The sequence below is a fragment of the Mustela lutreola genome, chromosome 1 (genome assembly GCF_030435805.1).
Source record: "Mustela lutreola isolate mMusLut2 chromosome 1, mMusLut2.pri, whole genome shotgun sequence".
In the NCBI taxonomy this organism is placed as follows: Eukaryota; Metazoa; Chordata; class Mammalia; order Carnivora; family Mustelidae; genus Mustela; species Mustela lutreola.
In genome coordinates, this window is record NC_081290.1 from 3,326,520 (window position 1) to 3,470,698 (window position 144,179).

General features: G+C 38.2%; 1 long non-coding RNA gene across 1 annotated transcript; it reads right to left on the reverse strand.

Moving 5' to 3' along the window:
- Positions 1-9,656: 9,656 nt before the first annotated feature.
- Positions 9,657-87,372, reverse strand: LOC131818910 (uncharacterized). Its single transcript, XR_009348969.1, has 5 exons — positions 87,276-87,372; positions 85,715-85,793; positions 50,248-50,385; positions 13,454-13,594; positions 9,657-10,947 (listed from the first exon to the last, which is right to left on the reverse strand). It is a non-coding gene; the product is annotated as an uncharacterized LOC131818910 (long non-coding RNA).
- Positions 87,373-144,179: the final 56,807 nt, after the last annotated feature.

Here is a 144,179-nt window from a genome sequence, read left to right on the forward strand (position 1 = left end):
CTATGAGTTTCCCTTTTTCAGGGATCACAGTTTTGTACAGCTTATTGTATCCTACCTAGAAAGAGTTACCCCTATATAACACAGTTTTGTAATTGCTTATATAGGAAAGGCTATGTTACTACTCTCTCACAGAATAAAGTAGACTTCTGAGAATAATAATTTTTAAGCTTTTAGGACATATCAATAAAATGCTGAAAGTCTATGCTGAAAGCTATAGACTTCTTTCTTCAGCATTAACAGTTACATTATTTAGATCACCTATAGCCTATTTTTGACCATGCAATCAAAGGGGGAGAACTGGAGATTAGACAGAGGGCTTCTGTTAATTTTTATTTATTTCTTAAATAATTATTTAAATAATGAGCAACTTTTACATACAGTTTTCTAATGTTTTAATTTTAGATCATACTCCTAATTATTGAAAAAAAAAAGACTTCATCACATTTACATGAAGTCATCTTTATTGGATATTTATATTGCAACCCTTGTTTTCTTTTTTTTTCTGGCATTTTCTTTTATAGCATTAATCATTTCATTACCATGAAATATTATGAGTCAACTTCTTTTTTTTCTTAAGATTATTTATTTGAGTGAGCGAGCGAGAGAGAGTATATGTGGAAAAGGAGGGGTAGAGGGAGAGGGAGAAGGGATTCTTAAATTTTAAGCTGACTCCCCACTAAGTGGGGAGCCCAAGGAAGGCCTCAATCTGATAATCCTGAGATAATGACCTAAGCCAAAAATCAAGAATTAGACACTTAACCAGCTGAGCCACTCAGGTGCCCCTGTGAGTCAACTTCTTTTATATAAGCCTGTAGTATTTAGTTATAATGAGATTTTATTGTATTTTATTTTAACGAAACCCAGGAATCCCTACCATTTAACTTATGAGTTTATGATGTTTATCATTGTAATAACATTTTCATTTAACTTTGCTGTCCTATTTTACTCTTTAGTGTAGGTTTCTCCCCCTAATTTATTATTTATGCTTAGTTATTTTGAATAGTTAGGAAAAGGTATAGCACTGTTTTTTAATTCTAGTTGTGGTTACTTTTATAAACTTTTATAATAATGATAAAACCTATATCTCTTAATCTATCACTTTTAGAAATGAGGCAGTATCTAATGAATACCAAGTGTGAAATATGAATAAATTTGCACACTTATAGACATTTTCATTCCCTCCTTCTTTTCTCTGTTTTCCAAGTTTTGTTAATTTGCTCTGAGACTTTTTCCCCCAATCAATTTTAGCAAAGATATTATAATTTGTTACGTGGTTGCCTCAATGATAGCCTTAGGTCCATGTTCAGAGTTTCAATTCCTGCCACCTCTTTCATACCACACCTCATGGTTGGTTAATTACACCTCAAGGTAAATTGAGAACTTAGTTTATTCTGGGCAATGTGCCAGGAACTAGGGATTCAGCAATGGGTAGGGTGGCCACTAACTATGCCCCCTAACAGCAGTTCTCAGCATAGTAAGTGGAATTTCCAAATGAGGAAAGAAAAGTTGTTTCACTTTTCTTGTACTCTGAATAATGTTCATTTTAAAAATCTTTCTTTCATTTCATTTTTTTACTTTTCATCTATCTCATTTGATAGTGGGAACCTCTATGGTCACTCTAGTTTCATTATTTCATTTGTGTTTCAAGGCTTACATACTTGACATTTAAAATTTTCATTCTATTTAATTCTCATGGCTTCACAAGCATCTCTTTAGTTTACCTTGGAGTAAAACATTCCCCCTGTCTCGTCTGCTTCACTCACTCTCACGTATTTGTTTTGAACATTTGAAATTGTGCTTGCTCAATGGTGTGTGAGTTTGAAGTGCCAGGGGAAATGATTGGACAATGCAACCTACTCAAAGTTTAAAATCTTAATTACGTTTCTAATGTTCTATCAGTTGTCAGAAGCCCTCTATGTTGAATCCCAAACAGTTATCAGAAAGTTCATGCGTCTTAAAAAGTACCCTGGGAATGAATTTTTAAAGCACGTCTCAACTCATTTCCTTTCAGATCTCTTTCCATTCACAAATCATTACCGTTGGCTTTCCAAGTTTCTGGTGAGAAACGAATCCTTGAGAGATAGAATGAAAAAAAAAAGTATCTAAATTTTCAGATGGAGGAATAGGGAAAAAAAAAAAAAAAAGGAATAAGGAAGTTCTAAAGGTAGAATTTTGTTTCTTTTCTAGATCAGGAGCTCCTTACCATTGAGTGGTGGTCTATGAAGTTATTTCACTAATTTATTCCTTTATAAAATCATGGGAGGAGAAAGAAAAGTCACAGCAGTCACCCTTAAATCACTGTTCTGACAATTCAAGAAGCTGTCATGGTCTGAGTGAGCTCGCCTGCAAAGACTTTTGGGGAGAAGGACATCTGAGCTGCCTTCAACAGAATATTTTTTTTTCTTAAACAAAGAATTCTGTGATATAATCTTCAGAAAAAGTTTATGTGTCTGAAAACTTCATAATGTGATTAGTATTTAAAAGGCTCCATTATGCCTTGTGTAGTATAGTGAAGTTTTATTTTATTTATTTATTAAAAAAATTATTGGCTATGTTTCCCAAACTTTAGTCACTTCTTTTTTCCATGAAACATTTAATAAGAGTTTGTTGTTTATATTGTTATCCTATGAAGTACAGTTTGAAAATCTTGCCTAGGAAAATGCTTCTCATGAACCAAAGATTCTGATATTTAATAGCTTCAAAAGGAAAAAACAAGGTGGCAGAGAGTTGTTTTATTTTATACTTGACTCTTGACCCACTGGAACACACTAGCACACCCACATCCACGCAGAAAGAATACTTCATTCAAAAATTCTCTTTCTACACTTAGACTTAACTCTAGGAATAGTATGAGAATGTGGCTCCTTGTCAGCTCAATACTAACCTCATTCCTATGATTCCCAAATACTAACACTTTCTATATCATTTTAACACATAAAAATGAAATCTCACTTAAACTAATATTATTGGTTTTATGTTCGCTCTAAAGTATTAAATATTTAAAAATTCCTTAATTCCAAATGGATTCCTTAAGTTGAAAGGCGAATGGAACAGTTAGTAAAATCACGAGGGACAAGAATAACTTTTTTGAGACTCAGAAGAGGAAGATTCCTCAAGACGGAGGTTGAGGGTCTAGAACAACGAGAACGTCTCCTGACTTGAAAGTTTGGTCTACGCACTATCCATAAAATCATTCCCAAAGGCACATTTCTAAAGTGATTTCAGAAAAGAATATACCAACTATTATTCAATGGTATTATGTGACAAAGGCAAATTTATACCTTTGTCAGCATTAAGTGTTAAAACTTTTTCTAATGCTTTTTAGTTTTATGCAGAAAAATCTCTCATTATTTGTTCACTAGAAATTCTTTATTAGTGAGGTGAAATGTTTTAAATCTTCTGTGAATTATTTTTCTATTATATCATGCAACATATGTTGGCTCTTTAGGTCTGATGGTGTCATCTGTGATAATTCTGTCCCTGTATTTCGCTTCCATTCTCTCCATTGTTTTGGTTTATGAACGTCTTCAGTGAGAATGAGGTATAAATAAAACCAAACAGTTTTTTGCCTTCTTTCAGTCATCAATCCTTGGTGACAATTTAGTGATAAATATGCCCAAAATTGTGATGAGAATACAGTGGAATATTGCTTATACATTCTATTTACCATGCTATTTTAAATTTGGCTAAACAGTACAAATCTCAGAAAATAAAGACACTTCCTATCACCTTTATTAGTTAATACTTTAAAGCTGCTAGTCATTGTGTCATACCAAGAAAAGGAAGTTAAATACAGTTATTAGAAGCAGCAGATAAATAAGGTCATTTTAAAATCTAAAGAAAATTGTTATAGAATCTGTAGATTACCCCAAATTTTAGGGAGATCTTGCATTATTTATATCAACTCTATTATGGGATCAAATAGCTATCTTCTTCACTGAAAAGTTATAGGTTATCATTTTTCTCCTTATACTGAAATCAAAATAAAATCCGGATGAATGATTTTACATAGAAAGCAAATTCTAATTTCTAGATATTTAGGGAATAGGTGTTCAGTCTTATTGATGGAAGGCCTCACCAGTGGAAATAGATTTTAACATAACACAAATTTTACAAATTTTTACCAAATTTAACAAATTTGTAATTTAGTTTTTAAATAATGTTTTAAAAAGACAAGATTGGTAGTTAGATACATTTTGTACACTATTTCTTACACTGATGATATAGGTATGTGGTCACTTTTTGGATTTCTCTGAACAGCCAAAATATCCCATGCCAGAGACAGACCTGAGGAGGGAGGACTATTATAACTGATGAGGGATTTGTAATGTATCGAAATGAGAAGGAGAGAGACAGCTAATGATACCAATGGCTGGAATTTATACTTAGCATTTGCCAAGCATTACACTTAAGTGCTTCCCCATGAAAGTATAGGTTTCAGCTTTCTTTCTTTTTTTTTTTAATATTTTTATTTATTTGACAGACAGAGATCACAAGTAGGCAGAGAGGCAGACACAGAGAGAGAGAGAGGGGGAAGCAGGCTCCCTGCATAGCAGAGAACCTGATGAGGGCCTCGATCCCAGGACCCTGGGATCATGACCTGAGCCGAAGGCAGATGCTGTAACCCACTGAGCCACCCAGGTGCCCCAGGTTTCAGCTTTCAAAACAAATTTATAAGGCAGCTGTTGCTTTTAATTCCCAATGATGTGAATAATAAAGATTTTATTTATTTATTTGACAGACAGAGATCACAAGTAGGCAGAGAGGCAGGCAGAGAGAGGGGGGAGGCAGGCTCCCTGCTGAGCAGAGAGCCTGATGTGGGGCTTCATCCCAGTATCCTGGTATCATGACCTGAGCCGAAGGCAGAGGTGTTAACCCACTGAGCCACCCAGGCAGCCCCCCAATGATGTGAATAAGAACTGAGGCTTAGAGAAGTGGAACCTCTTTCCCAAGGTCAAGGAGGTTAGCAGCAGAGGTAGCGTCAGCACACAAACTTATGTGAATTAGAAACTTGGACTTTTGTTTTGTTTCTTTCTTCCCTTTCTTACTTATGAAAGTGATATATGTACCTAATTTAAATATTCAGATAGTTTAATGAGACATAAAACTAAAAAAAAGGAAAAAGCAATCAGTCACCCTATTTCTGAAATCCCACATGCCAGATACAATACACTTAATCCTTCTACCTGTGTCCTTTGGTCATTTACCCCAGTACATCTACATATCAAATTTAGACTGTGAATTTTTGTAAATAAAGTTTACTGAGCTCTAATATATCACAAGATGAGTTTAGATAAATATGTTCATTCATGTAATCACTCTAATCAAAAGATAGACATTATCATCACACCAGAAAGTACCCTGAGTACTCCTTTTCAGTCACTCTTTCCACCCACTCTGACCCAAGGCACTGATGTAATTTTTATCAACATAAATTTACATAAGTTAGTTTTATTTTTCTAGAACATCGTGTATAGTAATTCTGTATGTTTCTGGCTGCTTTCAGCTCAGCAAAATAATCTTGAAATGCAGCCATGTTGTTGCATTGTTGTATTGGGACTTAGTAGTACTCCATTGTATAGATATGCCTCAATTTTTAAAATTAATTTTACTTTGATGGATATTCAAGTTATTTCTGATGTTTGGCCATTAGGACTAAATTTACCGTGAATATTTTTCCACAAGTCTTTGTGTGGACATGTTTTTATTTCTTTGAAGTAGAATGAGGTAGGTGTATGTTTAACTTAACAAGGAACTGCTAAAACATTTTCCTAAAAAGTACCATTCACATTTTCACTAATGGTGTAGGAGACTTCCAGTTACACTTTCCCACTGACATTTATTTTTATCAGTATTTTTATTTTAGCTATTCTCTTGGATCTGTAGTTATAGCTCATTATGGTTTTATATCTTCCTAAAGCATAATGATTTTGAGCATCTATTCATGAGTTTATTGGCTATTCATTTATTTTCTTTTGGGAAATACCTCTTGAAGTGCTTGCCCATACTTTACTGGTATTTTTTTCCTCTTATTTTTGAGTTGTAAGAATCACAAACGTAGTTTTTGTATGTATTTTGTCAGACACATTTACTGCAAATATTTTCTCCCAAAGTGTGATTTGACTCATTATTTTCTTAATTACATCTTTTGAAAAGCAGAAGTTGTTAATTTTGTTGACTTCCTATTTATCAATTTTAATCATATGAGTGCCTTCTATTTTCTATGAAATTTTTGCCTACGTGAAGGGCATTAAGTTTCTCTACTCTGCTTTCATTTAGAAGTTTTATGGATTTAGATTTTTCATTTAGAACTGTGATTCAGGGGCACCAGGGTGGCTTCATCGTTTAAGCAGATGACTCTTGGCTTCAGATCGGATCATGATGTGAGGTTCATGGGATCCAGCTCTACCTCTGGCTCCACTCAGCATGGAGTCTGCTTGAGACTCTCTCCTTCTGCTGGTTTCCCCACTCACACACACTTACTCTTTTTTTCTGAAATAAATGAATAAACTCTTTAAAAAAAAAAACTGCATTCATTTCAAGTTAATTTTTATGTGTAGGGTCAAGGATTTTTTTTGTATTGATATTCAAATGATCAATCACCATTTGTTTGAAAGCTACATTTCCATAAAATTATTTTGACACCTTTTTAAAAATCAAGTGACTATATATGTATAGATCACTTTCTGGAATCTTTTTGATCATTCATCAATTTTTCAAAAATTTTATGTCTACAGCACACATAATTATTATAGCTTTATGGTAAGTATTAAAATCATGTAGGATACATCCTACAGTCCTTTCTATCTTCTTCCTTTAGTTATTCTAGGTTTCTTATTCCACTATTTTTTAATTTCTATTTTACATATTATGTATTGACCACTTAATTCTCAAGGTGAGTGGTTAGCTATTTTCTTCTTTCCCTATTGTAATTTTGTCAAAAATTTTGGTTAAGTCAGGGATCAGTTTATTGCTTGGCTATTATAGAGTTATAATATTACTTATAAGTGATTCATATGATATATAAACATTTACATTCTCTTTCTTGGAAAGAAGGTTTTTTGTAAAATTTTTGTTTTTCCTGGGGTTGGTATTTGCCTTATATTGCCATTCATTTAAACTTAGATATAACTATCTCCAATTCTCCCCCAACTCCATACTAGAAATTCAACTTTCTTTGAAAAGTGTTCAAATGTATTGTTAGCATGCCATCAACTTCTGTTCTAATAATAATGTTTTCTCTCTAAGCTTGATACACAGTTGTCATCCCAGAATTTAGCACCATAACTCTGGGGATCCTCTTCATTTATATCTTGTATTAGATTAAGATTTTCTATTTCTTGCATCCTATGTCTTCTTTTTATTTAGTATGGAACACATCCTCCAGTGGCTACGAAAATATTTAGAGCATTAATTTTTTGAGAAATTTTGTGCTTGAATAGTGTCTTTATTTTTCCTCAACTGACCTTATAAGTGGATGTAAAATTGTAGGTTAGAATCATTTTTCCCTCAGAATTTTTAATGGTTGCTTTATTTATTTATTTATTTTTGCTTCCCATGTTTCTGTTGGGAGGTTTGATGTACTTTTGAGTCCAGATCTTTTTATGAGTGAGTATGTGTGTGTGTTTGTGAGTGGGCATGCAAGAGGCATCTGTCCCATTATCTAAACAGAATGTTGTGTGTGCATATACACACATACATTTGAATGCTTTTAAGTTATTTTCATTCTCATTCACCTAAAATTTCATGATAACATTCTTTAGTGTGTGTCTATTTTCTGTACTGTGCTAGGTACTTTTGGCACACTTACAATTTAGACTCTTATGCTTCTCATTTTGGGGATATTTTATGGAATTTTAAATATAAATATCTGGTTTTCTTTTACCTTTTTTTTTCTTTCAGAAAATCTATTATTCAGGTATTGGAATTCTAGACCAGTTTTTTGGCTTTTCTAGTATCTCTCCTATTTCATATCATGGTGATTTTAATTTCTGGATATTTGCTCAATTTCTTTGCTTGATTTTTTTATTGTGGTAAATTAACACACAACATAACATTTATGATCATAACCATTTTTAAGTGTACAGTACAGTAATGTTAACTAAGGCACATCATAGTGCAACATATCTACAGAAGTGTTTCACCTTGTAACACTGAAACTATACTTGTTGAACAATAGCTCTCCTTTTTGTCCTCCTCTGAGGCCCAGCAACCACCGTTATACTTTCTCTTTTTTTTTTTTAAAAATTTTATTTATTTATTTGACAGACCACAAGTAGGCAGAGGCAGGCAGAGAGAGAGAGGGGGAAGCAGACTCCCCACTGAGCAGAGAGCCTGATGCGGAACTCAACCCCAGGACCCTGAGATCATGACCCAAGCGGAAGGCAGAGGCTCAACCCACTGAGCCACCCAGGTGCCCCTATTTCTTTTTCTTTCTCTTTTTTAATTTAATTTTATTTTTTCAGTGTTCCAAGATTCATTGTTTATGTACCACACCCAGGCCTCCATGCAACAATGCCCTCCTTAATACCCACCACCTACCACCCACCACCGATACCCCACTCCCCGCCCCTCCCAAACCCTCAGTTTGTTTCACAGAGTCCACATTCTCTCGTGGTTTTTCTCTCCCTGCGATTCTATTTCTCAGAGTTTAACTCCTTTAAACAACTCCTACAAGAGGAATCACGCAGTACTTGTCTTTCTGTGATTGGCTTATTTCACTTGGCATAATGTCCTTTAGGTTCATCCATGTTGTAGTGTGCCATAGGACTGCCCTCTTTTTTAGGGCTGAATAATATCCCACTGTATGTATATGCCACATTTTCCTTCTCCATTCATCTGACAATGGACATTTACATTGTTTTGACCTCTTAATTATTTTGAATAATGTTGCAATGGACATGGATATGCAAATATCTGATTGAAATTTGGTTTTCAGTTCTTTTGTATATAATACAGAATTGTGATTGCTAGTGATTGATACATATACAGAACTGTGATTGATAATTTTATTTCTAATTTCTGAGGAATCTTTATTTTTTTTCCATATTGGCTATACCATTTCTCATTCTCATCAACACTGCAGAAGAGTTCCAATTTCTTCACATCCTCACCCACACTTGTGTTTGTTTTGTTTCATTTTTTGATAGTGAACATCCTAACATGTGTGAGGTGATATCTCATTTTGGTTTAGGTTTGCATTTCCCTGGTGATTAGTGATGATGCTTGCTGGTCATTTGTATAACTTTTTGGGATAAATGTCTACACAGGTCCTTACCCATTTTTAAATTATTTGTTTTTGGTGTTCTTGAATTGTAGGAGTTCTTTATATATGTAAGCAATATTTTTTTATTATTGAAGTATTGTACAATGTTTTATTAATTTCAGGTGTACAACATAGTAATTTGACTATATGTTACTCAGTGCTCATCCCAATAAGCATAGTCACTGTCCACTATTATACAAAGTTATTAAAATATTATTGACTGCATTCCCTATGCGATACTTCTCATTGCCATAACTCATTTGTTTTATAACTAGAAGTTTATCTCTTAACCCCCTTTACCTATTTTTCCCATCCCTCTACCCACCCCCCCCTGATAATCGGATAACCACCAGTTTGTTCTCAATATTTAAGACTGTTTGTTTGGTGTTTATTTTGGAGTTTTTTGTTTGTTTTTTTCTCAAATGTGGTATATAAGTGAAATCATACAGTATTTGTCTTCTTCTGTCTGACTTACTTCACTTACCATAATACTCTGCATACATCCATGTTGTCATGAATGGCAAGGTTTAATTCTTTTTATGGCTAAGTAATATTCTATTATATATCCACTATACACATGGATTTTATATATACACACATATACACATACATACTACATCTTCTTTATCCATTCATCTATCAGTGAACCCTTAGGTTGCTTCCACATCTTGGCTATTATAAATAATGCTGAAATAAATGTAAAGGTGTATGTATTCTGGATATTAATTCTTTACCAGATATATGGTTTGAAAATATTCCCTCTGATTCTATAAGTTTCTCTTTTACTTTGTTTCCCTTCCTGTGCAGAAGTTTTTAAGTGTGTTGTAGTCCATTTGTCTCTTTGCTTTTGTTGACTGTACTTTTCATATCCAAGGTAATGCCAAATCTGCTGTCATGAAATTTTGATCTATATTTTATTCTAGGAGTTTCATATTTTCAGATATTACATATAGAGCTTCAGCCTGTTGTGAATTAATTTCTGTACATGGTATGAAGTGAGGGTCCAAATTTATTCTTTTGCATGTAGGTACCCAGTTTTCCCCGCACAACTTATTGAAAAACTATCCTTTACAAATTGTGTAACCTTGACATTCTTGTCAGAGATCATTTGGTCATGTAGACAAAGGTTTACTTCAGGGCTCTCTATTCTGTTCCATTGGCTTATTTGTCAGTCTTCATTATCGGCACCATACTGTTTTGATTGCTATTGCTTCGTTAACAAGTTTTGAAAACGGGATGTGTGAGATCTCTATGTTTGTTTCTCCTTCTCTAGATTATTTGAGCAATTTGAGGTTCTTTGATAAATTAGCCTGTAGGGGTGGAGTCTCATTTTTCATACATGAACTTTCATATAACTGTATTTTCACTATAGCCTCTCTACTCTCTGTTGAGCCGGGTGGTATTACGCCCAGGGTCTCTTGGATCAGCAGAAAGTAAATCCCCAGTCTTCTGCTGTGATGGATATGAGGATGAGAAGGGAGATAGTTGTTTTCCCGTGCGGTAGAAGACAGGGTCTGGAGTCTCCAGTGATATTCCTTACTGCCTTGAGTAAAGATTCAGTGATGCTCATTGGTTGATCGATCTTGTCTTTGAGCATTAGCGGACTGATTGCTGGATTGAGGAGCAGAAAGTGTAGACAAAAGTAGTATAAAAAAAGTTCAAGGAAGAAAGAATTGGTATTGCTGAAAATGAAAGTGATTAAAATTGTTAGATTCCTGAAATTTTTAATTGCAACCCATTAGTCATTACGAATATATGGTTTCTTCCCAAAGTCTTTTTTTAAGAAACATTGTGGAATTTATATCTATAATATTTAAAACTCTGCTGTCATAAGCAGAAATATTATAACCCTAAATGGATAATTACTGAAGTGAACGTGCTTAGTTTCTGCATGTAGAATTCTAAATATCTCTGCCAATAGGATTAGAAATTTAAGAAATTCTTTAGGAGAACAATTTCATTTCCCTGAATAGCTCATCATTTTTCTTCTGGGGTTTTTCATGTAGGCTATTTAGGTGAATATTAAAAGTGCGAATGGAAATATTTTGTACCCATGATGCCACAGATTGGCATCTTCAAAAGACAAGACATCTTGCCAAGTCTATCACTAATCAAGTTTTATAATTTACAACCTGTGCAAACTGTGGGCTGAGAACCAGAGCAGTTGTGCTGAGCATTTCTGGGAAGTTACCATCATCCCAGCACCAATTATTAAAACCTCTTACACACATTAAAGCTATAAAGATTAAAAATATAGCACACTTGTCATTAAATATGCATGACTTCATCTAATATGCATTATATACAAAAACAATGTCCTGCCACTTGAGCTTTATCACTACCCTATGGAAGATCCACAAACCCAGAGTCCCACATCGGAGCTCATTTTGGCAAAGCCAAGGAACAACTTCGTCATGCAAAATAAACACAGATGTTCCACACTCAGGCAACTGGCTAGGAGATGGTGCATAAAGGGGGATGCCTGGCTCTGTAAAAGATAATGCCTCCTTACATACCCCACAGCAGTATCTTCTGTGGAGGCTGCAAACATCGCTTAAAAGGATTGATTCATCTATTTTAAAAATCATCTTTCCTGACGATAGCTGTGAACACACTGAACTAGTTCTGTGTGTGTGTGTGCGTGTGTCTGTGTGTGTGTGTGTGTGTGTGTGTGTGTGCAGAAGTCTATGTGCACTGTGTGCAAATATCGGTTTGGATGTTTTTGAGCTAGAGAAGAACTAAATTTCACATGCATCTTAGGCAGTGCCTTTCTTGTCAGTGATTTATTGATTTCTATCTGTAAGGTATAATATTAATAACCGTATTAATTATAAGAAGGTCTGAGGAAGGAAAAGTTACTAGCCTCTCCCATTAACTGACAGTTAATGCTGGGCGGTTCCAAATGACCAGACAGCTATAATTGACTTCCCTTTGTTCCTTTCATTCTCAGCTAATTGCAAGAGAGTATCTCGGCTAAACAAACATTCCTGGGACTCAAATGTGTTTCTCCCAGAAATAAAAACAGAGTCGCAAAAGATAAAGAACACGTGTTTGGGATTTCTGATATGTGGCCTAGAATTGCCCTGACATTCAGCTATGGTCTATTGAAAATATCTACTTAAAATAGTTCCCCTTTCCCCCAATACTGGCATGTGATTGGAAAGGATAGAATAGGGTAGGATTGGAAAAGGGAGATTAAGTTTTGGGGTTATTGTGATTTCTGGAACTATACATTTTTGTGAACACTTCTGTCTTGAAATAGTTTTAATCCAAAATATACCTAAATCCTGTGGGAGGGTGGGGAGAGCTTTAGAAGGCCAACAAAATCTATGTTCTGCCAGCAATATTGTCTCAGTTGTAATGGGAAATCAATCCTAGCAGTCATATTCTAATTAGTACAAAAATATGTGAAAAGCATTTTAGGAAATAAGTAACCTCTCGAGAAGGCCAGAAGTCTTGTTCATTTATTTTCCACTGACTTACATTTTAAGTATCATGCTTTAGATGCGACAGGCCCCATTTGTCTGTCATTTGCTAGTGTTTGTGTGCTCTTATACTCTCTATATTGCAGTGTCCTTTATACTTTTCTAATAATACGCTCATCAATATTTTGAATAGAGATGCTCATTGTTTTATGACTTATTAGAATAATATAGACATTATAAAGCATACTCAAGGATAAAAGTTAAGAACAGATAAAGCAAGAATAAAGCTTTAAATATAATTTTGATTTTATTTATTCTTAATTTGGAAGCCCTCTTGCACTAGCATTTTTATTTTGGGTTAAAGGGCCTCTAGGACTGATAGCCATGTGATCAAAATGACTAAATATGCCTTACAAATCTGGCTTAACCCTTACAACACAGCAATTTAAGCATAGTTTATTTCCATATTTGGTTATAACTGCCATAGTTGAAAAGATACTTTATAGAAATATAGTGAGCCAAACAGGAGGATATTTTTGGCTGTGATTAATAAATTATGATATTCACTTAAAAAACTTCAATCACCCCAGTTAAGCAAAACTATTTTTCTTAAAATTTGACTAATACTTTTCCTCTTTCCCTGAGGCCAAACAATATTCCTTGACAACTACTAAGAAATGTTACATTAATTTTAACAAATTTCTTCAATACACTGAAAGTTTTATTTTCAAGATTTTAGCATGCATAGGTTTAAAAATCTTACATAGGGACACCTGTGTAGCTTAGCCAGTTAAGCATCTCCTGACAGGCCAGTTCATGATCCCACAGTCCTGGAACGGAGCCCCACATCAGGGTCCTTGCTCTGTGGGGAGGCTGCCTCTCCCTCTTCCCCTGCTTGTACTCTCTGTCAAATAAATAAATAAAATCTTTAAAAAAATAAATGAAATAACAAATAAAAATCTTACATGGATTTATTTATTTGGGGGAGCTAATAATACTGCTTAATAATGAAAAAATTTCCAAATACCAGTTTTAAAGAAGCCCTCTCCATAGTCCCAGCTACTTAGTGTCACCTTTACCTTGGAGGGACATATTAATATTTTTCCTCAAATATCTGCTAGGCAGCATACTCATGTCATACACTTGCCATCATAAAGAAGTTTAGCAAATTTGGATTACTTTATTTTTCCTAGAAGAATAATGAGTAATTTTTTAAAATTCCAACAACTTATCAGAACTTTACCATGAGATAATCAGTGAATCTCTGTGGGCTAAAAAGATTCGCGATTCCCTGTTTTATTACAAGATAATATATATTCTATTTTAAATGTCTGGTCCTAATAGAATAACTGCATTATGAAATACTATAGTAGATTTTTCTATTTCTCATTTCAACTTCTTTTCTGCAATAGTTTTCTAAAAATAGTATTCTAAAAAATATTTCTGAATAAATTTCACAAATGGTGCTATTGACTAACATAATCCCAGAATTCCTCTTTAAATTCTATTTGGGTCACTGCTCAGTTTGGACTTCCAAAGTTAAGCTTGTATCAAATATCGTGTTTGGGAATATATTTTTTTTAATTTAAAAATGTCATTACTGCTAAAGCACATCTCCTCTGACACGGTTTTTCTTAAATGACTCATAAAAATAGTTATTCATGTATTTCAGTATTTAAGTGGGTTCTGGAAAACACCATGAGCTGAGACAACACTCACGGACAGGTGATTGTCGGGAAGGTGAACTAAATGAAATGCCTTTCCCTTTACTTGTGACTTCCAGCTCTTTTGTCTCTCTGGCTCTGTGACCTGGGATCTGAGAGTGGGTCCTGAAGGCTCTGTTGAGGTCCCGCTGGAAAGAATAAGGAACTAGTGATGAGCTCCTTCCCACTTTCCTGCTGTGCCCCACCCATGGCCCCTTTCCAGGGGCCGCAGCAGGGGCTGACAGCCTGTCAACTTCTACAACACAAGTTTATCAAGATAGAGACCTTCTGTGATATTCAGGACTTTTAGCATACTTTAGAAAATAGAAGTAAACCTCATTAATCCAGTAAAGAAAAATAACAAACTTCCCAACTGGTTCCGTAGTCAGAGTGCAGAAAAATAGTCCAAATAATCAGTGTCAGGTCCACTGAAACAGAACAGTGTGGGGACACAGAGAAATACACGAGTTTGTTTGTTTGTTTTATGAAAAATACACCAAGAGAAGTCAAGAAGAATTGAGTGCAGCACACATTCAAACCTACACACACACACACAATTTCCTGAGGATTAAAAAAAAATCTTAAATTAATAATTCAGTACATGAAATGAAGGAGAAAATGGTCAGTGTTGATATTTGTATTAATCATATCATTATCTATAAAGAAATTACCAATATATTTTAAAAAGAGAAATTATACAGGCCCCTTTTGGTCATAATTTAGTAAAACTAGAAATTAAAAATTAAACAGGGTTGTCTGTCTGGCTCAGTTGGAAGAGAATGTGACTCATGATCTCACAGACATGAGTTCCAGCCCCACACTGGGTGTAGAGATTATTAAAAACAAACAAGCAAACAAAAAAACCCCTAAATATATAGATATATAATTTTAAAAAAGAAAAAATTGAACAGTGAGAGAAGTCTTACTTACATAGAAATTAAGAAATATATTTAAATCAAAGAGTAAATAAAAAGAAAATTCAAATCCAGATATAAAAAAAAACCAAAACAATATGAGAACACATGGTAATGGAAAATTATGCTCATAGAAATATTTGTTATTTCTTTGTTATTTGGTTGCATGGCCAAAAGAAAGAAGTTAGAAAAATAACTACAAAATGTGTTAAAAGGGGAGGTGCCTGGGTGGCTCAGTTGATTAAGCTTCTGACTCTTGATCTTGCTGAGGTCTCGATCTCAGGGTTGTGGGTTCACGCCCTGTGTTGGGTATACTGGGCATGGAGCCTACTTAAAAAAACATGTGTTAAAGAAACTAGAAAGGTGGAATTATTAAAGATAAAGGCTCAATTACTTAAACTGAAAATCAATAAATAAGAGAAGGAATAAATGAGTCCAAAACTTGGTACTTTGAAAAAGATTATGAAAGATTACCTCCAGAGTAAAAATGAGAGAAAAATATATGAATGAGAAAGGATACACGATCACAGACACAGAACTGATTTTTTTAAAGCTTAATTATTTATGATTTTTTGGTCAGATGTTCTTAATTATTGTGATTTTTGTCACATAACATGGTTGATAAAGAGATCGCATCAGGAGTAAAATTTGCCCGTACTTGAATTCTGGAATTCTTCTCTTACTCTCTCCCAAGCCTACTCCAACCAAGCTTTTGCCCCCACAACAGCCTTGAAACTCCTCTTGTCAACATTACCAGTAATTCTTTGGTGTTGCAATATCTAATATTCAATTCTTTTTGACCTCTTGGCAAGATTTAACCCAATGAATTATATCTCTTTTGTTGAAACACTTTCTTCTCTACAGTTCCAAGACCCCACACTTTCCCAGCCTTCCTGTTACTTCACTGGCCGTTCCTTCTCAGCTTTCTTTAGTAAGTTCTGTATTATTTCCCCAACTTTTTTTGTTAAAATGTCTTTGGTCCATTTATCTTTACAACTTCATCTGGCCTCATGGCTTTAAACACTATCCAATCTCCCACTCCCAACCTACCTGTTCACTTACATATATGTGCACGCACACACACACACACACACACACACACACACACACAATCTAATCCTACTTCATTTGTTGCCTCCCCCATTTCTATACTTGCAGTTGCTCAGATAAAAATTATTGGCATTACCCTCACTCCTGCCTTCCTCCAGCATCCCATGTTCAATCTGACAGGAAATCCTGTTGTTTTACTTTCATATTCTATCAAAAAATAGTTACTTTGTTATTTGTTATTTTTAAAAAAATAACAAAAACTCAGGGACCTGTAGGACCTGTAGTACTATAACAAAACATCTAACATTCATGTCATGAGATTCTTTTCTTTTCAGAGGTGGGGGTGGGACAGAGGAAAAGAGAGAGAATCTTAAGTAGACCCCATGCCCTTCATGGAGCCTGATGCAAGACTCAATTTCATGACCCTGGAGGACATGACCTGAGTCAAATCCAAGAGTGAAAACCTTAACTAACTGAGCCACCCAGGCACCCAAAGAGTCTTGGAAGGAAAAGAAAATAAGAACAGAATGAAAAAAAGATATGAAGAGATAATGGCTGAAAACTTCCCAAACTGATAAAACATACATCTACAGATTCAAGAGGTTGAGTGAAACACAAACAGGATAAACCCAAAGAAATATACAAGGAGACACACCATAATTAAAAGTCTGAAAATTAAACAGAAAGAAAAAAAAAAATCTTGAAGGCAGTGAAAGAGAACTGTCCCCTTTCCATTAAGGTAAAAACAATTAGAACGACAGAGGATTTTTTTCATCAAATACCATGTGGGTCAGAAGTAAGTAGACATGCGAATACCATATGGTCCAACAGTGGTGCTCCTGGGCATGCCTCTCAGAGAAATGAAGACTTACATTTACATAAAAACCTGTACACAAATAGCATCTTCATTGTAATAGACAAATTATAGAAACAACTCAGATGTTATCTGACGGACAAATGTCGAAACAAAGTGTGGTACACCCATGCCCTGGAATACTATTTAGCAATAAAAAGAAACGTTATTGATACATGCAACAACTGGAGGTATCTTCCAGAGAATTGGGCTGGATAAAAAAGCCAATCACAAAAGGTTGTAGACTCTGTGATTCAATTTATACAACATTCTTGAGATGACAAATGTATAGAAATGAATAAGAGATTAGTGGTTGTCTGGGGTAAAGGAACAGATAGTGTGGGAAGAAGTGGTTGTGAGTATAAAAAGCCACAATGTAAAATAAGGGATCCTTGTGATGGAAATATTCTGAATCTTGACTGCATCAATGCCACTACACTAGTTGTGATATTGTATTACAGTGTTGCAAGATGTTATCACTGGGGGAAGCCATTCTTACAACTGATATGAAATACAATCATCTCAACATAAAAAACAATTAATTAGGGGCGCCTGGGTGGCTCAGTGGGTTAAAGCCTCTGCCTTCTGCTCAGGTCATGATCCCAGGGTCCTGGGATCGAGCCCCGCATCGGGCTCTCTGCTCAGCAGGGAGCCTGCTTCTCCCCTCTCTCTGCCTGCCTCTCTGCCTGCTTGTGATCTCTGCCTGTCAGATAAATAAATAAAATCTCAAAAAAAAATTAATTAGAAAAACAAATTCAGAAAACAAGCAGAATAAACAAATAGAGCTGTTCTTTCTAAAGTTTATTTTTTTATTACAGTGCATAAAAGCATATAGTTACCTGTAAAAGAGCAGTCAGAACTCACAAATATCATAAGCTCTTTGTGAAAGGGGTCTGTCCTTTCATTAGACATGTGTTTGGGAACTTGGTTCTTGTTAGACCTATGTTTGTGAATTTGGCTATTTTCATTGTTATTTAGAAGGCTTGATTGATAGGCATTACCAAATAAATGTGGGTAAAGTTTATAATTCAGATTTTATAATAGATGGCTGCATAACAGACTTTGAATACTACAGTGCCATTTTACAGATGAATTAATTTCTATATTCCCACCTTGATTTTTCCTTTCAGGAATATATTGATTGTTCTTTTCAGGAATATTCTGGCTATTATTGGCCTATTGTTCATTTAGCTTGTTAAATTTTATGAAAAATTCTTTGAACACTTCATTATAATTACAGTGAATCTGTACCTTAATTTGGGAAAAATTGACATCTTTTTGTGATTTTGAGTTTACTTAACATGAATTTGGGATATCTTTTAAATTACTATTTTATCTTACGTCATTCACAAAAGTTTTAAAATTTTCTGCATACAGGTCTTATGTATTTTGTTTAGTACCTTAAGTAAACATTAAGTACATCAAATGTTTATTCTTATTATAAATGCTTTCCTTCTCACTATATTTTCTATTTGTTGCTGGTGTATATGCCAGTTACTAAATTCCTCTTACAACCAAAAATTTGTCTAAGAAGTTGTGTTTAGTTTCTTTGGATTTTCAATCACTTTTTAAAATAAATTTCATCTGAAAATAAAATGTTAATGTCTTTCCAGTCCTTGTATCTTAAATTTCATTTTTTCATCTTACTACGTTAGATAAAACCTCAGGAGAATATTGAATACAACAGGTAGTAGTGGTCATCTTTACCATTTCTTGTTTTGAAAGGAATGCTTCTAAAGTTTTCTCATTATCGATGATATTTACTCTAAATATTTTGTGTATGTGGACATCACCATGTAGGATATAACTCTGGAGGTTAAATTGTGATGGCATGATTACTTAATATCAGAAACATCGGGAAATGAGCAGATGTCAGTAGGGAGTTGAGGGCAGAAGCTCAACCAGTATGTGGTGACATGCAAGTACAAAGTTGAACTCTTCATCTTTACTCAGTACTGAAATATATGCATCCTTTAAATCTCTTTGTATAACGTTCTTTGATTCTTTTAGGTAATCTTAGGTATGTTCCCCTGTATATGTCCATTGAATTCTGTATGCATCAGATTTGCAGCAAATAGGGTTCTGTGTTGAAATACTGTGTTTACATATTTAACAGCCAAAACTGTGTCAGCTAGCTACCTTTTTATACTTTTTCAACCTCACAACCCATCTCTCAGTTGAAAGGCCCTCGTTAGTTTGTTCATTTATCTATGAAGCAGACTTTGAATGCATTTGAGTTTATCTCCATTTTACTTGTAAGCCACCCTTGCCACTCATCTAGATTGGTATCAGCCTCCAACCCATTGCCCTTGAGGCACTCTTGTCCCATCATGGTCTATACTCCATAAAGTAGCTGTATTGATCTATTAAAAACTCAAACGAATTCATGTCACTCTGTAGCCAATGGCTTCCCCATACTTGGAATAAAATTCAAAGTCCCCATCCTGGTTTAAAAAGTTCTGCATTATTTGGACTCTTCCCAGAATTGGTGGCCTTCTTTTAGTCGTTTGAGCAAACGTGTCTTGAACCAACACCATTTCAGAGAGAGCTTCCCTAGTGGAAGAAGTAACACAAATAAATAATATAGAAATAAAAATAAATAAGTAAATACAAAAATAGATACTAACCTAGTAGAAGAAATAACAAAAAAATAAATCCCAGGAAGAGGGCAAGTACATGAAAATGGAAGAAATAACAACCCTATGAGAAATTTCTCCAGAAAATTTATAATTAAAGCATAAGCCAAGAAAAGTACTTTGATAAGGGTTATTAAATTTTGATTCAATAGTTCTGAAGGGTATTCTGGATTTTTTAAATTTTAATTTAATTGAATTAATCTTAATATTGGTGATTCTGATGCAGACTATCCATAGACAATGTTTTGAAAAAGAAGTTCACTTTAGGAGTTCAAAGGAGCAAGATTCCCTGAAATGAAGAGAGTGGGAAAGGCTTCATGATAGAGAAGTGTTCTACCCTGGGTGTTAGAGAATTGTTTGGTTTGTCATGAATGAGTATGAAGAAAAAGGAAACTCATTCAAAAGAAAGCATAAGAGTGAAGACTTTCACAATATAGTGGCTTACAGATCAATAAGAAAAAACTTTATTCAAACAGTTTTTTAAAACTTAATTTTTAGGTTTCAAGAATAGTCACATCTTATCAATTCTCCTCAAGCTAGTGTGTAAAATGTCTGTCTGTACTCCAGAACATATGACGATCATGTTACGAGCTCCAATAAGAGGATGTCAGTCCACTGCCCTGAATTCACATCTATCAGGTTAGAGAAAAACTGAGCATTTAAAAATTGTGTTACTTTCTCTGAATTGAGGTCATCAGAGTGCCCTGAGTCCCAGCACAGGTGGCCGCTCTCTGTGTGAAATACCCAGGCCTGTAAAACAAGCAGGTATGTCACGGATCTGTGGTGATCACTGACAGCTCCTCCTTCACTGCGTCTGCCTGAGACCTGACACAACTTAAAGACTTCGTAAGAGGCAGAAAATACAAGGCAGCCTAATTAACCAAGTCCGTGCCTGGGTAATAAGCACATGCACTTGGGAGACAAGGCACCCCTAGGTAGAAACATTCCATCCGCTGTCCTGAAAGCTTTTGAATTTATTTATTTTCTAACAGATTTTATCACCTATTAAGAACTCGCTAGGTTTGATAGAAGCTTCTTCTTCAGCTTCTTCGGGCAATCATTCTACTTTCAGTAGATTTTGTGGGTACTGATACCCTTTCCTATTACTTACAAATGAAGAGTTCTATCATTAAATAATCTTAGGGTTCACTGATATTAAGAGTTCCATATCTCAATTTTTAACAAACACTATTTTTACATTGACATGTTTCTAAGGTTTGGGGCAATTATTTTTTTTAGTGGTTTTTTTTTTTTTTTTTTTTTGAGGGCGAGGGAGGAAGTAAGCAACTTGATTAAATATGAACACAGTGTTGATTTATAAGCTATTACAATAACTATATATAGAAATGCATTGATTTCTAATTTGGAAATGGAACAGAAAAATACAAATAGAATATGTATATTCTATAATGTATATTTGCATTAATCATGGTCCTTGGTCATAGTGTATCTCCTGAAGCCAGAGACTGATTTCCTCATGATATACATTGTCTTCCTTTAAAGGTATCCACCGTAGAGTTTTATATAAGTTCTGGGAAGTATTATCTTATACATCCCATTTGCATACTAGAGAAGAGAGATACCACTGGATGATTTATTTCGTCCTGGGGAATATAATGAATGGAACAATTAGAACCCTCAAGATTGCAACATTAACAAGCCATTTTATAAGGACTAAAGACAAGTATATGCTCTAGCTACCAGTTTCCAGTGAAAATGGAAAGGCATTTTTTTAAAGCGAGAAATAAAGGGACTTTCCAGAACAGCAGAATCTGGAAGCTAAAGTGTTAACATCTATAAGCTGTTCCAACAAGGGAATATATACTGTTAAATATTGGGAGTTATTTAAAATGCCAGTGAGTATAATAGCAGTGCTCTGAAATAACCATTTCATCTGCCTACATTACTCTAAAATTAATGAATAATGAAGCGATGCCCTTCACATTCTCTTCCCTTTCCATTCCAAGATATATTGATCAGATGACATTTATTTAAGTTTGGGATAATGTATTAATTTCAAGATAATTATTCAATATACTTTTGTCACTGTTGATATGCTTCAATGTCATCCAGGGGCCGGGGGATGAATAAACTGTTATCTGACATTGCTGGACAGGGTGCTAGAAATAAATGCAATTTTTCTCCTTGAGAATCACTGACTTGGGTTTTTATTTGGGGAGGGGCACGGAAAAGGAGAAAGCTGAAGGTAGAGCGGGTATGATGATGTAACCTGCAGGTTCAGAGGAGAAGGATGTTTGGAAAGGTGGCACTTGGGCACAGAGTGCTTTTCCATTGTTGCTGGGGTCAGACTGATCCTCAGCAAAGCTGACAGAGCCCATCCTTGGTGGATGCCACTGCAATATTAACACTCATTTGGAGCAGATGTGGCTAAAAGCATGAAACATTGAACAAACAGCTGCCACAGATCCAGCGCCATTGCATAAGCACTTACGTCCTATTAATGCAGTGGACTGCTGAGGCCAGTAGGGCAGACGTTATTCCCCACAGCTCTTCAGCAGATGGGCCCAATGATGGCTTCTTGGAGAAGGGCTGCCCCGTTGAAGCAATCCCTCCCTCTTAGGTAAAGATTCCAATGCAAAATCAGCTACCCAGCTACCTACTTCACCTAAGATCAGCTCGTGTTCCGTCAAGGTATTTTCTTGATAAATACTTCAGTGTGTGCTTCTTTTAGTGTATTCCCTTTGATGCCGTTCTATTTTGATTTTGATAGGGAACCAATGCCACAATGTGCTGTCTTCCTCTCTTCTCACTCTGGGAGTTGAACATCGCCGTGATGCATACAGGACTCCGTGTTTCTGCACGTAGGATGAGTTGAGGTCCTGGTACTGCAAACGTGCATCTCTGCTTGCCAGATTCAGTGGTTCAGACATGGTGTTTCCAAGTCTACAACTGGTAGTCTGACACCCATATGTGCTTCCAAGATGGAATTCCAAGAATTCCAGGATTCCTTGGAACAATCTGAAATTTCGGACTACAAAGCAAAAGTGTTGAACAATGCGGGTCATAACTATAACTTGCTCAAAACAAGAATCAACAAGTCTCCTGCTTCCCTGCACTGCAGAGACCACATGGGTGGCACATGCATGTTTAAAGGGAAGAGGCGTGGGCCATAATCCCAGCCTGTTCCCTCCCTGATCCCTGTGTGCTCCCCTGCCTCCCATTCGCCTGCGTCGGCTACTCACCTTGACAAGCCAACGCCCTGATGCCAGCAAGTGGCTAATTCCCTCGAAGCTGAGCGGACGTGGGAGAGGTGCTGCCTGGAATTCTATTTTTACAGACTCTCAAGCAACAATGCTGCTAGCCGTCATTGTACTTGAGCACACTATGCCATCCAGGTTGTCTGCTCCAGCGTCAGAAGGAAAGAGGAGCAAAGAGAAGGGGCCGGTGAAGGACAGTCACAGAGCCCTAACTGAAGCAACAAGCCTCTTACCTACTCGTTCTCTTTCTTGGGGGGAGGGCGAGTTGGGGGTGCACACCATAGGGCCAGGCAGTATGCCAGGGATACAGTCAGGGACACGCTCACTATACGTGAAACTTATATTTTAATACAGAGCAGCTGGTAAAAAACAATAGAGCAAGAAACTGAACCAATAAATTAACCAGATCACTTGCGATTTTGAGAACTGCTCTCTGGATGGCGAAACAGGAAAGTGCATTGAAGGGCACCCGGGGTGTGGGGTGGGAAGCTGCTGCTTCAGACAGTCATCAGGGAAGGGCTTGGGCGGGCGTCCTGTGGCAGAAGCCGGCTCGGTCCGTTTGAGGGATTGGAAGAAGGCATTTTAGCTGGGGCCCTGGCAGCCTTTGTATTATGGGCAAATTCAGCTTTTTAAGTTATTTTAAGTGGAGGGTTGTGGGAAAAAAGATACAGAAGGAACTTAGCCCTGTGACTTTGACCCTGCTGAGCCAGCGAGTCCCCTGAGGGATCGCGCAAAGGCTCTGTTCTGTAGTCAAGGCCATCCGGCAGCCCCTCGGCTGCTTCTCTAAACCCGGGGTCATGTCCCAGAAGGGAGAGAGGCCGGTGGGGATGCTGTGTCTGTTCAGTCACACCTTCCCTTCTTCCCTCCTGACAGCAGTGTCCCCACTCTCAGTTATGAAGGAAGCTGGGGAACTTTACCAGGGGTTCGGCAAATGTCAGCAGAAAGCTGAGTAACGCCTAGAGTTGGCCCAGATGCCTCAGAACTGAACGGAATGAAAAGAGAATGGTACCAGAGAGGAAGTCAGCTCAAAATGTTCTTCTTCTTTAAAAAAAAATAAATAAATAAAATAATAATAATAGCATGAAACAAATCCAAAGCCAGGAAGCAGCCGTTCTAAACAATTTGTGCTACATGCTGCTTAGAAACTGCGAGGGGATGTGTGAGATGACTCGGTCCTGCTGAAATGTTCAGTGGCCTTGGGAGAGGGAAGTTCCCGGAGCCGACCTCTCTTGCGACTGGAGTAAAGGTGCGGGCAGTCCCCCTGTTAGCGAGGGGATGTCGACAGCAGCGAAAGAAAAGAAGGGGGTGATGTGTTAGCCTAATTGTAAAGCACCACACAGGAAGCGAGGTGTTGCTGGGGAGGCCCTGAGTGTGGCCTGGATCCAGGTCCCGAATTCGCATGTCAGTTGTCGACTGCAATGCCTTAGACAGAGTGCGTCTTTAGCCTTCGCCTGAACTTAAAAATAACACCTGGAATTCTTGGCTTTATTCTCAGGCTCACAGGATGCAACAGCCCTTCATGAGTTAGCACATCGAGTGACTTTCGAACTGTGTTCTCCCAGGGCCTAGGGCTTTAGCTAAACTCCATCGGGGGGTCCACGCCCGGGATGGAGGGGACTGAGAGGAGGAGAAGGAGCTTTCAGCTCCCTACCCCGTTTCCAACTGGTTCTGCTTTTTAAAAAGCCATAAAAATAAGCATTGGCTTTGTAAAGACAGCAGGTGGACGGAAGTTTGAACCGAGGCAATATGTTTGCTTCTTCTTTTGGGTGAGTTTGACTCCTTGGACCTACATGATGGTTCCAAGCACAGACGGCAAGCTAGATGGGATGTGGGTCGACCTGGGAACATCGAGAGCTATTCACAAAACTCCTTTCTCCACTTCTCAAAGCCATCACAACCTGTCTTGTTCACCAATATCCCAACATCGTTCTTGGGTCTCAGCGCCCGAAGCTTGTTCCAGTAATCCCTGTTAAGTTTCGACAGATAAGACTCAGACTCCCTGTCTAGGGCTCTGTAGGATGAGGCTCTTGGGGCCCATCTTAGCCACGCCGAGGCCCAGCCTGTATCCCCCCCTCCTGGGCACCTCCCCGCCCCTCTCCAGGCTCCACTGAGCTCTCCTTTCCTCCGCTGACGGCAGGAGGAGCCGATGCACAGTCTCCCTTCATGCTGGGTGGTGATTCTGTCACTGGTTCTGCTTTGTCAACACGGTGATGTCCTAAAAGCACAGACGTGGTCTTGGAGTTCTTGTGTGTGTTTGCCCAGTACGGCAGCGCTGGCTCAGTGATAGGCAAGCAATAAATACTTGCTGATTGCTAGGCCTTGCTCATTTCAGAAACATTACAACTTACTGAAATTTGTTCCGACTTGGAAAACGGCTCTTAGAACACCTGCTTTCTCTATTATCTCTGTTCTGGAAAGAATTTAGAACAACTTTTAGAATGACCATTTTTCTCTTCTCCAGTACGTATGTAATCCTACTCCAGATCGAAGTGAGAAGGAACCTGTATTTTACCATCTTTCAGTCTTGTCATTTGAACGAAATAGAACACGGACACAAGCACAGCAGCGTCGCTCAGAGCTCCATACACTTCACCAACTAATACACGGGCTTCTGTGTGAAATGCCATTCAGAACGCCTGGATTTTCATCTCAAGTCTCTCTCCAATTTTGCATGACCCTCATCCCGAAACAACTTATCTAGATCTTGGGTTTCTAATGTTTATAGCAGACAGCCTTTCCTCTTCTTGCCCGAGAGACCGGTGGTGTAAGTCTGATTTCGACGCTGTCTGTCGGGTGCGTTAACCGCCTTAGAGGAAAGTGCTGTATGAATACCAGAGATCATTGTTATGGGGTCTCCATGACATTATTTTAAGAAACGTAATTCCCCAGTTTCTAATGTAAGTTAAATGATATAACATACGCTTTGCTTGGAGCGGTGATGACTCCGGTAAAACTGCCACCTGGCTAACAAGCCCAATGAGGGACGTACAGGGGCTCCGATGTCATTTATAACAATGCCTATACGTTGGATAATAGGGCAGCATTGGCTCCCACCTCCGTGGGCTGTCTTAACTGCTGGAAATACCGATCTGCTTTCCGAGCCGCTGTTGGCCACGGCCACCTGCTGGCTCTGGCACACCGTTCCCCTGGCTCCCCTCCTGGTGCTGTCCTGGCAGCCTCCCCAAACTGCCAAGTCTGAGCCAGAGAGCACTGGGCTGTTGGGAGCTTTCCCCTTGCTGAGGCTGCATCCTGCGAGCTGGCTGGCAGTGGGGCCTCTCGCCGCTCTCCAGGGTCAGTGTGTTGACTACTGCGGTGACCAGCTGGCTAGCAGCAGCGGTGATGGGAGGTTGCCCCAGAGAACGGCTCGCCTTGGCTCGGAAAGGATGCCTAGGGAGTGAGCCTTCATAAGAGAAAATAAACAGTGCTTTATGAGGTAGCTGCGAGCCTGTTCTCTCCAGCCTGACTTCATTTCGGGCATTTAGAGCCTTCCTCAGAGTGGACGCGAAGAGTTTATCTTTTGGTCTGGAAGCTCCTCGTCACGTGGGTGTGGCTTTTAAGTTCTGACCTAGAACTAGGATGTTCCCTTAGCTGGTGAGGAGTCAAGGCAAGGGGACAGAGGTTCTGCGGGCAGACCGTCCGGAAGGGCGAGGGTGCCCACCCCACCTTGCCTCGCGCTCCCAGCACTGACACCACTTATTTATATACGGCATCATCTGCCGACAAACAGAAGGGTGTGTCCGCACGGAATACACCAGACCATGTCCCATGACATCGGTGGGGTCACTTCCGAGCTACTGTCCAAACGGGGCTGCGCAGACCCGGTTGGAGTCATAGCTGCCGCTGCGCGGCCCACGCCCAGCACACACGGACTCATAACAACATCTTAGTGTTCCAGGCTGTGCGAATCTTGCCATGAGACCAAAGCTTTCTAGAATGTTCTAAAATGTAGATTTTACTTTTATCCAGATACGGTGAGGCTTATAGTTTAGGAGGTAATTGCCATTGAAAAGACAGCTTGGTGTATTCACAGATACCAAGAGGAGGGGCCTCCGTGCCAAGGGGGCCACATCAGGAAACACCAGGGTCCGTCAGGAAGCAGAGGGGATAAGCGAAAAATGCGGACGAGAGTCTTGACCGTGTTTTCCATAGAAGGGACGGGCCAGACTGTCCTGAAGGTTAGGGTGGGCTAGTCTGAATAATTTCAGCAGGCTCTGGGACATAGAGACTGTTCCTGGTTGTGGCACCTGGCCCTGGGATGATTAAGCCAGAAGAAGAGTGGCCCCGAGTGCGAGAGGCCATTGCAGGAAGGGGTTGGGGTGCAGGCCGTGGATGCTGTGGATGGTTAGTCTGGTAGGAGCGACATGCTCCCATGTGAGTTGTTCCCTATCCCTAGGAGTCAGCTGCCCCGGGCTAATTTACAACTGCCGGCCACAGCAATTATTCCAAGTGTGTGCGGGCGGGGGCGGGGGGTGTGGAAGAAAGGAAAGAAACTTCATTGGAAACATAACTGTGTTGAATGGAAACACTCAAGGTCATGGTGACGGGGCCACATGATGGGCTGGAAATCTGATGAGAGAAGAGACATTAGAGAAGCTTCGGATCCTAAATCGGTTTTGTTTTGCTTTATTGGGCGGCAGGGAGCTTTCCATCTGACTTGAGATTATTTGGCTTGTATGCAGTGGGCAGTCATGGCAGCTTTGGAGGGCTGACGGCCTGGGTGGGGATCCTGGCTCTGGCACTTAGCAGCCGTGACATTGGGCTGACCTCCCCAGGTCAAAGTTTCTTTATCTAATATGGAGATAATAATAGTACCTTGAGTGAGTGAGTGCTCAAAGCTGTTAGCTTTGAATAAGTCAGATCCCATTAGAAAGCAGCCGCCTAAGAGAATTCCATCAATCTTGTGTCTAGTGTATGATTCTTTCTCTTATTTCATACCCTTATTAACAAATACTGTATTTTCATTTTCCATTTCTGTTCCCTTCATCTTGATGTTACAACATTTCTAGTTTTTCTACCAAAATTGATTCTGAAAAAAGGGTAATTTGAGCATGTGTTAGCATTAAAAAAGAATATCAAAAGACTAAAAAGCACAGACATGCTACAAGGAACAGTTAACATATCAAGAAATTCTTCTAGTCTCAATAAAATCTTGTGTTCTAATTTTCCTTTTATTAACATATAATAGTTGAGACTTATTAATTTCCTTTTTCTTTCTAGAAGTTATATAGGCTCACAGAAGAGAATTAGAAAAATGTGACATAGGACAAAGAAGGGAAGTTTTAAATCACTATAATCTTTCCATCCAACAAAAATATAATTGTTGTTCATGATAGACATACATTTCATTGTTTTATTTGACATTGTATCACAGTTGGTGCATGTTTTATTATACCATTTTTAGTGTCTAACTAATATTCTCTTTAATACTTTTATGGTTATTATAGGAATTATTGAGATAACTGAGAAAATGTAGCTATGGAACAAAGGTGCCATAGCGACAGCCTACGGTCTAGAACCATCCGGAAGACATATTTGGGAAGGAGAACCAAGTTTAAAAAACAAACAGAAAAAAAAAGCTTTTAAAAATTCAATGAAGTTTGTTTTAAAATATGGTTTTCTGCTTCTCTTGAAAACTCGGATTCGTGACTCTTAATCTCACAAAACAAACTGAGGGTTGCTGGGGGAAGGGGGTTTGGGAGAAGGGGGTGGGATTATGGACATTGGGGAGGGTATGTGCTTGGGTGAGTGCTGTGAAGTGTGTAAACCTGGTGATTCACAGACCTGTACCCCTAGGGATAAAAATATATGTTTATAAAAAATAAAAAATTAAAAAAAAAAAAAACTCGGACCTGGCGATATTGCGTCTGCTTTTTCCTGTACAAGGTTATTTAGCAATAGAGTATGGTCCACTGTGCACTTGATGTCAACTTTTCAGTCTGTTGGAATCCCCGTCTTTGTGGCTCCCACTCACTTAATTTGACTGCATCAGAGGCTAAGAAACTTAGAGGAGATTCAAGCCGGGTGCATGGTTGGGGTAGATGCCTTTAAGGCCACACCACTTTGTGAGTCTAAGGCTTTGCTTTGGCCGTAAGGTCTGAGGGAGTAGAGCAGAGGGGACAGTGAAGCTACAAGTCACTGGATGCAGCACGGAAGATGGAGGGAAGGAGGGTCCCAACATCGAACCCTGTGCAGTGGAGACTCCAAGGTCGTTGACTGGTAGGGGAAGATGACAAGTTGGCCTTTGACTCTATGGATTTTGTTTTTTCTCTGAAGTCCTTTCTGGAGGAATTTAAAAGTATAAATTATTATTCTTTGTCTGCCCTAACTGTGAAGCTTCCGGAGGCAAATATGATTCTTAGAAATGGCCAGCAATATCTTCGATTTCTCTTGCTGATGCTGGCTGAGATCAGAGGAAGAACTGAACTGCAGAGGACGAGCTTGGCCATGGGGTCGGCCAAGGCAAGAGCCCACTGACCCCTCAGGGCTGTGATCACACTTTGGGTGCTGAGCCAAATGACTCTGTCCAGAGCAGAAAAGACTTGAGACCCCATTTCAAAAGGAGTTCTTAGAATAACCAGACCATCAGCCTGAAGAACACGATGGCTACTTTCAAACACGTAAGGTTGTTTTTGTATTAAAAAAAAAAAAGAATCCATTTCTTATGGATGCCTTTGAAGTATAAAATTAGGAATCATAAGTAAAAATTGTGTTTTGGCAGTTTCAAGAACAAATATGATGGAAACCCATCTAAAAATGAGAGACCATCAGAAACAGAGAAATCCCTCTGGAAAGTGGTGAGTTTTCTTTCACCAGGGGCGCACAGCCACGTGCTAGAAAATGACTTGTCAGGGAGTCGGCGAGGGATGCAGACGCCGACTGTCTTGTCCAGTCTTACCACTGTATGATTCTATGAGCCACAGCATCCTACAGGCAGCTCCAGAGACTCTTAACTTGATAGATGCAGGCGGCGACTCTGAAACACAACTTGCATTTCCTGTGGAGCCCAGAACTCGAGAGTAATCTTCTGTCTCCTACTCAGATCTGCACTGGTTGCCAAACTGCAGGGGAGTAGAAGACTCCGCGTTATCTTGATAGACGAGCTGGAGAATCCCACACAGCTGTGTTGTGGAAATGTTCTCGATTTCCCTCATGATAACATTGAGTCATAAAAGGAAGAAATGAACATTTATTTGCCAACTCCACCTGTCTGTTGGGCCCACCATATCTATATTAGCATCAAGGGAACTTGCCTATAGTGCTGAAATTTTCATCAGTAGGAGAGAAGCAACTGTTCTTTCCCTTAAATGGTGGTTAAAGCCAGTTCCTTTTTCATCAGAGTTAAATGATAAAAATTGAGCCTTGGGTGACTCTCTTGTCAACATTTACATTCAGTAACATGTTTGGAACCACACACACACACACACACACACACACAAAATCTCAAAATTTTAAAAATTCAGAATTAGGGTAAAACATGCTTTTGTTCTGAATCCACTTTGAATACCAGAAATGGTCTTTTATTTAGAAAAAAAGGAAGAAAAAAAAAGATAATTGTGTTTTCTGGATAAAAGCAAGATCAACTGAAGGAAGAAAAAGGGAGGTAAATGAAAATTTAGGAGCAACAATATCTTCCTTAAATGCCAAGTTCTGGGATTTATCCTTTTCTTTTATTAAATTTCTTGGTAAATTCATTATTTCTGAAATCACTGCAATGACATCTCTTTCATTATCAGAGAAGATTAATTTTAGAGTTGAGTGGGAAGTGAGTTTTCAATCTATCCAGATTAACTGATGCACTAATTGAAGTGCCTGTTTTCTTTTTATTTATATTTGCAACTAGCTCATCTGCTTTCTTTACACTTTTAGGATCGGCTATTTGCTATGCAGATTCCTTTTAAAAATTGACCGTACCCTGACCTTTGACCCTCACTCTCACGTTGAAGTGTGCATATGTCCTAATGGGACAATGTGTGCCGTCCTGTTTTTAAGAATAATGCAAACACCAAATAAAAATAATCAATAACAAAACAAAACAGGTTCTCTGGACCACAACAGCAAATCAGACCTGGCATCTGTACCCACCACCTTCACAATTTGATTGATAACTGTGATTTGCTGACTCTCTCAATTACTCCGGTTTCATTACAGTCTGAGAAATGTGCCAAGCACTCATTTGATTTTTATTATCTTTCTAGCCTTGTGTTTGCATGAAATCTCCCAAACTGGCATTTCAGGAAAGGATAGGAAAATTACAAACAAAAGAAAAAATATGTATGTGTTTCTTCAGTGTGACCTTGCCATCAGGGTCATCTTGTGTTATCACCCAGAACCATATAGAAACGCACCATTATCATTCAGAGCGCTGCAAACCAGCACACGGCCTGTTCTAGGTCCTCTTAATGTGCAGATCCCATGTATATTTGGATTTTCTTTTATTCTGCTAATAAAATCCCCTTTCCAATCTTGGGTGAAGAGAACCATTTTCCAGTCTATTCTAACAATCTTGCTCTGCAACTACTGGGTCACCAATTCACATACAATATGGTTTTGAAATGGCCTTGAACTAAAGGTGTTAACACCAAACCTTATGACTATAACAGTTTTGGGGTGTTTTAGAAGCACAGGCTATTTTAACTATGTACCATTTGAACTCAGAGCAAAAGTTACAAATTTTGTCTTTTCCCTCTGCGTAGTAAATATTAGGACATATGGACTGTTTTCTGCAGCATCCCTAAGACTGAGGACTCTCAAGCTTTGAACTACCAGTTTAGGCAATGTCCAAGCATTTTACAGATTTAAATAGAGCTTTTTAACTCTGGCCACTAAATGTAATTTTAATATAAAGGCTAATGCGCTCCCTGTGGAAAATAGCATATTGCGTTAGATTTTATTAACACAAATAAAAAGACACCAGGAAAAGGAAAGGTGACCCCTCTTGAGTTCTGTTTCCAATCTGGGTATTAGTATTTTTGCTGATATTTTTTTTCAGCAGTAACACATAACAGTAGTCTCTCCAAATACCCTGTTCTTTTGACCAATGACCTACTGGGGCTCTTTACCAGAAACCATGTGTTAGGATGGAATTTGAAGTCGGACCGTTCTCTCTGTAATAGCAACGTTCCAAACTGAAACCTGGAGGCTTAGCCTCTTTACACTTGGCCCCTCTCCAGTCACATCAGTAACAGCTGCCTCTCTCTTACCTTCCTCATTCTTGCTTCCTTACTTCCCTGGGTAACGTGTATGCAGTCTACTTCCTGGACGACATGGCAAGCTCTTTCAATGTTGGGATACCTTCAAATGCATCTTTGTAGGTAAAGACCATCTTTGGGGTCTTCCCAGGTCCAAACACGAGCTTGGATGTAATAACCATGTTTTAATTTATTTTTTATGTAAATAAATAAAACTGCAAATCACCTATTATTATAACGTTCTTGGGCTAGACTTATATAAAACCTATATCAAATTTTGCTTGGTTAATATTTACTTTATTTTTCACACTAAAATTGTGTTTTTTTCTTAGAATCACAAACTCAAGTTTATATTTTCTATAATCTGAAATTCTGAAATTAAAATACATTTATGTAGGATTATATATATATTTTTAAAAATTCTTGGAAAAGTAAAAAACTACATTAAGCTCTACTTTTCCATTGTTTCCTACACATTTTTATCCTTTTTAAGCTTTCCATGGTTATCATGGAACCTTTCCCTACAAATTATCAGACCCACTGAAAGCAGAATTGTCAATGAATGATATCTCTATTCGGTGACAACCCCAGCCTTTGGGTTCAACCTAGGTTTCAGATAGCCTCTCCTATATATGTTTAATACCTTCAGAAACACCATATCTGGTACTGGAGTACCCACAAGTACTCCTAAGAAAGAGTGCAAAGCGTAAAAAGGCAGAGGATGTGGGGGTAAAGTAGAAATGCTTAATGACATATGGGGTGTTTCCATTAAAGTTCTATATTAAGCACAAATTTTGGAAGGTCCAAATGGTATCATGTCTATCACATTGCATTGTTGGGGAACTATCACTGAAGTCATTCTTAATCCTTTGTTTCTAATAAATCACAGAGACACATGATGTTGACTGCCATGGGCTTTAACATTTTTTAATGGCCATGGCATAAATGACATAATATCCAGATCATGGGCATTTTCTTTTTTAATAGTTGTAACACTATCTCCATCACTGGTCTGATACTGAGAGGAAAAAGGAGTAGGGTTACTGGGTTAAAAGGAATGACTATATGATGATCATAGTTAATTATGCAAGTTCTTTTAAATATTAGAAATAAAAATTACACCCCTAATGCTGAGGATATTGTAGTGATAACTTGCATTTGGGCTTTCCCCACCAAATTTTAAAATAATTTTGTATATTTTGGTTATTTTACTGATAAACACCAAACTCAAATATTATAAACAAGAAAACCGAGGTGTAGAGCAGTGTAAGGAATACGGCTATGTTTGTGGAATAAGGCTATGATAGCTAGACTAAAAAAACAATCAAGAGTTCTGTAATTTATAGAATCCAAACATCTGAATATAAAAGTAGACGAACGGCTTTTTAATATTTTCATCTGGATGTCATTATGCTAGGTAAATATACCTCGCTCCTAATCAGAATATCAACTCCAAAATAGAGAAATGCAGTAAGGGATGCTCCCATAATTTAAAACAACTTAAATTTGGAACAGAATATACTAACGCTGAAATCAGCATAAAAATGACAGTTCCTATTTTATTATTTTAGGAGGACTGAGGCTGTAAAATAGGACATGAGAAAGCATGGAATACTATTATCTGATGACTACTAAAATGGTTCTTTTCCTTACTTATTGCATTTGGCTAAGCCATGACTCCCTTGTTTAAAGTCTATGAACTGTGTTTAACTATATTTATGTATTGAATGTTTGTGTCCCTGTCCCCACCCTCATCCATACATTGAAGTTCTAATCCTCCGTGTGATGGTCTTAGGAGATGAGGATTTGGGACGTGATTAGGTTCAGAGGAGGTCAGGAAAATAATTTGTGTCTTTATAAGAAGAGGAAAACACTGGAGATCTTTTTATTTCGACTGCGTGAAAACACAGCAAGAAGGCAAGTGTCTACAAAGCAAGAAAAAGGTTCTAACCAAGAGTAAACCGTGAGCGACCTAGACTACGGGGTTTTGCTACAGCAGCCTGAGCTATGACAACCATCTAAACATCATTCTAGCTTTGTCTCTGGCCCAGTTACAGACATGTATCATATCAGTCAGTCTTATAACGATCACCTGGAATGTGCATTATTTGCTTAAAATAAATATTCATTACTTATAAGTGATTAGGGCTTCTGTTCTTGTTTTAAATTTATTCTTAAAGGTTTCCGACATAAAAATCCATGAAAACCTTCAGATTTCATGAGGCACCATTTTGGACTTATTTGAACTCATTTTGAACTCGTCTGCTAAAAGCAATCTTAGTGTCAAGGTCATTTTCAATTGGCAGTATAAATCCTAAATAATTACATGTATAATAATATCTGCACTTTTTTTTTTTTTTTACTTTTTAAAACATTTTTATTTTTTTATCAACATATCATGTATTACTTGTTTCAGGGGTACAGGTCTCTGATTCATCAGTTTTATGTCATACCCAGAGTTCATTACAACTCATACCTTCCCTAACGTCCATCACCCAGCCACCCCATTCCTCCCACACCCTTCCACTCCCCTCCTCTCCACAACCCTCAGTTTGTTTCCTGAGATTAACAGTGTCTTATGGTTTTGTCTCCCTCTTTGGTTTCATCTTGTTCCATTTTTTCCCTCTCTTCCCCTATGATCCTCTCCCTTGCTTCTCGAATTCCACATATCGGGGAGATCATATGGTAATTATCTTTCTCTGATTGACTTGTTTTGCTTAGCATAATACCCTCTAGTTCCATCCATGTCATTGCAAATGTCAAGATTTCGCTTTTTGATGGCTGTGGTGTGTTTGGGTGTGTGTGTGTGTGTGTGTGTGTGTGTATACACTATATCTTCTTTATCCATTCATCTGTTGATGGACATCTAGATTCTTTCCATAGTTTGGCTATTGTGGACATTGCTGCCATAAATATTCAGGTGCACGTGCCTCTTCGGATCACTACATTTGTATCTTTAGGGTAAATACCCAGTAGTGCAATTGCTGGGTCATAGGGTAGCTCTATTTTCAACTTTTTGAGGAACCTCCATGTTGTTTTCCAGAGTGGATGCACCAGTTTGCATTCTCACCAACAAGGTAGGAGGGTTCCCCTTTCTCTGCAGCTTCACCAACATCTATCATTTTCTGACTTGTTAATTTTAGCCATTCTGACTGGTGTGAGGTGGTATCTCATTGTGGTTTTAATTTATATTTCCCTGATGCCAAGTGATGTGGAGCACTTTTTCATGTATCTCTTGGCCATCTGGATGAATTTGTAGAAATGTCTGTTCTTGTACTCTGCCCATTTCTTGATTGGATTATTTGTTCTTTGGGTGTTGAGTTTGGTAAGTTCTTTATAGATTTTGGATACTAGCCCTTTATCTGATATGTCATTTGCAAATATCTTCTCCCATTCTGTCAGTTGTCTTTTGGTTTTGTTAACTGTTTCCTTTGCTGTGCAAAAGCTTTTCATCTTGATGAAGTCCCAGTAGTTCATCATTGCCCTTGCTTCCCTTATCTTTGGTGATGTTTCTAGAAAGAAGTTGCTGAGGCTGAGGTCGAAGAGGTTGCTGCCTATGTTCTCCTCAAGGATGTTGATGGATTCCTTTCTCACATTGAGGTCCTTTATCTATTTTGAGTCTATTTTCATGTGTGGTGTAAGGAAATGGTCCAGTTTCATTTTTCTGCATGTGGCTGTCCAATTTTCCCACAACCATTTGTTGAAGAGGCTGCTTTTTTTTTTTTCCAATGGACATTCTTTCCTGCTTTGTCAAAGATTAGTTGACCATGGAGTTGAGGGTCTATTTCTGGGCTTTCTATTCTGTTCCATTGATCTATATGTCTGTTTTTGTGGAGCACCATACTGTCTTGATGATGACAGCTTTGTAATAGAGCTTGAATTCTGGAATTGTGATGCCACCAACTTTGGCTTTCTTTTTCAACACTCTTCTGGCTATCCAAGGCCTTTCCTGGTTCCATATAAATTTTAAGATTATTTGTCCCATTTCTTTGAAAAAAATGGATGGGATTTTGATAGGGATTGTATTAAACATGTAGATTGTGTTAGGTAGCACAGACATTTTCACAATATTTGTTCTTCCAATCCATGAGCATGGAACATTTGTCCATTTCTTTGTGTCTTCCCCAATTTCTTTCAAGAGTACTTTATAGTTTTCTGAGCACAGATTCTTTGCCTCTTTGGTTAGGTTTATTCCTAGGTATCTTACGTTTTTTTGGGTACAACTGTAAATGTTATTGACTCCTTAATTTCTCTTTCTTCTGTCTTGTTGTTGGTGTAGAGAAATGCAACCGACTTTTGTGCCTTGATTTTATATCCTGACACTTAACTGAATTCCTGCATGAGTTCTAGCAGTTTTAGGGTGGAGTCTTTTGGGTTTTCTACATAAAGTATCATATCATCTGCAAAGAGTGAGAGTTTGACTTCTTTGCCACTTTGGATGCCTTTAATTTCTTTTTGTTGTCCGATTGCTGAGGCTAGGACTTCTAGTACTATGTTGAATAGCAGTGGTGATAGTGGACATCCCTGCCGTGTTCCTGACCTTAGGGGAAAAACTCTGTTTTTTTTCACATTGAGAATGATATTTTTTGTGGGTTTTCATAGATCTCTTTGATGATGTTGAGGAATGTACCCTCCATCCCTATACGTTGAAGAGTTTTGATCAAGAAAGGATGCCGTACTTTGTCAGATGCTTTTTCAGCATCTATTGAGAGTATCCTATCATTCTTGTTCTTTCTTTTATTAATGTATTGTATCACATTGGTTGATTTGCAGATGTTTAACCAAACTTGCATCCAGGAATAAATTCCACTTGTTCCTGGTGAATAATCTTTTTAATGTGCTATTGGATGCTTTTAGCTCGTATTTTGGTGAGAATTTTTGCATCCATGTTCATCAGGGATATTGGTCTGTAATTCTCCTTTTTGATGGGTCTGTCTGTTTTGGGGATCAATGTAATGTTGGCCTCATAAAATGAGTTTGGAAGGTTTCCTTCCATTTCTATTTTTTGGTATGGTTTCAGAAGAATAGGTATTAATTCTTTAAATGTTTAGTAGAATTCCCCCTGGGAAGCCGTCTGTCCCTTGGCTCTTGTTTATAGGGAGATTTTTGATTACTGCTTCAATTTTCTTGCTGGTTATGGTCTGTTTATGTTTTCTATTTATTCCCGTTCAGTTTTGATAGTTCATATGTCTCTAGGAGTGCATCCATTTCTTCCAGATTGCCTAATTTCCTGACATATAGTTGCTAATAATATGTTCTTATAAATGTTTCTATTTCTTTGGTGTTGGCTGTGATCACTCCTCTTTCATTCATGATTTTATTTATTTGGGTCCTTTATCTTTTCTTTTTGATAAGCCTAGCCAGGGGTTTATCAATCTTATTAATTCTCTCAAAGAACAAGCTCCTACTTTCATTGACCAGTTCTACTATTCTTTCGGTTCTTATTTCATTGACTTATGCTCTGATCTTTATTATTTATCATCTCCTGCTGGGTTTAGGCTTTATTTGATGTTCTTTCTCCAGCTCCTTTAGGTGTAGGGTTAGGTTGTGTACTTGAGACCTTTCCTGTTTCTTGAGAAAGGCTTGTATCACTATATACTTTTCTCTCAGGACTGCCTTTGCTGCATCCCAAAGATTTTGAACAGTTGTGTTTTCATTTTCATTTGTTTCCATGAATTTTTTCAATTCTTCTCTGATTTCCTGGTTGACCCATTCATTCTTTAGCAGGATGCTCTTTAGCCTCCATGTATTTGAGTTCTTTCTGACTTTCCTCTTGTGATTGAGTTCTAGTTTCAGAGCATTGTGGTCTGAAAATAGGCAGGGAATGATCCCAATATTTTGGTACTGGTTGAAACCTGAATTGCGACCCAGGATGTGTTCTATTCTGGGGCACGTTTCATGTGCACCAGAGAAGAATGTGTATTCTGTTGCTTTGGGATGGAATGCTCTGAATATATCTGTGATGTCCATCTGTTCCAGTGTGTCATTTAAAAGCCTTATTTCCTCGTTGATCTTTTGCTTAGAAGACCTGTTCATTTCAGTGAGAGAGGATGTTAAAGTCCCCTACTATTATTGTATTATTGTCAGTGTGTTTCTTTGATTTTCTTTTTAATTGCTTTATATATTTGGCTGCTCCCATGTTAGGGATATAAATATTTACAACTGTTAGAACTTCTTGTTGATATACCTTTTAAGTATGACATAGTGTCCTTCCTCACCTGTTATTATAGTCTTTGGTTTAAATTCTAATTTGTCTGATATAAGGATTGTCACCCCTGCTTTCTTTTGATGTCCATTAGCATGGTCCATTGTTTCCACCCCCTCATTATTAATCTAGAAGTGTCTTTGGGTCTAAAATGAATCTCTTGCAGACAGCATATCAATGGATTTTTTTTTTTTCCAATCTGATACCCTGTGCATTTTGATTGGGGCATTTAGCCCATTTATATTCAGGGTAGCTATTGAAAGATACAAATTTAGTGCCATTGCATTGCTTGTAAGGTGACTGCTATTTTATGTTGTCTCTGTTCCTTTCTGATCTATGTTGCTTTTAGGCTCTCTCTTTGCTTAGAGGAACCATTTCAATATTTCTTGTAGGGCTGGTTTGGTGGTCACAAATTCTTTTAATTTTTGTTTTCCTGGAAACTTTTTATCTCTCCTTCTATTTTCAGTGACAGCCTAGCTGAATATAGTATTCTTGGCTGCATATTTTTCACATTTAGTGCATTAAATATCTCATGCCAGTCCTTTCTGGCCTGCCAGGTCTTTGTGGATAGGTCTGCTGCCAATCTAATCCTTCTACTTTTGTAGGTTACAGACCCCTTTTCTTGAGTTGCTTTCAAGATTTTCTCTTTGTCTCTGAGAGTTGTAAGTTTTACTATTAGAGATTAAGTGCTGACCAATTTGATTGATTTTGAGGGAGTTTTATGTGCCTCCTGGATTTTGATGCCAATTTCCTTCCCCCAAATAAGGAAGTTCTCTTCTATAATTGCTTCAATGTACCTCTTCCCTGTCTCTCTTTCTTCTTCTTCTGGGATCCCAATTATTCTAATACTCTTTCATCTTATGGTATCACTTATCTCTGAAATTCTCCCACATGATCCAGTATTTGTTTATCTCTCTTTTTCTTAGCTTCTATATTTTTCATCATTTGGTCTTCTTTGTCACTAATTCTCTCTTCTGTCTTATTTACCCTAGCAGTTAGAACCTCCATTTTTTAATTGCACCTCATTAATAGCCTTTTTGATTTCGACTTGGTTAGATTTTATTTCTCCAGAAAGGGATTCTCTAGTATCTTCTATGCTTTTTTCAAGCCCAGCTAGTATCTTTATAATTGTTATTCTGTCCTAACAACTTACTAATGTCCATGTTGATTAAGTCCCTGGTAGTCGGTACTTCTTCTTGTTCTTTATTTTTTTAGGTGAGTTTTTCCATTTTATCATTTTGTTCAGAAAAGAATAGGTGAATGAGAGAACAAAATGCAAAAAGGATAACAATGACCACAGAAAAATATACACTAAACAAATCAGAAAAGACCCAAAACCAGGAGGAAAAGAGGAAAAAAAATATGAAGAATTTGAGCAGACAGGTGAATAAAACAGACCCACACTCCAGATTTTTGGTGTATTTTGGTCTGTTAGAAGAAACTGCCTCCCAAAATTTTAAGGAAAAAAAATCACATATATTTACAAAAACAAGGGTAAATACAGTGTAGGGGTGGGATATGGCTGTAAAACTGAAACTTAAAAAAGATTTTAAAAAAGAAATTGATAAGAAGTTCGTTTGAAAAAGAAGAAAAAAATTTTTTTAAAAGGAGATAATATAATCAGGTGGGTGAATAGAACAAAGTCATACACTAGATTTAGTATATATTTTAGTCTGTTAGAAGAAACTGCATCCCAGAATTTTAAAGAAAGAAAACATATATATATATATATATATATATGCTTATTTATATATAAAATATTATTTATATTTTATTTATATTATTTATATATAAAATAATATATATAAAACAAGGCTATATATAAAATAAGGTTATTTAATATATATATAAAAAAGGTATATATATATATATATATACACACACACAAAATAAGGTTAAAAACAATAAAGGGATAGACTATGACTGTAAAAATGAAAATTTCAAAAAAGATTTCAAATAAGAAATTGATAAGATGTTGGTTGAAAAAGGAAAGAAGAAAAATTTAAAAAATAGAAAAGGAAAAGGAAAAAAATAGAAAAAAGAAAAGAAAAAGAAAAAAAAGAAGAAAAAATTAAGAAAATTTTAAAAATTAACTTTGAAAGACTAAAGAATCATGGGGGGGAAAGCCATGAATTCTACGTGCTGTGTTCCCCTAGCACTGAAGTTTTGCAGTTCTTATTGACTAGTAAACTTGGTCTTGACTGGATGTTCTTGCTGATCTTCTGGGGGAGGGGCCTGTGCAGAGATTTTCAAACGTCTTTGCCTGAGACGGATTTGCACCAACCTTGCCAGGGGCTGGACTAAGTAATCTGCTAGGGTTTGCTCTCAGTAGCTTTTGTTCCCTAAAGGATTTCCACACAGCTTTAGAGGATGAAATAAAAATGGCGGCCTCCCAATCTCTCACCCTGGAAGAGCCAAGATCTTGGGGCCCCTCTCCTCAGTACATCCTCAGAGAAAAGCACTCAATCCTTCCTGTCTCCCTAGTCTCCAGTTGCACTCTGTTCACCTGGCCTGTTACCAAACATTTCTATGTCTGGCACATGATCCCATTTGGAATCTTCCAATCCAGTAGACTCCTGCAGTATGATCCCATGCCTCTCATCCTGGGGGAGGAAGGGGAGTCTCCCCAGATCTGCCACTTACAAGGCCCCAGCTGGAAGGGTAGTGGCCTGACTATGCCACAGCTTATGACAACCCCAAGCTCAGTCCCCCTTCCCCCTTGGCTCCATTTTTGCAGCCAGCTTCCCCACTCTGACACCTGGGAGCTCTGCTGCACTCAGACATCCTCAGTCTTTCTGTGACCCTGAAGGACCTGAGACCACACTGTCCCAGCAAGGGTTCCACCTTCTGCTTACCCACTGGAGCAATGTCCCTCCATGGAACAGACTTCTAAATGTTCTGATTTTGTGTTCTGTTGCCCTTTCCTTTGGCAGTTGCTGGCTGATGGCGACTCCCTCCCCCTGTGGTCTATGTTCCCAAATATTACCTCAGATTCACTTCTCCTCATGTCCTACCTTCAAGAAAGTGGTCACTTTTCTGTTCATAGGATTGCTGCTATTCTTTTCTTAGATCTCCTTCATAGGTGTTCAGAATGGTTTGATAACTATCTGGCTGAATTCCTGGGATAAGATGAAATTAAGGTCTTCTACTCCTCTGCCAACTTGTTCAATGCCCTCTCTTCTTTTTTTTTTTTTTTTTTAATTGTATATCATTGTTTAGGAAAATTGATTTTTAGTCTTTCTGGCCCAAGCTCTATTCAGCATTTATGCTATAGATTGGAACTCTAAACTTAAGTAGATAAAATAAGCCAATTGCATTGTCATTCAGGCTGATTGTGTTAGTTATTAAATTTGACAATAGCATATTTACATTATCACAATATACTTTTCTTTAAAATTATTAAAATGATTTGCAAACAATATGAGAGTAGAATAAATTGGGAATAAAATTGCAATGCAAATAGCTTTAAAATGAAAAAAAAAGTGGAACATAAGATAAAATTTTATGTAGCAGAAGATTTATGTAATAGGTACTTGAATTCAAATTGGGTATATCACTTTCAGAAGGTTTTTTTTTTTCTTCTAAAGAGTTTTCCTATTTACATAAAGTATTTTGTAATTTGTAAAAATTCCATTTGATGAATTTTTCATGAATATATTACTTACCCTCTTTATCAGTCTGTATCTGGTCAGGAAAATATTAATATTACAAACAGAAAAATGTAACCAGGAATTGGATACAAAAGTGTTGGAATGTTGTAAGAGCAAAAGGGTGACATAACTCTGATCTTAGAAACTATACAAAGGTGCTATTGCTCCTAGGATAGAGGAAGGAAAATCAGCCAGATCCCATGATCACTGTGCCACTGAGGTTGCTGTAACTGCTGTCCCTGGGGCCAGATGAAAGAAACCAGGAGGTTCTACTACTACTAACATTGCAAAATCCCAAAGCCTGTAGCTATAGCAATGGATTCAGAGCCCAAGAACACTGTTCCATAGTGACATCTGAAGTACCTCTTGCCTCCAACAACTCTACATCAAGAACCTGAGTGGAAATCTGGAGTCCATACTGCCATAGAAGAACTTGTATCTTTGCTGTTATTTCTGCCACTGCCAGAGCTAATGTCTAAAAGAGAAAAAAAGAAAAATACCTTTTCCCTTTCACTTTGTCACTTTCCCCTACCTCCCACTGCCAAAACATAAAGGTAGCCAGCTGAAAAGGGTGGCTGGGAATTATAGTTTCCAGACATCTATCCACCATGGCACAGAACAGAGCACAGAATGATGCAGATGGACAGAAAACCCCAAACAAACAAATAAAAGGACCAGGTAAATAATGTATACTAATAATATACATTATTAGTATATATAATATATAATAATAATATAATACTAATAATATACAATTGGTAAACATTTTTCTCAAACACTTGAAAGATATGAACATTAAAATAATTATTATACTTGTAATATTTATTAACAAACAATTATTTAATACTTTGAACATTTGCTTTGAATATGATTTAATAGGAAATCTTGACTACATACATACATACAAATAATATGTGCTTAGAAAGTCAAATGAAATTCTTGTTACCTCAGAGAGATAAGAGGACTTTTTAGTCATCTGCAAATACAAATCCCAACCTGCTTTGGCCATCTCAGCCCATTCTCTCTATGGAGGCAACTGCTGCAATTGCAGGTTCTGTTCCGACCACTCTCAGTACTTCTCATGCTGACCCCCTGAAGTTAGACTATCAGCTCTGGGTACCTCATTCCTGAACTGACTCACATTTGAAGTTTCCATTACCCCTTTAGCTTTGCTCTGTAATAACTCGCAGAACTCAGGAAGGCACTATATTTATAACAGTTTTATTATAGCAAGAACAAAAAAGATACAAATCATAACTAGCCAAAAGAAGAGGTATATAGTGGGAAGCCTGAGAGGGTTCCAACATAAAGCTTCCAGTGTCATCTTCTTGTGGAACCAGGATGTATCAGTCCCCTAGCATGTCAGTGTATAACAATATGCACAGAATATTGCCAACAGGGAGGCTCTCTCAGGTGTTGGTGTCCAGAGTTTTGTTGGGATTCCATTAAGTGAATATGATTGATTGAATCATTGGCTATGTGATTGAGCTCAGTCTTCAGTCTCTCTCTCCTTCCTGGAGCTTTGGTGGTTATCATGTGACTCAAGCCACAACCCTCTAATTACATGATTGGTCTTTCTGGTTGTGGCCAGCCTCCATCTTGAGTTTATCTCATTACCCAAAACTATTTAGGGGCTCACCGTAAATAACAAACACACTTTTATCACTCGGAATTCCAGAGATTTGTAGGTGACCTCTCAGGAACCAGGGGAGAAATGTCAGAAAAATTCTTAAATAATACATAGGACTTTTTTAAAGCCAATCCTTACCAAGATGGCAGACTCTTAGAGCTTTCTCCCATGTCAATAAATGAGATCTGAAACTGTTCCTGTTCTCTAAACCTGGCAAATAGAGCCAAATAAGTCTCCTCTCTCAGGGTTACTGGAAAATGACTCTGTATCTCTGTGACTGGCAGCTCTAATATGGACAAACTTCATCTGCATTTAGGAATAAATTTGCCTTTAATTGCTAGAGTTAAACTCTGCCCAAAGCTTTCCATTGTCTTACCTATGCCCATCCTTAAAATCCCTTGAACAATGACTAAAGCATGGATTTGGACTAAGAAACTTAATCCTCTCAGGACAATGTGACCTGGGACTATTGGCCTCTTTCTACTCTCCCTGCCATTTCACCATTAAGGACCAAATGAAATATAAACCAGTTATGACAAGATAAAGAGTTAGATTTCAGACAGGGAGCTTACCATTAATATAAGCCTGTCAGGTGTTTTTAAGAGAAGGAATTAACAAAAATTATTTCCTAATGGTATTGTATTGAAGAGAATCTTTCAAAACAACTTAGAAAGTCATATGTACCCCAATGTTCATAGCAGCAATGGCCACAATTGTCAAACTGTGGAAAGAGCCAAGATGCCCTTTAACAGATGAATGGATAAAGACGTGGTCCACACATACAATGGAATATTAGGTAGCCATCAGAAAGGCTGAATACCCAACTTTTGTATGAACATGGATGGGCCTGGAGGAGTTTACGCTGAGTGAAGTAAGTCAAGCAGAGGGAGTCAATTACCATATGGTTTCAGTTACTTGTGGAGCATAGGGAATAACATGGAGGACGTTAGGAGAAGGAAAGGAAAAGTGAATTGAGATAGATCAGAGGGGGAGATGAATCATGAGAGACTGTGGACTCTGAAAAAGAATCTGAGGGTTTTGGAGGGGAAGGGGGTAGGAGGATGGGTAGTAGGTGGAAGGTGGTGGGTATTATGGAGGGCATGTATTGCATGGAGCACTGGGTGTGGTGCATAAACAATGAATTTTGGAACACTGAAAAAAGAAAATAAATAATTAAATAAATTAATTTAAAAAAGAAATATCTGATGATTTTCTTTGTTATTTCATTCATTCCTAAGAAAATTGTTAAGCTTTATAAAATGCACAAATGATTGCTTCATGTTTTAGTAATCTTTTTAAGTATATGATCAGGTTGATTATAAGATTATTAAGTTGGTTTAATGTTACTACTGTTTACCTGGTATCTTAGAAAATATGGTAAGAATGATGAATGTGGAACTGAAAAATAGCTCAGGTATTACTGTTCATGGGCTTTGTTAGGATAATTATTACTTGTTTATTTCAGTGATATTCAACAGAGAAATCTATGGTAGATTGAATTATTGGTGAAAATTGTTTAATTCCCTCTACTCTTAATTACACCTACACTTTGAAACAAAGTGTACTTCCCTAAACCTCTGCCATGTGACTTGCTTTGGTCAAAAAAATATTAGCAGATGGGATAGAGCAGAGGCCTGAAATGTGCTGGTGCTTGGCCACACATCCTACAGTTCTGTGGTTACCATGAGAATAGCTTCTCCAGGGTCCCTACGTGGATCAGTTGTTAAGCATCTGCCTTTGGCTGAGGTCATGATTCCAGGGTCCTGGGATTGAGCCCCACATCAGGCTCCCTGTTCCATAAGAAGCCTGCTTCTCCCTCTCCCACTCCTCCTGCTTGTGTTCCTTCTCTTGCTGTGTCTCTCTCTGTCAAGTAAATAAATAAAATCTTAAACAAAAAAAAACAAAAAAAAAAAAAAAGAAAGAAAGAAAGAAAGAAAGAAAAAGGAACGTTTCCCCTGGATAACTATTACTACTATAGCCTTGACCCCAGAATTATCACACTTGGAAGAGACCTGAGCCCACTCGTCAGTGGAGACTAAAGGAGATTCAGACCCATCCCCTAGCTCACAGCCAAGACCAGCTGAGCCCAGCCTAGTCAAGCAAGCCCTAGGCATTCTATTAACATACAAAAGAGAATAAATGATTGGTACTCCTAAACCACTGGATTGTGAAGTGATTTTCTAAGTAGCATTTTGTGGCACTATTAACTAATGCAGAAATTTGTACTCAAGAGTGAGGTGCTGCCTTAACAAATATTTGAAATATGTGTGTCAGTTTTGGGATTGGCTGGTGGAGAACAAAGGAACTTTGAGAAAAGCCTGGGAAAATATTACATAGAGACAGCATGTGTTAAACCTATCACCTATGAGAACCTCAAAAAGAGAAAAGAAATACCTATTGAATTTCCAGCATTGGAAGAAAAAAGTTTTGAGGCAAAAGTTGAAAATATGGTGATTGTTACTAACTGCATTTGGTAAGGTCCTATAACATTGAGATGAGCTCAGGAAAGAACTTATAGGTAAATAGAAATAATTGTTGTTTTAAGCCGCCGTGTTTTAGAGATGTTTGCTATACAACATTTTTGTGGCAAAGCTGACAGATCCAGAAACTAAAATCTGCATTAGTTTTAACCCAACAGCACTATGGTCTTCTTTCCCTCTATGAATAATCTCTATGCTGAGTGTTACGAGAAAAAGAAGAAGGGAAATTTGGCTTCCAGAATTATTGCTATTGGTGGGGTTTATTTTTAGATGAAGTAACTTGAAATATATTTATTGAAAAGGAATTAATACTTTAAAAATACAATAAAAATCAATATCAATATCAATAAATATCAATAATTATATAAATACAAGCTGCTTTACATTACCTACAGATCCTCCTTGATTTACAACGAGGTTATGGTCAGATGAACTTATCGTAAGTTGAAAATAACATAAGTCAAAAATTCATTTAATATATTTAACCCTCTGAACAGCATAGCTTAGCAGAGCCTACTTCAAATGTGCTCAGAACATTTACATTAGCCTACAGTTGGCCAAAATGACGTCACACAAAGCTTGCTGTAGAATAAAGTGTGGAATATGTATGTAACTTATTCGCTACTGTACCGAAGGTGAAAAGACAGAATGGTTGTGAGGGCACAGAGTGTTGGACAGCACCTCAGTTCATCGGCCTCTGGAGACTGTGGCTGACTGGGACGGCGGCCGCTGCCACCGACATCACAAGAGCATTGAGCTGCATCTTGTTCGCCCAAGAAAAGATTGAAACTCCAAATCTTCAGTACAACTTCTACTAAATGCTTATTGCTTTCACACCATTATAAATTCAAAAATTGTAAGTCGAACAATCATAAATGGGGGAAAGTCTGTTTTTATTTTTAAATAGACCCTGGCATCCTTACCACAAGACGTATTTTAAATATTGAAGGGTTGTTAAAAACCGAATAATTCAACAGTTCAATTACATTATACTTACTAGTTTTGCCTATCAGTGAAAGAACAATAAATATTTTTGTGTTTATTTTAACTGCTGGTTAAGGCATCTCTGACCAAATTAAGACATCCCAGAGTTGAACTGAACCAATATGGCCAGTGTGATTAATTTGGTTTAAATCACTACTGGAGTCCTAATTCTATGAAGAGACCTCATAAATTCTAGCACAGTACAAGCCAGCAAGGTTGCAGTGCCAGGGTTAATGTTTATGCCTGTGTCCTGGCTCAGTACATTATCCCCAAATGAAGACCAACCTAAAAGCAGTCCAAACATGAGATGGGCTGCCAGAGTAGATTTCCAGCGTTATTGCAACTTGTACATATTTATTCACCTCAGTTGTCTGATTGAGAAAGAGTATCTATATCTATAAAGGGCAAGTACCTGGCACACAATGGTTCCATAAAATTGTCATAAAATGAGAGTATGAACATGATTATTATGTGGCCAAGAAGTTCACCAGCTGACAGAGACAACAACAAAGGCCACACCTTGTATTTATTTAGGGAAATTTTGTGCACAATCTCATTTTTTTTCCCCTCCCAAAATCTGGTAACCCAACCCTCCAGAAAGAAAAATAAAATTGGGGGCGCCTGGGTGGCTCAGTGGGTTAAAGCCTCTGCTTTTGGCTCAGGTCATGATCTCAGGTTCCTGGGATCAAGCCCTGCATTGGGCTTTCTGCTCAGCAGGGAGCCTGCTTCCTCCTCTCTCTCTCTCTCTGCCTGCCTCTCTGCTTGCTTGTGATCTCTGTCTGTCAAATAAATTAAAAAAAAAAAAAAGAAAGAAAGAAAAAGAAAATTGAAATATGGGCACAAATCAGACCAGGAGAGGAAAATCTTTGCTGTTACTAGGAACCCACATAAAACTTTCAAATTTCAATTGTGTCAAACATTCCAAGTTTAATATAAATATTTTAAAAGTATTTTATCACTGTATACATTTAAACATATCCATGAGACTCACCCAGTAAAACTAAATGATTTCTTGTCCCTTTGTGAGCTTTCCACTGAGTCACAAACCTCATAAGCTTCATGATCCTCACAACAGGGAGACTTTACCACATGCCACAGATTATATTTTTTCTTTCTTTCTTTTATAGCTGGAAAAAAAAAAATCTGTTTCCATTTCTTAACTTGCAATTTTATTCCCTATGCCAAACCAGACCTTTGGCTGTCTTTTCCCTAAAAATATAAGTTTTCCTAGTATCAAGGACTTTTAACTTTTCCAGAAAGTTAAAGGTTTGATATTTTTATGTAGTTTTTGGTTTTGTTTGCTGAAAAATTAGATATATGGAGACACACTATTTTTAAAGGCTCACTTTAATTTGTTGGATGATGACCAACCTAAAATACGTACTGTTAATACAGAATATGAAAACTCAGTAGACATTTCTAGATCAAAGACATCAGGCATTAGTAAGGGTAAACTGAACGAACTCTTGGAGTAAGATTTGCTTCTCTATGATTCTCTTTTGACAAAAATACCTTGTTAATTCCCTCCAGATCAATCAAAATACTAAGGCCACGGTTATTTGCATCCATCAAATGCAGTGAGACCCACTGGCATCAGGGTGATGAAATTCTGGGTTTCAACTGCCCAGGAAGTTCACAAGCAGTAACAATAAGCTATTAGCATATTTCCCACAGACAGGGCAGAGGATGACTGAATGTTTAACCAGTGCCCAAACATCACAATGCACCTCTTCTACTTAAGAATGGAATCTGCCAACTCCTAAATTTTGGGTATTCTCAAGCAGTTAGCACAATTTACTGTCTGAAAACCATCACATCACTGCTACTCTTTTCTTTTCTTTTTCTTTAAGATTTATTTGTTTGTTTTAAGGATAGAGAGAGAGACTGAGCAGGGGAAGGACAGCAGGAGAGTGAGAAGCCTCAAGCAGATTCTCCACTGAGCTTGGAGGCAGATGCAGGGCTTCGTCCCAAGACCCTGAGATCATGACCTGAGCTGAAATCAAGAGTCAGCTGCTCAACCAACTGAGCCACAAGGTGCCCCATGTCACCACTATTTTTAGAGCCAATTGCTTCATGAATGTTAAGATAAAGGATAATTTTGTACATCTAACCACAATGGGCAGACAGGGGTAATGTGTTCCATGTGTATTTTGTCATTGACTCAAGAGAAAAGAGTAATAGGAGGAAGGGAAACCACTGCTCACTCTGTTTGGCATACAGTAACGGCTGTTCTGTAAAAAAGTAGGTGAATCCAGAAAGCATGCATTCACTTATTAGGAGAATCTGAAGTCATCCCATTAAGAGAAACTGTTCAGGTTTCTACGGTATTTTACATCTGCAAGCCACAGCATTATTTCCATCAGCTGTTAATGCTGCTACTAAAATTAGGGCCAGGAACTCCACAGTTGAAGTGACTTAAGTGGGTTTGGAAATGGCATTTGTTCATAGTCTCTTTATAAGGTTATGGTTTGGGTAAGGATGGTATGTTGAAGGGGCTCATTTGTGGGATTTATTTCTACAAAAGTAGCTGTAGCCAAGTTCAAGGGGTATGATGCCTATTTGAGATTTCTCTATTCTACTTCAGTGGGTTGGAATGCCCTGATCCAGTTTGGCTCAGAGATAATATTTCCTCTGGACTGGAGTTGTAAAGAAAGCAATTTAAAATGCATAAACACAGTGCCTGAGCCATGCCGTATATCCACTACCCAGCAGGGCACTCATGCTAAGCACTGCCTCACTTCCTAACGGCTCAGCTGAAGTCCTAGCTCACTTCCCTGCTGTTAATATTCATGTGAATCTGTACCATTGGGGTCAAGCGGAATAAGAAGCATCATATTGGAACATCATAGAATAACTTGAAATTTCTAAGACCAAATTTCTCCCAGAATATGCTCTACAAAATGAAGAATCATAAATTTTTATTTTTTCTTAATTTTTGGTGTAGTAAAAGAAACATATACTTATATATGTAATTAGATGTCTGAGTTCTAGTTTGGCTCAGACACCAAATAAGTAAGTAATTCAGTCAATACATGTGAGTACTCACTGTGTGATGATCATATTAGTAGATGCCAGAGTCTAAAGGAAATTCCCGGTTCTTGCTCTTCCAAACTTTGCAGTGCAGGGGCAGAAGCTAAAGGAGTATTTCATTTTGGCAGGTAAGAACATTATCAGTCTGTAGGTCCTATCGGTAAAGCAGAATAGTTAAAGCAGCTATTATTTTAGCTGTGATTTTATGATTTGATGTAAAAAATGTCTCACAAGTTGAACGTTCTCACAATGAACCATGTATCAGGCAGCATGACTGTATCTTACATGCGTGCTGTCTCAGTGCCCACAAGGACACCATGAGGCAAGGCACTAATACAGACTATAACATGTCTGTATTATATTATATTATATTATATTATATTATATTATATTATATGCCTGTCCCAAGGTCCCGTAGCTGGTAAGTGGCAGACCCAGAATCGGGACACCAGTCTGTCAGCCTCAAAGGCCATGCTCTTACCACTGACATAAGCCGCTTCAAAATAGGAGTCAACTAAGACCGTCCATCAGAGACCTGATTAAGATGGAAATACAGCCTACGAGATAACAAGTCACGATGCATTTTCAGGATGGACCTGATGTGTTGAAGGGAAGATTGAGAGGAATCATTTCTAGACCACATCTGTTTAGAGATTAAGTACAGATATGTACTGTTATATTCCATAATTTATAGTTTTCTTATGAAATAATAATCAAGAGAAGAACGTGAGCTGGAATGTGGTGGTTGGGAATCATAAAACGTGTTTTTGTCTGCATACATTTATGGCTGGTTGGCTGAAATGGAAACCACGTGACAGTCCATAGAGGCCCCAGCAGGGTGTCCTGGAAATAGACTGGCCCGGGAGCCCGACTCCTGCCAATGACTCTGTATGGAACTGGGAACTCATTTCCTTGAACCAGTATTCAGGGCTTCTCTCTGAAAAATTAGGACAACGGATTTGGTCCAGTTTTTAGCTTTTTGCGACTGTTTCCAAAGGAATTAAGCTCTGTGATATGGTCTGACTTTGGAGGTAAAAAGCCCAATATCCACTAAATATATATATTGATTAAACTTTGGTTTTTGCTTTCTGTTAGAAATAATTTTCCTGTCTGCAACTCACTGGAATACAGACACACACACACACACACACACACCCTTCTCTTTCTCTCTTTCTCTCTTTTTAAAGATTTTATTTATTTATTTGACAGAGAGGGAGAGCTCAAGTAGGCAGAGAGGCAGGCAGAGAGAGAGGAGGAAGCAGGCTCCACGCTGAGCAGAGAGCCCAATGCGGGGCTCGATCTCAGGACCCTGGGATCATGACCTGAGCTGAAGGCAGAGGCTTAACCCACTGAGCCACCCAGGGGCCCCTCACTCTTCTTCTCTCTTACCTCCTAATCTCCAATCATTCTTTCAGGTCTCAACAGAGAAATCCCTCTGTTAGGGAAGCTTTCACGGACTCTCAAAGTCTTACTTAAGTGTTCTCCTGTGCTTCCTCTGTCACTGAGACATTGTGAGGGTTGGATTTGATAATACATGTAGCATGCTTGATTCACGCTCGGCTCATAAAAATACTCAGTAACTATTAGCTAACATAATCATCACCATCATCCTTATGCTTATCAAGCTTATGACACTACGTTTTATTAGTCTCTTTGAATCTCTGTGTCCTTTCGTAGGTGTTAGATTTAGCAGGGACCGTAACACTCTGACTTACTGTTGCATCACTAGCAGCTTAGCACAGTGAATGACAAGAGTAGGTAAATATGTCTTAATTAATGTTAAATAACACATAGCAGTTTACATAAGGAAACTTTCATTTATGCAACAAAGTTAAGCATGTAAACACTTATATTCTAGTGGAATAGACTGAAACCTGTAGTTGAAAATAATTATGTTATGAGGGTTATAATTAGATTATGAACTAAATTTTATAGAGACATAGAAAAAAAGTAATTGATCTTTCCTGGGAGGTGAAGCATACAACATTTGTGCTGAGCCTTGTAGAACCAGAGTGATTTCACCAAGCAGCAGAGGTGTGAGAGAAGGGTTATGTCACACAGGGGGAAATGGTACAGATAAAAACACAAGGTGGGAAACTTCAGAATGTGTTTCTACTACTGACTCACGAGACGTTGGAGGAGTGCACTGGGGGTCAGAGACAGGTTTATTGGAGAGTAAAGGGAGCTTTAGCAGGGACCGTAATGCTCTGACTTACGGGGAGATGGGGAGATGTTTAGACTTTTAAACGTCTTAAATGTCATGATATTATATCATGATGTGAAGCTGTCTTTTCTTTTCTTAAATTATGTTATATTAGTCACCGTACAGTACATCGTAAGTTTTTGATGTCGTGTTCCAGGATTCATTGTTTGTTTTCATAACACCCCGTGCTCCACGCAATCCATGCCGCCCTTAATACCCACCACCAGGCTCACCCATCCCCCACCCTCCTGTCTTCTAAAACCCTCAGTGTGTTTCTCCGAGTCCACCGTTTCTCATGGTTCGTCTCCCCCTCCAATTTCGCCCCTTCGATTTTCCCTTCCTCTTCCAATGTCCTCCATGTTATTCCTTATGTTCCACAAGTGAGTGAAACCATATGATAATTGACTCTCTCTGCTTGACTTATTTCACTCAGCATCATCTCTTCCAGTCCCGTCCATGCTGATGCAAAAGTGGAGCTTTCGAAACACTTTTCCTCATCTCTTAGTCACCGCTCAACACCATGCAATCTGTATCTCGACTTTTATGAAAAAGCTAGGCAAGCATTCACCACAGCTCTTCCCTTGGGATTATATTGTGACTTTCTGTTTAATATTTCCTCTTTTCCAAACTAAACCCCCATTTTTGGAATACCTCTCAAATTTAGATAATTATGCCCACTCTCTGCTGCTGAGTTCAAGTCATTAAAATATTATCTACCTGATCTCTTATTTGGAATAGATCGTTCAGATCACCTCCAGTTACTTCTGAAACATTAAACACTTATCTGATCCATTAACTTTTTACTCTAAATTTTAATTTAATCGACCAGAAGCACTATTTATTTTAAAATAATGTCTTCTGTGCTCACTTTGACAGTGCATAAAGTTGCAACACTACAGAGAATTTTAGCCCCTGCACAAAAATAACATGCAAATTCATGAAGCATTAAAATAATAACAATGATAATAATAATAATAATAAATATTGTTTAAGGAGAAAGTATTGTAGCAATGTTCTACATGCTAAAAGATTCTACATTTCTCTTTTATACTACTCTGTTGAGAGCTTGATCAGTGAGGTCATAATCAGCAACTAAATTATCACAAATCTTGTGAATAAAATCAAACTGCTAGGAAAAACACTTTAAGAGCCTGTGTGGCTCAGTCAGTTGAGCACTCAACTCTTGATTTGGGCTCAGGTCATGAACTCAGGGTCTTGAGATCCAGCCCTGCATTAGATTCCGTCCTCTGTGAGGATTCTGCTTGCTCCTCTCCCTCTGTGCCACCTCCTTTCTCAAATAAATAAGTAAAGTATTTTAAAATTTAAGTGAACAATACTTTATATAACAAATATTCTCACAAATATAGCTTGGCATCAAAAGAATTTCTAATCTCCAGATTATAAATCAAAATTCTTTTAATCTATTTATACATTTTTTCATTCTTATTGAAAGGTCTTTTCTTAGAGAAGTGAGTAAATATTCACTTCCTGTTAAGATTCAAAATAAATATTATTTAATAAAGGTGACAAAATCATTATTTTCCAATTCTATTATTCCATCAATATCTGCCAGTAAGAATTCTTCTCAAAGGACTTTCCATTATTAACCAGCACTATTTAGTTAGCTTCAATTTCATTTCATGAAGGAAAAGCAGGTCAAATTTTTATTTTTAGTTTTTTGCTTTTGAATAAGCTAGTTAATGAATTGAGTTTTGTTGGTTCTCTCTTTTACATTATGAACTTATGGACTTCTACGTAACAAATTTTTTCCTAATAAATTGTATTCAGTATTCTTTTTGATGCTTAAATTTTACTATCTTTGATTGTTGAGATCCTCTCCATTTTGGCTACTGAGGTCTTTTGAGGAAATCCATTTTCTTTTTTAAAGATTTTATTTATTTATTTGACAGAGAGAAATCACAAGTAGATGGAGAGGCAGGCAGAGGGAGAGAGAGAGGGAAGCAGGCTCCCTGCTGAGCAGAGAGTCCGATGCGGGACTCGATCCCAGGACCCTGAGATCATGACCTGAGCCGAAGGCAGCGGCTTAACCCACTGAGCCACCCAGGCGCTTGAGGAAATCCATTTTCTTTGATAGCTTGCATTTTGGCCTCCCCCAGATTTTAGGTTCATCTTATATAACTTGGCTTAAATTTAGACACAGCCATTATTCTGATACTTTTATGGAAATAAATAAATACAGATCACAATCCAGATAATAGATAAGCTCATTGCTACTATTACTGCTTTCCAGTGGTCAAAACCAGGAAAAGAGGTGGTGGTAGCTGTTATTTTTGTTAATTCATGCAGATATTTCCAATTCAAATTGAATTACATGATTTTTATTTACTTCTTTATTTTCGTACCTCCCTCTCTTTGCCCCCTTTACAATCATTTTGTGTGTGTGTGTGCTAACACGTTAATGAAATTGCTTTCTTAGCCCCGATTGTCTACGAAACGGAACTGGAGGCAGATTACCTATTAAGGGTTTATTTACTGGAAGATGCAAACCCAAACACAGGACATGTGGAGTGAGGTTAAAGGGAATTGAGACAGAGGAAGAAGCCTAGTCACGTAAGAAACCTTCCAATCAGCCTTAAAATAGTCCTCAGTGGGGGCAAAGGAAGTGAGAAGAATTTATTTTCAGGCTCCTTCCTGACTCCGGCGCACTGGTCAAATTTGTCTCAAGAGTTGTTGATGGTCCTACACTTCACATGTGTTTCCTGGAATTACTCAGGGAGCCTAAGTACACCGAATTCCACACTCTAGTATGCCACATATCATCTGAGTACACAAAATTAGAGGAGCTAGAACTCTGGTCTTGTCAAGTCAGGCCTGTGCACTGGAGCTGATGCAGCCCCAGCCACGGCAGACATGATGAAGCCCAAACCCTCATTCAGGAGTCCAAAACAACAGGGCAGTGTTTAGATAGGAGGCGTGGCAGTCGCAGCTGGGACTCTCTCCTTAGCAAGCAGGCAGGTGCCAAAGAGTTCACAATGGTAAAACCCTAAATGTTTTCACATTAAAGCTGAATTTAAATCTTTAAGCCAAATTATATAGTTTCATTAAAAAAATGAATTTAAATATTAAAAAAATAATAAAATAAATGAAAGTTAAAATTTTAATAAATGAATGGAAGAAAAATATAATCATGTTATTTATCTTATTTTTAACAGTTATTTTTAACAGTTTTTTTTAACAGTTATATGTGGAATTTCATAAATTGTTTTTTTTGCTTTATCCTAACACACATACATACAAACACACACACACACACTAAAATTAATGGTATCAATAGTGTTTCTAATAATTAGATTAACGAATGAAATGTAAGACTTTTTTGAAGTTCAGTTTTTAATACATTGCATCAAAGATTTACAGTAAAAATACTGGGTATAAAAGTCAACTACAATAAGTATTTTCTTTGTGTATTTTTTTGGCCAACTTGATATATAATTGGCTCATTCATTTCAGTTTGACTCAGTGTTTTAAGATTAGATTTATTTTTCTCTTTTTTTAAAAGATTTTATTTATTTATTTTACAGAAAGAGACACAGCAAGAAAGAGAACACAAGCAGGAAGAGTGGGAGAGGGAGAAGCAGGCTCCTGGAAGGGAGCCTAGTGTGGGGCTTGATCCCAGGACCCTGAGATCATGACCTGAGTGGAAGGCAGACACTTAACGACTAAGCCACCCAGGTACCCCTAGATATATTTTTCCATTTCAAAGTAATTTATTTTTGGAGTATGAAAATTACCTATGTTCCAAAGGTGAGAATTACATAAGAAGACTTATTTAGAGAACTCCAAGTTAACTACCTTCTTTATGCTATACTTTTTCCCATTTAAATAACCATTTTTATAACATCGATTTATCCTTCCTAAGTTTCTTTCTACAAATATATATCTATATTTATGTTTCACTATCACTTATACAAAATATAATTTACTTTTAAAAACCCTTTTGCCTTTTGATTTTTTAAAAATTTAATATATCCAGTCATTTCAGGTCAGTATATACAAAACTTCCTCATTCCTTTCAGTGTCTGCATAATATTTTCAACCTAATTTTAAAGAAGACTAGACCAAGAGGTACTGCATTTCCTTACTTTTTATTCTCCAGTGCCGGTACAATTTTGGGCATCCTGATTTGACTCATGGAATAATTAAAGACATGCTATAGGGAGTATTTTGGTGTTAAAACTAGAATGTTTGCAAATACTTCCTCCTTTTCTGAGGTCATTTTATTAGAACACCTACTACCTCTAGACCACCTAATGTCTTGCTATTGACTTAATGTTGATGTCCCCCTAAGTTCATATATTGAAGTCCTAACCCTTGATGTGATGGCACTGGGAGGGGGGGCCATTGGGAGGTAATTAGATTCTCTGGAGGTCATGAAGGTAGGGTCCTCATGATGGGATTAGTATCCTCATAACAGAAGGAAAAGAGACCAGAGGTCACTCTCTCCCCACCATCTAAGGGCATAGCAAGTAGGCATCCACTGCAAGCCAGGAGAGGGATCTCAACAGAACCAAATTGACCAGCACCTTATTTTAGACTTCCTAGGCTGCAGACCTGTGAGAAATAAGTATCTGTTGTTGAAACCACCCAGTGTATGGTATTTGGTTATAGTATCTCAAGTCAATTAAGATAAACTTCAACATTTTTCATCCATCACCAGACCTAAATAAAATAAATAACTTAAAAAACATCTATGGTATCCATTCTGTTATGCTATGTCTTTTGATTGAAGTGTTTAGTCAGTTTACACTCAAAGGAATTATTTCTACATATGCATTTATTGGCATTTTGTTATTCATTTTATGGTCATTTTCATTGTTTTTATCCATTCCCTTCTTTTCTTGTTCTCTTCTCTCGTTGTTAGTTGTCTTTCTTTCATGATATACTTGGATTCCTTTCTCTTTTTTCTTCATATCTGTTACTGGCTTTAGATTTGTGGTTACGATTAGGTCTGTATATAACATCTTCTGCATGTAGCAGTCTATATTAAGTTGATGGTCTCTTAAATTTGAATCCATTCGTTACTCGTTTTCTCCCCACATTTTAGGTAAGTGTTGTCATATTTTACATCCTTTTATTTTCTGATTCCATTGACTGATTTTTACAGATATACTTATTTTTACTGCTTTTGGGCTTCCTACTTTCTTAAGTCTTATTTATGATCTTTCCATTCTGAGTCCCTTTTAACATTTCCTGTAGGGCTCATTTAGTGGTCATAAATTCATTTAACTTTTGTTTGTCTGAGAAACTCTCCCATCGCTTCTCAGCCTGTTGGCTAAGATCAAGTGTGTCTGAGAAACTCTTTATGTCTCCTTCTATTCTGAATGATAGCATTGCTGGATAAAATATTCTTGGCTGAATTTTTTCCTTTTAGCACTTTGAAAATAACATGTTGCTCTGTTCTGCTGAAAAATCAGCTGATAGCATTATGGAGTTTCCCTTGTATGTAACTGCTATCTTTTCTCTTGTTGCTTTTAAAATTCTGTCTTTATCATTACTTTTTGCCATTTTAATTGCTCTTTAATTTCGTGTGGTCCTCCTTGGGTTTATTTACCTGGGAAATCTCTGTTTCTCCTGCCCCTGGATTTCTGTTTCTTTCCCCAGATTCAGGAAAATTTCAGCTATTTTTTCTTCAGATAAATTCTCTGCTCCCTTTTCTTTCCCTTCGCCTTGTGGAATGCTTACAGTGTGAATGCTATGATGCTTAATGGTGTCACTGATTTCCCTGAGTCTATTTTTTTGTATAATATTTTTTTTCTCACTTGCTCAGCTTGATTACTATCCATTACTCTGCCCTCTAGGTGACTGATTCATTCTTCTGTTTTTTTCTGGCCTACTATTTTTACTATCTAGTGTATTTTTAATTTCATTCATTGTGTCTTCATCTCTGATTGGTTCTTTTTTATCTCATTGTTAAGGGTCTCACCAATTTCCTCCACTCTTTTCTCATGTCCAGAGAGTATCTTTCTGATCATTACTCTAAATTTTCTATCAGGGATATTAATTATATCTGTTTTCCTTAGGTCTCTTATTATGGTTTTGTCTTGTTCTTTCACTTGGTACACTTTCCTCTGTCTCTTCATTTTGTCTAACTGTCTGTGTCTGTTTCTTTGTGTTAGAAGAGACAGCCATGTCTCCTGCACTGGAACCTAGTGGCCTTATGAAGAAGAGTTCCTTTAGTGCCCTGATATGTGCATCCTCTCTTCACTGGAAACTGGCATTTCGGGAGTGTCTCCTATGTGTGTTGCATGTGCCCTACTGTTGTGGCTGAGCCAATTTTTCCTTTAGTCCAGTCATCTACAATGGTTCTTTGCCTGTTGTGGGCAGTGATTGGTTCCTGTGGTGTTAGTGGGCCAGTCTGGGGACTCCTTAGGCTTGAGTTGGGTCAGACCAGGTGTTTGCCAGAGATGTAGCAGCACCACACTGCCAGGCATTTTCCTTCTATTGTCCCCTAAGAAGCTTTCTTTGGTGTGTGGGGTCTGCAGTCAGACCTCATGTGTGTGGTTATCTTTCCTTCTTTCTGAAGCAGAAGTCACTTTGGAGTGGCACTGGCCACTGCAGTGGCTGCTCGCATACTGCCAGGCATCTGGCACAGCCATGAATGAGCTCCCAGAGAGTATTGGAGAGGGAAGATCCACTGAAGCACAGCATTGGGGTGCAGTGTGGGTGTGGGAAGTGGTGCTAGCAAGCTTTGTGTGCCCTGGGTCCTGTGTGAGAGAGACCCTACAGTGCCAGGACTGCAGTGGGCTGTCCAGAGGAGTAGATTGGTGTGAGCACAGTGCAGGGGGGACAGGAAGCCTTGCTAGCAAGTTAGATAACATGTCCCCTACATAGCCATGTGTTTACGCTGGGGGTGGGGAAGGAAATGGTGCCTGTTAGTTTCTTTGTTCCTGGAGCAGTTTCCCAATGATTTCTGTCCCACTGGGACTTGATTTGAGATTAGCAAATAACTCTCCCTCCTATATGAGCTAGCACCTTTCAAACTGTTGCTTCTATGCTGTATCTCTGTGGGTTGTTAGATGTGCTGTCTCTTTGAAGGTGAGGAATCAGTTTCTTCTGGTTCTCCTGACTCTCCCAGAGCCAACCTTACCGACTTTTTAAAATTCCAGGATTGAAGTCCCATGGGTTGTAAGAACTCATGAAATTGGGCCCCTCTGTTTTGCAAAGCCAAATGTTATAGGGATTTGTCACCCCATGCAGGATCTCCATTTTGAGGGTTGTTTCTCTCCCCTCTTTGTGTCCACAGAGTCCCTCCCTCCCACGGACAGCCCTGTGAATCTACTTCCTGCCTCTTGGCCCTTCCTACCTTCTTCATTGTGGCCTCTTCTCTACATTTAACTGTGGAGTTGTTCTGCCAGTCTGTGGGTCATTTTCTGGGTAATTTGCACTGCTGTGAGTATCATGTAGTTGTATTTGTGGGACCAGATATACCTAGGGCTCTCCCACTCTGAATCTTCTCCCCAAACATAAATTTTTAAGCTAAGCTATTTGGTTTTGTTATAAGATGAATGTTCACAGCAGCAATGGCCACGGTTGCCAAACTGTGGAAAGAACCAAGATGCCCTTCAATGGACGAATGGATAAGGAAGATGTGGTCCATATACACTATGGAGTATGATGCCTCCATCAGAAAGGACGAATACCCAACTTTTGTAGCAACATGGACGGGACTGGAAGAGATTATGATGAGTGAAATAAGTCAAGCAGAGAGAGTCAAGTATCATATGGTTTCACTTATTTGTGGAGCATAACAAATATCATGGAGGACTTGGGGAGTTAGAGAGGAGAAGGGGGTTGGGGTAAATTGGAAGGGGAGGTGAACCATGAGAGACTATGGACTCAGGAAAACAATCTGAGGAGTTTAAAGGGGCGGGGGGTGAGAGGTTGGGGGAACCAGGTGGTGGGTATTATAGAGGGCACGGATTGCATGGAGCACTGGGTGTGGTGCAAAAACAATGAATACTGTTATGCTGAAAATAAATAAATAATAAATTAAAAAAATAGTTTGTGAGGGACAGGTAAAGTAATATAGATATTTTTTGATCTGTGATAGTTTAAATGCAGATGTATTTAAAAGTCAGAAGTTAAGCTCTCAAGGTCTTTTGCAAGGCCATAATTTCGTATTACAAAGGAAATATTCCTTTTTGAGATGTTCCAATTTTGAGACTAATGCATGAACTTTCTATTAAGATATACATAGAGAAATAAAGTTAGGTAGACATACATTGTAATTCAGATTTGCCTACTTACAGATGGTAACATTCTGTGCAATAATAATGCTCTCAAAACCATTTGCAAATTCGTCCAGCAACAACTCTGCCTTTAATGATGAAGTTTCCACAGTGGCAGATGGCAGAGTGAGCAGTGAAGGATGCTGCCGGCCCACCAGGGCTATGTCTGTCACTAAAGCGATCTGGCTCCAAAAGCCAAAGTCTGTTGAGGTCATACTGGCTATTGCTCCATTGGAATGACTTGATTGATCACATTTGTGGTTATTCCATAAATGATGACCTTCTAGAAGGGGTCCCGGCAGTTTTATCCTGCTGTAGGAAAGTGATATAGAGAAACACACAGTATCTGCAGTCTATCGACATATCCTAGAAACAAAGGGGCAATTTACGGAACTTAAAAAAAAATACATTCCCTGGTGTTCCCTTCTTTGTCTCAGTGGTTAAGTGGCTTGTAGAAACAGCTGCAGTACTACTTTTAATATCACATTTAAAAGGGAAAAGGAAATGAGACAAGAAAATATATTTTTAAATGCATTTTTCAAAAAGCAAGGATTTATTGTTTTAGTGAGAGCATTTAAACTTGAATTGAGTTATTCTCTAAGCACCTAAAATTGGCAGATAGTGTGGATAAAAGAAAATAAATTAAAAAACTTCAGTGACCAAGTGAACCATTAGTATATTTTGGAAAAAAATTATATACCATTTCATGGGAAGTTTAACCCAATGTAATACCACTTACGATGAATATTTTATTGAAATAATCAAGTTCCATTTATAATGTGATATTGTTGGACTCACTTATTATGTAGCAAGTATGTGACTGTACTTTTCACTCAACGTCACTTAAACTGGAAGGAACAGAGTGCATCCCCCAGTCCCTGTTTATGAAACAGTAACACAGAAAATTACAGAAAAATATTAATTCTCTTGTTCACTGACTAGAATTAGAAGAGTAGCCCTTCTGTGTAAAGTTGCCATTAATAGCAATAGAAATAATACTTTCATTTATAATTACTTGCTTTATTCAAAAAATTCTATGCCTTGCACATATATTACCTATCTTCAGTTTTTATGACAACCATAAGACTTACTTATAGACTCCACATGGAACCAGGTCAGTGCTGTGCTGAACCAGGGAGAGGTTTTTGTGAAATTTCAGGAAATTTGCAAGTTATTGTTAAACAAGGCCATTAATAAAAATTAAATTATATAAGCTTAAAATTATATAAGCTATATTAAATACAAGGTAATAAATACTTAGAACTCACCATGCTCTAAATATTTCATTATATTTTACTATTATCTATGTACTTGAGTTCTTTTACATTTATAGTTCCTATATGTATATGAATGGAATTCTATACGATTGTGTGCTACTATGTATGTCTTCCCAACTCTGTATTCAGTGATGCCATACTATGCAGGTGGCTAGAAGTCAACCACAGTGGGACTGTTTATACCATGGAATTGGCTCTCCCACCCCAAGACTCAGGTGTTCACAATTACTAGTCTATCACTATTTGAGACATGTTTTTCTGACTTCAAGGCACATTATGCAGTAAGCCATGCTGTCTCCTTTTGAATGGTTTGAAACATGGGTTTTCTTTATGGTCTCTGTTGGCTTTGGGAGAGGGATTTAGCCATGTGTATAAGCTTTTTCTGGAGAGAGAGTTTGTAGCTTCTATTAGATTTTCAGAGACTCCCTAACCTAAAAGAAACTTTTAAAAAAATTGATAAAAAATCATTTATATAGGATAAAATACTGTATCTTCTGCAAGCCTTCTTTTTGTCTGAAATAAAGAGATCAAGTAGCCTGTAGTAGATATGATTAAGGATTTTCCCCTCATAATGTGTTCCTGAAAATGTCCCTTATGCGTATATGTTACTTAGCGAAACCTTCTTCACTTATTTTTCCCTTGCTGTTTCCCCTTTTAAAAAGTTTCCAGATTTAGCAAAAAGTCTCCCAATAGCATTAAATGCAATCAAATACTTAGGAATAAATTAAACTAAGGAAGTAAAAGATCTAATACACCAAAAACCATAAGACATTGATGAGAGAAATTGAATAAGACACAAACAAATGGAAAGATGTTTTATATTTATGGATCAGAAGAAGTAATATGCTAAAATGTCCATATTACCCAAAACCATGTGCACATTCAATGCAACCCCTGTGAAAATTCCAATGGAATTTTTCACAGAAATAGAAAAAATATTCATAAAATTCATATAGAACTATAAAAGACCCCAATCAGCCAAAGCAATCTTGAGAAAGAACAAAGGTGGATGCATTACACTTTTTAGCTACAAGCTACATTACAAAGTTACAGTAATCAAAACCATATGGTACTGGCACAGACAAAGAAGCAGGCTGAACAAGATAGCCTAGAAATAAGCCTTTGCACATCCAGTCAACTAATATTCATAAGGGAACCAAGAATTTTCAGTGGGGAAAGGATGGTCTCTTCAACATGTGGTACTGAGAAAATTGGATATTCTCAGCCAAAAGAAGGAAACGGGGCCCGTATTTTATACCACCCACAGTTAGCTCAAACTCTATTACGGACTTAGAGGTAAGACCTAAACCTGTAGAACTGTGAGGAGAAGGTGGAGGTGAAGACTGTAGTGTCACCTCACAGCTGTTAGATCAACTCTTACCCGAAAGAGAAGAGAGAACAAATGCTGGTGAAGATCAGGAGGAAAGGACACACTGGTGTGTGGTTGGTGGGAATGTAAACCGGGGCAGCCATCAAGAAAAGCAGCATGGATGGTCTTTAAGAAACTAAACATAATTTGACTTCTTCTTTGCCGATTTGGGGCACATGCACCCGAATGTTTATAGCAGCAATGTCCACAATAGCCAAACTATGGAAAGAACCTAGATGTCCATCAACAGATGAATGGATCAAGAAGATGTGGTATATATACACAATGGAATACTATGCAGCCATCAAAAGAAATGAAATCTTGCCATTTGCGACAACATGGATGGAACTAGAGCGTATCATGCTTAGCGAAATAAGTCAAGCAGAGAAAGACAACTATCATATGATCTCCCTGATATGAGGAAGTGGTGATGCAACATGGGGGCTTAAATGGGTAGGAGAAGAATCAATGAAACAAGATGGGATTGGGAGGGAGACAAACCATAAGTGACTCTTAATCTCACAAAACAAACTGAGGGTTGCTGGGGGGAGGGGGTTTGGGAGAAGGGGGTGGGAATATGGACATTGGGGAGGGTATGTGCTTTGGTGAGTGCTGTGAAGTGTGTAAACCTGGTGATTCACAGACCTGTACCCCTGGGGATAAAAATATATGTTTATAAAAAATAAAAAATTTAAAAAAAAAAGAAAGAAACTAAACATAGATCAGAATAATAGGAGTATATATCTGAAGGAAATGAAATCACTATCCGGAAGAGAGAACCACAGCTCATGTTCACAGCAGCATTACTTTCAGTAGCTGAGACGTGGAAATAGCGTAAGTATCTGTTGACGGACGAATGGGTAAGGATGTAAGATTATTCACACACACACACACACACACACACACACACACACACATACACACAATGGACTCTTATTCAGTTATAAAACAGAAGGAAATCCTGCCATCTGCCACAACATGGATAGACCATGAGGGTATTGGGCTAAATGAAGGAATTCAGATAAGAAATGACAAATGTTTTACAATCTCATTGATGTGTGGAATCCAAAAATATTGAACTCATGGAAACAGCAGAATTGTGGTTTCTAAACAGAATGGTGGGGGAAGTGAGGTGATGTTGGTCAAAGAGCACAAACTTTCGGTTATAAGATGAGTAATTTCTGGGTATCTAATATGTAGTATGGTGACTATTGTTCACAATACTATCTGCATATTTGAAGTCTGTGAGAGTACAACTTCGGTGTTCTCACCATAAAAACAACAACAAAGAGGTAATTATGTGAAGTAAAGGATGTGTTGACCAATTTTACTGTGCTTAAGCATTTCATAAAATATGCACATAACTAATAAATATTTGGCCCATATATATTCTAAACATTATTTTTTAGCTGAAATTCAGATTTGAGTAGGCATCCTGTATTTTATTTGACTCTCTACTTGTAAAGATCTTCTTTCCTCATTCTTCCATCTTCCTTTTCTTCTCATTCAGAAATCTATTGGATTCATGAACCACAACTTGACTTTTACATTAATTATGTGAGTAAGAATTACTTATGTCTGAATTCATTCCCAGTTTCATTGCTTTCAAATCATTTAACTTCTCCAGGTCTCAGTTTTCTTGCTGTAACACAGGTCTTCTTAGGATTGCTAACAATAGAAAATCAGGTACCATATTTAACAATTACTGTAGTGCCTGCCAGTTAGTAAGCCCATAATATATACATGATGATGATGATGATAATCATCATGTTTTCATTGTCATAAAGTTGTAGTCCTCTGGATTACAAGTGGCCACATCTCACCCAACATTTCTCAGCACCCAACATTTCTCACACATGCATTTCCTTTCTCACCTTATTTACATTTTCTGGAATGAATCATTGAGCTTATATAACTATTCCAATACATCACCATCAATAGAACCCCAAACCCCCATCGGATTTTATTTCCTGTTTTTTATGTTTTTCCACAGCTTTATTAAGATATAATTGACATATAACATTATATAAGGTTAAGGTGTACAAAGGGAAAATTTGATATACTTACATATTGTAAAATGATTACCCAGAATTGTTGGTTAACATCTCCATCACCTTACATAATTATCATCTCTTTTTGTGATGAGAACATTTAAGATCTACTCTCCTAGTGACTTTTGACTCTTCTATTACAGTACTATTAATTAGAGTCACATTCTATAACCATAACATGCATGTTGATCCTCCTGGCTCTTACATTGGTGTGGTCTGAACATGCTCATTTATACTGAAGGATAAGAGCCAACTCACCCATAACTTTGCTAACATTGGCCAGAGGGCTGGCTAGTAAGGAAGATAATAATGACAATTTATGGAGTCTGAATTCTTCCAAAAGCTGAGCTAGGGCCTTTTGTGTACGTTTTTCATTTAATCCTCACAGTAACTCTGTAAGTATTAATATTGACATTTTATAGATAAGGAAAAAGGTGGTCTTAGAGGTAAAAGAAGCAAAAAATGGGAATACCTTTGGACTTGAATATTGGTAGACAATTCTCCACACTTAGGTAATAACAACTTAGAGTGGTATAAGTGTTCTTGAGATTTTTATTTTTCTCCAAGGATGTTCATATACAATCTCGTTTATCCTTACAACCATCCTATAACTTAGAAAAAGTAATTATTGTAAAAGTAACTATTTTCTCCCTTATATAAGTAATGAAATTGAGAACTGGGAGGTTAAGTGTATTGTCCAGAATTATGCAGTAATTAGAGTTATCACTAGAACTGAACCACGTAATTCAATACCCTCAGTTTTTCCTAATGCACCAGGAAGAGCAAGTAGCTTTCATCACACATGAAGATGCTGATCAGTTGGTATTGGCTACCCAAGTACCATGTTAATAAGACCATTGAGGTTTTTTTCAAGGTCCAACAGCAAAGAATGCCTTAATAAATTAGTAATATCTGCCATGGACATGAAAGGTGGGGCAACAATGATGACCTGAGAGGAGGGTCTTGAATAGGCCAGTTGAGGAAAGTGTGAGATGCCCAAATAAACAATGAATTACCAAACTTCAAAGTGAGCAATCCCCAGAATATCTAAGGATTCTTTATTGAGAACCCAAGAGTGATAATTCTGTGTCATTTAACTGCCCAAAAGAACAAAAGAATGGATTAGTTTAGTCCAGACAGCATTTGCCTCTTCTCCACTACCATATGTCTCTGGTATGTTTCATGGAACCCCAACGTGTAACTGGGAAAATGCAAAAGTCCTAGAGTCCTCGCCATTCTGAGCTTCATCCCTGGAAACTTCAAGTGACCAGAGCACAAGTTAAATATCACAAAACTAAGACATTTTTATCTAATCAAATCTAAGACATTTTATCTAACACTGGCCAATGAGTAATTTTACCTTTGGAAAAGTCAATGAATCCAGCCAGGAATTAATTACCTTCTCTATATCCATGGAAATAATACATCTATTGCAGGAAAACCACAGAATAGGAAATCAAGGTACTACCTTCTGGTTGTAACCTAGTGTATGAATGCAGCTAACTTCCTTCATGACTCCAGTGTTTCTTTCCTTTACCCATGAATTGAAAGACTGTGATAGTTATTTCATTGATTTCTTTATCAAAGACTTACAATGTCGAAGTATAACAAGCCAGCATAGATCAAGGACCTCTTTTTAAACTCTAATATTTCAGGAGTGCCTGGGCACCTCAGTCTGCTAAGCATCTGCCTTCAGCTCAGGTCATGATCCCAGAGTCCTGGAATTGAACCTCACATCAGGGAGTCTGCTTGTCCCTCTCTCTGAGCCCCTGCCCACCACCCCACTCCACTTGTGCTCTCTCTCTGTGTCAATAAATGAAACTTACAAAAATTTTAAAAATTAAAAAAATAAACTCTAATATTCTAGGAATCAGAGCCTATGTATGAACATTGTTAGAGTCACAAATATTATTTTGCCCCTAATATTCCCTCAGTTTTCTATTTGATGTGCTTTATATAATTTTATCTTCTTCATAAAATAATAACATTTTCTGATGGTGTTCAGTTTGACTTCTAGGAATAATTTTTCATTGACTAACTTTGTATGATTAATATATTTGTTAAAAGCTTTTTAAAGCTCTGTTGGACAAGTCAATCTTCTTCTTGTAGGCATATAAAGAATATGCTAATACACACACATACACAGTCATATATATATGTGTATCTGTATATATACACGTGTATATGTATATATACATGTATATGTATATATGCATACACATATATGTGTATATATATACACACACACATATATATATAAAGAGCTCCTTGAAGTCAAAGGTTATATTTATAATTCCATATAAGATAGCATTTAACAAACACTGTCACATATTAAGTAATTGGTAAATGTGTTTTAATTGAATGGGATGAAATACGTAGTATATGTATACATATGTATATATATACAGTCTATGTATATTCAATCCTCAAACATCTTTGTGCCTTCAAACACAGTACTCTCAAAGACACACATAAAATAGGTAGTATAGCACAGTGATTAGAAGGATGTGATTGAATATCAGAAAGACCAAGACTCAGATACCTGCTTTATATCTGTGTGGTCTTGGATAGTTTTTTCAATTTTAAAATGAGGAAAGTAAGATAATACCCACATAATGCGGTTTTTGTGATCTTTAAAGGAGATAAAATATATATTTTAAAGGAGATAAAATATATATTTTACCTAGATAGTACTTTGCACAAAATAAATATCCAGTAAATATTAGCTCTATTCTAATTAATAAATTAAAACCATTAATCTTAATGCTGTCATCATTCAAAATAGTTGATTTTTGGAAGTTCTCCAAATAACTCTTTAAGGGAAAGTAAAAAAAAAAAAAAAAAGGTTCAAAGACTTCTTGTGTGCAATTTGCATATCATGCCGAATTTTTAATATATTATCTCATTAAATTCTCACAATCATCTTGTGAGGTAGCTGTTGGCTTATTTTCATCTTACAGAGAAATTGTGAAACTTACTCGAAGTCATACAGCTGATAACTCACTGTTGCAATATTCAAACACAAGTCTGTACTGAACTATGATATGTCAGGTTCTGCACTAAATATAAAATCTGATGTTTATTCCATGACCCAAGAATTTAATATTGCTGGTGAGTGTACATCTTGAATTATTTTAAAAGGAGAGGCAATAATCTCAAATATTTTCCCGTGAATGTGTGTGAAAGTGAAATAAAAAGGAAGTAAGGAGAAGCAACCCTAGGGAGATTTACCGCGATCACACAATCAGCAGACTACTAATAGAGATTCTTCCAATATTTTAATTATAAACATGGTCCCTCCTTCCATATGCCTACCTACAAATTAAGTCTTTAGAAATGACTTAATTCTTCAAGTTGAATAATACAAATCGCATCTAACATGTATGAGGCAACTATATATATATGATTTTAAATTGAAAATGCATAGCAGTACCTCTACCCTGAAGTTCATACAAGAGAGTCACAATAGCTTCTCCAAGTATGTGATGTTGATTTTATTCATTCATATAACAAATGTTTATTGAGCATCAACTGTATGCCTGTTATGGTTACAAGTAGTGGGTTATACTAATGAGCAAAATAAGCAAAACTCCTGCTCTTGTGGAACTTAAATTCTAGTGGGAGAAACACTAAATCAATCAATCAATAAAGATATAACATTCAACATGGAACAAGAGGAAATATAAAGCTGGGTAAAGAGCTAGAATTTTGGAAGAGCAGTAGTTAATAATTTACAATTCGTGGGCAGGAACATCTCTCTGATGGGGAGATCTTTGAACAAAATCTGGAAAGTCAAGCAGTGAGGCATGCTGAAATTGAGGGGACGAGCATGGAAGGTGGAGGGAAAGGCTAGAGCGAAGACTATGTGTGACAGCAGTGTGCTTGGTGTGTCCAAACCACAGTGAGAAGGCCAGAGTAAAGATGAGAACCGAGTTAAGGATGAGAGGATTTGAAGTATGCCTTTCTAAGACACCAGCTTTAAAATATATAATTATCTGTTAGTTCCTTTATGAAAGAATGGATCCAAAAGGTGAAGACATTTCAGAAGATCTTTGCTCCCACCAGACCTTGTCTGCATCTCCACTGTGTCAGGACAGAGCCTGAAGTAGTGATGAAAGCCTGGCCAGCCAAAGTCATTATCTGGCACTTAATTGGCAAGCGATTATGGCTGTATTTTGGTTACAATGCTGTAATTTAAATATTTTTACAATTTTAGGCAATAATCCTGAGTGATTATACATTTTGTGAATGAGACCTTATGCTTCAATTGTATGTGGCAGAAAAAATGATGGTGTCATGGGAAGTTTTAAGACAGTACTTAGACTGATATTTGAGGTAGTTTACAGTCGACTCAATGGTCTTAGAGATGTATTCCACATCTCCACTGTATATTTAGGTCAATGGCCCACTCACCCTACAACTTCTAAAACACTGAGTAAAATATTATCTCAGTTGCCCATCCGTGACTGAGGTGTCAACTTCTCAGCTCATGAGAAAGGTTTTTGTTTTTATCAATGAAGGTAGTTCCACAAATAACCAAGTCACCAATGTGATAATATTTCTTGCCTTCTTCTCCTCAGCACTTGATAATTTCAGCACCAGAATCCTTTGAAAAACATTATGCATGAGGCCTTTTCTTACTGAGAAAAATGAAAATTCTGGAAAGAATGGAATTTTATAATATTCTCTGTCAAATATTGGGTTTTCTTTCATGATTTTCTTATCATTAGAATCTATGTCATATGTTTTATTAATAAATCATTGTTTTAATTGCTAAATTAGTATACATTTAAAAATGATGATTGTGCTCAAGGAACAACGAAAAACACTTAGCAGTCATGGGGTCAATTTATCATAACACAAGCATCTTTTTGACCATGAGGTGACTCCTTCTCTGCTCAATTCTGACCACCTGCCTTATGAAAGAATGAAAGGCACCAGCAGAAAACAGATCAGATGGCAGAATTTGGGAAAAAGCCAGTTTGCAGAATGTGAGATTCTACTGAATATATTATCAAAAGGTCCCATATTGAACTTTTTTTTGAGCACAGAAATGAGATAGCTGTGGTACCTAACTGCTGCAACTTGGTTCAAGTTCAACCACTGGTTATTATTTCAATGAAATTGTGTACACCTTTTGTGTGTGTGTGTGTGTGTGTGTGTGTGTGTGTGTGTGTAGTAGACATTCTCACTTTGAGTTTATTCAGAAAATCCAAAGAAATTCAGATATCAGAAATTCAGAATTTGCTAAGAGTTTCCCACAAGTGATAGGTTAAAGTCACAAAGTACTTGAAGTCCATTATGTCAGTCAACCCCGACCCCACCCCTCAGGTTCCTCAGTGATGATTTTTATGTGGCTTCATAAAATAAAACCTTGCTTATAGTCACATTCTACAGAATCAAATTTTATGAGCTGTAGGAAACTAAGCTGGACATAAGAGTTTTATAAAAAGTTTTTCTTAGATGAAACTATCAGATTATTTCTCGGAGATGTAAAGAACTTAGTTTCCCATTTGTTTAAAGGGGGTTGAAGGGAAGGGGAATTTTTTTGACATTCATTAGGAATCTAAATGTACCAAGGAGAGTTGTAAAGTGCATTTTATTGAAGCTCATTTAGATTGGAAGCAGAGGAACATCTGTAACTACTCTGAAGGGGACTCTGGAAGAACTTTTTATGAGTAAACTGGGATTGTTGCTTTTAATTATTCGAGCGTATAGATTATTCAGTAACGTGTGTAAAGAGCTTACTTCGCTGCCAACCCCAGGCCACGTCACGGAATGCCGAGATCCTTTCTCGGTTCTCTCTGCGTGTGCTCTGTGACTTAAAGTACAGTCTTGATAAACTGAAGCAAGCCAAAGTGTGATTTGTTGGCAGCAATGAATTGTGGAATGCCTTTGTGGATTTACTTTTCTGAGTATCATTTTACAGGACCCAGTAACAGCTTAATTGTTTGGGTTTCTGTTGGATTCTCAAGGCGTAATGACTTTTTTCTTCCTCATGTGTTGCCTCATTTTGGATCCCTCTGCAAGGGTTTCCCAAGCTAAAGAATGGCAAGACTATCTTGTGTCTGCACAATTTAATTCCTAAAGCATTTACACCAAGGTCCCATTAGATATTTTCTTTTGAAGAAGCCAACACCATGACTTCAACATTTAAGCATAAAATGATGTCTTCGGCCCCTAACTGATGCGCTGCCTGCGGGGAGGGATCACCGCACATTTGTTAACACGTCTCTCCACACGTGATAAGGAAAGGGGGCGAGGTCCCAGTTTACTTTTACATCCTCCTCATTTGATGGTACATTTCATGAATGAAAGGTCATAGTATCTCCGCCTTTTTCGTAGTGAAACATGTCAAGGCATCATAAATAATGACACACATCTTTTAACTGTATTTCAAATGCAATTTGTTTTGTTTTACAGGATGCATCTTAATGAGAGAGGATGATTCTAGAATTCTTGCTAAATAGAACAGTGTCAGCATTGGCAAATAGTGTTATTAGAACTAAAGGATTCTCTGTCTGAAATATGAGAATTTTTTTTCATGACACAGATATAAACAATGAACAGGAAGCTAACTTGGCGCACGTTGCAAGTCCACAAAAGGCATCGCTAAAATGGCATCGATAACTCGTGCAAACAAAGCCACCGTCTCTCTATAGTCTTTTTTAAACCCCAGTTAACTTGAGAATAACTTGACTTTCATGGAAATTCACTAAACTATGTCTTTCTCTCCACTCTGTCTAGGGCTACAATTAGGAAAGATGAATTTTCAGAAGAACAAGCTTCAAATCGGTCATTCTGGCATGGCAGATTTTATTATGGATGCCTACGTGCTCCTCAGAAAGACACTTCTCGACTCCCTGGGAAGAGAGCATATGACTGAATTTCAGTAGTTCAGTTTTTACATTAAAATATGGCCAGTGAGGGGTTCCAATCTGTCAGGGAAAAGTGGCCATGCGGCCAGAGTTATCATTTTACTTTGGGGGTCTTGTGTTTGCCAAGTGGTCAGCCAGCTGTCCAGGCTTTTAAAATGAGGAAACTGAAAAATCTGGGAGGTAAATTGCACTGGAACATTTAATATTCATTAAACCTGAAGGATTCTTAATGAAATTAAAGATAGAGAATTGCTGTTTTGAAATTTGGAGTTTTAATATTCCCTTAAATTCCATGTAAACAGTTAGACAGGAAATCAAATCTCACACAGCTGTGAGCATTGCTTCCTGGTGCAAAGAACATAAGCATTAAGGCCGATGGGCCTGATGTGGAGTCGGCAGCTGCCTTTCCGCAGTTGTATAAACTTTCTGAGCCTCAGTTCTATTGTCTGCTAAATGGGAAGAGGAATCATACTTATAATGTTTACATTAATAGTAATTAGAATTATGTGTGGTGATGGACGCTAACTAAACTTACTGTGGTGATCATCTTTCAAATTATTATGTTGTACACCTAACACTAACAGGATGTTACCTACCAATAATATTTGATTTTTAAAAAAGACAATGAAAGAAACAAAAAAATGTGTTTTGTGATACAGTAATATGTTTAAAGTTCTTGGCAGTTAGAAGACAATAAATTATAATAAACTATTTAAATGCACCTTAAAGGAATATGCAGAGTCTATGCGTTGAAAATAGATTGCTAATGTCTCGTTAGCATATACCAAAAAGGATCACAATCTCAGAATATGTGTAAAGTGTCAATGCAGAACATCGATAGGGAAAATTATCAAAAAGGTACCTTTTCATCGGAGTAAAGAGGTTAGGAGTGAAGCCTTAGGAGTAATGACTCCAAACCAAAGAGACTGTCTAGATAATAAGGCTAGATTTATCTTCCCTACTTTCTTGGGGGAGCGACGGGGAAGGCTGCAGGGGAAAGTGCCAGCCAGTCACGTTTGCATGAGATAAATAATCAGTTGTGAGCTCAGTGTGTGATTCTCGTTAAAATCCAGACATTGGAACGGCTCCCGAGAAACGCATTGCCACCACCACCACCACCAATCTCTTTTGCATCTCATTGGCATTTGAGGACGTTAATTGACTCATTATTGCAATTCATATTCAGGAAAGGAAGTTGATTAAGGAAGGCAGATGCAGAATCTCCAGACACATTCATAGCTGCGTTGTTTGTCCCGGCAGTTTACTTGAGTTATTAGAATATTTAGGAGGCTATAGCCAGAGGGACAGGGAACGTGTCCCACTAAGTGTCACCCTCACAAAATAGATTTTTACTAAAAACAATATAATTTTGTAATAATCTTATTCGACCGTAAGGTCTAAAGAGTGATTATTTTCCTAGCTTTTTTAATACTAATTACAGTTACTCCATTATTTTAATTGCTATTCTGGAAAATTGGCTCCTGATACTTGTGTTGTATCAAGGAATATTTTTTAAAAGTCCATAAAAAGTATCTTTAGGATGTATTGAGTTAAACAACATTTAAAAATTACCATTGGTAGTAAAATCTTATAAATAGTTTTTAAAGGTTTCCTTTATTGTGACTCTTCATTTTGACTAAGTAAGCTGGGATTAATTCATAGATCCAACGTATTTTATTTACTATCTGAGCGGTTGTTTCCTTTTGTTACTTTGATCATCTTTAAATAAGTGGGCTAGTTTCCATTTGTATGTCTAATATTATATGCCGATAAGATAGTTTTATGTATATAAACATGGATGCCTGTAAGATGAGAACTTTCTGTTTTTTTATTTGGAGCGACCAGTATTTTGAGCTGAGTATTGAGAAGCATTTTCAATAATTGATTTGCAGTAATAAGGCATAAATAAAATACTATGTACTATGTAATTCTGAGATCAGTTTAACATAAACAGTATAATTCACTTGCTACTTTTTTTTTTCTTTTTAGAGAGAGAGAGAGGGAGAGGGAGAGGGAGAGAGAGTAAATCTTAAGTAGGCTTCACACTCAGTGCAGAGCCCAATTCGGGGGCTCAGTCTCATGACCCTGAGATCATGACCTGAGCTGAAATCAAGAGTCAGACTGAGCTAACGACTGAGCCACGCAGATGCCCCACTTGCTACTCTTTATATTGAATTTCTTTAATAATAATGAAATTTGAGAAAATTGTTTTTTTCTTTTTCATCTTAAATGTGAAAGTTTTATTCAGGCCTTACTATGAATAGGTTTAGTACCTAAAAGAAACAGAAATTTATCTTTTAAGAAGTTCCTCTCAATTAATCCTAAAAAAATCTTGTTTGATGTTAAGCAGTCATCTTCGCCATTTAACAATATCTTTTCCTTCCAGACTAACTATTGCTCAGATCTAACTAATTTTATCTTATTCACTTGATTTGTATCAATTATCCTGAAATCATAAGAACATGTGTACAGTTAATATATTTATATATATATAAATGTATATGAAAAAGAAATGATAGCAAAATGTAGTAGAGCCCTTTTGCCTTGACCCAATATTTTATTTAATTCACAAATTAATTTTCTGACCCCCACAGAAAATAAATCAGGGCTTACTTTCCTCCCATATATTAGTAATTTTAAATGTCCGTAGCAGTACCAAGAATTTTTTTCTATAAAACTTCAATTCAACTAAAATTTAATGAGCAATAATTATGTTTGTGCCAGGTATTTAGAGATGGAATGGTGGTCACAAATTAATAATGTATAACGCCCTTTACCCAAGAACTTCCAGTGGAGGTGGCATATACGTAATTCCATATAATAGCACAAAGCAGGATATAGACGGTCCCACTGGAGAGTAAGAAAGATAAATAAGAACTCTAAGAAAGGGACAATCTACTGACAATCCTTTATAGAATTTAAAAGGGAGATCAATGAAAGATTTGTGCCTCAGCCCAAGATGTATATGACTTTGATACAAGGAAGAAGAGAGTCGTTCTATTTGGATAAAACACTGGACAAAAGCATAGAAGTAGGCATGTTCTGAGAAAAAATAAGTCGTTCTGCATTATTGAAACGTAGAGTGACTGAAAGTTAACCGAGGGATGAGGTTAAAAGGTAGGCAGGGGTCAGACTGGTGAGGGCTTTGAAGGACACATTGAGGCGTTTGTTCTTGACTCTATAGATGACTTAGAGCTATGAGGGTTCTAGCAGGGCTGAGATGGATGTAGAGCAGCATGTGGTGATGTGAGAGCGGATGATGTTTCAGAGAGCTATTCCTGTTGCAAACGGGGTTCATATACTACACTAGGGAAAAGTTGGAAATGGGGTTTTGGGCAAAGCAATTAAAAGCTAAAGTCCAAAGATGTAATAGCCCCAAAGAGGAGGCAGAAAGTGGAGGCTATGTGTTCGTAGGAATGGAGATGTAGAACTTTATGTACTAGGAAACTGGGCATTAAATGCCAGAGGAGGATCGTTGGGAAAAAGAAAGAGAGGACAAAAGTGATAATAACTGAGGTACCTGGGTGGTTCAGCTGATTAAGCTTCTGCCTTTGGTTTAAGTCATGATCTCAGGGTCCTGGGATTAAGCCTGGAGTCAGGATCCCTGCTCAGCGGGGGTCTGCTTCCTCTTCCGCTGCCCTTCTTCCTCCACTCATGCTCTGTCTCTCGCTTTCTCTCTCTCTTTCAAATAAGAAAAACCTTTAAAAACTGATGATAATTGCAAGATTCTTAGCTGGATTTTTGGCTTTATGACTGCTGTGATAAAAAGAAGATGAGAGAGAGAAGAGAAATATCTCTGTGAGGAAATATCTAGCAGGCCATTGTAAATGTGGGTCAGAAGTTTAGGGTCAGGGCTGGACATTTAGATTAAATTCAGAAGTGAAGCTATGGGACCATATAAAGGCATTTGTGAAGATGGTCATATCATGATCCAAGCTAGAGAACGAAACTTTACAAATGCCCATAGGAATGTAAAGTCCTTGATGGAAGGAAAGGAGTCAGCAGAGAATTTTCTTGCTCCCATAAAACTTTAGTTTATAAAGACCCAGAAAAATGGCAGGCTTAAAGCCCAGGTGACATGAGAAAAGAGATTAGAGACACACAATCACCATCAAGGTAAAGTCACAAAGTCTCATGTTTTTAAATTTAATCATCTGCTAATTTCTCCACTTACTCAACATTTAATGAGTAACTCTATGACCAAGACATTGTTCTGGGTCTCAAAATATTATGTGATAGCTCTAAAATACCAGACCATTTTTGAAAATCTTATGAAATCCCTGCTTGCTTTTCCCCTTTTGCTTACATTTCATAATAAGGACTAATTTCTATTCAAGTTCTTCCTTTATCATGTAATAAAAAATATCATTAAAATATGTCTATAAGAAGATACTCCTTGATATTTCAATAATGCTTTTATAAACGTTTATTCACTTTTATCCTCCCAGTGACCTTGTGAGAGAGACAAAATAAGCATTGTGTTCCCTATTTTATGAGGAGCAAAATGCCCAAACACAGTCTTATATACAGTGATTATTTAATAAATATTTATTTGAAGGATTTCTACAAACAGGTTGTTGCTAAAACTTTCTCAATGAGCTAGATTATAATTTTTAAATTTTAGTGTCATCCTTTACCAAAATAAGATTCTTTTAAACATAGAAAGTGAGAATCAAGTAAGTTGGTTTCTGCCTTATGTCAAACCCAAACATTCTCTTCTTACCGCCATTAAATATCCCAAGCCATACTGGCCACAACCCCAATTTAGATATTATACCCAAGTGACATCCCTTCCAGGTCTCAGAATATTATCCTTATGACACAAAAATGAGCTTCTTGGTTTTCCCATTGCCTTCAACTTTTATTTTTTCCTCTTCCTAGGGAAAATGTATATATCACAGGTTTCAAACACTAGTTACTGCCAGCAAATTTTGCTGTGTTCTCTTCCAGATCTGTCAAGTTAAAAATCTCATAGTAATACTTTCTGAAAGACACTATTTGCTGGAATTGTCCAAGAACCTCATATTAAGATAAATACTTAATGTCAATCTTGTGTTAAAGAGTTTGCATTATATGTTCTAAAACAAGTCTTAAGAGTAATTTTGCCAGTATGATAGTTCCAACTAATTGGTAAAGGTTTCCTGAAACACTAGCTTGAAAAGTGTTCAGTGGAAAAAAAAAATGCCACAAATAATTGTCAATGTTTGTGGTGGACACAGGGGAAGGAGCGGAACCCATGTGCCTTGTTCTAATGGCAACTTGAATCATAATCTAGATTATGAGATTTCCAGAATGAGCGGTGTGATGTTCAGTTCTCTTTAAAACAAGGGCACACCCAGGGGGAAAGTGCCCCCTAACGTGAGGAAGGTAACCTTTTGCTGATAAATCTGGCATGCAACGCTGAAGATGGCAGTTGATGCTTTAATCAAACATGGAAGTAGACAACTGTTTTCGTCAATTCCTAATTGCATGTTTGCAAATACTTTTAACCCAAGTCTCAGTGTTTTCTGCGTTAACCAGCTGACATTTATTGCAAAGCGGAAAAGATGGGAAATTTAATTCAAATGAAAACTAAGCAATTATTTTGAATTTATAAAATGAATTTCTCTCTAGGGGGCCTATGGAGCTAACAAGAATGGGTGTTAGAGATATAAATCCCCATGCATCAACATAAACAGAGATAACTAAACATGACTGATTATAATAATGGAGAGAACTCTCCATAGGGCTTCATGCACATGGACACATCCAAATGCCATTTTGTTAAGTTTTTCTAGCACTGAACATCTCTACAGCCAGTTTTATCTTAAAATGGATTGTTGTCCCAGACACTAGATCATTCCCTCCAGAGCCAGTGTTGCCTCCAGTTTAGGTGACTTACTTAAGGTCGCTGAACATGAGGGACAAAGTAGAGGATATTTCAAAGGCTTTTGACTTCTAGGCCACTGCTTACCCACTGGATCCCACAGAGGAAAATGTACAAAACCTACAGGTCTCCTTATCTATGTATTCTATTTGGCTGAAATTGTGCATTTGTAAAGTGATATCTGCACTCATGTCATGGTTTCTTCATTCAAAGTAGTTGAAAAGAATTTTATTCAACCCCAGGCAATTTATGTTTTTTAATTACTCTGGGATTACATAATTTGACATAGAAGGACCTGTAGATTCCATAGGGCAAAATGCAGCAAGAAAATAGATTGAAAGTGAGAATGACAGTAAATATACCAGGTATTCTGTATGCCTAGATAAAAGTGAGTCATAGAAAACTGCCTATATTGCACAAAAAATATTTCCACATGTATCTTTTATCAGAAATTATATACCACCATTCTATCTATATTTCAGATCTGTTTGCTTTCCAGAATACTTGTCGTGACTCCCCCTGCCTCCTACACCAGAAATAGCACATCTACAGCCAATCTACCTGAGATGATCAGAGTTCAACCAGGACAACAGAAACCACTGTAGAAGTCTTGAATAAAAAATTCAGAGTCACAAGGGTTATGACTAGCTGAAGGTCAAAGAGGAGATGGTAAGACAAACTAGAGATCATTAACAATAGATAGTGACATTGCTAGAGCTGGAAGAACAGAGGGAGGTGGTATTCCCAGAATCTGGAAGCCAGGACCATTCAGCAGAGCTAGAAGCACACTCCCACGGGGAGCTGGAGGCACAAACAGTCCCGAGCAGTAGAGCTGGCCCCATGGAGGACAGCAGACACATCTGGAAAGGGTTGTGGGGAAAACCTTGACCTCCCTTTCTCAGACTTCAGTCTTCTATCAGGTTTGCAAGAGAACAAGCAGGTTTAAAGATAATTTTCCTGAAATGCAGAGCAGAAAAAGGGAGAAGACGCATCTGAAAACAAATGAGCAGTTGGTCAACTAATTACCTCACTTAAGGATTCTCCTTAACACAAAAGTCTGCATAAACAAAACAAAACAAACAAACAAAACAAAAACAAAAACCCGTTTAACGACTTTGTATAAAAAGAAATCAGTCTGAATTTTAATTTTGATTTCTTCCATCTAGAGTGCATTAATAGAAGTCTATTTCTTTACAAGTAGAAGTTAGACAAGAGCATTTTGGGGGAGTGGGTATCCAGACATTGGAAACAAGGGTAAGGGGTAACATAAGTTGAGTAGAAGAAATATTTTTGCTGTTAATAAGTAGTTTCTTTTTTGGGATCCTGGCCTTTTGGCAAGCATGTGACTATTTTCATTATTAACAGACCCTCTTTTCTTCAGTTTTGAGTAGAGACTCCTTGGAGACTATGATGACATCTTTCTATACGCACGTGCAGAATAATCTTGAACATTATTTCCGAAGAACCCCACCCTGGCCCAAAGCCCCATGATGTATCTATAGGGGGAAAAAACCATGTCCTATTCACACCAGACTTTCTTTTGCTCTTTGTTAAACTCTCCAATCAAGAGTTAAGGTGACGGAATGCCTGGGTGGCTGAGTGGGTTAAAGCCTCTGCTTTAGGCTCAGGTCATGATCCCAGGGTCTTGGAATCGAGCCCCACATCCGGCTCTCTGCTCAGCAGGGAGCCTGCTTCCCTCTCTCTCTGCCTTCCTCTCTGCCTACTTGTGATCTCTGTCAAATGAATAAATAAAATCTTTAAAAAAAAAAGAGTTAAGATGATTTCACTTCAAACACATGGTCCTGGAACACAGAGAACATGTATGCCAACTGGGTTCATATGTATTTTTCTTCAGGGAATGTTTAACCACGCCACCCCTACACACACACACACAAGTATTTAGAGACAAGTTTCAAGTTTCGAGATATTCTCCAAGGTACGTGAAATGTTTTTTGTGTGATCGACAAGATAACCTTAAGTTGATACAAATAGTGGGAATATACTGAAGGTAGGGGAAAGTCTTACACGAATCGGCTTAGATATGGCTCTTCTGAAGTTGCCACACTGGTTCTTAACGAGTAGAAATTATGCCTGTCTTGGCTTTTATAATGAAATATATAGTGGTCTTCATATGCTAGAAGAGAAGCTTCTAGATGCAGCTACTTTTCCTACAAAGAAACCTTCTTTTTCTGAGTTATGCTTATATATATATACCAAATTTTATGAATAAAAACAATGTGGTCTTTACCACTAAAGATTCACCATGAGATCATGGAATGTTAGCTCTGGAAAAGACTTTAGAATTCATCTGTTCTAACTATTTATTTTATACAGGGGGATGGTGAGACCTCATAAGAGAATATGACTTGCCTACCACTGGTCGATTCCATCTATCACTTCCTAGTTCCTCGTATCTGTACCTTAATGGTGCTGGGTCATCACTTTACCTAACTATTAGGGTAAATTTATACTTGATAAGGATTTTTAATTTTCTACCAAACTTTTTGATTAAATACAGCAATTGAACAAGTCCATAAACAATGAAAATACATATCCATCAGTGTGTTGGCCATTTTCTGTCTGAACAAGCAAATAGCAGACTTTTCAATTTTTTTTCAAACTCTTGGTATCAAGATCCTTCATGAGGGCCAAATGTGACCAAGGAAATACAGTTGGCAGCAGCTAGCTCGTTTAGACCTCACTTTCTTTATTTGTGAAATTAGGACAATCCGAATACCTACTACATGGGGTCATTGTGAGAAAATCAATGAGCAGAAATGCATGGAAAGAGCATAAACCTATACATGACACATGGTGAGTTCTCTTAGTAAACACTAGCTGCTGTAGTATCAGGTGCTTTGGAGTCAGTAGACTGGATGCTTACACCTTCCAGAAAAAAACTGAAATACATTGCCCTAATCATAAGCAAATGGAGATGCTAAACTTCACATCTGTTAAAATTTAAAGTTGATTATTAATGGGCAGAAAGAAATTTCCATTTGGGAAATGGTTAAATTGACTTATGAGACAAAAGCCAGGTACTATAAGATTCATTGTTTATCAATGAAGAATTCGTAATAAGTTTAAAATGAGTTGCTTGGAGTGCAACCTTGAAATAGGAATACATAAAATACCAAACATATGAATTCTTTAAGGCTTATAGCCAGAAGCCCAAAGGCTGTCCAGACCCAAAACATAAAAACATCCCTTTATGGAAGAGTTTGGAGTGACTGAGGTGGTTGGTGGTGCTAGGAGAGGAAGGAAAATCCTATTTTGCCTCATTAGAGGCAGAGATCTTGTTCAGATCTATTTTTTCCCTTGTATCATAGTTTTTCATGTTATCTTTAGCCTGGCAGAATGTGGTCATAAAGATGCCTATAGCTTCTTCTAGTTCGCCTCTCCTGCAAGGTTCTCAAAGCTTTAAATCACAAAGAGGAAAACTGTTGAAACTGTTCTCTCAATTTTGAGATTTTTTTAATATTACTTTTGCTTTGGCAAAATGCATTTATTCAAGCACAGTCTCGTCTGCACTCTAGAAAATGTGATACCATTTTGCACTGAATGTTTAAATGCAAAAAAAAATTTGGCCGATTAACAAATATAACTTCTTGTGATTCTGTTCCAATAATCTTGGAGAATTGTTATACTGTAAACCCAGAAAATTAACATTGCCAGATAAACAGTCTGATTATATCTGGCATGATCAAGGTTTCACAGTGAGAAAATGTACAGTTTCCTAAGGCCTCTGACAGAAAGCTACTCTCAGACCTTTTCAAAGGTTTTCAGAAGTTATTACTTGAGATTAACTATGGCATGAACAAAAAGGTTTGAAGTCATGTTTACAGTTAGCCTGTGGCTCTGAGTTAGCAAGTTCTTTCTTAAATGATCAGTATTTGAGTTCTGGGTGCTGATGAGCGAAGGTTAGCCAGAGGGAATGTGGATGAGGGGAGCAAAAGACCAAATCATTCTCCAGGGAGGGGGGAAGTAAGCATCAAAATAAAATTCAATAATTTTTAGAAGTCAAATTATGTTTTAATCAATGCCTCTAGAATAAGCTAAAGAAGCCCCACTGACGTTCCCAGCTGTAAGAGTAGAAGTCTGGTTTCACATTTGCATGATTTTGAAGGTCAAATGCCTGCTATCCAAGTCTTACTGATCCATATGGACTAGAAATGCCACAATATGCAATCATCATGAAGGCAGATTGTCTCCTGTAAATCTGTCCTTTCTGTAACACATTCAAAATGTACCGTATTGGCTGGATTATAAATCCTTTCAGGAAATGCATGCACATTTGTAGAAGCAGCTTCACATTGATGGATGATGGCGTTGGTGTTCAGAGAACCCTTAAAATAATTTATCATATGTATAAATCTGGCTTTCCATGTGTCTGGATTTCCTGTGACCAGGTATATACCTGTAACTCAAAATCCTGTTCCAGAAATGAGCAAAACCATCTCTGGGCTGTTCCTGTGTTTTCTGTAGATATAAAACCTGTAGATTTTGCACTTCTGGATCCCAACTTTATTTGATAAGTAGAAATTTACTCAAATAAACCCTTAAAATTTTGAGAATTCATTTAGCAAAGGATTCTTCTCTCTCTAGTTTATTTCCATTAAATAATTAATGTCTCTAGTATGTTTAAAATATTACTAATTTTATAATTATTTAAATATACCTAGTACCTTCAGGAACAGAACCATTGTATAAAAGAAGGACCAATGAATTGGCCAGTGATTCCAAAGCAATCCATTGTATCATAGAAAATTATTAACTTCTACATACCTTGTTCTGTAGATCTTCTAGTATGTACTAAACGTTGTTGAACTCAACAAATTACACTGTTCTCTAAACAACTTACCTCACTTTATTTACAAAAAGTAAAATATCATTCCTTCTCTCAGATTTCATGGACATTTCATAGTATTGGTGAAAGTAACATTTTCCATGCTCATAAATAGATAAATTAGAGACTCTTAATCTCAGGAAACAAAGCGAGGGTTGCTGGAGGGGAAGGAGGTGGGGGGATAGGGTAGTTGGGTGGTGGACACTGGGGAGGGTATGTGCTATGGTGAGCGCTGTGAATTGTGAAAGACTTGATGAATCACAGACCTGTACCCCTGAAACAAATAATACATTACATGTTAATAAAAAATAAATAAGTTTTTTAAAAAGAAAAAAATAGATAAATTAGATCCATTCTATGGATATTCAATGACTACTTGTCTCAAAGAAACACAAACAGAAACAAAACCAATGTTAAGTTCTAATCTTGATTGCTTGGAAATATTATGGGATATCAGAGTTAGAAAGAATTTCTCTCTAATTAAATACACTTATTTGACAAAGAGAAAACTGAAGTCCAACTTGGAGTGACCAAATAAGATCAAGTGGGTATCTTGCTTCTTTGGAACTAAGAATAGAATTTGTTTTGGCTCTCACACTAGTGTATAACCATTTCCTATCATGCTGCAATGCCTCTTAACCCAATTAGCAAGTTATATTTTATATTGAAAAATCTGTTCCAGGGCACCTGGGTGGCTCAGTGAGTCAAGCCTCTGCCTTCGACTCAGGTCATGGTCTCAGGGTCCTGGGATTGAGGCCCACATTGGGCTCTCTGCTCAGCAGGGAACCTGATTCCTCCGCTCTCTCTGTTAAATGAATAAAATCTTAAAAAAATATATATGTTCCACTTTGTTCACTAACAATGAACCATGAAAAAGAAATAAGAAAGCAATCCCATCATATTGCATGGAGCACTGGGTGTGGTGCATAAACGATGAATTTTGAAACACTGAAATAAATTAAATAAAATTAAAAAAAGAAAGCAATCTCATTTACAACAGCATCAAAAGCAATAAAATACTTAGAAATAAATTTAAGAAAGTAAAAGATCTTTGTGTCAGAAATTATAAGACACTGATGAAAGAAATTGAAAAAGACAAAAATAAATGGAGAGATATCCCATGTTCATGGATCAGAAAGTTAATACTTTAAAAAATACCCAAGGTAAAAAATACCCAAGCCATTCATAGATTTTAATGTAATCCCTATGGAAATTCCAATGGAATTTTTCACAGAAATAGAAAAAAAAGATTCAAAAATTTATTTGAAATCACAAAAGACCCTAAGTAGTCAAAGTACTCTTGAGAAAGAACAAAGCTGGTGGTATCACATTTCCTGATTTCAAACTATATTGCAAAGCTATAGTAATCAAACAGTATGGCACTGGCACAAAAACTGACACATAGAGCAATGGAACAAAATTGAGATCCCAGAACTAAATTTATACATATATGATCAACTAATAGTCGACAAGTATTCTTTAAGAATACTCAATGGAGGGATGCCTGGCTGGCTCAGTTGGTTGGACGACTGCCTTCGGCTCAGGTCATGATCCCGGAGTCCTGGGATTGAGTTCCGCATCGGGGTCCCAGCTCCATGGGGAGTCTGCTTCTCCCTCTGACCTTCTCTTTGCTCATGCTCTCTCTCACTGTCTCTCTCTCAAATAAATAAAAATAAAATCTTTAAAAAAATAATACTCAATGGAGAAAGGATAATCTTCAATAAATGCTGCTAGAAAAACTGGATATTCATATGCAAAAAAATAATATTGGAACTCTATCTTACACCAAGCACAAAAATTAACTCAAAATGGATTAAAGACTTAAACATAAGACCTGAACAGCAAATTCTGAGAAGAAAACATTGGCATCCTTAACATCAGACTTGGCAATATATCTTTTGGATATTACACCAAAAGGGCAAGCAACAAGAGCAACACTAAACACATCAAAAAAAAAAAAAAATGTTCTACACAGCAGAAGAAAGTATCAATAAAGTGAAAGACAACTTATGGAATGGGATAAAATAACTGCAAACCGTATGTCTGATAAAGAGTTAAAATCCCTGATGAAAAGTTAAAAATATATAAGGAAACCACAAAACTCAATACCAAAAGTACAAATAATTCAATTTAAAAAGGGCAGGGACTTGAGTAGACTCTTTTACAAAGAACACATACAAAGTATCTGTTGATGAATGAATGATAAAGAAACTACGGTGTATATATATGTATAATGGAATATTATTCAATGGTGAGAAAGAAGGAAATTCTGCCATTTGCAACAACACGGATGGACCTTGATGGTTTTATGCTAAGTGAAGTAAGTCAGATAGTGTAAGACAAATACTGTACGTACTCCACTTATGTATAGGGTCTAAAAATATTGATCTCATAGAAACAGAGTAGAATTGTAGTTTCCAGGGGCTGGAGGGTAGGAGAAATGGGGAGATGTTGGCCAAAGGATACAAACTCTAAGTTGTAAGATGAATAAGTTCCACAGTCTAACGTACAACATGGTGCCTGTTGCTAATGATGCTGTATTTGTACTGGAACATGGCTTCGAGGTAGAACGTTAACATTCTCACCTTTACAACAACAGCAATGATGACAACCGTAACAACAGAATGGTAACAATGAGAGGTGAAGGAAGTGTTAAGTAACTTTACTGTTTTTTTGTCCTCTTGCAGCTCTGGGAGGGACAAACGTGAAGCAGTAAGGGAAGAAGGGGACAGACACCTGCTTACCTAGCCCGATCAGCACAATCAAGCCCAGTGATCCGGTTGGGGGGGAAAACCGACGTCACAGCCAGATCGCCTTCACATCCTGAAGTAAATTTATGGTGTTAATACTTTGCAGTAGATATCTGCATCAAATCATCACATTGTACACCTTCGACTTACATGATGTTCTATGTCAATTATATCTCAATAAAGCTGGGAAAAGAAAAGAGTAAATGAGAAGCTGAATAGATGTTTCACAAGTTGTTTTTTGTTTGTTTGTTTGTTTTGCCCAACTGATGTCTTGTTTTGCACTCTAATTGGTTTACTTATGGCACTTCCCAGAAAGTAGGACATCATTCATTCATTTATTCATTTATTCCACAAACATTTCCTGAGAACTGGATATATGACAGGCACTCTAGTGGGTGATACAAGAGAATTTACAATCTAGTAATACAACCCACTGAAGAGCGGCACAAGCTTAGAGAACAAAGGGTTTCCTATTAAAATGCTTGCATTTGTTTCTCCAAGTGACCTTAAAATAAGACACAAATTCTGGAGCCACACTACCTAGGCTTGCTCTTAGCTGCACCATGTCCTAGCTTCTGGCCTTCAGGAAAATTGCTGAATCTCTCTGTCAGTTTCTTCATATGTAAAATTCCAATACTTTCCTTACAGAGTTGCTGTGATGACGAACTGGATGATTAATAAACTGACATAATGTGAAGATTTTAGAATCACGCCTAACCTTTAAGAAGTAGGTCGATGAACTTTATTTAATAAGATTTATTCTTATTACGGCTGATTACTATTATTTTTCAACCACACAATGATAAAAATCCTCCCCACAGAGAGCCTCCAGGACGACTGTGACTTAAACTCCATTTTGTAGCATTTTAATCCTTTCCAGTTCTCCTCTTCTTTAATTCCCATAGAGTTATCTCATTTCAAGATACATTTTCATGGCTATTTCTGCAATCAGAACATTTAGCAGTTTGGTGATGAAATCAGGGCAGTTTGAGATGTCACACTCTAACTAGTTACACTGCACAAAGCCTAACAGTTTGCTTTCTGTTTTTAAAGAAGCGTTTCATTTAGCCATACTGGTGGCGGCACATGTAATTGAAAAGAGGCATATGGAGACCAGCATGGAAGCCTAACAAACACTTCAGAGTGGCTTAAAAACTATGCTAATCAGTTTGGGAAACCATGTTTTAATCTAAAAAAAAAAAGAAAAAAGAAAACCACACACGCGCGCACACACGCACGCACACACACACACTTCACTCCTCAAACCTAAGGTGACTTTTAAAGAAATGTAATCATTGTCAATATCACCTGACACTGATGTGTTTCCCTCTGCCTTGACAAAGACTGAAAATAAAATTGAATCACAGGAAAGGGAAGAAAGCAGAGCGCCGTGACCCACAGTGTGGTGGTGCGGGAATAAACGTGTGATGGTGGTAGACCGGGGCACGGGTCGCACCCTCAGAGTCGGTGTAGACTTGTCTCTGCTACAGGACAGGGAGAAGGGACACGGGCTCCACGGCACTCCTCCCCCCCGCAAGAAAGCGCTGAGCATTACCTGAAAACAAGGAAGGCATCAGATGAACAGACCTTTAGAACAGAATGTGCATCTGCCAAGACAGAAATACACCACGAGCTTCTGGTGCTGGCGCGCTGACAGTATGAGCAAGCTGTCTTAGCAGTGATTTTGCAAATCATTGGAGTTTAAATTCTATATAGGCCGTAGGGCCCCTGGAGCATCACTTTCTATATTTGGCCTCCTCATTTAGCTATGTTTGGAATAAATAGGCTATGGGTAAAAATCATGCCCTTTAAGAGTTTTGCATACACAGACTAATTCTGCATATATATTATATGTGAACAGAATGATTGATGTAAGTCTGTGCTTACACACACGCGCGCGCGCACACGCGCACACACATGCACACACACGAGGCTCTCTGAATGTATTTTTAAGTTGTTTTCCTGTGTGACTTTTTCTCTCTCTTTTTTTAAGTTCAGCTCTCTGGCATTTAGTAACCCACAAGCTGCTGTTTCTTTTTCCAAATAAGTTCAGCTTGATGGTGGGGCCAAGAAAAATGAGCCCAACTGATGATTGCAATCTCGAAAGAAAATATGCTTTTTATCAGAGACCACATGTTGCCAATGCCAATTAAAGCAAAACTGGGAGATTTTATCAGATACCAACCTGGAGAGGAGAAATGATAAGCCAAGCATAAGAGAGGAAAAGTAAGCTTCAGGTGGAGTTGTTGGGAAGCCCATGTAAGATGAAATGTAAAAATTTAAGAGGGAAAGTATAGCATATGTTGTAGATGTGGCAATCTGCTAAGCATCTAGATAAGAAATTGGACAAAGGCAGCGTGAAGGGCTTTGATTCAGGCGATCAGTTTGAATCCTGGCTGTGCCCACGGAAGACCTGAGTCCCTTCACCTCTCTGAGCCTTAGTCTCTCCATTTTTAAATCAGGAATCGCAAAACTCTGATTGCATTTTAAAAAATGACAATGTGGATTAAAGGTCTAGTTTCATAATATTTGCTTGATAAATGTTGAAAGAGAGAGAGAAATTAATTGATTAATTAATTGATTAATTTTTGGACAGATGCTTCAATAAGGAGATTTTTTTTTTCTTTTTCTAAAAGTGTTACCCAACCATTTGGACACATTCATCTTATAAACATATTAGGTAACGTGTGCATTATTTTACTGTCTTCCAAAGGTCGACAAGGAGTACTGCAATTATGTGACATGTTCTTAGAGTTTTATTCCTGACATCAATTAATAACATATTCACAAGATCATCTGATCGCACTCCATAGAAAAAGAATCATTTTTCCACTATTGGGAGGTACAAGGTGTCAAGGTTAAAAGGTTTACTTTGGTTTCTCTGCCTTGGTCTCCATCATCCTTAAAATGTTTATGCCATCTGTGAAAAATTATTGTAAGGGTCAAACGAGAGGAACTATGAAAAATTGCTTGTATCCAGAATATAATAAAGGTTAATTCCTTTCTCCTCTTCCCTCAGGTGAGTGAGTAACTTTTATATTTTTAAGATATAATAAGACTTTGTATTATGCTAAACAAAGTAAGTCAATCAGAGAAATAATTATCATATAATCTCTCTGATATGAGGAATTTGAGAGGTGGTTACGGGGTTGTGGGGTGGAGGGAGGGAAAAAAATGAAACAAGAAGATAAGATCGGGGAGGGAGACAAACCGTAAGAGACTCTTTTTTTTTTTTTTTTTTTTTTAGTTTGCCTATTTTAAAAAATTTTTTAAATTTAATTTCAGCATAAAAGTATTCATTATTTTTTCACCACACCCGGTGCTCCATGCAATCCGTGCCCTTTATAATACCCACCACCTGGTTCCCCCAACCTCCCAACCCCCCGCCCGCCCCTTGCAAACCCTCAGATTGTTTTTCAGAGTCCACAATCTCTCATGGTTCACCTCCCCTTCCAATTTACCCCAACTCCCTTCTCCTCTCTAACTCCCCATGTCCTCCATGCTATTTGTTATGCTCCACAAATAAGTGAAACCATATGATAACTGACTCTCTCTGCTTGACTTATCTCACTCAGCATCATCTCTTCCAGTCTCGTCCATGTTGCTACAAAAGTTGGGTATTCATCCTTTCTGATGGAGGCATCATACTCCATAGTGTATATGGACCACATCTGCCTTATCCGTTCGTCCGTTGAAGGGCATCTTGGGGTAAGAGACTCTTTTTTTTTTTTAAGTTTTAATTTTTTATTTTTATAAACATATATTTTTATCCCCAGGGTTACAGGTCTGTGAATCACCAGGTTTACACACTTCACAGCACTCACCAAAGCACATACCCTCCCCAATGTCCATAATCCCACCCCCTTCTCCCAAACCCCCTCCCCCCAGCAACCCTCAGTTTGTTTTGTGAGATTAAGAATCACTTATGGTTTGTCTCCCTCCTAATCCCATCTTGTTTCATTGATTCTTCTCCTACCCACTTAAGCCCCCATGTTGCATCACCACTTCCTCATATCAGGGAGATCATATGATAGTTGTCTTTCTCTGCTTGACTTATTTCACTAAGCATGATACGCTCTAGTTCCATCCATGTTGTCGCAAATGGCAAGATTTCATTTCTTTTGATGGCTGCATAGTATTCCATTGTGTATATATAACACATCTTCTTGATCCATTCATCGGTTGATGGACATCTAGGTTCTTTCCATAGTTTGGCTATTGTGGACATTGCTGCTATAAACATTTGGGTGCACGTGCCCCTTTGGATCACTACGTTTGTATCTTTAGGGTAAATACCCAATAGTGCAATTGCTGGGTCATAGGGCAGTTCTATTTTCAACATTTTGAGGAACCTCCATGCTGTTTTCCAGAGTGGCTGCACCAGCTTGCATTCCCACCAAAAGTGTAGGAGGGTTCCCCTTTCTCCGCATCCTCGCCAGCATCTGTCATTTCCCGACTTGTTGATTTTAGCCATTCTGACTGGTGTGAGATGATATCTCATTGTGGTTTTGATTTGTATTTCGCTGATGCCGGGTGATATGGAGCTTAATCTTAGGAAACAAACCGAGGGGTGCTGGGAAGTGGGCGGGGAGGGGTAGGGTGCTGGGTTATGGACACTGGGGAGGGTATGTGCGATGGGGAGTGCTGTGAATGGTGTCAGACTGATGATTCACAGACCTGTTCCCCTGAAGCAAATAATACATTATATGTTAATAAAAATAAATAAATAAATTTCCAATAAAAAGTAGTAGGAATTTGTTAGATGAATGGGTTGAGTCTTTAATCCTGAAAAATGGGTACAAGTGTTGAAATTCTCAGGTGGAGTCCTGGGAATATGTTTGCACTTACTGAAGTTTTGCATTTAAGAGATATTTTTAGAACTTGGTGAGAATTATTATTTAAAATATAACACCATGTAAGATGCAGTAATCAAGATATAAAAAACAGGTCTCAAATATATATTTTTCATAATAAACCTTTTTCTTTATGTAAACCTACTAGTCCTCACTTGAACATCTTTTCAAAGTTCATAGTGAATAGAAGAAGATACTTGTGCTATCCTCACCCAGGATTATTTGAATACTGTATTCTGCTAATCCTAAGGTTCTGGAAATTGTTCATCTCTTTCTAGAAAGTTTCACTATACATATTTGTATGAAGTAACAGTCCAAGGATCCCTATTCAAATCATTTTTTCCTTTTTCCCCATAGGTATATTCTTTAAAGTCAATTAAGGAATTTCAAGTTTCAGGAAGCAGATAACCAGGTCCTACATGTACTATCTTGACAAAGCCAGAGGCAGTATTAAGGTCAATGAAGGAAATGGGTTTCTATTAATGTGTCATTTCAACTCCTCATATTTGGATGCAATCATAACAATCGTGTGCTTTTTGCCAACTTTCCTGGGTATTCAACTCTCCCTCCTGGACACTGAGAGTAGAGTCAGTTACAAGCTCAGCGAACTAAATACAGGGCAGCTGGATCATAAGTTTTATTGAAGAGAACATCTGTTGCTTGGTTAGGAAGTTCTTTCATATTTTTCTATTGCATAGACCCTTAAGAGTTTTATTCCTCTTCCCACACAGCTCCAGCTTTTTGAAATTGCATTAAGACATTGTCAAGAAAATAATGTGAATTTCCTTTATACCCTTCATCTGAGTTAGTCATGAGAAGAACAGTTACAATTGACCCTCGGACAACATTAGTTTGAACGGCACTGGTCTGGCCATGCATGGATATCTTTTTTAATTAATATAATACAGAATTATAAATGTAGTGTCTCTTTCTTGTGATTTTCTTAATAACATTTTCTTTCCACTAGCTTAATTTCTTGTAAGAATACAGTATATAATACATATAGCATAAAAAAATTTGTGTTCACTGATTGTGTATATTTTTGAGAAGGCTTCTGGTCAACAGTAAGATTTTAGTAAAGTTTTTTGGGGGACCAAAAATGTGGATTTTTGACTGGAGAGTCAGTCTCCCAACCCCCATATTTTCAAGGATCAACTGTGTTTTATACCTACAAATGTGGACTCAAGTTAGGTATACACAAAGATAATACGATATTTGTTGCTCACTTTTCAAGAAATCTGGACATTTCTGTCATCAGCTGCTGAAGAGTTTATATGAACAGAATGTACTTTGTTTTCACTGGGTTCATATGTATGTGGATCTCTCTTAGTCTATCATTGTTCATCTTTATTGTTACCTGTGTTGGTAGACTTTGTTAAAAATAATGAAAGTACACTGTTAACATAATTTATATTGTAGAAAAACAAAATTCAATCTAAATATTCAATAAGGTTAAAATGATTATGAAACATTACATAATATAAATATCTATGTGATTGAGGTTTTTAAAATTTGACTTATAGGCAATTATAAAAGATTTATTGGGCTGTATCTCACACTTATTACATTAATTTTCAGGGAAAGAACTAGACAATCTGCATTTTTAAGAAATCAAGTAATTTTGGAGAATGTTACATTAGAATGTAAGAGTAAAAGAAAGGAATGTTATTTTTTTCTTGCTACTATAATGCTCTGAACATCATAAGTATTCAATGAACTTATGCTGAACAAATGGATACATTATTATATTCTACAGGAAATGTGTTATTTCCAAGAATGAATGAATATAATAACACCAAAAGGTGTTCTTGATATAACAATGGATGAAAATAGACAATAAAAAATTGCGTGAATTCTAAGATTACAAATATTTAAAAAGGATTAAAAAAAATTTTTTTTTAGATAGAGAGAGAGAGCATTAGCTGGGGAGAGGGGGCTGAGGGTGAGGGAGTGAGAGAACCTGAAGCAGACTCCATGCCCAGCACAGAGCCCAAGTCAGGGCTTGACATGGGGCTCAATCTTACAACCCTGAGATCATGACCTGAGCTGAAATCAAGTGTCAGTTCCTTAACCAACTGAGTCACCTAGGTGCCCCTTAAAAAGGCATTTTAAATAGAAAAAATAACACCAAAAGCATCATCTATATAAGAAAAAAATATAGGGGTGCTGGGTGGCTCAGTAAATTCAGCATGAGACCCTGGGGGTCAGCTCAGGTTATGATCTTTGGCATGGGACTAAACCCCCATCTGGCTCCACACTCAACACAGAGTCCGCTTGTTCCTCTCCTTCCCCCTACACCTCCCCCATTCTCCCCACTCCACCCCACTCGTGCTTTGTCTTTAAAATCAATCAATCTTTAACAAAAGATAGAATTTCATCAAAATTAAAATCTTTGCGAAAGACTTTCTCAAAGAAATGAAAAGACAGGAAAGAATTATTTGTAAATTAAATACCATATAAAGTACTTTATCAAGAATATGAAAAGGTCTCTTAAAACTTAGCTGTAAGAAAACAAACGTAATTTAAAATAGGCAAAAAGAGTTGACTAAGGAAGATATCTGGATGGCAAATAGCATAAGAAGAATGCTCAACAGCATTAGTCATTAAGGAAGTGCAAATTAAAACACTATGAAATACTACAACACATACATTAGAGAAGCTAAAATGTACACAACATCAAGTACTGATGAGGATTCAAAGTAATTAGGACTCTCATACATTTCTAGTAGAGATGCAAAATGTTAGTCTCTTTAAAAACAGTTTCTTCGTTTCTTATAAAGTTAAACATACACTTACCACATGGCCCAACAGTCCCACTTCTAGAAATGAAAACTTATTTTCACACAAAAATCTGTACATGCATGTTTATAGCAACTTTATTTATAATCTCTAAACACTGGAAACAATGCAAATGTACTTACATTGGTGAATGGTAAACCATGGTATAACCATGCAGTAAAATCTTCAGCAATACATGAAAAAAAATGAATGATTAATGCAGCTGCATTAATCTCAAATGCATCGCAGTAACTGAAAGGAGCTGGGCACAAATGCTATAACCTGTATGATTCTATTTATATGATGTTCTGGGAAACGGAAAACTATAGGGACAGAGGATAGATCAGTAGTTGTAACTGGTAAGAGGGAGAGAAATGTTTAACTCCAAAAAGACAGCATGAGGGTATTTTTTTAGGGTAACAGAACCATTCTGTGTCTTGATTATGATGATGATTATGTAACCCTAAGCGTTCATCAAAACTCAGATCTATACATTTAAAAAGATAGGTTAAAAAAAATAGTGAGCTTTATTTTACATATACTAAAAAAAAAGTTAAAAGAAGAAAAAAAATTAGAAGAAATGGAAGAAACCCTAAAATTAAAGACAATAATCACAGTGGTATGGTAGTGAATTTCTTTCTTTCTTCTTTTTTTTTTTTTTTGCCTTCACTTTCCAAATATCTCTCTGATTTTGTTGAAATAGTTGTTTCAGTAATAAGTTATTTTTGTACATAAAGTAAAAAGCTTCATACTAGCACTGTGATTAGCAGAGTCATGTGTCCTTTGGTCTTCCTCATAAATTAGCATTACATTTGCTTTGTGGAGTTAAGTATCAGTTGTGATAGGGTCTATATGGCTGCAAATCAACAGATTGGGAAAAAAAACTAGTCAACCAATCTAATATTTTTCTATATAACAACCATCTGTTTAATTGCTCTATTTAATAAAAATATAACCTTTCTTTATATGCTCCTTCTTTGACCCAACTATTGGCCTCCCCTTCGTGTCCACTCCCCCCACATCCACACCCATACGCACGCCATACGCACGCATACCTACATATAAACATGGCCACATACACTGAGACATATTTCCAACTTAAAAAAAAAAATCCCTGCATATTGTTCAAATATGGGTTTGAAGTTATCTTCCCTGGAATCTTTCCTTGATTCCTCTGCCCAGTCTCCTTCCAAGGATTTTCCCAAAAGGCCCCTTCTCTCTGTCTGCATGGCAGAGTTCACCCTGAATTTACCACATTGCATTAAAACTCTCATTACAGAGACTATGGGTTCTGGGAAACAAACGGAGGATTTTAGAAGGGCGGGAGATAGGGAGGTGGCTTAGCCCGGTGACAGGTACTACGGAGAGCACGGATTGCACGGAGCCCTGGGAGCTATACACGAACAGTGAGTCATGGAGCACTACATCAAAAATTAATGATGCACTGCATGGTGATGAACATAACATCATAAAAAACAATACAACTCTCAGTATAGGTAACTTGACACATGAACTAAACTATAAGATTTTTACAGCAGGCTGTCTAATATATTTCGATACCCCCACTAATTAGACAAAAGCCTGGAACATGGTAGCTACTAGATACATTTTATTGTCCAGCCTGAGTTGAATACACTTACTGTTTTAGGGGGTATTCTCTCCATATTTTTAGACTTACAAGCAATCTTTTCTCCTTTCTCTCTTTCTTTCTTTCTTCTTTTTAAGAAAGTATTTTTTTTTTTAAGGGAAAACTAATCCCTCATTGCTCAAAAAGGGAGTGGCTGGTGTATGTCTTGAGTTGAATAGATTTCTAGAGCCATATTCCTTGCTGCGTTCATTCACTGATTACCAAGTGTGGGCGACATCCTTAAGGAGGGTATGTTATAATAAGCCTTTCAACAATATTGACAACGTGGTTCGTTCCTAAGACCTTGTCAGCTACTATTTTGTTATTCATGAGAAAAACTATTAAGGAACCACATAGAGCAGTTCAAATTTCACAGAAATTAAGAAGTTAAATACTAGACAGAGACTTTGTAGAAATCACATAAGGTTAGTTTATAGGTAACATATATCTTCTGGCCTCCCGAAGAACACAAGATCATAAACTCGTAAAATCAAAATGGGTGTGAGAAATCCACCTTCTCATCCCATTATTTTATTTGTTAATTAAATCATACCCACACTTCATCCATCTGGTTAGTAGCAGAACCATAATCAAAACTTACAGTCATGGAAACATACATAATTTAGTAATTCCTTTTATTTTAAAAATAGAACAATAAAAAAAAAGAATGTATGAATGTACAATATGAGCTACTTGCATGTTTTCTAAAACTAAAAACTAAGCCTTCCTGTAGTTTTGATTCCTAATGCTTCCACCCAGTATCAAGTGTGGAACAGCAGCATTGTCTTTTTAACAAATTTACTAGTAATATATTTTTAAAGATTTTATTTATCTATTTGACAGACAGAGAACACAAGTAGGAAGAAAGGCAGGCAGAGAGAGAGGAAGAAGCAGGCTCCCTGACGAGCACAGAGCCCAATTCTGGGCTCGATCCCAGGACCCCGAGATCATGACCTGAGCTGAAGGCAGGGGCTCAACCCACTGAGCCCCCCAGGTCTCCCTACAAGGAATAATTTTTAAAGTACTTAAGGTAAAGATTTTGAGGATGGATGATTCCTAAGACACAAATTCCACAGGTCAAGGATTCTTGGTCACAGGAATTAGCTTAATCCTGTTGAGCAGGACTTGGAGAAGTCTAACATCTGATGAAGCCCTGCCCTACAGTAGACAAATAGAAGCTTAACTTGCTGGAATTATCAGTGTCTGAAATACCAAAAAGACAAAATCCTCATGCATACACTGGGAAAAAATATCCAGCTTACTCCTTGAATCTTACGGCTCCGTGCCACCGGTTGTCTACAAGGGCGACTCACAAGCCCGTTAGCACTGCGTACTCTCAAAGACAGGTGGCCCAGGAACTACAGCACAAACAAGCTCTGCTCCCTGCTCATCCTAGGGAAACATGGATTCAGTGTGACACGTGCATTTGACCCATAAGCAGAAAGTTTCACCTGATAGAGGGTGACCCCATTAAAAATTAACACCTGTCTCTTCCATCCCAAGCTTCCTTGGTTTAGCAATGCAGTATCCATTAAAGATATTATAAGGGAACTCAATCACTTGTCCAAAGGAGATAGTGAATTAAAAAGTGCTCTGGGGGTAGAGGTAGCATCCCTACGGATAACAAGAGACTCATCAGGCTTAGTTCAAAAGAGTAGAAGTGACAAAGCCAGTCCCTAGAGACCATCAATTACCTCTAACTAAAACAGCAACCACGCTTCTCAGAGAGACACTGTGCATTCAGCTAGGTTTTCAGCTTTAGCCTCAGTGCATGTCTCCCAAGCCCCACTGCCCTTCAGTCTTAGGCCCAGTTGAACTTCTGCAGAGATGATAGATATTCAAGCCTAAGTGGTTCACACACTTTTGATTTAAAAATTCAAACATGCTCCTCTGTCACTCTTGGTGCAAGAAATACTCCTGTGTTTTCTCTTCTTTTCTTTTCTTTTTTTTTTTTAAATAGAAATTGAATTAAACAGCATACTTTGCAAACAGATAGGAATGCTAATTAAAGGACAGACTTCACAGCCACATAAAAGCAGCCCCACACAGAAGTCTTCTCATTCCATCCCAAATGTGGTGTTAACGACTTGGTCAGACAGAGCTTGCGTAAACTCTGCTCACTAAAGATAGAACAACATCAAATAGTCCTAGCAAAGAAACGTGAATTCACAAATTTAAGTAATCATCTCCTTACATTTGTATTATGATTTGTGCTGTTTGATTGGTATGGGCGAAAGCTAATGTCTTGATTACAGATGCCGGCGAAGAAAGTGTTAGAGGAGACAGGGTTTGTTCTGAGAAAAGCAAAAATATAATGCTGAAATGTGATCTGACTGCTGAAATTTTAATGTACTTTTTGTTATTGCTCACTAGAACAAAAGGTTTAATCAGGAGAATATCTTAATTTTAAAGCCACAACACAATAGAAATATAAACACAGCACAGCCTTTACTTCTACTATATTTTCCCTAATTTGAGCATCATTTATTCATTCAAGAAGCTGATTCTGAGTGTAGCAGGCCCCAGGCTTTGTATTAAGGACACAAAGGTGAATAAGTCATGGTCTCTAATCCCCAAAGATGACACTCTAGGGAGGGTGGAGGATGATGCCTGAACAGATGGTTACAGAGTAAGATACGAAAGACAACGGCAGCTAAATGCACGGATTATTCTGAGTATCTTCTCTTGTCTGAGAAGTATGTGTTTGTGTGGCTGCAGGGGAGGAGGTACCGATCAGGGGAGAATTTCTGGTAAAGGGCAAAAAGGAGGTAAAATAATATTTCAGATGGACAGGGCATGAGATCAGGGCAGTGTGTCAGTGCTCTAAATATTTCAAAATTACTCGAATGCACAGAATTCAAATGTGTAGCCGGAGTTGACGGTGGGATTGTAGGCAGCAGCCAGGTCAGGATGGCCCGGCACACGAGGCTATAAATGGTAGTCTCTGTTCTCTAGGTCGGAAACTGATCAGTCTCCGGTGGAGGGCTGGTGTGTGCAGGGTAACAAAGAGCCCAGGGATGTCTGTCAAGGCCTCTGGTTCTGAACCACATATTTTTTTGCTCAACAAATAGTTGTTGCATGCTTCCCTTGAGTCAGGCAGTGCTCTGGGCGCTGAGGGAACAGCACTGAACAAGACAGGCAAGCTCTCTTCTTTGTAGAGAGATTGAGAGTGAACAATTTGAGAATATTAAGTCAGATTTTTAAATATTCTGGCTGTTATGTGGAGAATGAGCTTGATGGGGCCAAGGCTAGAGGCAAGGAGGCAAGTTATGGGCTGTTGATAGTCTGAGATAGTCTAGGGGGAGTCAAAGGGTAGATGGTGGGAGTAAGCATGGACAGAGCGATAAATTCTAGAAATATTTAGAAAGAAGAATCAACAGGGCGTGATTATTGGAGGTAAGGTATGGTGGAGTTGGGGCAGGAGGGAAGGAAAATTGGTAGACGGTAGCTCCAGGAGGCCAAGATAAAGAACACATTAGATGTAGTCTGTCTTTACCCAAGACCACAGTGTAAAAGACCTGGGAAAACATACATAGCTTTACATGCAGGATGGCATGTAAGACCAACGTTTCATAGGGACCACATTAAAGATGGTCCCACAGCGATTCATCTACATTGCTCTAGAGAAGATAAACACCTAGTGACACACCAAAAGAATTTCAGAAACAGGATATTTGTATTTTCTCTCATGAAGGAGCACGTGCTATTACACTAGCAGAGGGTTTAGATGAAGGACCTCAAAATTTCCGAAATTTTGAACCTACCTTAACGTCCCGTCTCTATTTCTATGTCAGTCGTTGCTCGTGTGAACACTGACGTGGACTAACTGTGGCTCAGGTGAGCAAACAATGCAACCGACACTTCATTTTCTTCTGCCAATAACTCAGGAGGGAAGGACTCCACAAATTAGGTTGACACATGGTGTCTAGAAAGAATTAATTCCCACTCGTTTCTGGGCAGACTTACAAGCTGGGCTTCGTCCATAAAGACTGATGGGAATTCTGAGGATGGGTTTGCATGGTGCTATTTTCTATTGCTGTCGACAACTGGGCCTAAGGATACCAATCGCCAAAGAGCACCTTGTTGTTTTGCTGCCGTATCATCCAGAGACCTTGGAAATGGTTCCACATTTGGAAGTTGGTCTTGACCTGCATTGGGCAGTTTGGCTGTACTTGTCATGTTGATATCTTCTGGCAGGAACACTGGGACACTTAGACACTTATTGTAAGGGCTTTATCAGAAGACAAAAATATTTTGGGTATGCCAAATCAAATTATACTGCACTTGAACAGTCACTACCCATCTTTCACCCATGGTTAACATTCATTATGCAGCATCAGAAAGATTTGGATTAAGAGACATTAGGAGAAAAAAAAAATATATATATATATTTATATTTAAATGTTTCCTTCTGAAACCAGTGTTGCTTAAGGAGCAGTTACCCAGCGTAACTGGTAGATTAATTGCACTCACAGTACTCTCTAACACATATTGGATGGAATTCAAAGTAGCTTTAGGCAAAATTATAAAGAAGGCCAAATTTTATCTTTGGAATCCCCTTGTTTTCAATTTACTCCTTCATTCATTCAATGTTTACTTACTGAGTACCTAGTATGTACTAGACACTCGTCTAAGCAAAACGTTCCTGGCCTTGTGGGGATTACCTTCAGGCTTCTTTTAGTTCTTCTCATTCCCAGCCCTCCGCTTATCCCCTTGCTCTAGTTCTCCCAGAAATACAAAATGTGTTGATCCTCTTCTCTCATTTCTCCATTGAAACATATCTCATTCATTAACGATTACCTTTCTAGGGTTTTCTGGAAAAAAAAAAGAAAGAAACTCATCTCAAGACATTACTATAACACTTGGTAACTCAGTTCTGTAACTTGCTGATGTGAGAAATAAGAAAGTGGAAACAGGGCCCCTGGGTGGCTCAGTGGGTTAAGCCGCTGCCTTCGGCTCAGGTCATGATCTCAGGGTCCTGGGATCGAGGCCCGCATCGGGCTCTCTGCTCAGCAGGGAGCCTGCTTCCCTCTCTCTCTCTCTCTCTCTGCCTGCCTCTCCATCTACTTGTGATTTCTCTCTGTCAAATAAATAAATAAAATCTTTAAAAAAAAAAAAAAAAAAAGAAAGTGGAAACAATTCAGAACCCCCGTACCAGACCATGGAATGTGAAAGCTCTAACTCCCGGACAGAGCGGGGGCAGCACAGCCCCGCAGGAAGAGGCTGAGTCCCAAAGCCAGACAGATTTAAATCCCAGCTGCTCCTCTGGCTGACGGCACAACTTAAATTGCCTAGATACAGTTTCTAGACTTCGGTAAGGAATGCTAGCAAAGGATTAGAAATTATATATATATATATATAATTTCTGAATATATATATATATATATATATATATATATATATATATATATTGACAGGAGAAAGTAAATGGTCAAGAAATAATTATTCCAATTTTATTTCCTAGAGGTTAAAAATAAGGAATGTTTCCGCCATCAGTTCCATTTCTTCAGTGGCTATATTGCATGTGTATTGGTCTTGGGGCTCATGGCACGATTAAATGGCTCATGGCTCATAGCTGCTAACTGAAGATCTATTCGGTTTTGTGGGAGAGGAGAATTTTTTAAAATTTTGAAATAATTATTATAGAGTTAGCTAGTTGCTACATAGAACTCTTCATTTTGCTAAACCATTTGAAAGTAAAATTGCTGACCAGGTGTGCTATTAACCCAATTTTAGCATTTATTTCCTTCAAAGACATTTTATGACATAACCACAAGACCATATAAATCAAGCTTCATAGTATATCCATATTAGATATTTCAATCTTCAAATTCTCAGACCCTATTCAAGTTTCACCTTGTCCCAATAACGTACTTCATGGTCAAACAACCCAGTCCAGAACAACACCCACATCGACGAGTCACGTGTCTTTCATCTTCCGCAGATCCCGACGGTTACAGCAATCACAGCAGTGCCTCCGTCTGCCCTGTCCCTCATGACTCTGACGGTTTTGAGGATACAGGCCAGTTACCTTGTTGAATATGCCTCCATTTTTTTTTCTGTTATTTTCTCAAGTTTGGAGTCATGTTATTCGTCTTTGGCACAAATACCACAGAAGTAACGCTGTGCTCTCAGAGCAGCTTTCCAGGTGACACACACTGAATCCGTCCTGTTACTGAGGAGTTGTGACTACTGTTGTATCTACTATACTCTTGCATATTAAATTAATGCATTTTTTGTGGGGTGGTACTTTGAACCCACATGTTTCCTCTTTCTTAACTTGATATATTCATTTATTTATTTTCATATTATTTAAAGTCATGGATTCCAACTTCATTCTATGCATTATAATCCCATATGAGCATTCCTTATTTTGATGCTGAAATTATTGAAGATTTGGCCAGTGGGAACTCCGTCAGGTGGAGTTCTGAGTCCTTTGGGGATGTCTCTGTCATTTTGCAGCCCCACAAGACACCCCAGCCTCATCTTTCACTTTCTTGGTCCTAGACCTGAGAATCAGCCGTTTCTTCAAGGAACTTTTCGTCTGTTAGTGAATATCCAGAAGCCAGTGTCTGCTGCTGCTGCTGGGGTATCTCTTTGCTCGGCCCTCACAGTGGACAGAGGGAGAGAATCTAAGTATGTGGATATAGATTTGGATTTATTTCTATATGTATTGCAAGACACTGAAAAACATGAGATCACACCGATATTTTGAAATCCCATCGAACACCACGGGGAGGGAAAAGAAAAAGGGAGAAGTTAAAGAAAAGGGGAGGAAGGTGAAGAAAGGAAGAGAAGGACAGGGAAGGGGTTTCGGGGGGAAAGGGGGGAAGAGGAAAGAGCAGCAGAGCTCTGTGAGGCTTTTAGATACCCCTTTAGAAGACCGTAGAGAAGAAAAATTCACATTTCAAAGGGAATGACCGCAAAGGCTTAAAAATGTCTGTTTTCTCTTTGTTTTTATTTTAGTTTTCTTGCTTACACTCAACAGTCAGGCTTACGCCCTCCTATACCTTTTTCTGCCTTTTCATGAGAATGTGAGGAAGATTTGAAGATAGTCCAGACCAACCGTCAGTCAACTGACCCCCAGACTGAATGAGACCTGGCCAAAATGAGCAGACCGATGTACCCAATCCACACCTAAGTGTCAGCACATGGGAAGCCCAGCTCGGACTAGGAGAACCTCCCAGCTAAACTGTAGTCCTGTGAACAATGATAATTTGGTTATTATTTTAAGCCACTGAGTTTTGGGGTCCAGTGTTATACATCATTATTCTGGTTTGTTGAATTAAGCTAGAAGTTATGCTTCGAAATCAGAAATACTCTTCCCCTGTCAATTTATATTGTCTGTAACACTTAATATTCCATAGGCATTGTTTAACTCAAAGATGAGTAAATGGACTGTGGTTAGGTTTCAGGGTAAGCTAGATGTATATGACTGGCACCATTAGAGTAGAATCCTATCTTTGTTTGAGTCACTAAATGGCCACATGGTGAGCATTTCAGGAGCACAGACAATGTTTCATTTTTCTTTGTATCTCTAGCACCTGGGAGAGCCCCTGCCACATTTGCAATAGTGAATGACTAAAAAGACAAGTGAATTCTGGTCAGTTATTTTAAAAGTTGAGCAAAATAAGTATTTATTTAATAAAAGAAGGAATGAGGATTCAAATTCACTGAACAGAAAATTCTTTGTTTAAAACAGTCCTAATAAAATTAAGGAGTAGAAAACAAAACAAAACAAGCCAATAGACCTGAGTCTATAAATGAAGAAACCTGTTAGAATAAAGGAGAGCTGAGAAATATTGAAGAAGGGGCAGTTTTATAGTGCAAGCATCACAGCAGAAGAGTTAGGAAAGAAAACATTTCATTTTGCTGAAAATCAGCATCCCCAGAAATTCTCAGTGTATAATTTACATGTCACAAAATCCTAAAGAGAGCAGGAGAATATGCAGGCATATTCTCCAGGTGAGTACACAGGCAGTATCCCAGGACCCCTGAGTTCCTATAAAGCTGGCAACATTGCCTCCGAAGAGGTGCACATAGTTGTGTTTCCTGTGATCTCATCAGAAATCAATTTTGTTAGCATCCTTTAAAAATAAATGTAGAAGCTTGACTTTTTTCTCCCCTGTTCCAATTAAAATCAGGATTTTAACAATTATTTTCAGGAATCCAGTTGATGTTGATGCATTACTATGCAGATAGCTCTGTGTTGTAGCAATGATGTTTTGTGCTTGGATGATAATAACTGTCAAAATGCAAGGGGGTAGTGAACAGGACCCATGGGGAATGGCAGGATGACACTCTATGCAAGACATTCTGCTAATAGGTCTGAGAGCAATTACTGTATGGTTTATGGTCACACCACTTAACCCTCTCACTCTCAGACTGGAGGAAGCTTAGCCAGCAATTCGCTTGAGGAAATTGTCAGCATTCCGTGTTTTACTGATAAAGTCCGTTTAAGAGGCATGTAATGAAGACTGTCAAATAAGTCTGCACGCTGGAGACGTGGACGTGGTCTCTAACGTGACTGCTGCACAGCAGGTGAGCAAGCCAGAGGAGGCTGGGCCCCGGATTCTACCCGCTCCGGAACCAGCCTATTCCGATTATTTGCATTTCTAGCTTTAAGTTCCCTTGACCAGTTACACTTCTCTTGCTTTCACGCACTGCTCCTTCCCGTCAGCATTAAGGTTTCATTATTTCACTTGAGTATTTTTATGGCATTGTGCTAGCTCCTATTTTCTTTGAAGAACGTGTAATTGTATGAGTCGTGTTTACAGAAGACAATATAAGCCCTTGGTAATCATCTCTCACCTATGACCCAACATTCTTTCTAAAATATTCCAAATCTGCTACCATCTTCCTTCCTGCCAACCAGTATGGTGCCGTGGTTTCGCAACTCCTTAGTTTTTCCGTATCCCAAATCATGTTCTGTAACTTGTTTACCCCAACATCTACAATCAAGAAAGAACCACAGGTGATCTTCAGATTAAACCATAACAGAGTGTGTGTGTGTTATCAACCTTGCACAAAAAATCATAAACAAATATGATTACTGAATAGAAGCTTCATAATTTGTAGATTTGGAGAAAGATAGTCATAATACGGTAAAGGTTAGATGTGATACTGAGGGCACCTGAGTGGCTCAGTTGGTTGGGTGACTGCCTTCGGCTCAGGTCATGATCCTGGAGTCCCAGGATCGAGTCCCGCATCAGACTTCCTGCTTGGTGGGGAGTCTGCTTCTCCCTCTGACCTTCCCCCTCTTGTGCTCTCTCTCTCTCTCTCATTCTCTTCCTCTCAAATAAACAAATAAAATCTTTAAAAAAATAAATGTGATATTGGACCACATTTGATTGGGAGAGTTTCTGAGCCCATAAGGTTCAAATAGAATAAGTTTCTAATTCTATCCATCATGGCTTCCAGTGACTGGCAATTTGAAATAACAATAAAAATATTATCATCTAATTTGATCAGTACATATAACAGGCATTTTACAAATGACCTCTGTGAGGTCCGTCTAACAAATACATGTTTGGTGTAAACAGACTACTTTTTTCTCCACAATCTCATACAATAAATTTAGCTTTCTTTTGTGCAATACTTGATTGAACCAATTTGCAAAATAGAAGTATTATTGCCAATAATAGCTTTCACTATTTAATACTTACTATGAAAGTTATTTGAGGTATCTGCTGGGTTGAGGAGTCTGGTTGAGAGCCCCAGCTGTGGATTATAGGTACATTTGTACAGCTTGTAAGTCCAGAGAGTACTATTTACACTTTATTCATGAGAGATAGATACATTTATATACATCTATATCTCTATATATTTGTATATATCTTTAAAATAATTTTCACCACATTCAGCACTAAATTTTGCAATGGAAGGACAACCTTATTTAATTCTACAAAGGCACTGTTAAGGCCAGCTTCTGGATCCAGCTCTCTTTTGTTGCCATGGATTTTGGGACATATGCACACATTTTAATGAAACAATCTCCCCCACAATTGAACATGAAATTAGATTGAGTGAGGAATATCAGGCTTATCAATAGGAAATGATGATATTTTATAATGGCCTGATGGAATATGATAGCATGTTGAATCCCAGACCCAAATCGGGGGAATGTAGAAGTTTTTCTGGAGGAAGTGCCATCTGTGGAGTGACATGCAAGAGAGGTGGGGTTAGCCAGACGGTAACGGTAATGGAGAAAGGATTCCAGAAGAAGGGAAAACATTCCGAAGGCTGTAGATAGGAAAGAGAAGGAACTGAGAAGGGAAGTTATCCGAGCTGGTGCGAGATGGGACCGGACAGGTAAAGTCCAGCTTTTCAACAGCTCATGAACTGTGGTCAGGACTTTGAACTTGGTCCTGGGAACAATGGAGAGCACAAGGTAAGGTTAGTAAATAGGCAGAGGGCAGCCAGTTAGAGATTTGGGGTCGTGTGGGTTAATTACTTCGGTTTTTATCCGAACAGTATGTTTACAACATGGGAGAACAGATTGACATTTCAGGGAGAAGTAGATAATTCAGGATAACCAGAAATGTGGGGGGAAATGATGAGAAGAAATAGGAAAGGCGAGGAGAAGGGTCATGTGTTTGCAAGAGATGATTCTTAGGTATCAGAGAAACTGGAGGCAGAGGGTTGGTGAGAGGAGGAACCCCCGAGGACAGCTGGCAGTCGGAAATGGACCACTTTATAAAGCAAAACTGGTGTGTGTGTGTGTGGTGTGTGTGTGTGCGCACGCGTGTGTGTTTTAGAAGCATGTGTTTTTCCCTTCCCTGGCATGTTCTGAAAAGTGAGAAAAGTAGGGTTATGTAAGATAGGAATTGAGGAGACCCAAACAGCTGTAAACCCCACTGTATGTGGGAGCATCTTGTTGGTCCAAAGAAGTATCCGAGGGTCTTGCAAGAGGATCTCTGGCTCAATATGGGAAGGTGGTGACACCCCAAACTAGTTTGTTTCATTTTGCTTTTTAAACAAGAGCATGGCAGTGTAAATCTGTTTATTCATTAAACAAATATGGATTGCATATCTTCCATGTACAAGCGACTATGTTGGGCACTGGGTATATATTGGCAAGGAAGACAGACACTGTCCCTGCCCTCACGGAACTTAGTCTATGAGGGGAGATAAACATCAGACACATAACTTTAAAATTATAATAATTATAATTATAATAATTATAATAATTATAATTATAATAATTATAATTATAATAATTATAATAATTTTAAAGTTATGTGTCTGATGTTTATCTCCCCTCATAGACTAAGTTCCGTGGGGCTTAAATGGGTAGGAGAAGAATAAATGAAACAAGATGGGATTGGGAGGGAGACAAACCATAAGAGACTCTTAATCTCACAAAACAAACTGAGAGTTGCTGGGGGGAGGGGGGTTGGGAGAAGGGGGGTGGGGTTATGGACATTGGGGAGGGTATGTGCTTTGGTGAGTGCTGTGAAGTGTGTAAACCTGGTGATTCACAGACCTGTACTCCTGGGGATAAAAATATATGTTTATAAAAAATAAAAAATTTAAAAAATTATTAATCATTTTGAGAGTATATAGCAAGGATTTCTACTAACCTGTGTGTATTTAAGGAAGTAATGTTTAAATGTACTGTGGGCCAAATTGTGTCCCCCCTGAATACATATGTGGAATTTTTAACCCTCACTATAACTGTATTTGGAGACAGAGTCTTAAGAGGTAACCAAAGTTAAATGAGCTTATAAGGATGGGGCCCCAATCCAACAGGACTGGTGTCTTCATAAGGAGAGGAACATACGCCAGAAGCATGCCTGCTCAGATCGCCGTAACAGAATACTGCGGACTAGGTGGCTTAAACAACAGGAATTTATTTCCTCATATTTCTGGAGGCTGGAAGTCCAGGCTCAGGGTGCCGGCAGAGTCAGCTTCCAGTGAGACCTCTCTCCTTGGTTGCGGATGGTCACTCCTGCCCTGAGCCGGCTTTCTAGGCTTCAAAGAGAAGGCACGTCTCTTTCTTCTCGTCATTACTGGTCACCAAGCAGTACGTAACAGCCCGTGTAATTACATATGTATGCACGAATCTTGATTGAACAAATACTTTGCACTGTCTACCGCAGTAACATTTTCTTCCTCACAGAAACCTGACGAGGTAGGTAGTAGCATTCTCTCCATTATACAGGCGGGAAAACGGAGGCACAGAGTAGAAGACAGGAAAGTAGGATTTGTTTTTGAAGGTTGGTCCCCCCTCACCATGACCATTATAACGTGTTTAATTTCCCTTCTTTTTAAAGATATTTAAGTGAGATAGCATTGACAAGCTGTGCTCGAGAGACTCAGATGTAAGAAGACCGGCTTCGGGATCCTGCCGATTCTAATGAGCTCCCAGACGTGGGCTCCAGGTCGGCTGCATTACAGTCCCCACCTCCTGGCAAGGAACTCTTTGATTAAAAAAATAAAACTCGGGGTGCCTGGGTGGCTCAGTGGGTTAAGCCTCTGCCTTCAGCTCAGGTCATGATCTCAGGGTCCTGGGATCGAGCCCCACATCAGGATCTCTGCTCAGCAGGGAGCCTGCTTCCTCCTCTCTCTCTCGGCCTGCCTCCCTGCCTACTTGTGATCTTTGGCTGTCAAATAAATAAATAAAATCTTAAAAAAAAAAGTTTAAAAAAATAAATAAAATTCATGCAGTATTTTAGAACGACCCCAAGAATGATCCATGGTAAATCCAGCAGGTGTCAGATGTTCTAAAGACTGATGGAGTCCTCTTGGACAGAGAACACCTGCAGCCTGTGTACAGGAGTCAGGGCAAGTAGCTCCCTGGGAGCCCTCCTGAGGAATTCAGATTTCCATTCCCTGGCCTCCCACTTACCCTCTTGAAGAGATAAGGACGGGGTCTTATAAATCCGCTGTTTAAACAGAACGGGTTACAGATAACGGGAGAAACCACCCTTGACTCTACCAGACCTGCCTTGCAGCAGTCCGGCTGCCATGTGTGTGGCTCACAACAAGGGGGAGCTCCTGAAGACACGGCGCCTGTGGCCGGGGGTCGCTGGGACATGGGGAGGAAGGCTGGGCCCCAGCTCACCTGTGCAACACTTGCTCCCAGAGATGTTACCTTCTTTTTTATAAAAGTGAGGCTAAAAAAGAAACTTGAACTTAAAAAAAAAAAAAAAGTAGATAATCACAACTTGATCAAAGGGAACATGGTGATAAAATGGTAAAAGAAAAAAATATAAATAAAAAGAAAATAAAAATAGCTAAAATAAACAATATGGCACGAATGGGAAAAACTATTCAACAAAACAGACCTACAGCCCAGTACAGACGGTGTGGGATGTGAGTCAAGAGTGAGGGCAGGGGCTGGGCACCAGTGGTGTTCTGCATTTTTCCCTTCCTGGCCCTTCTTCCAGGTCCAGCCCCAAGTGGTTCTCTAAGCCAGGAGGCATGAGACCTTCGGAGAGAGTCCCTCCTTGGGAATCCTCAGGCGAAGCCCTGAATCTGCCTTCCCTGCCTAACCCAGATGCCTTCATACCCAAACTTCTAACAGATATTTAATCAACACACAGAGCACCCGAGGAGCCTCTAGTATCCAGTAGTACAGTGAATACAGAAGAAAAAGAAACAGAAATTTTGGCGAGAATGTGGAAAAAGGGGAACCCTCCTACACGTTGGTGGGAATGCAAGCTGGTACAGCCACTCTGGAAAACAGTAGGCGGTTCCTCAGAAAGTTGAAAATAGAGCTACCCTACCACCCAGCAATCGCACTACTGGGTATTTTCCCTAAAGATACAAACGTAGTGATCCGAAGGGGCACGTGCACCCGAATGTTTATAGCAGCAATGTCCACAATAGCCAACTATGGAAAGAACCTAGATGTCCATCGACAGATGAATGGACAAAGAAGATGTCGTATATATACACCATGGAATACTATGCAGCCATCAAAAGAAATGAAATCTTGCCATTTGAGATGATGTGGATGCAACTAGAGGGTATTATGCTTAGCGAAGAAAGTCAATCAGAGAAAGATAATTATCAAATGATCTCCCTGATATGAGGAATTTGAGAGGCAGAGCGGGGGGTTATGGGGAGTAGAGAGGGGAAAATAAAATGAAACAAGATGGGACTGGGGGGGACACAAATCATAAGAGACTCTTAATCTCAGGAAACAAACAGAGGGTTGCTGGGAGGTAGGCGGGGAGGGAGAGGGTGGCCGGGTGATGGACCTTGGGGAGGGTGTGTTCTATGATGAGAGCTGTGAATTGTGTGAGACTGATGATTCGCAGACCTGTACCCCTGGGGCAAATAATACTTTAGACGTTAATTTAAAAACATCAAAACAAAACACAACAAGAAAAAAAGAAATACCTACGGCCTCTGCCCCCATCTGCCTGAACTTGCCTTAATTCTGCTGCTGTTGAAGAAGAATGCATAGTTTCCCTGCCCATCTTGGCTTAGCTTTGTACTAAGAAGGTCTCAAGCCACCTGTCCTCACAAGGCCCTATGTAGTAATACTATTGTTGGTGTTCCTGACAAAAACCATGCCATCTGTTGCATGGTAATTGATTGTGTATGTGTACATGCACACGTGTGTATGTGTGTGTGCCTCTGTGTTACATTTCGAACCTGTGTTCTCTATCTTTATTAACTTTTTAAAATGGTATTGATTTAGGCAGCCCCCTGGGTAGTTTTCATCAATAGCCCTGATTCTTCACCCTCCCCTGCCGATAGTCAAGCCCTTTGCCATGTATCAAAGCCCACTTAAAATATTAACCTCCACACCAGTCAGAATGGCTAAAATCAACAAGTCAGGAAATGACAGATGCTGGCGAGGATGCGGAGAAAGGAGAACCCTCCTACACTTTTGGTGGGAATGCAAGCTGGTGCAACCTCTCTGGAAAACAGCATGGAGGTTCCTCAAAATGTTGAAAATAGAACTGCCCTATGACCCAGCAATTGCACTACTGGGTATTTACCCTAAAGATACAAACGTAGTGATCCAAAGGGGCACGTGCACCCAAATGTTTATAGCAGCAATGTCCACAATAGCCAAACTATGGAAAGAACCTAGATGTCCATCAACAGATGAATGGATCAAGAAGATGTGGTATATATACACAATGGAATACTATGCAGCCATCAAAAGAAATGAAATCTTGCCATTTGCAACAACATGGATGGAAGTAGAGCGTATTAAGTCAAGCTTAGCGAATTAAGTCAAGCAGAGAAAGACAACTATCATATGATCTCCCTGATATGAGGAAGTGGTGATGCAACATGGGGGCTTAAGTGGGTAGGAGAAGAATCAATGAAACAAGATGGGATTGGGAGGGAGACAAACCATAAATGACTCTTAATCTCATAGAACAAACTGAGGGCTGGGGGGAGGGGGTTTGGAAGAGGGGGGTGGGATTATGGACATTGGGGAGGGTATGTGCTTTGGTGAGTGCTGTGAAGTGTGTAAACCTGGTGATTCACAGACCTGTACCCCTGGGGATAAAAATGTATGTTTATAAAAAATAAAAAATTAATAAAAAAAAATTAAAAAAAATTAAAAAAAAAATATTAACCTCATCTGGAAACTGCCCCCTCAGACACACCAGCACCAGTTTGACTAAATGTTGGGGAACTCTGTGCTCCAGTCAAGGTGAAACATAAAATCCACCATCACACCATTTGACTGCAGTTACTCCCACCAAAAATATGTGCTGTTTCCTTGACTTTAGCTCAGCTGTGACTACGTGACTTGTGTTGACCTTTGGAGGTTAGCAGGCATGTCATGACCTAAGGCCAAACAAGCTTTTTGGTGCTTCTGCCTGGGCACTTGCTTCTCTCCCACAACTCTGTATACCCTTCTAGGCCTCTGAGAAAACCAGCAACCCAGGAAGTAGAGGTGAGTCACCCTCACAGAGCTCAGCCTGAAGGAGCTGACCGACCTCAGCCAACCCACAGCCACGTTAACTAAGTGAAAGTTTGTTGTAAGACTCTGAGCACTTGTAGGGTTTTTTATGCAGGCCCATGGTGCCTATGCTGAACCATGACACCATTCATTTTGTTTACATGGACATTTTGTGTCCGTTCTACATGTTCATCTGTTGCCAGCTTTCCTCTACTATGGCTCTTTGATCTGTTCCGTAAAGACACCCTGAATTACTATGAAAGCACAGATATTTTACTTAGGTTTACTATAGGTTTAATACCAACTTTCTCAAAAGAGTGTAATGCACACTTTCAGTCCTGGTAATTACACACGAGTGAAACTCACACAGTACTCTGCAAGTATACAATGTCCAGAAACACAATTCTTTAATGCAAAAGACTGAAACTCTGCAACACACGGAGGAGATTCCGGTGGTCCCTGATCACAACCTTTTGCTGTCTCTCCACCAGTTTACAGAAAAAAAAAAAATCCAGAATTCTTAATCTGATAGCTGGGCTCCATGCCATCTGGTCTAAACCCCTTCTCTTGCCTGGTGTAACATATAAATTAAATGGCAGAATTAATGGGTTGTAATTATAAAAGTAACTTGCTTTTGATCTTTTACCATCCCTTTACAACTCTTCAGTGTAAATATTCCTTTCCCTACCCCAAATGCAAACTTAGGCAATCTCATGGCCAATTTTCCTCTTAGATTTTTTTTTTTCTTACACCTCCTTTAAGTTATAATCTTGATCGGAACCCAGTGACTAAATTTGCCAGTTGAACATGTCGATCAAAGCTCTACCATTGATGTAATGTTAAATTTCTTTCCTTCCCCTGAACTGGGTCCTGGGATAAACTACTCCTTGCAGGAGAACAGAGGGAAGAAGTTTCCCCTTTCATCTCATTCACTTCCTCCTTCACGAGTCCGCTGGTGTTTCGGACCTTGCTGAGGTAGAAGACGGAGTAGAAAAGAGAGGTAAGGGAAAGCGCAAGCACTCCTGAGGAGACGTGTCCGTAAATATGTTTCTAAGGGCGATGTCCGAGGGATTACTGCCTATGTTTTCTTTGAGGACTTTTATGGTTTCAGGTCTCACATTCAGGTCTTTAATCCATTTTGAGTTTATTTTTGTGTATGGTGTAAGAAAATGGTGCAGTTTCATTCTTTAATTTTTTGCATAGCACAGGAAGGCATCAACAAAATGAAAAGACAACCTAGTGGATGGGAGAAGATATTTACAAATGATATATCCAACAAGGGGTTAATAACCAGAATATATAAAGAATTTATGCAATGCAGCAACAAAAATACAAAAATCTGATATAAAAATAGGCACAGGACCTGAATAGACATTTTTCCAAAGAAGACATACATACAGGTGGCCAACAGACACACACAAAAAATGCTCAATGTCACTAATCATCAGGGAAATGCAAATCAAAACCATAATGAGATATCACCTCACACCTGTCAGGATGGCTAGTATCAAAAGGATGATAAATAACAAATGTTAGTGAGGTTGCATAGAAAAAGGAACCCTTGTGCACTGTTGATGAGAATGTAAATTGTACAGCTACTGTGAAAAGCAATATGGGTCTCCAAAAAATTAAAAATAGAAATACCATATGACCCACTGATTTCACTTCTGAGTATTTATCCAAAGAAAAGGAAAACATTAATTTGAAAAGATATATAACTCCTACATTTATTGCAACTTTATTTATAATAGCCAAGATACGGAAGTCACTCCAGTGTCCACTGACAAATGTATGGATGAAGAAGATGTGATATATATAAATATATATATAACCATTAAAAAACCCCTGAGATCTTGCCATTTGTGACAACATGGATGGACCTAGAGCATGTTACATGCAGTGGAATAAAACAGAGAAAGACAAATACCATACGGTTTTACTTAAATGCGAAACCTAAAAATGACACGAATGAACACAAAAAACAGAAACAGACTCATAAATTCAAATAAACTAGTGGTTGCCGGAGGGGAGGTAGGTAGGGGAGTGGGTGAAGGCGGGGAAGGGGATTGAGAGGTACAGACATCCAGCTGTGACCTACGTAAGTCACAGAGATAGAGAGTACACCGTGGGGAATATAATCAATAATAGTGTAATAACGCTGTATGGTGACAGATGGTGATTCCACCGATCATGCTGAGCAGAGTGTAATGCATAGAATCGTCTAGTCATTATGTTCTGACCTGAAACTTATATAACATTGTATGTTAACTCTCCTTCAATACTAGGGTCTTCAATACTAGGGTCTGCATAAATGATAAAATAAATAGTCTCATGCTTCTGATCCTGGCCAATGTTTAAAGCTGCCTCTTCCTTCGAATGCATATTTCTGTGTGTAAGCAGGGCTTCCCCTCCAGCAGACTCCTCCAGCCCCTTACAACCTGGGTCCTCTTGTTTTGTAAGGCTGCTATCTGGGCAGGATCCTTTTTAAAGTAACAACCCAATCTCAGTTTCCATGCCTGGCCCTTCAAATTTACAGGCACGTGACTGCCTTGAGGAGGACGGCTCCATCCCAGATGTGAATCCTTTTCTGTATATACTATTGGCAGAGTCCGTAGCCCCAACAGGGCACCTAATTTAGCGAGTTGCCCCATGGAGTCCCCTTGCTAGGAGTATCTGGGGGGGCTCAGTTGGTTAAGTGTCTGCCTTCAGCTCATGTCATGATGCCGGGGTCCTGGGATCTGGGCCCTGTTGGGCTCTCTGCTCAGAGGGGAGCCTTAGTAGTCTGTAAGCCCCCGGAGCTGAAAGAATTTGCCTCATTCCTCTCTCTATCAGTTCAGAGTCTTGGAGAAACTAGATGCTCAAAATGTATGTGTTCCGTGTAGTTCTGGGATACTGTGCTTCTCTTCAGTGTCCAAAACATTCCCAATTACAGTTTCATTCAAATTAAAAGAGATTTGATGGGACATTCATTACTTAAAAAGTAACATTTATTAGTCTGTGTGTTGTGATTAGAGCTTTAATGTCATCAGGAAGAACTTTAATCTGACTTCATTTTCACTCCATTAAAAATCTTGTAACAATGTTAATAAATTAGATCTCCAGAGTCATAAAAGTATATGTCATCGCCCCAATCTGTGTGCATTTGACTAGCATTTGGATATTTAGTATAGTTTTAGATTTGGGAATATTCACCATTTATGCAAATTAATGTTTCCATGATCTTAATGAGGCCACACAAAAGTATAAATTGTATAATTTTGGTCAGTCTCGTAGTCCATGACACTAATAAACTGGGGACTACACTGTAGCAATTAAAGTTCATTTCTTTGTTTAAAATGAACACTGTCTATTGTGAGCTCATCACAGACTTGCCTTTTTTATGCAGAATTATAATTAGACATCATAAAGAAACTGAACTAGAATTATTGTTTTAGGAAAAAAGGAGACTTAAGGGAACAAAATAAACCCAAACACGTAGACGTAGCATTAATAAGGCATGGTCATGAGGCGTAAATGCCCTCTTATGTATAAGATTTAATTACCAAGATTCTCAATTTAGAATCATACAAGGAACAATATTTACCAACTTATAAGTAATTTTGTTTGTTTATAGACATGCAAAAAAGCCTTAGAACAGAGAAAGGAAACAAAGAGTTAAATAGTCTGGAGAAAAAGGCAACCTCATCGATGCTCAGAGGCTCCCTTTCCTGGATGCCACACAACAATACTTAGGATGGAAAAACTTATTTCATGCATATACCAAGTGAATACCTTTCATATGACAAGGAAATCTGTAGCTTTCTATGTATTTATTTGTTTTTTTCATTAACTTTGTTCTTATATTTTTCTGAATTCCCTAAGAAACAAAAAAGAATTACTGGAAGTCTGAGAGATTATGAGGTAGTTTATTGAAAGATTGGTTTATTTTTTTTAATTTTTTATTTTTTTTAATTTAAATTCAATTAGCTAACATGTAGTACACCATTAGTCTCAGATGTAGGGTTCAATAAGTCATCAGTTGCATATACTGCCCAGGGCTCACCGCATCACGTGCCCTCCTTAATGTCCATCACTCAGTTACCCCAAAAGATTGTTTTCAAGGATGAAATGTACTACCTAGAAAATTCATATTCTCTTGTAGTTTCTCCTATGAGGCAAGTAAGAGCCCTCAGCCCTGAATAATGATAGTTACCTTTCATGAAATGCCAAATATGCATAGAAGCTAGAAATCATTGTTCACAACAACCCTGAATATAGGTGTTATCATTCTCATTTAGATAAGTAAACCCATTCAGAGAACGAACACAGTAAAGCCAAGATGTGAATTTCGGTGTCTCTGTCTCTAAAGAGCGCATTCTGTCCCCGCTGTACCCCACCACAGCTGTGAAACGTTGCTGTCACTCTATTTGCTCTAGATTGGGATTAGGTAAATCTTAAATTTAATCATCCGGTTATTGAAGCATCATTTTAGATCACATTACCTATTATCTGACAACCAGTATATGCTTCAAGTCAAATTTTGGATTTTTTTAAAAAAGATTTTATTTATTTGAGAGAGAGACAGAGAGAGTCCAAGCCCGGGGGAGGAGCAGAGGGAGAGACAAGCAAACTTCCTACTTGGGGGGGCGGTGTTTATAGTGCTACGTTCTGAATTTCCTTCGAAATTCAGTAGGGTTGTCCCCTTTCAGAGTAACTCAAACTGCACTGAAGTGTTTGCACTAGTTGGTTCTTGCAAAATACTTTCTCTGAACCTATCAACTATTGATATAAACAACTGGCTGTGTCCTACGCTATTTTGACTTATCCTTTCTCACACACTTACTTTTTGGTTTTGTTTTGTTTTTGGTTTTTTGAGAGAGAGAGAGAGAGAGAGCACACCCTTTGGGTCAGGGAAAGGGAGGAGCAGAGGGAGACAGGAAGGCAGAATGTGAAGCAGGGCTGCCTTCCCAGTGCGGGGCTTGATCTGAGCCCTGAGATCACCACCGGAGCCAAAATCCAGTCAGATGCTTAAGCCAGTGAGCTACCCAGGCGCCCCACACTTACTTCTTAAAATGATTTCTTGTTCAATGAGAAAATATTCTTTAACTTAATGCTTGTCATTAGAGGGTAACTGTACAATTGCCCGCACTTGAAAACAAATATACTCTTATTAAACAATAATTATAAAAATTAAAATTGCTAATATTTTTATTCTGCCAAACATTGTGCTTTGGTGTGTTTAGGATTACTTTCCTAAACTTAAGCCTATCCTGTGTCTAATAGCATAAGGACAGTTGTGGGGAAAAGAGAAAATCCTCGGGCTTCCTTTCTTCCCTACTTGTATATTTACTTAACTCCTGTAAGCATTTTATAATTTTTAAAAACTTGGTTCTGAATGGAGACTCAGATATGCAAATAGTAAGACCCCGACCCGAGGTGCTGCTGGGCATTGCCAGCAAGCAGCGCCAGGACCGGGGCCCTGGGGTCTAGTTCCCGCCAGGACTTGACGCCAGGGCTTGGAGCGCAAATGTCGCTCCTGAGGAGAAGCAGGGGTAGGAACTGGCCAGGATCAGAGCCTGTGAATGCAAGGAACAGTAGAAAAGTCTACAGTTTTTTAGCGAGCGCAGGACGAAAGAAGCGGGCATCAGAGAGGAGATACTGTGTTAAAGCTGGGAGAGGGACGAGTCAAATCAGGACAAACGATCAAGTAAACGTGAAGTTCTAGCCCTGGCTCTGCTGCCCGACAGCCGAGCAAACTGCCTGCGCTCACCTGCTCGGGAGGACCCGCATCGCCCAGACAAGTCCTGCACCAGAAGCAGCACACCCCGGAGCAGAAACTGGCCTTTGATGTACACGTAGATGCTCCCGGACACCATCCTGTCTGTTCTGCCTTGGTCACGGGCTCAACCTTAATCCAGACTGTGTTTCTTCAGGAAAACGGCCAATGGAAGCAGGGTAAGAGAATTCCCCTGACCTGAAATGGGCCCTGAGATCATGCACCCAAGTTTCTTTCTTCTTTTTTCTTCTTTAAGATTTTATTTATTTGACAAAGAGAGAGAGAGAGCACAGTACGCAAGAGAGAGAAAAAGCACAAGTAGGCAGAGAGGCAGGCAGAGGTAGAGGGAGAAGCAGGCTTCTGAACAGAGAGCCCCATGAGGGACTCGATCCCACAACTCTGGGATCATGACTTCAGCCACAGGCAGCCGCTTAACCACTTAACTGACTGAGTCAGTCACCCAGGAGCCAACCAAGTTTCATTAAGGAGCAAATCACCCAGTTTTAACCCCATATTCTCTGAGGAGCTCACATGAAGTTTGCATTTTTCACAGAAAAGTGACTGAGTGTCCTACAATAAAAATTTAGCTTTTCTTTTTATAAAAGCAAGTTAATAACTTCACATGTTTAGGGGGAAAACGAGCATTAAGCTTCTGATCTGGCGTCTCCCAGAACCAGAGTAAATATACCAGTGGACCAAACTTATTAATATCTTCAAGGGAACAGCACACTATTGTCATCACTTTGCAACATAGTATCATTAAGTTATTCCAAGTTGATTCTCACTAAGAATCAACACTAAGTTGATTTTATAGTATTACTGATTTGATACTGCCTCTGAGAATTGCCCTAGTGTATAGGCTATCTGAGTCTTAAAAATAAACTCTTGTTGGTAGGTGTTTGTATCTGTAATTTGGGGTGAAATTTTGGAACATGTAAGATTATCTCCTTAAATGGTTTTGTGTGTATTTGTATGTATGATGAATTAGTTGTACACAGTTCTCACATAAAGAGAAAATAAAAAAGCAAAAGCCATAATCACATCATTTTTTCTATCTCCAAACATGGCATCTTGGGATAATTTTTCATCCTGTCACAAATTCATAACTAGATATGTTACCATCTTCCTTTCTTTGTATTGATATTTTCACTCATAATTATTTGTGAACTCTTGTCATTAAAAATATATACACTTACAGACTGGACTTTTCTTTTAAAGATCACTTAAGGACTAACATAAAATGTACCCTTATATTTAGAAGTTCCTGTCTCCCACACATATATACTATAACTCTATTAGTTAGAATGATCATTCACATGTAGAAACAGTCTAATGTGGAAGCGGAGGCCAGTAGCGACATAAACTCATTTTATTATAATTGAATCAGACACATGCATTAAATAATATTTGAGGGACAAAAGGGACTTTTCTAAAATTGGTTGTGGCAGGCTGCCCTCCCAGAAGAAGACTGACCCCCTACAAATCTCCCTGTCCTCAGGGCCACTCTTCATCACACCAGAAAGTGGACAGAACTTCCCCAGACAGAAATGTTGAGGTGGCAAACCCTACAGCAATCCTGCTGGGTCATTCGGCTCCACTGTGCACCTGGGACCCAGTGCCCCGATCTCATCGAGGTTGGCGCCGGTGGTCTCCCTCCCCACAGGTGCACTCACTTGCTGGTAGAGGGAGCGGGGGCTCATGTTCCTCCATACCATACTGCGCTATCCTGCCCACCTCAGACCAGGCAATGGATGGCTGCTTCCATAATTACGCTGCTTACGAGCCCCCAGGACCGGAGAGACAAAGTCTCTCTTCCAGAATTGGAAGTCTAGCTTGGCTAGACTTCTGGGTCTGCTCAAGAATGCGTGGACAACCAGAATCCCGCACACCTGCTGCTGTTCCTGTCTCCAAGTTTTTTTCCCTAGAAGGCTGCTCTGGCAGGTCTGGTGCATGTGTGCCGTCTAGCTATGTGCTCTGTTGCCATGACAACAGTGACAATAACAGCTACTCCAGTACAGCTATTTACTGGGCTAAAGACTATCAGCCTTCACCAAAACGCAAAGAAGTAATAAAATTATCTTCATTTTAGAGGTAGAAATTGAAGACAAAGAGGCTAATTAATTTGCCCCCATCTACTTAGATAATAATCTATGGGGTCAGATTTTAAATTCAGGTTGGTCTTTGCTTTGAATCTTTATAGTATTAGCTCAATTATTCAAACTGTTGAAAGGGAGAAAACTTAGCCACTTTGTTAACTAGGTCCTAAGCCAAAGAGCCTTAAATCGCTGTTGCTAAAACATGAAGTTTATTATACTGGCTGAAACTCTACAGAGTTCTGGTAGAGGCAGAGTGTTTAAACTTGAGTAGCTAAAGAAAGGCAGGGGCCTGCTTCTAGTATTTGTGGGCCAGGAACAAAAGAACAAATGGAAAATGATATATGTCTAAATCTTTAAAAGTTATAGATCAAGCTAATAATTCATAAGTAAATCATGTTCTGTCCTTCTACTTTGATAAGTATACTTTAACAGAAATGATATCATTATTTATACATGCGCATCTGGCACACAGCTATGTTTTTCTATGACTGCAAACCAGCAAACCATCAAAAACAGCTTAATTCAATTATTATTGTGCTTGTCTGCATGTTCTCTTTAGGCCTGTTATACTCAAACAAATAATAAAATAAAAAGATACATAATTCACTATGTATTATATACTTTTTGATGAAATCCATTTCCTTTTGCTTTCACTTCAGGAAAATCACCATTTAGGTTGTGATAATCAATATTTTTATATAATTTAGGTTCTATTGACAACAATGATGGATTAACCATTCTCTTTCAGGACACTGTAGCTCTTTGATCATTCATTTTAATTAAATTCCATCTAGAGAATCTTCATTTTCCTGAAGGAGTAGCAATTGGAATTTTTAATGACATTTTTAAAGCATTTCTTGTGTTTGGAAATTAACCATGAATTTTAAAAATCATTCTTAAATATTGTAATGAGGTCATATATGATAAATTACTATCACAGAAATTACTGCAAAATATTTTAAATGTAGCATATAAATCACTATCTCCTATATAACAATTTTACCTCCTCTTAAAGCAATAACTCAGTTCCATACACTACTTAAGTCCTCATTTAATTTTTTAAAAAATATTTTATTTATTTATTTGTCAGAGAGAGACACAGTGAAAGAGTGAACACAAGCAGGGAGAGTGGGAGCGGGAGAAGCAGGCTTCCCGCTGAGCAGGGAGCCCGATGCAGGGCTCCATCCCGGTCCTTGGGACCATGACCTGAGCCAAAGGCAGACGCTTAATGACTGAGCCACCCAGGAAACGTTTAATTTTTTTCAGTACTGGAATATTAAAATTTTATAATGTGGTATCCTGTTGTTGTTTTTTTCCAGATCTCTCTTTAGTTAACACTATACTTGATCTATAATATCTCAAAATAGTTTCTTTGGAAATTATTTTGGGGATTATTTGTATGTGAATCTTCTTCTTCATAGTCATACAAATATTTCCATGCCTTTTTTACATCTATACATTTTCTACAAATTTAAAGAAGTGTCATTCTTGTTGCATATTTTATTTGAAGTTTCTTAAAATTTAGAGAAAACACCTTTTTTCTATGTTAAAAAATAAATCCCTTTTAAAATTGTAATATCTGGATTTTTATATCCATTAATTGTGACTAGAACAAATTCAAAATTAATTTTATTATCCATGAAAGTACATGATTCACTTTTTTTTTAAAAGATTTTATTTATTTATTTGACAGAGAGAGATCACAAGTAGGTAGAGAGGCAGAGAGAGAGGAGGAAGCAGGCTCCCTGCTGAGCAGAGAGCCAGATATGGGGCTCGATCCCAGGACCCTGAGATCATGACCTGAGCTGAAGGCAGCGGCTTAACCCACTGAGCCACCCAGGCGCCCCCATGATTCACTTTTTATTTGAGGGGTTTTTGGTTTTCAGCTTAATTCTTCCAGTGTACCTCATAACTTTTCAAAATACATTCTAATTATTTTAAGTCTTGAGTTAACATTCCCTTATATATCTGAGAATTCCCATGAAGACATCAGTAGGCAGGGAGACAAGGGGATAACCATCTGGACTTCACGCTCTTCCTTCTTGCTGATCACCTGCTCTGGCTTCTGTCGCCAAACCCAAGGGAAGTCAGAAAGACCATATATAAACTTTTAGTTGCAACCCAGAGCATTGAACTCCCTTTCAAGGATTTGGTGGGTGTGCCCGATGCCCAGCTGCTGTGGGTACTTCTGTTAAAGGCTTACACCTACAACCTTCTCAAGAGGACGATCATTGGGTGAGGTCACATTTCCTGGAGGTGCCTGTGAGTTAACATATCTTCTGTGACTGATGGGGAAAGTGCTACAAAAACCCCACCCTCCTGTCTCAGGTTGGAAAAGGCTGTGTCATAATTTATATCACAGAGCCCCCGATGGGATCATTCCAAAGCCACCTCCCACTTGAAACCACATTCTTCTGTCATTCTTTCCCACTGACTATCTGCCTCCCTCACTCCCCTGCTGGTTTGTCCTGAGAGCACCGTCTTGATGCGTTGTGTATACTCCCGTCCCCATCTTAGGGTGTGCATCTAGGGAATCTGCCATAGGAAAGAACAATGACGTGTTCAGTGTCTTCACAAAGACCAGTCCCTGGAATAGAGGGCGGAGTGAAGAAGGCTGGGCAGCAAACCTGAACATATGCTCATGGGAGACTGGAGTATTAGGCATCTGCAGGAAACCCCCCCAAAATGCATCAGCCCAGCCTTTCTCATTAACAGATCCTAGCTTCAGGAGTAAAAATGACTACATTTCTCAATATCTCTTAAAGCTAAGGATGACTGTGTACCCTAGTTCAGACCAATGAGATGTAGGCAGAAGTCTCAGGAAAGAGTCTTGCTAATCAAAAACCCAAAACGACAGTAGCAGAAAGACATTTTGCCCTTTCCTTTTTCTCCTTCTTCCTGCCGGGAGCGCAGGGACTGGAAGCCTGGAAGGACAATAGCCATCTGGTCATGATTTTCATGACCATGGTTTTTTTCATTTTCATGACCATGGTTTCATGGTTTCTTGACCATTATCTGAAAATTATGAGGACAAAAGAAAATGAACATGTTAGGATAACTTAGTAGTAAAAGATTCCAGGTCCCTGTTGTACAGTCTGGACTGTCTACCCATAGATTTCTCATTGTGCAAGAAAAAGAAAACCTACTCTTTTTCAAGAACTCTTAGTCAGATTTTCTGTTATTTGTGGCTGAACTCATTTGTATTACAGCAACCATTAAAAGAATAAAATACAGTTATACTAGAGACTCAGAGTTTTGTTTTCTCAGAGCAAAGCCCATCTATAACATCATACCTTTCCCAGTCTAGGCATTTAGTCTACTTCATGACTTCTCCAACAAGTGCACTGAAAAATAAAGCCATGCATGCTGGTAAGGTGCATCGATACTTTAGTCATGTACAGAGTCAGGATCCTGCAGACGCAGACAAAATATGTGGGGAGTAGGGACGCCATTCGGCATGCAGAACAATTTTAACAGGTGCAGGAAAATTAGCCAAATGGAAATAGGCTTGAGGCCGAGGGCTATTCTCAGTGTCTTATCCAAATATGTGTCTGAGAATTATTGCCCAATGTAAATGCTCATGGTTCTGGTTTCAAATCTTGCCCAAGAAGAGAAATAAATCTTGTCACAACAAAGTATCCAAGTGCCTTTTGGGCAGATATCGTGCATATTTTCCAGAAGGAATAGTTTTTTGGGTCAAGTCACATTTGTCTCATATGGACATAGACATAAGTGCCTTATTGAAATAGCAGAGTACAATGTGATAAGTGCTAATACTTCTGACAAGTGTTAAAATTGAGAATCTATGTTTTTAAAGCCTTGAGGGCAACATCTCTTTGTCTTTGTGATAGGAACATATCTTAAAGTCAAGCACCAGGAGCTATGGCTCTGGGCCTGAATTGATTATTTTGGGGGTAGGGGAATTATGTGAAATAACTAAGTAACAGTGACCCAAACTGATTTATCACATCCTGTATTCCAGTGCAAAAGAATTTCACATAATTCTCAGACAGAGACAATGAAATTCTATTTGGTCCAAGAAAATGCTGTACAGAGTATTTTTATGAGCCCTGTTACTATGTTACAAGAAGTGGACCATTAGGACGTGCACTACACCCACACCTACACATACACTACGCTGGTGATCATCTATAATCTTTTACTTATTTTATAGTTTGAACCGAATGTTCCCTCTGGCTTTGAATACAAGGCCCATACTTGGAAACCGAACTCAGCCAACATTTGTATGAGAGAGAATCAACCCTAAATGATGTAAGAAACTTTATTCCAGAGATCGTAATTCCTGGATGTAAAATACTATTCTGAGGAGAAAATTTAAACTCCATTCTTGCCAACTCCAAAAACGAGTCCGACTACCTTTGAGTGGTGTGTGAATCAAACCGCATTGGACTGGTGTGTCAGAGACAGTAATGACCTCATGGAGAAGCGATTTGTGAAGAAACGCTCACTTTAGACAAGAAACGTTTGACCTAGTTTTTGTACTCTCTAATACTCAAAAAAGTTTATATTCAAGGATATAGTGAACCACACAAGAGGATTCGATTTCTAGCCGGAGGCTGACGGCCTGATGCAGCCGTTCTTCCATTCTTTCGTCCACTCAGAACAGATAAAGACATTTAATGTGTGATGAGCTAAGTACAGGAATTCCAAGTCAAAAGTGGCAAAAATCCTCAAAGAGCCAATTTAGTAGCAGAGACAAACGATAAGGGAACAGTTACAATTACAAACACAGGCACCCAACAAGGACACACACGCAGGGCTGTGGACCCTCGACAATCCAGAGGGAAATGAGGAGAAGTGTTAAGAAAAGCTTCACAGAACTATTTGGAATCAGTGAGAATTGCCGACTTAATACCAAAATCAAGAGGAAATAGCGAGTAATAAACTGTCCACGAGGACGACCGTAAGCCCAGGTCCGAAAAGACAGAATGAAGCTGGATTATGAACGCTCCTGCCGGGCACATAGGCATTTGGATTTTAACAGGAGGATTGGGACCCAGCGAGGGCCTCTTAGGTATGGAACATGAGCAGATGTTTATTTTAGAGACCTGACTTTGACAAATTTGGTTATACTGGAGGTGCGGGAGAGGAAAGACAGAAATGTCATGCACCACGAAAGGAATGGGGAGAGACTGGACTAAAACAGTGATCTCGATGATAGAGATGAACTGTGAGATGCTGAGATGCGGATACCGGTGAAAAAGAAAAGTAGTCTTGGGTTTTTACTCTGGAGGTTCAGTGATGTGGCATTTAATATAGGACAGATATCGGAAAGGAATGGAGAAGAGAGTTCAATTATGGTCACAAAGGACACCCTGGTAGAATTTTTTTTAATGGACAATTGGAAATATACATATGAACTTGAAAAGAAAGGTGAAAAATGGAAAGTCACAGTCCTTAAGAACAGAACTTGAAGTAAAAGGACTGGACATCATCTCTTGCAGAATGGCATTATTGAAAAGAGAAGAGAATTAAGCATAGATTCTTAGGAAATACTCCATTTAAGGGTCGGACAAGACATGAGAGGCTGCTAATTTTAATATCAGCTATTAGATCTGGCTTGCATGGTCCCTTTATGTGTGCATTTGTTATTCGTTGAATTTTCCAATCTAGATTCAATTCAATTGACCAGTATGACAGAAAAAAAGCATAAAATTGAATATCATTTCAATAAATTGTACTAAACTTCTTCAGATGGGTCTCAATGTGGACATATATTAAAATAGGATGCATATTGTTCTGCGTTTCCGTCAGCAGTTCTAACAGTTTTGAAAGGAAAGAGAATCATCAACACATCCGCTTTATGAGAATATTTTCAAAAAACTTCTCCAAACTATTCAAGAACTATAAGACAATGTTAAGCGATTCTTCAGAGTGTCCAGATCTTAGCTTATAAATTTGAGAGTGAAAAGCTGGCAATTTGCTTAGAGTAACATAAAGAATTTGTAAATCTGTTTATGAAGAAACATCACATCTTTAGGTATACAAGTCTCAATATTTACCCCCGGTTTAATAATCACACATTTTTAATTTTCAGAGAATCTTAAAGGAGAAGAGGTATTCAGAAACTGCAGCCTTCCTATCCGTAGAATAACAAGAACAACAAAAGACAATGTCCCACCTATTAACTGAAAAAGCGAAATTTAACTGAAATCACTATTTCTGATCTATGACACTGAGAAGTTTCACTTTAACTAAATCTACCTCTTGGTCTAGAACAACGCAGCTTATCATTGACAGATTGCAATAAACGTATCTTCTTTTTTTTTTTTTTTTTTATTTTTATTTTTTTTTTATTTTTTTTTTTTTAAAGATTTTATTTATTTATTTGACAGAGAGAAATTACAAGTAAGCAGAGAGGCAGGCAGAGAGAGGAGGAAGCAGGCTCCCTGCTGAGCAGAGAGCCCGATGCGGGACTCGATCCCAGGACCCTGAGATCATGACCTGAGCCGAAGGCAGCGGCTTAACCCACTGAGCCACCCAGGCGCCCCATGCAATAAACGTATCTTCTGACAAGACATTCTCTGAGCCTTAAAATTTGATACTGTTTTCCAAGTGTTTTTCTGTTCCCCCACAAAGAGTTTATAAGATCTTTTATAGATACCTAGTTTTAAACACCACATTGCCTCATTTGATACACAAAACACCTATAACATAGGCAAAAATGACATAATTATTTCATTCTTAGAGATGAGGAAACTGAAAAATAATAATAAAAGTAATATTAATTGGAACCTAGCACGTTGCAAGCAACGTGCTCTGAACATTGCTTTCCGAAAGCTGTCTTATCTTCACAGATAACTAAGGAGTTAACACTAATTCTATTTTCAGTTTCCAGATGAAGAAACTGAGTGTTAGAGAGTCAGGATCTTTTCCAAGGTCACATAGCTAGTGGGTGTTATAAATGGACCCAACTAGATCCATCAGATGCTAAATTCCACATTCTTAACCTTTGTTCTGCTTTCTGCTTGTGAAATGGCTTTGGGGAGTCTTTGTGGAGAAAGAGTAGATCAGGAGAAGACAGAGAATCAGGACTGTGCAGCAACCGTGAATTATTTGTGAATTGTGAATTACTGCTAAATGCTAGCAGTGGGATTAACTCTAGGTTCATGACTCCAAATCATGGGACCCTGAATTCAAGTCTTCACAAAGTACCCTGAAGACGGACATAGTTGAGTAACATAGGTGGCAACCTAGACAGGTTTTGACAATATGATAATGTCTATTGAACACATCCCATGTTCCAGGTACACTGAGCTGTATTATTCACAAATGTCACCTTATTTAATCTTAACCCTCCCCGGTATCACATGTCAAGTTTATTTTTTATGTATTTAAATTTCAAGAGGCATCAGGTTTTCAAGGGACCCTATGTCCAGGAAATGAAATAGAGCTTCAAGTGTCAAAAAAATGTCCAAGAACTACCCAGAAGCAATAGACGGATTTTTCCAAGAGCCTTGCTGAGTCCAAACTGCTGCATGATGAAAATGTGCTCCCATGCCTCCTCGTCAGGGAAGGCGACCACACTGAGACCTGCCTAGCCGAACGGCTCACTGCAGCCCTTTCCTGGCCAGGATGCTCTTTATCCCCACGGTGGCTGGGCTCTTGAACCAGAACTCCATTTTCAGTCCAGTGAACCCCAGATATCATAGTGTGCTTTCAGGGTAGTCAGCGAACTATAAGGTCTGGAGAATCTGTATTTTGGGAAAATATTGCAAAACAGTGCCATCAGGAAGAAGAAAGAGAAGACATTCAAACTCTATCTTATCGCAAGACATAAAGCACTCAAAAAGTACAGCGTAACTGTCTATTTTTATTCAGTAGACAAACGCACATAGGAAAAATTCTGTTTGCTCACCTAGTGGTTATATATGAGGAGGAGTAACAGCTTTGAAATTAAAATAAGACTGTTCTTTTTGGTGAGTGTACACGAGCATAATATCCCATGGAATTTTTTCCCCAGACAGTTAAATTAACTCATTGGAAATGTAGCTACTAAATGATGCCTTCCAAGAAGTAACATGCAATCATTTCTTTTTCAGGCTTGATTAAATTCCCTCTGCCTGTACAAATTTTATATCTGTGCCCAAATTTTATGTATCCATTTCTGATCATTGAACAGAGTACAGACTCTGGCTGGTCTATCCCCAGTATTCGATAAACTCAAGTAAGCAGCAGTTTTCATCTTGTTCTAGGGAATTGCATGGCTCCAAGGGGTAAAACCCATCTGCACCGTGTCTGGGGTCGTGCTTTAAGGGGCCATAGGTTGCATAGGTTATTGGAACGTGCCCACATCCCCAAAATCGTACAACAAGATCTTGCCCTCATCTGACGATAGGAGAGCTGTCTAACTGAAGCCTTTGTTAGGAGTGAACGCAGAACCGACTTACGGAGCAGGATACCTTGCACTGGTCAGACTTGGTGTACATGGGATTCCCACGTGGAGTGGGAGACTAGAGCAGAATCCCAAAGCAGAGTCCAGTAAACAAGATCTACCTTCCAGAACGAAAGGTCCATTCTGGGGAGGGACAAAATCAATACGATCAGAAGCATTTAGTGTCAGAGTCCCCATTTTCTCCATCAGCAAGGTGGAGGTACACTTCGCCTGTGGGTACAGCACGGCAGCCTCCGCTGCCCCAGCCTTGCCAATCCTCCTTATGTGGCCGTTTCCCTAGTCACTGCACCGACTACCCCTCAGCCACAAGGGGTAGGGGCTGGGGGTACCAGGGAGCACGCCCAGTGCTTTGCTGAGTGACCAGACAAGTGACAAGTAGAAACCGAATGTGAAAATCCACAGCACTTGGTAGAGTTGACTATCGTGTGCCCCTTTAGTTTGAAAGCATTGCAAGCTATATAGCAGGTTCATGGAAATTATTTAGCTGGTTTATAAATCAAATTGACCTTTATTTTTATTCAGAAATATGGAAAGTGAAATATTCAGGTATGTGCAAAATACAAGAAAAAAGCCAGCAAAAAAATTTTTTTCAGACCACCTGGGTGGCTCAGTTGGTTAAGCGTCTGCCTTCAGCTCAAGTCATGATCCCAGGGTCAGGAGACCTGGTCCCACATCTGGCTCCCTGCTCAGCGGGAAGCCTGCTTCTCCATCTCCCTCTGCCCACCCCCATCCCTGCTCATGTGCTTGTGTGTGCTCTCTCTCTCTCTCTCTACTAAATTAAAAATCTTCAAAAAAATGTTTTTCTATCTTAAAGAAAATCAAAATCAAGGTCAGAAATTGACAGAGTATCTGAACTCATTATAGTTTAATACCCAGAAGTAAAGATTGTAATTAAAAAAAAATAGTTAATTTAAAAGGACCTATATAGGTCCTTTTATAGTATAGCAGTACTACCTGATCTTTGGATTCCGTAAGACATGCCCCAGTGTCTCTCTAATGACATTCACGTCTTCTGCTTAACTTTGCTTGAGTAAGTCTTGCCATTTTCAAATAAAAGAACACCAGCTAGCAAACCGGCATGATGACCTTGTGTTGTAGGTTCTGATACGGTTTGTGTTATTTCTTGAAAAGGGACCGGCCTGCAGTGGGCGCTCCAGAGATGGTGGCCGATGTTAGCAGAGGAAACTGACCACGTTAGGTTTAGCTGGTTTATCTCTTTATATTTGAGACTCTGCGAAAGACAGGCCCAGCCTCTTTAATGTTGAGCCGCGGGAGGAGAGATGGACGGATACGAGAGGAAGGGGGCATCGGCGTGGAAGCAAGATCAGAGCCGGTGGTCAGGGGACAACTACTGAGGTTACATCACTCCCCTGCCTTCCTGGGTCACCTCACCCTCTTAACGCCGGATGCAGCTCTTTAACAACACATAGCGCCAAGCTGAGAGGTTACGTCTAAGAAAAACCTCAGAGTTCATATGGGCTTCTTTCTCTGTTCCTAAAAAAAACAAATGAAATTTCAAGTCAATTTCCAAGAAAAATGTCAGTTCTTTGCTAAGGGGCGGGTGATTAGCACTCTAACAATAAAAACGTCTAGTAATCACATGGGGATAAGAAAGACTCTCCCGTAATATTGTTAGGCCAGTCATGTTGAAAATAACTGAAAAGGATTTCTGATTATATTTTACTTTCTTCCACGGATTTAAATAATTGAAGTGTTGAACTGTAATTAGTTGTTAAAAATCAGATATCTAAACAGACACAAAAATGACCTAAACACAAAAGTACTATAGGTCTTAGTATATATAGGCCAAACAGAGTAAACATATTTAAATGTGCATAATAAAATATAGTTTATTTAAATATCCTCATATGAATTAGTTTGTTAACCTTAAATTGTCTTTTTTCTCTGTTTGAGAAAAATGTTTAAAATAAAAATACAGGAGCACCAGGGTGGTTCAGTCATTAAGCGTCTGCCTTCGGCTCAGGTCATGATCCCAGGGTCCTGAGGTCAATCCCTGAATCTAGCTCCCTGCTCTGCCAGACGCCTGCTTCTCCCTCTCTCCCTACCCCTGCTAGTGTTCCTGCTCTCTCTCTCTCTGTCTCTCTCCCAAATAAATAAATACAATCTTAAAAAAATAATAAAAAATACATCCATCAGGGAAAAATAACATATGGGAAACCAAAGTAATAGACAAACGCTTTTGTGGTTCTATTTCAGGTTTTCGTTAATGTGGTGGAGAATGTGGTTTAATTATGTTATAGGCATAGCACCTTTATATGAAAGGGTTGAAGAGTGGATGCAGATAGACTTTTTAAATAAATGGGAGGATTTTACCTTAAATAGGAAGAATTGTATGTACTTGCATGCATATAATAGCTGGAATCTACAGTTCCTTTAAAAAGAACAACTCCTCTTAGGATTTGTAAAAGAAATCATCAAAATGTCCGGCATTTTGGAGGACTCACAAGCAAGGAGCGAAAAGCAACCCTCTACGGTTTACATCTAGTGCAGTTTCCGATCAGTAGAGGGCTCCCTCGTCTGTACGAGACCCGCATTACAAATGCACAATCTGTACCTGTAGCCAGTCACACCCCGTGCACACACAGGCACACACACTCTCTTACACACACCAGCTAGATTAATAAAGCTGTCATTTTTCATTGTTTTCAAATCACCTTTAATATCAGTTGATTTTAAAGCTCAGGGAAATGAATGCATAGGCAACACCCACTGGCAATATGTTAGAACATTCTCTACCTAAAAATACTGATAGGTGTTTACAAGTTTCCTTCATCTCACTGTGACTTTCCTCAGCTCTGATGTGCATTTGGCTGCTTTCCTGAATTCACACATCTCTATGTTTGCTCATGTGCTTGTGCATTTTGCAGAAGTGTCACTACCCAAGCTTTGCAAAATAATGAACTAAATCTTCTAAGTGATGCCGTTGAGGCTGTGTCTTTATTATGCCCTCCAAAACTTGAGAGTAAAAAAAAAAAAAAATCCAACTAGTGATGTTTGCTTTTGATAGAAGTCACTGAACTCAGCTGTATTTTTCTCCTGTTGAAAAATTGATGAAGATGTCCTAACTGGGTTGACTTTTATTTGGGAAGGGGGTTTTTTGGTATATTTTTCCCTTCTCTCCGTGGCCTGTGGGCTAGCTGACTCACTGACCCATAATGAAAATGCCAAAACTATGAAAACCCCCCTGGGGCAGACATTTGTAACAGAAAGGGAATTTCTGGCTGCGCAAAGCAGGGCTGCAGCAGTCTCGGGCTGTACCCCCAGGCCGGTTTTCATGATATAGTTAAAAACGAGCTGGGCTGCCAGCAGAATCAACTGTGTCAACATCTTGCTGATGGTTCGCTGCAGTGGCCCAACAGAAGCTTAAAAACATTAGTTTGCATGGAGCACTGGTGGAACCCACTTATATCCAGCTGATCCTGCGTTACTACTTTGCTCAGCAGCCAAATCCAAGAATTCATGTGGAGGCTCTTACAAGGGATAGAAGGGAAGGAGCCTGTGTTTCCTGTACCTCGTCAACCACCAGGCCTGTGAAACCTTTCCCACCCTCTCTTCATTGAGGTCAGGACTGATTGCTCCTCCCTCCTCCGTGCCCCCACTAGGCTATCCACCTCTGTGATCATGTCACTTGCTTATTCCGGTTTCACGTATTTCCATCTGCCACTCCATCATGGAGTTGAAAATGGAGCCATTTTTATAGTAATAGGCTGCCCCTTGCCCTCTATCCCAAAAGTCAAACCAAAGTCAAACCCTTGAAGTGCCTCATCTCATCACCTAAATATTTCTGGGCATATCCAGGAGGAGCCCGGCTCACTGTGCATGAAGTCAGTCAGCTCTCAGAGAGTGACTGCTGAATACATCCCCCCTTCGTTCAGGACAAGGAAGCTCATCTATGCCACAGGTCTGAACCTCGTTTCACAATTCAAAGCTCCTGCCAGTGAAACAGATATTTTGATCTCCTCTCCCAATCCTGCGTTACTCTCTCAGTGGTTATAAAATTGGAGTGGAAGGAAGAAACGTGTTTAAGTGTAACCATTCCCCGCCCCAACCTCAGGAGCTATGCAGTATCATCTTCGTGGAAAAACTAAGTCCAGAGAGGTTAAGCAACATACAAAAATCATCCGTTAGTAGACGTCAGTGTTAGAATTCCAACCCAACTCTTTCTAGGTCCAGAATCCCGTGCTCATTTCACAGCTCCCGCAACATTAGGTAAGATGTTTACCGTCGCATAGCAAGGGCTCATTTCTACAGTATTAGACCTCTCCCTACAAAACAGGGGTGTAAATACAATGGCTTCATAGACTGTGATGACGTCAGTCTCAGCATCGTTCTAAACAAAGCCCAACCCCTTTGTTTGGCACCAAAGTCACCCACTCTTCATGACTGCAACTCCCCATTGCCGACACCTGGGCTCTGAAGTACGCTTGTCCACTCAGCATGGCATTTCCCGTCCTTCCGCTGAGTCTTTGCTCTCGCTAGCCCTCTCAGCCTTCCCTTTATTCTCCCTTCGCTTCACCCACCTCGCTCCCGACCACAAGTTAGGATCCTGGTCCTGAACACTTTCTGCACTTACCTTGGACTTTCTCTGCTTTCCTTCAACAGTTACTGTTATAAATTACATTTTGCATGTATGCACACTCTCATACTGTTTGCAGAGTTTTGCAAATGCATATGCCATTTTCACATGTCTGGATAGTAATTTCTGGAGATCATTAACAGTCTTCACTGTACGTGTATATACTAAGTGGTTTGTTCGTATTAGATACAGGTGGCATATCTCATCACTTACAGATGGTTTTCACTCTCTTGACAGGTAAATCACCCTTTCCCACTTCAAAACTACTCAAGCTCTAGAACACATCTACCTAGAAACAATGTCTCATATATTTTGCAATTTTCTTTTTTAAATAAAAAGTTAAGGGGTTTTTTTTCTAAAAATTTAATTTTGAAATAGAAAACAAGAAGATGAGAAGAAAATAGGTAATATTTTATTGTTTTCTAAGTTTTCTATCCTCAGAAAATGTTTTAATGTGAAATTTTGATACATGGGGCAAGACAAAGTTATTTTGATCAAGATGAAGAATACTAAGATTAGGTTGATTTAAACTAACAAAGAACACATGCATTTCCATTGACTACCAGGAGATACTAGCATTATATGCATAATTATTGAACCGTGGGTAAATATCAGTCCATGAATATGAAGTCTTTAGTACAATTATAAATGTCAAAATACTTTGTACAGTATTATATAACCGATTATACCAACCAACATAGCAGCTAGATCTCTGGCGATAAATATTTAAATTTTCAAAATAGCTTAAGTTTCCCTTTGTAGTCATCATTTTAAAAATCTTTCTATAACTTAGAGAAAAATTATAAATTATACTGAGAGGAAATAGAGGGATGAATAAGAATTTCTGACTCTAAAAGGGTTGGTAAATAATGTCATCTCTTACAGAATCTGAATGGTTGGCAATGGCTGTGTAGACCCTAAAGCATTAGGTTGAGGAAGATTCTGGGGTTCAAGCCAGCTTCCGTCAGGTCATGATCGATTAGTAATGTCTGCCACAAATGAGGCACTCTAAGGGAGAGCACACGTGTCATATAGTTCTCTCCCTTATATAAAAGGACTCACTTAAAGTTCTATTGGTGAGATTTTGTTCTTTTTGGTTCTTCTTTGGGGTCCATGATAGGTTCATTCTCATTGATGTTGACTTCATAAAGCAATATGAGAGCATGCAGTAGAGATGTATAAAACCCTCGGTGTTTTGGAATATGCTCATACTGAGACATTAATGGTAGTAGATCGCTGGCAGTGTCATGGAAATAAACCAGATCTCCAAATGGTGGGGCAAGGAATGGGGGAGAAGGTGTTTGCTTTCCACGATATAAATATGTCTACCACAACTGATTTCAAGTTGCCAATGCGAAGCCATTAAAGTGAGAGCTGGGAAGAGTGTGCACAATCCAAGCTAGTATGAGAGGCTGTGGCACACCACTGATTGTAGATAGACTTCTAGGATTGAGTGTGCTGAGTAAATGCGGGGCCAAAGAACAGAGGACAGGCACAATGACTCAAGGAAAGGCCCGGAGTCCATCGGTAATCAACTGTCTACAAATGGGCAACAGTATCAGTTATAAATCAGAACTCAAGCCAACATAAAAATCAGTTTCAGGGCCATCTTTCACAAACATACAATGTACCTTATCGATTGACATGATGTTCAAATGTTCCAGGGCCGTATGCTAAAGTGGCATAGTGTAGCAATAAAGTACATGGTTTCTGCAGCCACACACCTTGGAGCTGAATCCTAGTGATGACATATATTAACTCTCTCATGTTGAGAAAGTAACCTGTCCCTTTTGTGCCTCAGTTTCCCCATCTCCTAAAATAGGGATATTAATAGTACCTATACCATGGGGGTCATGTTTAAGATTATAGTAGTAATTGTAAAGTACAGAGAATAATATATGTGCGCAGTGCATTAAGAATAACGCTTAAGCGTTTGTAAAACGAAGGTGCATAAAATGTAGTTTTGAAACTTTTATTGAGACATCATTACCAATATATAACTTGCCTTTGAATTTAGGACAGAGCAAAAGGATAGCTAGGAAAAAAATGGTCACTGGGGTAACTGATTAACTCACATTCATAAACATAACTTTATTTGCACTTTTATATTATCCCAGCAATTTGGGAAGATAACTGGGAATAATGATTATAATATAATTCAAACATACAGCAATTTTCTAAAGTTCTTTTATAATTTAGAATTTTATGGCAAATTTAGTTACAAGGCCCAAATTTACTTACATTTTTATTCTTACAAACAAAGTCCATTTTAAATTGTGAATTAGAACTTATTTTTAATGTTAATTATGTTACTGAATTACATGATTTCAAAAATTTGTAGATTTTAAGTCTAAAAATATCATTATGGATATAATAAAGGACACTATTTTTTTCTATTAGAAATTTAAAAACCTTCCATTTTTCAAATATGAAGAGGAAAGAATTCTGGTAGTGGTCAAGCTCATTATCCCATAGTGATCTTTTTTACCTTAGCACTAGATTTCTAAACTCTTAAGTCAATGTAAATTCTACATTTAGTCAAGTTTTTAACTAAAACAAATTAAAATAAAGGAGAAAGAACCTTTCCTGCCAGTTCTATTCAGCAGCATGTTAATCAGATTGCAGTAATAAGTATGAAACAATGCATGCAATTAGCAGTGGTTAATTTGAAACTACTTCATGTCAGTTTCTTTCAGAGCAATACGTTAGTAGAGTAATTATTTATTACCCTGAGGACATGATCAATGATATCCCTCCATAATAATGTCTGCAAAGAGAGGAGCATCTTTATCTGCATAAAAAGAAAGCCATAGAAACTGGTATTTTTTCAGCTAAATAAAAGCAGAACACTGTTTCTAAGCTGTTTCCAACTATTTCATTAGTAATGATAGATAAGCAAACCATTTGTTACACTTCAATATTTTTATGGTAACATAATGCTGAGGGAAAGAAAAAAAAACCCAACGAGCATTAGTGATTTAAATCCACAAAGCCTATCTTTATTGAGAAAGGGGAAAATGACCCATTTCTAAATGTCATTACAGTCATTAATGTGTATGGGCTAGGCTCTTCCACACACACAATAATTCACGAGTCCCTTAGCTGGAGCTTGGGGATAGAATTTATGGGAAGCCCTGAGTGATAACACATGGTGTACGCAGCTGAGCCATGGTTGTCCAAGGCACGGAAGAGACGCCAGGTTAGCCAGGTGGCTGCAATTAGATGGTGCATGTGAATAATTGGGAAGGTTGTATAAGAGGCTACCATTTTGGCTTTCTGACTTCACAGTATACTGGACAAGAGATCCGTTATGTCTTTATATTTAATTACCTCTTTGTATAAGGTGTCATTCTGAGAAGGACTAGAAAAAAACTCACCTTTGGACATTGGTGGCCTGGAAAATGAAGGGGAGAAAGCTAGAGAATGGAGTAAACTATAAAGGACAACACTAGGATATGGACAAAGCAGCAATGGTTAGAAAGATGTCCAGATCTTACAAAGGGCCTCTGCATTACAAAATTCCAGGAGGCTCCATTCACTGGGGAAATGGTACTCAGTTGGGCAGCTGAGGGCCTGCACAGCTACTTGTGGGAGACCCAATCTGAGATGACAATTTGGGAGAGAGGAATATCTTATATAGAACAGGTACATGTGTTTAGCAAGATATCTGAGGGAATCATGAAAGTCAAAATCCAGACTAAGGACCAATGGAAGACATGAGTAGGTTTTGGGATTTAGGTGAAGCAAGTGTTTACATGTGCTATTCATGACGTATCATTCTGAGAAGGACCAGAAAAAAAAAACTCACCTTTGGAAGTAAATAGCCTGGAAAATGAAGGGGAGAAAACTAGAGAATGGAGAAAACACTAAGGGAAATAACCCGAAGTTGGACTATCATGTCAGAAGCTGGCCCTCTGGGGGGAGTGGTGGCTCACAGCTCCCATAGCATCAAAGATCAAGCCAAACGAATAACATTACAAGATACGTAACTTACGGTATTTATAAGCATAATGTGTAGATGTAAGAGTATGACCACTTTTCCAGTGTATAAAATGGAAATTACAATTTTATAATGAAGTAAAAATATTTTACTTTTAAGGGGGTTTTATGTGTTCTGTAAGAATTATGTGGGTAGTGGACTTCTATGTTATAACTGCCCTTTCCTTCTTTGGGAACAGCATTCCTTTTTAATAAAAACTGTGCTCCTTCTACTCCATATTGTAATTCTGTGGGGTCGTATTATCTTGTGTATGACTCAGGTAACTTAACCATATTTTTTTTAGTCTGAGTATGGGAGCTACCTGCCCTGGTAGGCCAGTTTGAGGGTGTTTTTTGTTTTTTGTTTTTTGTTTTGTAATGTTTTGCATTCCTATCAGAAAAGACAGTAAGTAGCATCTGGTGTGGTACCCATGGTATGTGAAGCTAAGATCTGTCAGCTGCCATGTTCCCACCATGTTAAAATTGTAACCTAAATTTATTTACTGGCTAACGGATCAAATAATCTGCCTCTGACATTCACTTTTAACTTTCTCAGGGCTCTGGATTGCCACTTAGTGCATTCAGAGTAATGACTTATCATAGTTTGCCAAGGATAGACAAGATTTAAGGTACCTCTGGGGAGTCGTTACCAGTTTTTCCGTCAGATTGGGCACAATATTGGTATCATTTCATGTGTTACTAATTTGGCAAGAATGGTTTCACTTCAAGAAAACCTAAAATGTAATGTAGGATCTAGGCATGTTCTTAGTTTATCCATCAACCAATCAACTTAATAAAACTTAGAGGAATAGTCAAATCCCAGACCTCTAAGCAGAAAAGTCCTGAAAGTCAAGCTGTTGAGATCTTTTAGATTCCTCACCCAGTAAATGAAGTAAGTACAGTTAGCAGCAGTAGAGAAATGTTTCCTATTTGATTTTATTAACTGATTGATATGAATTAATGCATTAGGATATTTGATTGTGTCATAAAAGGTGTATATGAGCATCATGATTCAATTTAATGTACCTATTACTGGTTGATGTGCCATTATATTAGGCTAAATTAAAAGAATTTTATGGAAAAAAAATTACAATTAAAGACTCAAAATTGATTGCATTCATAACTTAAAAGAAGATATTCTGTTCCAGTAATATTTTGAATAACTATAATAATATATCAGAAAACAATGTGGGAAACTCAGGAGGTAGACAAAGTAAAGCAAAGATAAATAGATTAAATAGTAAAAAATAGAGTCCACTCTCTGTACCAAATTCAATATTTTCTCTTTAGCCCAAGTTTTTAAAAACCAAAAGAGCAACTGAAGTCACAGAGTTAACATCTTATCTCAGCAAGTAAGTTTTAGGTCACATTGTCATAAAAGAGATTAATTTTCTTCTCTCATCCTCCAAATTACAAAATAAATTATTTCCAAATAAGGCATTTTAATTTTTTAAAATGATGTTTTCATAGATAATAAGTTGACACTTTGAACAGACCATATCCATTCTCAAAATGCAATATGTAATTTCTGAATGCAGACCAACCACTATTTTGGACAAGATTAAGAGTTTTGGGGGGGTATGGGACATTCAGTGCTAAAAACAGGACAGTCCCCTGGTTGCTCCTCTTACATGTGCAAATTATTTGCTTTAGGTCTGAAGTTATGTATCCAGAAGCTGATTTAGAAAATGTTGTGATCCACTCCTAAAGACTTAAGCATGTTTCTCTCTCATTATAAATCAATGAAAGATGATTGTAAGTAGACGAAGCATGATTCCGTAGGGAAACATGGCACTGATAGTTGGAGCTTTTCTAAGAATTTTTGTTTCTCTTAATCCTATGGAACAAAGAAGGATTTCCGGTCAGGAAACAGTCTACCTTTCTTACAGGGAGTATGGACCAAGGCCAATAGCACCAACATCATCTGGGATCTTTTTAGAAGCTCATAAGACTAAACACAAACCTACTTGTCAAAATATGCAGCATTAACAAACTTCCCAGCAACTCAAATGCACATAAAAGTTTGAAAATACTGCTCTAAACTCTTTTGCAAGAATTTTCTAAATGGACCCCAGTTTTTCTTTATTATCCGCTTGCTTCTGCATTCCTGTCTAGTGCACTACAAAGCTAGAGCAGCCTCATTAGCTCAGCTGCAATTAATCTGGGATTGGCAATCATGTGACCTGGTTGTACTAACCCTTTTGCCCTACAGCCTGTGCCCTACATTTGAAGAAGAGTTCTCCAGCAAAAGGGCATCCTAACCAATTGAGGAAAGCCAACTCTTTTTAACATGTAACAAATTAACTTTTCATAAAGTCATGGAAGCTACCTGTACATTGTAGCAAGACCCTGTTCTGGGAAGTTTTTGTTTGCAGGCAATTCCAGCTAGTGAAAACGGGAAAGCTGCATGGGAAAGCAATGAAATTTACACAGCCTTCCCTCAGCCCTATTTTAAGTTTTATTGACCTTTAGCAAACTCTTGTCTAACCTCATTTCCACACTTTCTTTGTACACTAAACTGTAAAACTGAGTGTAATCCTTAGAACCAGTTTTGCTCTGGGGGGGTCTCCTTGCTTTGCCATTTTCTCATGCTTGGAAACCCTCTCACCCCCACCCTCAACTCCCAAACTATCGTCAGACTAGAAAGTTCACACGCGTGCTTCGGATCATCACACTGGAAATACCACGTCCTATAACTAATCATCCAGACGGAGGGATTTGCACAGCTTCCTCCTCCACTAGCTTTAAACAATTATGATATTGAAGTTTTACTGTTTAAGTATAGGAGGTCCTCTAAATGGAAGAATCGAGTCCTGGAGGCACGATCTCCCTCATATGGTTAATGCCTAACTTAGACGAGGGTTTAATAGATATTTGTTCAATGAATAAATGGATGAATGAATGTGTAACTGAGTAAATAAGCAAACCAAGTTTAAGTGATGAAATGATGAAATCTCACTGAGGAGGAACATTTTGAATGCTCTTACATACTGTTTTCAAAGAATTCTGACGGCCCCAACAGAACCAGAAGGGAGAGGGTGAAGGGATATCAGTATCCGTGTCTACAAACTTGACGTAGACCCATCATTTCAGTACATACGACGCATCTTATTTTTGAGCCTGAAGTTGAATTAAATTGGTGCTCCCTGTGCTGTTGCATCAAAGCTTCCTTTGTTTAAAGTCAGCGCGTTTCCGTACCACAATCCAGGCCGTTCTATGGTCTGCTCCAGTTTCCACTTGGCCTAATCAGTGACAATATGGCCCACACAGGCCTGTCTTTCTCATCACATTTCAAGTAAATATGTATTTAATCTTCTAATGGATTACCTTGTTACCTGATTGAAGATGGAAGCTTGAGATTTGTTAACACTGGGGAAATGCCTTTTAAAATTTATAAACAGTTATAAACTTTGAAGATGGAGACAGGAATTTAACTTTAGAGAAAATTACACTCTAGAAGAAAAAAAAAATACCTTATCACAAATTGTTAAATGTGAATTCAAATCAAGTCCTTGCCCTTATTTTTTAGAGAAGACCTAGAAATAGTAATTTTGAAGTGACCAAAATGTATCATTCCATATCAAATAGTGTAGTAGTGTTTTCAAGAACAGTACAAATCAGGTATATTTAAGCGTACTTACACCATCGTGGATTTTGGAGCAGAGTTTGTATCTCAAATGCCTTCAGAGGAACGGTGGATACATAAATGAGTGAAGGGGCTGGGTAGTGCCTAGAGTAACCCAAGAGTTCATGTTCATGCTAGAGGGTTCATTTTACTCTGCCTTCATAGATTACGACCCTGCCGAGATATGACTTTAGGGTTACATGTTTCAGTTTTTCAAAAGAAGCTAATATTCTAGATACTTTTGTGAACTATCCAATTGTTTAAATGCTGGTAAGTAATTCAAATTTTTATAAAACATTATATGGGTTAAATGGAATATGTCTACAGAGTGGATATGGTCCATGAACCAACAGTTTATAATCTCCGTTTTAGAGAAATATTTCTCTTCCAAATCTAAATTTAGCCTGCTCTGTCTCCATAAACAATAGGATGTTATTACATGGTAGAATGTGTTCTGTGAGCAGGTCTTTCCCAAGTGCAGTGGTTAGACAGAAGTACTGCAGAAAGGTCAGACTCTGGAAAGGAACAAGACAGAGCTCCAGGCAATGCAACTGGAGTCAATTGTTAGTGAGTAAGGCACAGTGTTTGTGGGCTATTTACAGCAGTTAGTTAGAAACAAGCACTCCAAACTTTGGAAAGTGTATTGTGGGATCATAGTGACGTTTTCTTGGAGTATCAACATCTATAGGGGTACTTCCCCAGCAGAGAAAAGTTGTACATGTGGCCACTTTTAATAGGTGATGAAAATGTCTCTGTGTTATACTTCAAATTCACCGCCCCTGAGTCTTATTTAAAGTTATAGCCTGGTCTCTTCTGTGTCATGAGGAAATTAAAATATGCCTGCACCATATTTTGGAAAGAATAATTAATGAAAATGTAATATCCTCTCCCCAAGGCCATACTGGAAATTTCAGCCATGGTTGTAAGTAAAGAAATGTACCCAAAGTTGACCGGAGGAGAGGCAGTACTGTAATAACATGTCAGCAAGGAAGGAGAAGCCAGGAGAAAGAGCTCCCATGAATAAGCCCTTTGCGAATTCTTTGTGCCTCTCTCCCAAAGAACTAGGAGTATACCGAATATCTAATTTATGACAATTATGCTTGAAGGGAAGAAATGCCATAAACATGTATGTATAAGAGAAATCGTGCCTTTTGTACTTCCAGGCTGATAAGGCATAAATTACATGGATTATACTATACAACGTACATCTTAACTTAATAATATAATGTTTTTAATTTTGTGAAGGCCCATTAACAATTTTACATAACTGCAAACTCACATCAACATTTATGAAACTCAGCATGATTGCTGTTGGTTTTATAAGAAGAAAGTCTGGGAGTAGGGGGCACATCACTCTTATCCCCTCTTTGCCCAGCACATTGATGCTACCCTGACTGCTTATCACTTTGATAAACCAAAAATCAGTCTATTTTCTTCCTGTCTTCTCAGAATCTCCTCTACACCACTTCATATCCAAGTCTACAAAACACAAGATAATTTTACTAAAATAAACTGAATAGATTTTTTAAAAGATTTTATTTATTTATTTGACAGACAGAGATCACAAGTAGGCAGAGAGGCAGGCAGAGAGAGAGAGAGGAGGAAGATTTTTTAAAAGATTTTATTTATTTATTTGACACAGAGAGAGAAAGATCACAAGGAGGCAGAGAGGCAGGCAGAGAAAGAGGAAGGGAAGCAGGTTCCCTGCTGAGCAGAGAGCCCCATGTGGGGCTCGATCCCAGGACCCCGAGATCATGACCTGAGCCGAAGGCTGAGGCTTAACCCACTGAGCCACCCAGAGGCCCTAAATTGAATAGATTTTATGAGCTATATGACTAGCAACAGCACAGAATATGCCCAAATCAAATCATTCAATTTCAAAATATTGACACAATTATCTTTTTCTTCTTAAGAATCAGAATGTCCTTAAAAAGAAGAGTAATCATCTCAAGATGGTCAGGAGTATGGGATCTATGGGTGTTTTGATTTGTTTTTATTTTTATTTTTCTCAGATCAGCTCTATTTGGTGCCAAATGCCCACTCTTCCAGGACTTCTCTCCATCTTATTCCTCTAGTAGTTCTACAGATAGCCAATCTCTTTCCAGCTCTGGGCCTTAGTTCTCACATTCTTATAATACAGAACTTTTCTTAGAGTGATCAGAATGACCCAAACAGACAAATAATAATAGGCCAACTATAATTTTTAATGCTTTCTTATTTGTCCACTTAGTCAAAATACAATTTGACAGATGGACTCTGACACATGTACACTGACTTCTGCTGCCTCAGAGAAGCCGTGTGTTGTCCAAAAACTCAGTACAGGTGGGAATGTGGAATATTAACTCACTCTCTTTAATCTTCTTGTCTCAGTCTACATTCCTTTGCTGCCCATTCTCCTAAAGGATCTCGGGTTGTTACTCAATTGATTGCTGATTGTCCATTTTCACATCTTTAGTGAATTTCAATTATAATGATACTTTCTTGAGTACAGCATATGGCCTACTATACAAGCTTTGGAAGAAGGAAGCCATTGAGGAAAATCAATCATACTAGAGGGCCTCACCTCTGTATGAAGTGAATTGGAAATGGAAAGACACATTTTGACTTCTATTCATATGGCACTGCCTCTGTTCCTTGGTTTCTGGGTGGCAGAAACAATTAAAATGGAAATCGAATTTTCAGTGGAATCAAAAGTGATAGGTCATGACCTCAGTCCATGTATTCAAACACTAGTTTGGCAAGACTCATCTGTCCACGTTGTAAAACCAGATCCTGAGGGGCTGAAGTTCTCATATAACTCTAAATGACAATTTGTGTTACACTAAAATGCTTGTATTATGCACCTATATTAATTACCAACCATATCAAAGTTCAATTAGTACTGTTTTCATTTTGACTGAAGGATGGGGTACATGTGGGGGTTCTTTCCAGTCTAGCAACCAGAAAAGACCAAGGTGACTTTGGTGAGGAAGTTGCCTTGTGATACTATCATTATCAGTAATTAGCCACAGTTAGTAAGCTTCTATTAATCAAACCCACATCTGGAAAGACTTCCACTAATTCTCTGAGATGAACAGTGCTGTTTTCAAAATTTAAATCATGAGAGGTAACATTGCATAACTTTAGAAGCCCACACAAAGAAGAGAGAGAACCTAATCCTTAATACTTAGATAATCTTATTTAATTAAACTTACTGCCTATGAAATTATATATAACATCTATATACATATATAACAATGGTTAAAAATATCCTCTTTGACAAAATTGGAAGCTTCAGATAAAAATGTTTAAGCTTTTCTACATATATTCTCTCATATGCTAGTTAACAAGATGCTACAGTATCTTGTTATAAGCATGTTATAAATAAATAGACAAGATGAAAATCTCAGTTTCAGGGCCTGTGAATGTAAATCCTTGGCATTCTAGGAAGGGAGGAAATGTCCAAATTCTGAGGAAGAATGAAAGAATGATGAAGAAAAGTTATTATTTTCAACCTAAGACAGGTAGATAAAGAAACTTGTGAAGAAAGAGCTGAAGAGCCCCTACTGTCCTGTGCCCCCAGTCAAATATTCTGGAACTTAGGCACCTCTGTAGGGACCCACCAGAAGACATAGAACTCCCCAGTGATACAGAGAAAGATAAGACTGGAAAATAACAGTATTCTTTCCAGCTTTCTAGAGACTAAGACAGGCATAAAAAGAAAAAGATACCAAAGAAGTAACTATTCCAAACAGTCTAGGATTGGGAATATTCATTTCTAACATAGATCACACTCAACCCCTGGAATAAATCTGGTTTTTTGACTTATCTTTTTTTCTTTCCTTTTTTTTTTTTTTTTAAAGTGAAGTGTAATCGACATATAGCTTTATATTAGTTTCATGTATACAATGGTGGTTTTATATTTGTATATATTAAGAAATGACCACCATGATAAGTCTATTCAACATCTATCACCATACATAGTTAAAAAAATATTCTTTATCTTGTAATGTGGACTTTTAAGGTCTACTCTTTCAGCAACTTTCAAATATGCTATACAGTATTATTAACGACAGTTGCCATGCTGTATAGTAGATCCCCATGATTTGATTTTATAATTGGAAGTTTGTAATTTTTGACTCCCTCATCCACTTCACCCACCCCCTGTTGGCCATCTGCATGTCTTCTTTGGAAAAATGTCCACTCATCCCTATTATCCAACCCTATTACTCCATGCTTTATTTAATTTTCCTAGCTCCTGATCCAAATCCTTCCTGGGAACTACATTTAGACCTCAATGTGGCATGGAACCTACTACATAGGCTTCATATTCTAGAGATGGAGGACAGAGGACGGGTTAATCTCAGTTGGCCTGGATAAAAATCCTGAAGCTACCATTTTCTAGTCAGGAAACTCTTGACAATTAATTATACCTAACTGAGACTTGTTTTTCTCCTCTAAATCTTCTGCAAAAGTCAAGTCATGTCATGCTTTTTAAATTTCTCTACAAACAAGGGGCCCCTGGGAGTCTTAGTCATTAAGCACCTGCCTTCAGCTCAGGTCATGATCCCAGGGTCCTGGAATCAAGCCTCAGGTCAAGTTACCTGCTCCTCGGGAAGCCTGATTCTCCCTCTCCCACTCCCCCTGCTTGTGTTCCCGCTCTCATAATGTCATGTCTCTGTCAAATAAATAAATAAATAAAATCTTTAAAAAAATTTCTCTGCAAATTATGAAAGGAAATAAAAATCTGAAAATTCTTCCAGCAATGCCAGTAATGCATCACCCACTGCTGCATCCCCTTCTTTAGGCTTTTATTATTGCTTTTCCTCTGTGAAAACACATCTCAGTTATTAATGGAAGTTAAAGATAACATTG